General features: G+C 45.2%; 1 protein-coding gene, 2 long non-coding RNA genes and 1 pseudogene across 10 annotated transcripts; 1 reads left to right on the top strand and 3 right to left on the bottom strand.

The window, feature by feature from the left end:
- Positions 1 to 25,490: 25,490 nt before the first annotated feature.
- Positions 25,491 to 57,524, bottom strand: Vstm2b (V-set and transmembrane domain containing 2B). 7 transcript variants are annotated; one of them, XM_006541031.4, is made up of 7 exons: positions 57,106 to 57,524; positions 56,086 to 56,701; positions 55,347 to 55,531; positions 54,640 to 54,759; positions 54,256 to 54,285; positions 52,634 to 53,105; positions 25,491 to 26,162 (listed from the first exon to the last, which is right to left on the bottom strand). In XM_006541031.4, the coding sequence occupies exons 2-7, from the start codon at positions 56,165 to 56,167 to the stop codon at positions 26,074 to 26,076; spliced, it is 978 nt and encodes a 325-aa protein (XP_006541094.1). In that variant the 5' UTR covers positions 56,168 to 56,701; positions 57,106 to 57,524; the 3' UTR covers positions 25,491 to 26,073. The 7 variants fall into 7 exon arrangements, with proteins under 7 accessions (XP_006541094.1, XP_030098702.1, XP_030098704.1 ...); XM_030242842.1 differs by lacking the exon at positions 54,640 to 54,759 and having other exon boundaries at positions 57,106 to 57,522; XM_030242844.1 differs by lacking the exon at positions 57,106 to 57,524 and having other exon boundaries at positions 25,563 to 26,162; positions 54,640 to 54,823; positions 56,086 to 56,764.
- A230077H06Rik (RIKEN cDNA A230077H06 gene) lies at positions 57,211 to 106,382 on the top strand. The gene is made up of 5 exons (NR_040329.1): positions 57,211 to 57,336; positions 79,797 to 79,930; positions 80,414 to 80,597; positions 81,276 to 81,401; positions 104,035 to 106,382. It is a non-coding gene; the product is annotated as an RIKEN cDNA A230077H06 gene (long non-coding RNA).
- Positions 60,434 to 61,883, bottom strand: Gm51479. 2 transcript variants are annotated; one of them, XR_003946759.1, is made up of 3 exons: positions 61,670 to 61,883; positions 61,234 to 61,557; positions 60,434 to 60,726 (listed from the first exon to the last, which is right to left on the bottom strand). It is a non-coding gene; the product is annotated as a predicted gene, 51479 (long non-coding RNA). The 2 variants fall into 2 exon arrangements; XR_003946760.1 differs by having other exon boundaries at positions 61,777 to 61,883.
- Positions 75,797 to 75,880, bottom strand: Gm25784 (annotated as a pseudogene).
- Positions 106,383 to 144,179: the final 37,797 nt, after the last annotated feature.

The raw sequence follows: 144,179 nt of genomic DNA, 5'->3' as shown, positions 1-144,179 counted from the left end.
CTAGTGAACAAAAAGAGAGTGCCATTCTAGCTTCCTGACTGCTAACTTCCATCTTGCAGAAATGCAAGAGTCTGCATGTCTGCTGTTTAAGCCTGCTAGTCCATAGTATTCTGTTAGGGCAGCCTGAAACAACTAAGATATTTTAAAGGATGCTTAGCTTGCTTATCTGCAGAAGAATGTTATGGACTAGCAGGAGGTGCCTAGCTGTAGGTGGAAGGCAAGTGTATTCAACCCTTCTATTGGTTATTAATCCTGCCTCTATTACAGAGACAGTTTAGGGGGAGAAGCATATATTTTGGCTTATTGTTTCAAAGGGTAGAGTCTGTGGTCATTATGCTCAGGTACCTAAGCAGAACATCATGAAAACTGGACTGTGTACAGAAAGAGGCTGTCACAATATGGTGAGCAGGAAGAGAGGAACACGAAGGAGTCAGAAACAAGATATCCCATGGACCCTCCTCCAGTGACTACTTCCTCAGTGAGGCCCCACCTGCTGAAGTTTCTAGAATCTTTGAGGATAGCACTACCAGCTGTGTACCTGAGCTTTTAAAATTGGGTGGCATTTCTTATTCAAGCAGCAATATACCTTGAAATCATCACAATTTTCTACTTTGGTTAGGCACAGCAGGTTCTTTTCCTCCTCTTTCCTCCACCAGTGATGTCCAAACCCTTTGACATTGTGATGTATTATTATGGAAAATTATGTTGTGTTGCATCCTTAGCTGTCTTTTGATGCTTGCAGCCTTTAGGCTACAGGTTGGACATGCTGCTGTAGATTCTAACTTAATTCCTGCTAGAAATATCAGAAGAGTTTAACTATTTTCTTAAAGCTATTTCTGTGTGTCTTGAAACGCTCAAAACAACTAACAGTTATTTATCACAAGAGTCTCCTGTGTGCCCAGTGATACTTATCTATAGCTAATGGTATACGCTCAATAACTAGCTGGATAGAACCTGGAATTCCTCTAAGTAGGATGTGAAGATTTCCTGCTTCCCACTGAACAGCCTAACGTGATAGTTTCCTGGATAGTGACAGAAAATACAAATCTACTTGGTCAGAGGTAAAGGGCATATTCTTACAGTAATACCAGTAGCCAATCATGCGAGTGTTTGCTTGAACTTTTTCCTGGTGTAGTAATTAACTGTGATAATCAGCTTCACCTAGAAGAGCACAAAAACAATACCCTAAATATGCCTGTGATGGCATTTCCAGAGTCATTTAACTGAGAGAGAGAAAGAGCTGCCTTCACTTCGTAGTGGCATTTATCTATTGTGCTGGCAACCCAGGTGAGATAAGGGGGAGGAAAGAAAGAGCTGTCTAGCACAGATATGCTGCCCTCTGCTTCCTAGCTTCTGTGACATGAGCAGCTCTGTGCCCTCCCCCATAGCTACATGTTGTACCACCTTCATGGTCTATATACAACAGAGCTAGGTGATCATGGATACAAACCTTAATACATATGTTATATATATATATATCCCTTCTCTTTAAGCTTCTTTCTAAGGCATTTGTCACAGTGATGCAAAGCTGACTGCTCCAAGTCATTGACAGGAGACTTTTTCTGTTTCTAATGGGTTAACAGCACACCTGACCTTTCTGCAGAAAGAGGACATCCTTCTGTTTCTTTCCCAAGACTGTTCACTATGGAGATATCCTTGAAAAGCTCATCCATAACAAAAGCCAGAAGTGCATCTCTTTTAAGATAGAAGTGAAAGACCAAATGCACCATTTTTTAAGTCTTCATAGCCTCTGACCTCCAGCCTTATCACCTCTCCCTCACTTCATGCTCTCATGACAAACTTCCTGTAGTCTCCCATGTGACTTGTTTTTTTGTACCTGATGCCTTCACAGCTCAGGTCTGTCATCTCTTCCTCTTGGCCACTTCAGATCTGCTTACTAAAATTGCTTAAGTGTGCCTGCTCTTTGGGATACATTCTCTTTTAGATTAAGAATTCCCTAAAGCTCAGTATCTTGGTATATTTTTTCACAATACAGACTCCCACTTTCCACTTAGATATTGAGGTTACTTGATGGACACAATTTCCTGAAGTAGATTATATTGGCTTGAAGACTGTTTGCAAGTAATCATGACCTTTGCAAAAAACATGCCCTGAATGAGCTGAAGTCTGTGTTGTTCTGGTTTCTCTTTATCAGAGGGATGCATCTTACCTTGAATGAAGGTACATAATTTAATTATTCCTGAGAGAAGGGTATACCTTTGGGCTTTCAAGTTTTTCCACATACAGAAAAATAGACATAAAGTCCAGGAGGTGATACAGTCCCATAATCCTATCACTGACGAGGCTGAGGCAAGAAGATTGAGATTATGAGGTTAGCTTGAGCTGCATAGTGAATTTAAGGTCAGCTTGTTGTGCTGTGCCTAGTGTCACTATCTCAGAAAACAAAATCAGAAAGTTAGAAATTCTGCTCAGTGTTCATCAGGCATTTACAGTATATGAAGGATTAAGAATGTAGGTAGAAAGAGAGAGTGACTACAACCTAGTTCCTAACCTCATCCACCTTATACACCTTGTATGGCATCAGGATGCTAAGTGACAGCAAGTTTTGTAACCATTTAATAGGTGATAATTGGATTAGACCTGTCTGCCTGCAATGGAAGTAAGTGAGCCTTATTTATTAAATTAACCTATTGTCTATCCATCTATCTGTCTATATCTATCTATCTATCTATCTATCTATCTATCTATCTATCTATCTATTGTACACTATTTACCACCCAGTGCCTTTCTGGATATGTGCTCCCTTCATTCTATGGATCAAGAATTCAAAAGTGACTTTCTTGAGTGGTTCATGGTTCTCATAAAGAAATCTACTGTCAGTCCAAGCATTCATTATCTGAAAGCTTGACTGCAATGAAACATCACTTCCATGCATATTGATGAAGGAAAGAGTCTTGGTTCCTTGTTATTTGTGCCTCGATCTGTATACATCTGTATGTGTGTGTATGTGCATGCATGTATATGAAGTGCTGGAGATGGAAGATAGGACTTTATATACTCTATGAGAGTGCTGTTCCACTGAACTATATATCTCAGCTTCCCAGAGACTTTTGGAATGTCTTCACGGCCACAGAGCTGGATTCTTTCAGAGTCAGAATCTGAAAGAATGGAAGAGAGAAACCATAGTATAATTATGACCTTCCCGCTAAGGACAACATTATTGCTGAAATATTTTATTGGTGACACAACCCAGTGTTACTCCTCATGAGAGGTGATAATGACAGGAGGTGGGGATTATAGGAGACTATTTTGGAAGCTAGTTATTGTAGGAGATGTGTAGGAAACATTCTCCAAAATGCTATTTCTTGTTTTCCTCCTTATCATGCCAGACACTCTGGTAGGTACTATTCTGTCTTCTCCGTGTCAAGCGTAGGCAGCAGGAAAAGCAGAGTCTTCTGTGGGGATGTTGCTGGTTGTGAGTATTGAGCATCCTGTCCCAAAAGCCATTCTGGGAGGTGATGCGGGAATAAACAAGTGCCTTCCGAGACTGCTCTTGTGACGTCTTTACTTTGAAACTTCACGAAGAAGCTTTCCTCATTCTTCACTGGTCCTGTTCTCAAGCTTCCTTTTAAAAGTAAAGAACGGCCTATTTGGCTGACCTAGCCTGGGCACAGCTGAAGCAAAAGTGCAGTTTTTTTTTCCCTAGGGCCAGAGGCATCTAGTCCCTAAATGAAGCTTATTTAATGACGAAATTTGTTCCAGTTGGATTCTTGAGATGGAATTATGGGTTCATCTGTAGCAAGCTGGGAAGAGCAGCAAGCTCAGAGATTGAGGAGAAGCTAAGGAGAACTGTTTGCTAAGTATCTACCCCTCTGGTTTTCATCTGTGCATCCCTCCCACCACTCTATCCTCTGCATCGCCTAATAAGCATATCTGCTCTCTGAGCTGGTGATCGGCTCAGTATGAATGAATACAGGATCCACCATGGGTCAACTGGAACCATGATGATTCAACCCAGAAATTCTTATTGACGTGGAGAGTGTACCACCAACCTGATAACTGTCTGTCAAACAGGCTAACAGGTAAATGAAAAATCCCAGAGTACCCCACCTCATTGCAGTAAACCAGCTGTGGTAGATTAGCTCCACGGAATCTCTTTTGCCTTAAGCCACTTTGGATTACCCAATTCTGCCAACCATGGGCAATCTGGCTAATGTCAGTTTCCTTTGTGATCAAGTGGTGCCACCTTTTCTATGTGCAATCCAGTGCTTTGGGTACAAATGCTGTAGGCTTTTTTTTTTTCTTTTTTGAACTTCATGTTGAACATGTGACTTTGTGGACATGTTCATTTTCCCCTCACTAGACCTTGGCTCTCCTGCAGCTGGAAATGAAGCCATGTTCATTGTTGCACTCTGGTGCTCATGAAGATAAGTCTCAGTCGTACGGTCACTGACACACTGAGCCTGAACCTCTCCATGAGACTTCAGTTGCTGAGAGAAGCATGAGATATGATCCAAGAGGCCTCTGTTCTCGGCTGTTATCTAAATAGGAGAGACATGAATGATCTAGTAAGACAGGGAAGCTGAACCCTTGATGTTGTCTTCAGGCCAGTTTTCCCAAATGTTAGCTTTGCATAGATGGTTAAATCATTTTCAGCAACTCCCTATCCTCTGCAAGCATTACAGTCTCGAAGTTATACACTATCGACCTGCAATTAAACAATAATGAAATTAGAAATTATATGGCAAAGATGATGTTCTCTGGGGCCCCTTATTGAAAATGCTTTGCTTAAATATTGAACTCAGTGTCAAAAAAAACTAAACATACAAGTTTCTATTTTTTAATGTTGTAAAGGATTATCTCAGGACAGTTGTGGGCTGCGAGTCATCACTTCTGTGCAGCCTGCACTTTTCTACAGTGAACGGCATTCAACAGCCTCTCTCTCTCTCTCTCTCTCTCTCTCTCTCTCTCTCTCTCTCTCTCCCTCTCTCTCTCTCTCTCTCTCCCCACTATGTTCATCATTTTGCAGTGGGGCTGATTCTACAGGCAGGTCATATCTTCTATCACTTTCCCATGCCTTGATGTCTTCCATGCCTTATTGAGAACCAGATGACAACTGCCTTGTGACAACTACAACCTTCCCTCTCTTGGGGCCAGAACAACAGGCCCCAACAACAGGGTCAAGATGATGAATGATTAGAGCCCTATTCCAGGAGCACAGGATTTTCATGTCAGTTGCCCTACAATGGGCTTTCCTGACTTTTTTTTTTTTTTTTTTGACAAGATAGGAAAAATCTAACTGACATGTCTACTTAATTCCACAGAATTGGTCCAATGATCCTGGCTGGTGAGTGCTTTGTAAATTCTGATACCCTTATTTCAGAAATGATGGCTTTTAACCTGGATGGCTACTGCATCTTTTCTACTGATGTGGCTACAGTGATGGAACCTCATCTTTAGTGTTATTGCGCGAATTAGCTTTAAGGGTGTTTTGTATTAGGTTAAGCACACAGAACTGCTAATGCTCAACTCCTTTTTTTTTAACTTCATAAAAAAAAATAGCAAGGCTGCAGTCATTTTATCATTTTGGCAGTAAAAATGGCTATATCCGTGGGTTCAACTGAATGACTTTATTAATTCATGAGGAGCTGGTATCAGAGATTCCTGGGTGGAGTTGAGAGAGCTAATTTACTCTAGGAATTGGTGTGTGTAGAGTCTGGCTTGGCTTTTCTTTCTTCCAATGACCTCACTCTCTTCTCCTCCCTAGATGAGGCTTGGTCCTCAGCATGGAATGAAACTCATGACTACTCTGTGCTTAGTCTCACATAATAGGATGTGAGTTAGTTAAGCAATACAGTGCTCTGTGAAGGCTGCATGAGTGAGCTTATACACAGTGGCCTGGCCATTGGCTTGGACCCTCTAAGAGGAAGTATTCCTTTCTTAACACTCATTTTTATGCCCCTTGGGATGGGAATTCTTGGGAACAAGTTATAAGGTCTATCTGAGATGATCCAGATGTTACATGTGCTGTGGTGACATGTGCATCTTGCTGAGGATTGGAGCAACTGAATGAAGAGTGGAAAAGTCACAATCAATCTGTTAGTGGCTCTGTCTTTACCAAGTTATCAAACCAGTTTGACTCTTTCAAGAAAAGAAGTTATCTTAAATTTAAAAAAAAAAAAAAACCAAACAAACAAACAAATGAAAAACACTGGATTTCAGTTTTCTCTTCTCAGGGTGGCTTAGAGACCATGTTATTTATTAAAATATCTTGAGACTCTGTGAGAATATTAACAAAGGCAAATAAAGCAACATTCTCCAGCCTGGCATGTCTGACTTATTTCTTTAATATTTTGTGATTTATTTTACAATGGCTGTTGTTCTCTCTCTCTCTCTCTCTCTCTCTCTCTCTCTCTCTCTCTCTCTCTGTGCATGTGTGTGTGTGTGCTTTTGTGTGTGTGTGTGCATGTGTGTGTGTGTGTGTGTGTGTGTGTGTGTGTACGTGTGTGTGCCTGTGAGTGTGTGCGTGTGCCTGTGAGTGTATGTGTGTGTGTGTGCCTGTGAATGTGTATGCGTGTGTGTACGTGTGTGTGCATGTGCGTGTGTGTTTGCCTGTGTGTGTGTGCCTGTGTGTGTGTGTGCCTGTGCATGTGTGTGTGCATGTGCGTGTGTGTTTGCCTGTGTGTGTGTGTGCCTGTGTGTGTGTGTGTGCTTGTGCATGTGTATATATGCATTATGCATGTATGGGGGGGGGAGAATAAGATAGAGGTCAACCTTGACTGTTTTTCCTCAGGAGCTGTCCACCTGGATTTCACCTTTTTAATTGTGTGTTAATTTGTTGTCTTTCCACAGTGCGTGCACGTGAGTATGCAATATGTGTAGGCTTGTGTACACCCACGCAGAGGCCAAAGCTGTTTGTCTGTCAGGTGTCTTCCTTTACTGCTCTCTACCTTTTTTTCCTGATACAGGGCCTCTTACTGAGCTAGAAACTCCTTATCTTGGCTAAGCTGGCCAGACAGTGAGCTCTCAGCATCCTCCTGTGTCTGCCCATGCTGGGCTTATAGGTATTTGCATCCATGCCCAGCATGCCTTCATGCATCTCACTTTACCTAGCCCTGGGACTACAGTCATGTACCATCACATCTAGATTTTTTTAATGTAGGTTCTGGGAGATTGCAGTTCCTCGTGGTTGTGAATCGAACATATTGCTCATTCAGCATTAACCTAAGCCCCATTTCTAACTAAAAATTAAAAAATAAATGTGTTTTTATTTTCATCTTATGTACATGAATGTTTTGCCTGAACATATTGTCTGTGCACCACATGTGTGCCCGGGACACCCACAGAGGTAAGAAAAGAGTGTCAAATCCTCTGAAACTGGAGTTGCAGAAGAGTGTGAGCCACCGTGTGGGTGTTGAGAACTGAACTCGGGTCCTCTAGAAAAGTAGCAAATGCTCTTAATGGATGAGACAACCCCAACCCACTTCTGACTTGACTTAGCATCATACCTTACCTGTGCCAATGATGTTTTCCCAAAGGGGCTTTACACAGTGGGTAGTAATACTCATATTAGCTAGAAATACAAGGTTACCCCGTGCCTAGTCTTCCATAAACATGTTTCATGCATTGCCTGCCCCAATAGTGTATGCATTCTGTCACCTGCTATTTTGTCACTGTGGCCAGAATACTTTCTACAGACAACGTAAGTGAGGGAAGATGTGTTTGGGCTCATGATTTTAGAGGTTCCCATTCATCCTGAGGGACAAGACATAACAGAATGGAGCACTGCACATGATGGCATCTAGAAAGCAGAGAGAGAGAGACAGATAGAGAGAAAGAGACAGAGAGAGACAGAGAGAGAGAGAGACAGAGAGAGAGAGAGAGAGAGAGAGAGAGAGAGAGAGAGAGAGACTGTACTTAGCTCCCCTTCTCCTTTTCTCTGGGCTCCCAATTCATAAGATAGTGCCATCCACACCTAGAATGGCAAGCCCTACTTCAGTTTATGCTGTGGGAATGCTTTCTCAGACAGACCTAGAGGCATACCTCAGTCTCCTAGGTTATTCCAAAGCCTATCAGGTTGGCATTGAAGACTAAGAATGACACATAGTAACTTTAGCAAGAACCACTCACTACCCAAAAAGACCTCTGTTAGCAGCTTCTCAGTTTCTCTGTGGGATTATTTCCTTCTATCCCTGAGGATCCAGCTGTACTGATAATCTGTTGACAAGGCTTGTGAGTAACAGTGCCACAGTCTCAGGGCCACTGTGGTTCGGTTTGGTTCACAAAACAAGCATGGTAGTTTGAATGGGAGCTGCCCTCATAGGCTCATATTTTGAATTTTTGATTCTCAGTTGATGGAACTGTTTGAGAAGGTGTAGGAGATGTGACCTTGTTGTAGGAGGAATGCCACCAGGGGTGGGCTTTGGGGTTTTAAAAGACTACTCCCATTCCCAGTGTTTGCTTTCTACCTCATAGTGGTGGATCAAGATTTAACCTCTCAGGTATTTCTTTGCTTATCACAGATTCTAACCCACTGAAACCATAAACTTAACATTCTTTTAAACAGTTTCTTTTATAAAGTGCTTATCACAGCAATAGAAGAGCAGTAAGACCGGAATACCCAAGATTCTATTAATAGACCATATGAAGCCTAAGAAGAAGGAAGACCAAACTGTGGATGCTTCAGTGCTTTTTAGAAGGGGGAACAAAATATTCACAGGGGGAAATATGGAGACAATGTGTGGAGCAGAGACTGAAGGAAAGGCCATCCAGAGACTGCTGCACCTGGGGATCTATCCCATATACAGCCACCAAACTAGGACGTTATTGTGGATGCCGGGAAGTGCTTGCTGATGGAAGCCTGATATGGCTGTCTTCTGAGAGGCTCTGTCAGAGTATGACAAGTACAGAGGATGAAGCTCATAGCCAATCACTGGACTGAGCTCAGGGGTCCCTGATAGAGGAGATGGAAAAGGGACTGAAGGATCTGAGGGGGTTTGCAGCCCCATGGAATGAGCAACAGGGTCAACAGGTCAGACTCCCCAGAGCTCCCGGGGGACTGGACCACCAACCAAAGAATACACATGGAGCGACCCATGGTGCTGGCCACATATGTGGCAGAAGATGGCCTGTTGGACATCAGTGGGAGGTGAGACCCTCAGGCCTGAGGGTGTTTGATTCCCCAGTGTAGGGGAATGCCAGATCAGGAAGATGGGAGTCAGTGGGTGGGGGAGCACCCTTATAGAGGCAGAGGGTGGGTAGGATAAGGAGCTTCTGAAGGGGAGACCTGGAAAGGGGAAAACAGTTGAAATGTAAATAAAGAAAATATCCAAGAAAAAAAAAGTTCAAATATATAGGAATTTTTGGCCTGTAGCTTGAATTGTATCTAATTTTGTTATGCTTTCATTTATACTTAAACCATAGGTATTAAAATGTTGTTCTTTGTAAAAAAAAAAAAAAAAAAAGAAAAAAAAAAGAAAGAAAGAAAGAAGAAAAGGAAAGGGGAGAAAAGAAAAGTTATTACACAAGATAGAATTGAAGACAGCAAGAGCCTATGGCTTTGTCTTCACTGCACAGCAGGAAGGATGGAATTAGCCGTTAAGTAAATCCAATGGCCAGCCAGGCTTCACCTAGTTAGTACTCCACAGCCTCCCCAAATAGCATCATCAGCTGGGGGGACACACATTCAGAACATGAACCTGTAGGAAACATTTCAATTTCAAATGATAGCATAAACCATTGTCAAACCCAAGGCTTTTGGTAGAACTTCTGGGAAGAGGTAATATAACTTTAAGTTTTTCAAGTCTTTTTTTTTTTTCAATGATAATTCTTAAACTCTTTAACCTCCCTTGTAGCCCACTACCTACCAGAAGAAGTAGAAAAAGAACGGATACGGGGAAGTGGAGCTGTTTAGATTCTTTGGAGCAACTCCCACCTGTGTTGTCTGGAAATTCAAAGTTCAGTTTATAGGTGAGCAGAGAGTGGCAGCTGGATCCACTCACAACACTTCATGGAAACACCAGCAGGCCAGTTCGGTAGTGTTGGGTTAGCAACACCAGTGACATGACCTAGCAGAAAGCCAGGTCTCAGCCTCAGTTTGAGTCAGTAAGAGGGACTGGCAGGAACATCAGAAGAAGTTCTTGGCTGTGCCTCTCCCAAGGAAGTGAAGAATCAAGACCCACAAGCATTGTACAGCTATCTGTACTAGCAAGCCAAGAACTTTCTCCCTTGCCACACACACCCCGCCCCCCACTCTGTGGAGTCCTATTTATACCCTCCAAACATCATGTGTCCTCCACATGCCTTGTCTCAACATGGGTCTTGCCTCAGCACGTGCATATAATCAGTGGAAATGGAAAGAAACTGCAACACACCATCAGAACTTTTTTGGTGCATTTCTCTCTATGGCATCCTGACAAATGCAGCTCAACTATGAAATGTAAGATGGACCCATAATGCCTGTTGTTAGCAAAATATCCTTTATCGCATGTCCTCTCATGTGCTTGCTTTAGCAGAATATACTGTCTCCTTTGTCTGCTTCAGCAAAACATTCCTTAGCCTTTCACATCTGTGCCCATTTTAATTAAATGTTACTTCATATGTTTGCCCTAGCAAAACCCCAACCAACTGACTTCCCAAAGAACCCTTAAATGTCCACTTCAAGGTGGCTTCTTTCTGCCGAACCAAAGGGAGATGATTTTGGAGCCGCATAGACAGGGATATGCCAGGAAGCAATTAGCTTCAAGGAAAGTAAGGATGGGATGGAGGAAAAGTCAATCTTGATAAAATTGACTCGCCCAAATCCACCCATGCCTGAACTCCTCAGCCGTGTGAGTTGTATTTCTGTTACTTATAGTTGTCCTTGCCCTGGGAAGTGCTGTGTTCAGGGGAGGCTTCTCAAGAGTACATGGCTCCCTTTTCAGAAGCTGCACTCCCACTGCGGTTTGCAGTGAGGCAACTGAGAGATGTGGCTACAGAGAAGTATGGACACTGAGAAGGATTCCACAGTTTGGGGAGTGTCTTAGTCAAGGTCTCTAGTCCTGCACAAACATCATGACCAAGAAGCAAGTTGGGGAGGAAAGGGTTTATTCAGCTTACACTTCCATGCTGCTGTTCATCACCAAAGGAAGTCAGGCCTGGAACTCAAGCAGATCAGGAAGCAGGAGCTGATGCAGAGGCCATGGAGGGATGTTCTTTACTGGCTTGCCTCCCCTGGCTTGCTCAGCCTGCTCTCTTATAGAACCCAAGACTACCAGCCCAGAGATGGTCCCACCCACAAGGGGCCTTTCCCTCTTGACCACTAATTGAGAAAATGCCTTACAGCTGGATCTCATGGAGGCATTTCCTCAACTGAAGCTCCTTTCTCTGTGGTAACTCCAGCTGTGTCAAGTTGACACAAAACTAGCCTCAGGGAGTCAAGCTTACATAAGCTTACATAATATTTAAACTCAGGGAGACCACAGAATCTGCCTGAGTCCCAGTTCTGGATCTAGGTGGTATTGTAAGCTTGCTTTCTCAGAAGAAACATGAACAGAGATTAAACAGAAAGGTTCAATGGTATGCAGGATAATCAATATCAGGGCTGTTCTGCTTTGATGTGACATCCCTACTCTGGAATACAATGCTGTGTGCCCCTCCCTAAGCCACATATCTGCTTCTGATGGAAGAAGGAAGGGAAATTTTCTCTTACCATTTGCCAACCTCATGGTTTTTTTCAGACTCTGTTGAAATTGCACTGCTGCTCCAAATAGATGCTGCTCGTACACTGAGAGTAGGTTGACAGGTCCCTTTGCTAATAATAAGAGAAGAGCTCAGAAGGGCAGGACTGGCCACTTTTGTGAGAACCATTGAAACAGGGGAATCTAGAGCTGGTGGAGTGGAAGCTGTGGATAGCACAGAGGAGAACGGAGCAGGTGAGGAGTAAGGGTTGAAGGGAGTATGCAGTGTGTATGGCATGGATATGACCAGAGCCCATCACAAGATGAGGGATGAACAGAGGGTGAAATATATAGGGGTCCAGGGTAGGAATCTAATGGTTATCTGGGCAAGGAAGGGGCAGCTGAAACAGCCCACTCCGATGTGAACAACTGAAGTGGCTGAGCTAGAAGTACTGTGTCCAGATGTAGAAAGGCATCTTATTTTTTAATTTTTTATTAGGTATTTTCCTCATTTACATTTCCAATGCTATCCCAAAAGTCCCGCATACCCTCCCCCCAACTCCCCTACCCACCCACTCCCACTTCTTGGCCCTGGCGTTCCCCTGTACTGAAGCATATAAAGTTTGCACGATCAATGGGAACTAACCAGAAAGGCATCTTTTAATTAACCAGTAATGTTCCAGTCATGGTCTCTGGCAGATGATGGGGTGAATCTCAAGTCTGGGATCTGATCTGATCTCATTTGATCATTACTTGCTGAAAGTAATTTCTTGGCTGCAAGTTTAATGGTTGGGTTTGTAGACTGTGTTAAATGTCCCTGTGTTAAAAAAAAAAAAAAAAAAAAAAAAAAAAAAAAAAAAGCCTCATCAAAATGTCATTGACAACTCACTCCTTATCACATCTCCTCAGAACAAAGTCTTCCTTTTAATCTTTGCTGTTAAGCAAATAGGCTCTCTTGATGGGCTTGAGGAGGGGTGGGTAGCCTACCCAGGAAGCCTGAACAGGGCCTAAGCATGTCCTTATTAGTGGATCTTGGCAGCTGAGCATCTGCATGGCTACATTAGGACCTCCTGAGAGTCTGTCAGAGATGCAAGTTCCTGGGCTAACCATGGGAAGCACATCTCACTGCCATCTTCCTGAAGGACTGCTAGGGTGGGTGCACATTACAGCATCTTTCAGGCCAAGTGGGCATCACTGGATTTCCTTATGACTACCAGTAGATGGAGCTGGTGCCTTTGTAATGGTAAAGTGGATTAGCAAGGGAAAAAAGGAGAAAAAGAGGAAAGGAGGGGAAAAGACAGGAAGACAGTAGTGGAGAGAGGGAAAGACAGAGGTACAAAAACATGCTTGCTTTTGTCTGGATTATAAGACCTGGCCTGCAAAGCCCTGAAAAAAACTGAACCAACGGACACAGAGAAAGGATGTGGTTTAGCAGTGGGCAAACAAGATGGCTCAATGGGTTAAGATACCTACCACCATTGCAAACTTTATATGCCCCAGTACAGGGGAATGCCAGGGCCAAGAAGCAGGAGTGGGTGGGTGAAGGAGCAGGGCGAGGGGGGGGGGAGTTATAGGGAACTTTCGGGATAGCATTTGAAATGTATATAAAGAAAAATATCTAATAAAAAAATCTTTCTCAAAAAAACAAAAAATAGATACCTACCACCAAGTCTGATGACCTGTCCCTGGGACTCACTTGGTAGTGAATGAATAACCACAAGCTGTTCTCTGACCTCCAAATACTTATGGTATGTAACTCCTGGCAAATGAATGTAATAAAAATTGTTTTAAAAAAAGTCTTTTTAAAGAATCATTTCAGTTTTTTAATCACGTATGTGCATCCATGTGGGTACGTGCCTATGAGAGTGAGTATCTAAGGAGTCCAGAGGTGTCAGATCCCCTAGATATGGACATACAGGTACTACTAAGATATGTGCTGGGAACTTAACTCAGGTCCCTTTGTAAGACCAGTAAGCGTTCATAACTTCAGAGCCATCACTCTAGCTCCCCCATCCCCAAAACATATCTTAGAAAATGTAGTGCAGTTGTTTTAGTCTACCTGAACAGTTAAGCTAGTGATTGCTCTTGAGAACATCCATCGAGTCTAACAGGCTTACAGACAGTAACTGACTCCTCACCTTCTAGTGGCTGGAAGGTGTAAGAAAAAGGCAGTGGAAGATTTACTTTCTGGTGAACCTCTTATCGACTCAACAGTAGTATCATCACATAGAACAAGAAGCCTCTCTCTCTCTCTCTCTCTCTCTCTCTCACACTCACACACACACACACACACACACACACACACACACACACCACTTCTACAGGGGTGAAAATCTTAAAAAGAGCTCTCTCCTGGTCTATTCACCCCATAGGGACTCCATTATAACCATCACCTGAAGAGGTAGGATTTCACATCTGAAATTTGGAAGGTTCTTAAACACTCAGATCCTAGAAGGCAGTCAGAATTTCTCTCTGGCTACCACCCCATCCTATGACAAATGAAATTTCACCCTTGGCTATCATGAAGCTGCTGCTGTCCTGATAAAGACCAGGATAACACTCAGCTGTTGGCTGGGGTCCACGGTACATGTACAGAGCCTGATTTTGACTATCCTGAGCAGGGGAGAATATCTGCTAATAGAATCATAATCAGGAGTTCATGGAAGTAACCCTAAGGGAGCTGAGTGAGTCAGACTGAAGAAGCCACAGTCAGGGCCTTAGAGAAGGACAGTCTGGTAGATGAGGTCGTCTTTACCAGGGCGTGTTTAGAAGCTGTTTCGTTCATTAGTGTGAACTCTAGCAGCACCTGGTAACATCTCTCAGATGGAGAAAGTAGGGGTATGCTCACACTTCCTCATTGTGGGCCCACTTCTTACTTAGCTGCAGAAAATGATATCATAATAATTACTCAAGAAAACACCAACTTTGTGTCATAGTGAAAGAAGAAGGGTGGCAAGACACTAAACCCTGCAAAGATCCTTGTTCTAGAACCAGGATTTTCTTGTGGGTAATTCCAAAAGAGCAGAGAACATTATCTTAGAAAAAGAAGAGCTAATAGATGTATTGTCAAGCTCACTCTTGTGGGATGCTGAGGTGGGGGCTTAGTTGCACACTGAAAATAAGAATACAAGGAAGCTCCAAGGCACCATTCTTACTTCTGTGTGTCCCTCTCTGTGGCTGATGGGGCATGGGGCTTAAAGGAGACCTTGGAAAGAAAAGCAGAGACACCAAGTGTGTCTGATTAATCTTTCTTTTGCACAGGAGCCTTGCTCAGTGCTCTAGAAGCTTCCATCCCAACAAGACTACAGTTGTAAATGCCTGAGAGGATGTCATACGTGTAACAAGAAGCATCTACTACAGTTGTAGCACATCTCAAGAACTAGTCTCTACCTACCATTTGGTCATGGGATCATGTAGACTGCAGGAATTTTGTGGATGCCCTGAAGGGGTGAGACCTTATCACAAGGTAATTTGCATATGACCTTCCATCTGAATTTCTCCATTGAATCTTTTTCCTTGATTTGTGTTTTGTTTATTTTTCTGAGGTTTGACCTTGCTATGTATATGTAGCTCATGCTATACTTGAACTTATAGCAATCCTCCTGCCTCAGGCTCCTGGATGCTGGAACTAGAGGCATTTGGCACCACACCTAGCTGTCCCTTTTATTCAAGAGAATAAGACTAGACAGCTCCTGTGCAAAAGAAAGATTAATCAGACACACGTGGTGTCTCTGCTTTTCTTTCATTGTCATTGACTAGACAGCTTAGAAACAAGCCAGGACAAAGTCTCCTGACTTGCTCATGGTTTTATGGATTTCATTCAATGGTTTGTAATCTATAGCAAGTGTTACTGTAGCATTCAGTCACCTTGCATCTGCTTAATAAAGTAAAACCAATTGCTAAAAATACTTCCTACTGGATAAATCATTTTCCTTGTCCCTGACTCATAAAATTTAAAAGGAAATGGGAAATATCTCATTTACTTGACTCATTCTAGTTTTCCACACAATCAACAAAGATTGAGACCTGGATTGCTCTGTTTCCTTGTAGTATCTCCACACAGCTGCCTTGTTCAGTTGTCTCCCATGGGTGCCTGTGCACAGAACAGCCTGGCTCTGGCAGGGAGAAAAGCTGGCGTTTGTTTCAGAGTTTTTCTTGTTGCTTCTGTTGTGGCATGCCCTCCTTACCCACCCATCTGTCTCTACCATGACAGTTAGCCTGTGGTTCACATGACACTGTCTTTCCCAGGATGCTGGAAACACTCAGTGCATACAACTCTCTTGGCTGACTCCACTGGGCATATGCTGCATGTCGCATCTCTTGTCCAGCAGTTTATTCATGTTCTTGATCTGGTTCTGAGACTCCTACACAGTCTGCCTTTGGCTCAGACAACCCAAGATTTTCTGGGCTTTGTCTCCATATTTCTAGACACCTCAGAAAGGCTTCCACTTCTGGTGACAAACACTTGTGAAAAAAAAAATATCATTGGGTTTTGCCCAAGTGTTGCTTGTAGGGAAGGCTGACTGCCTGTGTGTCTAACAGAACTCTCCAAACAGGGAGAGGCAGGAGGCTTGTGATGGCTCATCATCTCAAACAACACTTTTGCTCAGTCTGGGCAAGCACTGCTGTCCATGCTCCCCAGGGACCCCATCACAGTAAACTAATTCTCCTGAATTCCATTCTAAACTCGTTAACTATGTTTGCTGTAGTTCAACTTGAATTCTAGTTAACTGTTTATTCCTCGGCTTCCTTCATCGTGGAATTGAGGGAGGAGGCTTGGCTCATAGTCAGCAGTGTCTCCTGTTCAGGAAGTCATAATCTGTGTGATAGACGAATGCATGTCACTCTGCCCTAGCTCTCCATGGCCTTGTATGCCTATGTCCCTCGTGGCTGCTATCCCTGTCGTTCTTGGGCAAGATTTTGAATATACAATATGGTAAATGATCACCCAACACAGATAATGCCTCAGCCTTTCCACTTACAAAATCTGCTGGTTGCCACACTGAGCCATCCAGGAGGTGAGATTGAAAGTGATGTTTCTAGAAAGTGTCTTCCATGGAGTAAACGTGCTTGTGACAGCAGGTGGAGAGAGGTATCTTTACAGATTATAGTTGGAGTATGTGAAAATGTATTTTTAAATTAATTTTATTGTGTTGATCTTATTACAGAAATAAAAAATCTTTTTACAGAATAGGTGACCCTCAATCAGGCATATGATTCCATCTACCAGAAAAACATACCTTTTTATTTTTCTTTGAAGTGCTGGGCTTGGAAGCCAGAGAATTGTCTATACTAGGCACCTGTTCTATCATTAACCAATACACCAGTCCAAGAAAAAATTTTTAACACCTTGATATATAGATTTGCAAATCATTGTGTGCGTGTGTGCCTGTGTGTCTACATGGTTCTCTTTAAGAATTCAGGTCTTACTTAAAATCTGTTGTGAAAGATTTCTGTTAAAAGAAACTGTGAAGTGAACCCTTTGAGAGGGGAATCATTCTGTAGAATCATTTGTGCTATTGGTTCAAGTAAGACCTAGAGATCATTAACTATGATCAAGGGTAAGTGGGTGTTGCGATTGTCTCACAATCTGAAATTTTCTGTCTCTATCTCTGTTTTGCAGCTTTAGTTTGTTAATGGCTATTTTTCATGATGGTTCTTAAACACTTTAACCTCCCTTTTAACCCACCGCCCACCAGAGGGAGTGAAAAAAGAAAGGATAGGGGGGGGGGGAGGGAGGGTCGGGGAGGTGGGGTGGGGGAAGAAGACCTGTTTAAAAAGGTTCTTTGGAGCAACTCCCATCTGTGTTGTCTGGAAATCAGCAGTTCAGTTCACAAATTAGCAGCGACAGCTCAATCCACTCACAAACACTTCATGGATACACCAACAATCTAGATCAGTGGTGCATGGATAGGACAGGTGTTAAGAACTAGCAGGAACAACCAGGAAGGAGGGATTCAGACCAGCGGGGATGTCAGGAGAAGTTCTCAGCTCTGTGTCTTTCTAGATGAAGCAAAGATCAGTGAAGACCTGAGACCAAGAACCATTTAGCTATGTAAGCAAGTCAAGGTCAGCCTCCAACACTGTCCCTCAAGTCTTTTTATACTCCTTCCAAACATCACATATCCTCCATGGGTTTTGTCTCAGCACGTGAGTCTGTCTCAGCTGACACCACTCTGCCAATCAGGCAAAGTCCAAGGAAGCAGCAAAAACTATAGCAACCACCACAAGTTTTTTGGTGTGTTTCTCTCTATGGAGTCCTGACAAATGGAGCTCAACTATGCAATGTAAGGTGGACCAATGCATGTGGTCATTAAGTGAAGAATCCTTCATCACGTGTCTTTCACATGCTTGCTTTAGCAGAACATCCTCTGTCCTGTGTCTGCTTCAGTCAAACATTGCTTCACAAGACTGTCTTAGCCTTTTACCTGTGTCCACTTCAGGAAAACACTCCTTCATGTGTTTGCCCCAGCAACACAACTGACTATCCAAAGAACCCTTGAGTTTCCACTTCACTGTCTCTTCTTCCACTCACCTACCTACCCATCTATTTACTCCCATTCATCTCTACTCACCAACCCCTATTCATTAATCCAACTACTCAGCCCACCTAGCCACCTAGCCATCCATCTATCCTTCTACCCACCATGCATTGGTGCATGTGTGTATCCAGCCAGCTATGCTCTCCAGCCATCAATTAATTCATCTATCAATCTACCCAAACATGTTTCAATTCATGCATTCATCCATCTGTTATCATTCATTGGCCAATTATGTATTTCCTAATTGTGTATTGAGAGACTGACACGAAAAGCCCATGGGAAAAGTCAGGCTAGTTGATTGAGAGCCTCCTCAGGGAGTCCCATGCATGTAGTGCTACGTATTTATGCCATTCCCCAAGGACTGGATTACATGGTGAAAGATTAACATCCCTGCTGCACAAATTAAAAGTGCTCTATTATTTGCAGCATGGAGTAGACCAGCTGAAGATCAGGCATCTTCTTTTTGAACAGCATAATTAAATACCTCTCAGCCTGAAACCCTTGCTATATTGATTTGAATTAATTATTTGTGCGTTTGTACTCTCCTGACTTCCCCAGCCCAGGAATGCCACACCGTGCAACACTGCCCAGCCACCAACTCTCCATCCACACTCCCTAGTCAGAAAGTGTTGACAGTTCTAAGCACAATCAATCAGTCCAATGGAATCAAATTTTGCTGATAAAGGAGAGACTTGCTTGGAAAATTGACATCCTATTTAATGGGAATTAGCATTCTGAAATACAAGTGTGGAGTTTTATGCCTAAAAGCACCAATTTGTTAGATTGGGGTTTGGAGAAGCTGCAGGGGGTGGCAGTGGGAGAAGCTGGGGGCTGGGGAAGCCAGGGCAGCTTGGATAGCCACTGCCTAGCCTTTTGGAATTTAGAGAACAGGAGTCTGTTGAACTGCTCATGGGACTGGCTTGATACGGCAGCAGATTTCCTTATAAACATGCTCACTGCAGACTTTTTTTCCAAAGCCATACAGGCAAAATTGTATACTGTAATCTACCCAAAGAATTATGCATTGGAAAAAAAAATAAGTCAACATTTTCCATGAAAATGGAAACCTAAGTCATCTGTCATCCAGTCTAACTGTGTTGATGTCATCTTAAACAGTAAACAGGACACATATTTTGATCAATAACCTGGTTCAGACTAGGAGTTAACATATACCTGTAGCTCCTCCTTTGGAGGAACACTCTGATACTCTGCCCTGTCTCCTACCCTGGAAAGCCATTAGAGGCCACAGGCAGCGGGAACTGTGCATGAAAGATTGGATGGAAACCGTCAACATGCAAGCTCTCATTCCCACAGGTGCTGAGACCATGTGTCTCTCTGAGGCCAGCGGGTAGCCACCTGGTTGGTAGGCTTTAAGAGAAGCAGGGAGACAGTTTCTGTCACCACGTAGGAATACAGATCACATGTCCTTGTTTATCATGAGCCAGAAAGTTGGGTTTGTATGTGAGAGTGCCTGGTATGGTAAGACAGTTATAAAACTCCCTGTTGCAGGCCAAACAAATAAGTGAGTTAGACGTAGAATGAGAATGTCCAGTTTGCAGAAATAGGTAAGAGATTGAATTGGAGGTAAATTTGTCTTGGGCATGCAGACTTACTGTGTGTGACTCGTGGGGCTACATAGAAAGTGTTTCCTTCTTTGTTTTAGTTCATCTGTGGAGATAAAATCAATCACTGGCTGTCCTGCTTATGACCTGCTGCTGTTGTTCTGCCTATGATCCTACTCATTCACTCGGTAATTTGTGATAATTCAGTACCCACCTCTCAGTCTAAAAACCGAGGTCTTGATTCTCGCCTCTATCTACCCCTGGGCTCCTTGTCACCCTGAGTCTCAGGCCCAGAGGGCTCTCACCACCACTTGTTTATTGAGACAGTCTTTTCTTAGTCATGTATTTTTTTTGAAAAATATTTTTATTATATTTCATTTGTGTATGTGTGTGTGTGTGTGTGTGTGTTTATGGATCACATAGGAGATCAAAGGACAACTTTTGGTAGTTGTTTTAATTTTTCCTTCTACCATGGAACTCTGGTCATCATCTGGTCTTGCCTGGTAGCAAGTACCTTTACCCACTGGTCCAGGGGCCTATCATCCCCCTTTTTATCTGCATCTTTCTCTATCTTCCATTGTCTCTCTCTCACATACACATCTATCAATCATGTGCCTTTCCACCCATCCTTAAGTGTCTATTTTTCTATCCTTTATATATCATATCATCTGTATATCTGACCTATTATTTATGTAGCTATCTACTATTAATTACATCTCTAGCTTTATTTAGCATGTATGTATGTATGCATATAAGTATCATCTGTATCCACCAATCTTATCCTTTCTTCAGTTCACCATGCATCAGGTGTCTATTGGCTTTGGCTCAGTTGTGACTTTTTTCCTAAAGGCATTGCACTGTACACAGTGTTTAGGATTTTCCTTTTATTCATGTTAACAGATGCTTAAGTTCACTGTTTGGGACCTTGTTATTTGTGGCTCATTCCCTCTGGCCCATGTGATATTCCATCATGAGGATACACTACAACATCTGCCCACTGTCCTGCTTACAGACAAATTTTTCCAGAGTATATGAAGAAAGCTCTACAAGATTCTGGTAGACATATGCAAAGTTTGACACTCAGACACAGAATCTTCAGGTTAGAGTGTACCTGAATATTCAGTTTTAACAACCCATGTCCAAGTTCTTTCTGTTATGATTGTGTACCAAGTCATACCACAGTTGATCCTTGAGTGATCTTGTAGATCCATGTGTACTATAATAATTGGCACTGTCACAATTTTAAAATTTAGGTAAATAAATGAGCATAGCCATTGTGGTTTTGGCTTTTTTTTAAAAAATCACCATTCAGACTGAGTACCTTTATATGTTTACTGGCCATGTTTTACTTCCATGACATTGGTGTATCTTATCTATTTTTCCATTGGTTTTTGTATATCTTACTAAGAGTGTGGGTATAGTGGTAGTGGTGGTGGTGGTGGTGGTATTGGGTGTGTGTTTGTGTTAATACAGTAGAAGAGGACAACTTGCAGGAGTATGCTTTCTCCTTTTACCATGTGGGCCCTGAGGATTGAACTATGGCTGTTGAGTTTGGTGGCAAATACAGATACTTACTAGGCCACCTCAATGTCCTGTCCCTCCTATTTTTCCTTACTAATTTCTAGGAATTCTTTATACTTCCTTAATCCCAGTTTTTGTTTTGTTTTGTTTTGTTGATGGAGATGCTTACAAATCTCTTCTGAGTTTTAAAAACTTAGGTATTTTGAGACAGTATTTCACAGTGTAACCTCATCTAGCATTGAACTCCCAAGCTAGACCAGGTTGGTGTTGATCATCTTGTCTCTGCCTCTGACGGGATGTGATCACAAACATGTTCCACAGGTCCCAGCTACTCTTACCTTTCTTTGTAGTAGCTTTGGATAAACAAACACTGAGATCTCATGCAGTCAAAACTCTCCTCTAGCTGGACATGTAGACTCATACCTACAATCCCAGTACTCAGGAAGCTGAGGCAGAAGGATCATTTCAAGTTTGAGGCCAACCTAGGTCTTTCTCAAAAACAACCAACAACAACAATAGCAACAAAACTATTCACTTACAAGCAATCTTTCCTAACTCCAAAATTTTTTCTTTTCTTTTTTATGTTTCTGGTACAGGCAGGACCTTACTATGTAGCTTAGGCTGACTTCAAATTTTAGATCCCCTGCCTCAATCTCCTGAATGGCACGTGTGTTTGCTGCTAAGTGTTTGTTTTGTTTTCCGATCCAATTCTTTTAAAGTGTTGAGTACAGGCAACATTGAACTCTGAGTTTTGTTAGTTTGTTTGCTTGTTTTTCAGTAGTTGCTAGAAGATTAGTCTAGGTGCAAAGTCATGTTTTCTTTTACCTGAAGTATGGTTTTGGTGCCAGTGGGGCTCTGTCATTTAAGTGCTCACTACTACCAGCATTTCAATACTTTGTCTCATGTTGATTTTGCAGGAGCAAAATGGGACAGGTATCGCATAAAGGTTTTAACAGTAGGGGAAGGGTATTCATTCTCTTATGCTCGGTGGATTGTCCTGGTTCTTGGCTAGTGACAGCAAATATCCCTGAGGGGCATCATAGTAACGGGGCAAAGTCTGACCATCCAGACTATCTGGAGTTTCCCTATGCACATATGAATGTGAGCATGATGCAGATGCTTGCACGAACTATGTTAACATGCTGAACCTCTTGCCATGTCTTGTCCAAGAAAAGCAGAGTTTGAAACCTCAAAACTGCTAGTGGAATGGGAGCTCTCATTGTCAATAAATGTGATGTTCAGGGGGTTTCTAGCAAAGCCGTAGGAGCTGGGCCTCATCCAGAAGCATCAGAAGCCCCTTAGCCTCTAAGCACAGCAGCCCCAAGTGGCCCAGATCTTTGTACTAAAACCAAGGCCTACCTTGGATGGGTCAGGCAGACCCTGTTCCTCCTGGGTCAGAGCTGTCACTAGAAACATGGACTTGGAGTAAGATTAGAATTCAGAGTGTTACTGTATTTCATCATATCACATCATGTGGAAATGCCAAGAATTTCTGTCTGTTCCCACCAAGGATATGCTGTTAAAGACTGATTACTGCCTAAGATTATGAGTAAGTTGGCCCTTGGGATGTACCAGCATGTCATCTTTTTCAGGACTGCAGAATTCAGGGTTTCCCGTAAGTCTTAGGCATGATAACCTCCTCGTCCTTCTCCTGTTTTCTTTTACTCCGTGGATTATCCTGTGGCTCTCTTTCTTCCTCCAGCTCTTATTGTGAGGTAACTGCCACACTGACCTACAGAATTCCAGTTCTGTCAGCAGATTGGGTGCTGCTTACAGACCGAGACCACAGCACCCCACAACACAATGTGTGCTTGTCACATAGAAATGTTCTCTCTTCCTTGAATCCTACTCATGCCTGTCTTTGTCAAAAACCAAATATATAGAGGAAAGGGAGTTTAGGCAGTTAAGTGTTACGGTTTTCCAGTTTGGGTATGTTTGCCTTCCCAGGTTTGTATACAGAATGTCCATTTCAATACAGGCTGTGCTTCTGTCTTCCTAGAGAGCTGCAAGAACGACACAGCCCACAGTCTGCATTGTGAATCTGCAGGTGCACACTTCTCCTTTTGTGCTCACAGTGATCCAGCTGGGATGATAGTAACTGAATTCACAGGGCCCTCTTGCTTCCTGCTTTGGTTCAGAGCTTCTGCGTGAGCTCCATTTGTCCTGTGGTTGGAGTAGAGAACGTGTCAAGGGGTTAAACATTCACTTCCTTGATATTCTTGTCATTTAGTTCTTGGAGCATCTGACAATTGCTACTGTTTGCTTACTATAGCCTTGGCCAAGTGTCTAGTCTGTCCTCCATGCAAGGATATGAAATATTTATCCCTCTGTGCTACAGGTGCTGATTTGGGGTTTGAGTTTTTTTTTGGGGGGGGGTTGTTTGGTTGTTTGGTTGGTTGGTTTGGATTTCGTTTTGTTTGAAACAGGGTCTCATCATGTGATTCTGGCTGGCCTGATACTCTCTATGCAGACAGACTAAGCTGGTCCTGAGCTCCCAGACATCCTCCTTCCTCTGCCGCTTGAGTAGTGGGATTAAAAAACGTGCACCACCACACCCACCTCTGAGATGCAGCAGTCTCTACAGGTCACCAACCTTTCTTTCTCATTCCCTTTACACAAGAGTGAGGACCTCATTAGGGCCCTGGCCTACTTTGCCTGTGCATCAGGATCTGGCTTTGTTGATGGAGAAGAATTTCAGCACCCTCGCCCCTGCACTGGTCATCTGGCATATCAGCCTTTCTCTAACTCATGGCTCCATTCAAGCTGACATCTGGGAAGTGCCTTTTGCACAGAGGACTAAGATATATAGTGATATTAACCCAGCACAATGTTGAATTCACTATAAAAACAGATGACCTTTCTGTACAGAAGCACTATCTACCAGGCAAAATGATTAAATTTACAGCTCCATTGGTACTGATCAATAGAAGTGAAACATGCAACAGCCTTATGCATCCAACAGAAACAGTGGTCCTAAGGATTTTTTTTGTTTCACACAGCACCAAGGGCACCAGCTTCATGCCAGGGTCTCTGTATATGTGGGATTTTCCAAACATAAGATTTTCCTTTTCTTCCTAGCTAAGCAATTGATCATCTAAATACTGAACTAGTCAGGATAGGCAGGTTTGTGCTATAGTAACAAGCAGTTCCCCAAAATCACTGGATTGAAGTATGTAAGGGTCTTTTCTCTTTAAGGATTGTGTAGCCTTTCCTCTTGACAGGCATTAGTGTCCCCTAGCTGGGGGAGCAAAGGCTCTTGCTATTTTAAATGGTCCTGTCATCATACTGGAGGAGAGTGCTTCAGTGAGCCTTGTATCAGCAACCAAGTATCTTTAATTAACCTGCTCTTCCAGTGAGTGTTGTGGGCCCACCTGCCATTAGATGATAGAAAATGTAGTCACACCACATACTTGGTCAGAGGAGAAAGAAAGCATTTGCTGAGCAATGATGACAACCATACATATTGGAAACCTAGGTTAAGCCGGACACAGTGTCTCACACCTATACTCCCCGAATTTAGGAGACTGAGGAGGCAAAGGAGGCTTATAAATTCAGAAATGCCCTGTGCTATGCAGAAATTTCAGGTAAGCCTAGGTTATTGCATACAACCTCATTAAAGAAAAACATGGCATTTAGCCAATTATTTAACCATTATTTAACCAATCCAAAACTGAAACAAAACTCCCAAAATAAACAATATGTATAAAAGTCTGGCTATATTTTAAACAAACCACAATCCTGGGTATTTAATGGAGTTGTCATGAAATGAAAAATAACTAGCTACCGGGGCCTAATTGTATCTCTGAGACATACAACTTATCCCCAACTCATATCTCAGAGGGTAGAAGACATCTGTAGGTGCAAGGTAAGAGAGTGCAAGAGATTAGCCATCTTTCCAGACTCCCTTTTTGAGGATCAGTAAACCTAGGACCAGTACAGGGTGGTCCATAAGCTCACAGTAGGTAAGTGCACAGCAGATCTACTGAAGGCAAGAGGCGAAGTCTGCCTCTTGACTCATACCATGGCTCTGTCTCTCACCGTACTCATTCTTGCCTCTAGGAAGCCCACTCTCCCTTGACAGGCTGGGCAGGTATTCTCATCTGCTCTCCGTGGCCCAGCCAGGTGTCCCGAGATGCCTTTCTTCCATGCCAGGGGCCCAACAGATGCTGTCTGAGAAGAGAAGGCCACAGTGTCTGGCTCCAGCAGGCACTGAAGCTTGACAGTCAGTCATACATGGCTGTAGAAAGTCTATTTAAAAGGTTTTCTTTTTAATACAACTATTGTTCAGCAATATACAATACAGTTTATAAACAACTGTATATCCTTGTTTCCAATTTTTATTTAAAAATAAATATTATTGACAGTGAATTTTAATTATGATGTTTCTTTTTAATCAAAATGTCTCCAAAGAAATAATTTAATAAAAAAAGAAAAATCCCCCAAAGAAAATGTAAATTCAAAGAAAAATTTTCTAAACACAATAATCTCCTAAAAATATTTTACTTTGTCAGAAAGGCTTTGACCCAACATTTTTTACATACTATCCTCAAGGGACTTGCTCAAGAGTTCGTGCAAAATGAAGATTCAGAGGGAATGTGGAGGAAAGAAAAATACATTGCCGTGAAGAACTTGGCGCCCCATGCACACCGCACGGCCTGCACCCCATCCTATTTGGAAAATTGATGCATTATTTTAAGTCTTCTAGATCTGTGTTACTTCCCCAAAAATATGATTTATTTATTTTTGCATGGACTTCTTCATGCTTCCCTCAGTCCCTGTGTCCATGTGGCAAGGTGTCCTCCCAGGGTGCCTGCTGAGGTTTGACGGCTGTCAGTGGCCCAGAAGTGGGTGCAGGAACTTATGTAGTGCTAACAAGAGCAGAGACAGCAGAGGATCGGCACTGTAGCCTGGGCCGGTACCTGCAAGTGAAGAAAAAAAAAAGACAGTCAGCTTGAATCCTGAGAACCTGGAGCCCTGAGGCAGTCCAGGACAGAGGGAGGCTTTCCTGGGCTTCTGAAAACACAGTAGCCAGCTAGCAAGAGGCTGCCGGTGACTGTTTCAGGTTAAAGGATGGAACAATTGTTGTCAAACTTAAGTGCCTTTGCCCTGAGGCAGAAGTGCTAAATCAACTGTAGTTTAAAGGTCCAAGTCACTGCCTTATTTTACTAAAGAACCTGCTTCTTTTGTCCCCAGCATAATTGTTCAACATATCCTTGACACAAAGGCTCACCTCCCCTACTTCCTCCATGAAGAAGCCACATCTAAACACAGTTCCAGCCTCCATGTCTCCTCCCCAACCTCCTTGACTAAATGGCCCGGCTCAGCATTCACACACAAGTCCTTTTCTTAAATGGTTTGATGTTTCTGTGTGTGAGCCTTCCTTCCATAACGTCCTGTCAAGCCACTCCTTCAGGCATGGCACTCAGGATTCACAGCCTGGAATGAGTTAATACTCAAGATTCTATAAATATGGCACCATGTCCACTCCTTTCTTCAAAACCTAGACCTTCCTCTGTGCAAACGCTCCATGCTTGTCTTCAACATTTCTCCTCTAGGCCACTGCTCAGCTCCTCACCGCTTCTCAAAGTGTCCAGATGTTGCAAAGGCTTCACTCTGTAGCCAGGGAAAGCCCATCCAAGAGCCCCTGGCTCCAGAGCTGCAAAATGTGCTGCTTCTCTTGGGAATTTCTGCTCTTCTCCCCTGGTGCTGTGAGAAACCACTGCCAGATGGGATGCTGGAAAACATCACTGCTGACTGCTCTCCTATACATTTCCCCTGGTCTTTCAGCCATCTGGGCTGCAACCCTGCACCCTAGAGGGTTTTGGGAGGCTCTTCCACTGGACAACTCCAGATATACAGATGGTGTAGAGGCTTTTCAAAGATGCCTTCTTGGCTGCTGCCAGAGCAGCTGGGCCCACTTGTCTCCATGAGGTTAGAAGAGGGGCTTCCTCAGCAAGGCTGGGTCTGAATGTGTAGTAATAGTGTCAATCTTAGTAATGTAAAAGTACACAGAAAAATTGTAATAAAAACTGCATGGTACTGGTATAGTGACAGACAGGGCGATTAAAGGAATAGAATTGAAGACCTGGAAATGAACCCACACACCTATGGTCACTTGATCTTTGACAAAGGAGCTAAATCCATCCAGTGGAAAAAAGACAGCATTTTCAACAAATGGTGATAGCTAAACTGGTGGTTATTGTGTAGAAGAATGTGAATTGATCCATTCTTATCTCCTTGTACAAAGCTCAAGCCTAAGTGGATCAAGGAACTCCATATAAAACCAAAAACACTAAAACTTAGAGGAGAAAGTGGGGGAAAGCCTCAAAGATATGGGCACAGGGGGGAAATTCCTAAGCAGAACACCAATGGCTTGTGTTGTAAGATCAAGAATCCACAAATGGGACTTCATAAAATTGCAAAGCTTCTGTAAAGCAAAGGACACTGCCAATAAGACAAAAAGGCCACCAACAGATTGGGAAAAAATCTTTACCAATCCTAAATCCGATAGGGGACTAATATTCTATATATATATATGTATATATATATATATATATATCACAAGAAGTTAGACTCCAGAAAAGCAAATAACCCTATTAAAAATTGGGGTTCAGAGCTAAACAAAGCATTCTTAACTGAGGAATACTGAATTGCTGAGAAGCACCTGAAAAAATGTTCAACATCCTTAATCATCGGGGAAATGCAAACCAAAACAACCCTGAGATTCCACCTCACACCAATCAGAATGGCTAAGATCAAAAATTCATGTGACAGCAGATGCTGGCAAGGATGTGGTGAAAGAGGAACACTCCTCCATTGCTGGTGGGATTGCAGTCTAGTACAACAACTGTGAAAATCAGTTTGACAGTTCCTCAGAAAATTGGACATAGTACTACCGGAAGATCCAGCAATACCACTCCTGGTCATATACTCAGAAGATGTTCCAACTTGTAATAAGGATACATGTTCCACTATGTTCATAGCAGCCTTATTTATAATAGCTAGAAGTTGGAAAGAACCCAGATGTCCCTCAACAGAGGAATGGATACGGAAAATGTGGTACATTTACACAATGGAGTACAACTCAGCCATTAAAAACAATGAATTTATGAAATTCTTAGGCAAATGGATGGATCTGGGGGATATCATCCTGAGTGAGGTAACCCAATCACAAAAGAACACATATGATATGTACTCACTGATAAGTGGATATTAGTTCAGAAACTTAGAATACCCAAGCAATTTGCATAACACATGAAACTCAAGAAGGAAGACCAAAGTGTGGGTACTTTGCTCCTTCTTAGAATGGGGTACAAAATACCCATGGAAGGAGTTACAAAGTTTGGAGCTGAGACTGAAGGAATGACCATCCAGAGACTTCCCCACCTGGGGATACAAATCATAAACTATCACCAAACCTAGACACTATTGCATATGCAAACAAGATTTTGCTGACAGGATCCTGATATAGCTGTCTCCTGTAAGGCTATGCCGGTGCTTGTGGCATACCGAAGTGGATGCTCACAGTCATCTATTGGATGGAACACAGGGTCCCCAATGAAGGAGCTAGAGAAAGTACCCAAGGAGCTGAAGGGGTCTGCAGCTCTATAGGAGGAACAACAATATGAACTAAACAGTACCCCCAGAGCTCATATCTCTAGCTGGACATGTAGCAGAGGATGGCCTAGTTGGCTATCAGTGGGAGGAGAGGCTCTTGGTATTGAGAAGATCATATGCCCCAGTACAGAGAAATGCCAGGACCAGAAAGTGGGAGTGGGTGTGTTGGGGAGCAGGGGGCGGGGTGGGGGAGGTATAGGGGATTTTCAGAGAGGAAACTAGGAAAGGGGATAGCATTTGAAATGTAAATGAAGAAAATATCTAATTAAAAAGAATAACATCGGAGAAAAAACATGTAAAAGTACTACCAATCTTTTCCTTTCTTTTCAGTTCTTGATATTAGGGGTTTTTTTTGAGAAATTAATATATGGGAATTACATTTATAACATTTTCACCCTTCCCTTCTCCCCTCTAACTCCTCCACCATAGCCAAACCAGCTATATAAAATTTATGTCTTCCCTAACTATTACTATCCATTTCTGCATGTGGTGTGTGTGTGTGTGTGTGTGTGTGTGTGTGTGTGTGTGTGTGTGTGTGTGTTGATTTTGTGTTGCTCATATGTGTATGTATTTAATGGGACTGGATAGCTATTAAGGGGCTCATCCCAGGAAAGGAATGCTTTCTCTTCATACATTGCCTATATCCCTTCATTGAAGGGTGAGACTTTATGAGTTCCCCCCATCTCTGTTAGTATGTCAACTGGTCTTGCTATTGTGCAGGTCTTGTTTAGGCAGCCATATTGTTGAGATTTCATAGGTATAATTCCTTGTTCTACATGTAAGACACAATCTCATAGCATGCATCCTGGTCCTCTGGTCTTAGATGTTCCCTGAGCCTTGGATCATAGGGAGGAAGGAGGTAGTGGAGGAAGAGGAGGAGGAGGAGGAGATGACATTTGTTCATTTAGTTACCATCCAAAATTATCATTTCATCCTAACTTTCTCCATACATGTTCTTCATCAGACTTTGCTTCAATACAGCCCCACTCAGTCACCAGTACTACTGGTCTCCTTTCTAAATAGTGTTCCTTCTATTTTCATAACAAAGGGATACAGAGAGAGAAAGAGAAAGGGGGATGATGAGGGGAGGAACTTAAAGCCTAGAAAGACAGAATACTTGTTTTTCTGAGTCTGCCTTATTTTGCTTAACAAAGTGGTTACCAGTTCTATCTACTTTCTGGAAAATATCATAATTTCATCTGAATAAAATCCTAATCTGTACATATAATGCCATTTTCTTTACCCAGTCATCTCCGGAGCACTTAGGCTGATTCTGTACCTTGATGGTTGTGGCTAGAGCGGTAGTAAACATGGATATGTGAGGGTGGTAAGCTGGCCACCAGGTGCATACCTAGGCATTATATAATTGGATCCTGCATTATATAATTGGATCCAAAACATTTCCCGTACTCACTGGTCCATCTTGCTCTTCCTGTAACTGTGTGTCATAGAACTCATGCCCCATGCAAGGAGCTGAACAGATTCCAGTTAGAAGCTCCATAACTCCAGCTGCCCATATATAGACTGCCATTGGCTCACACTATGGAGTGAAGAGACGAATTCACAAAATTCGTTTTTGAGTTCTGTTCAGATGAGATTGTGGTCATAAGTTTGTTCTTGGAGTTGGTTCTCTCCTTCTACCTTTACATGGTTCTGGGAATTGAACTCAGGCCACCAGACTTTCAAGCATGCTTAGCCATCTTGCTAGCCTTAAAATGTTATGTTTATTTATTTATGTGGGGATCAAATCCAGGGCCCTGTACATTTAAATAAGTGCTGTCTCTTTGAGATACAGGCCTAGATCCTGCTGTTTGTTTGCTTGTTTGTAGACAAGGCCTCATGTTGTAGGTGTGACAACATAGGAATTTACACAGCTACATGATTTGTCTGGGCCTATCAGGGCATTTCCTCACTTGGTCTCTGCTGGGCTCATCTAAGCAGTTGGTGCCAATTCCATTGGTTAGTCTAGAGGGACCTCATCTAGGACATCCCATGACCCTCATCCTTCAGCAGGGTGACTCAGGCTTAGACAGCTCATTCTGAAAGTTCACATCCCATGATACCCCACTAACTACAACAGGACTTGTGGGGGAAGGGAGGACACTATCATAGGATGTGCATGCTGGAGACTGGGAAGCCTTTTAGTGACCATTTCTGTAGCCTATTTCTATGGTGTTGCTTAATCTAGATCCCAGTTTAGTGACGCCAGCCCCATACATACTAATTTTCTGGCATATGCTACAAGACCCAGAGAGATGAAGAGGGGTGTCTAGGATTACACAAGCAGTTAGCAGCAGGAATAGGCTTTGGAACCCAATTGCAGCCTCCAAGCAGATATCCAAATTGGATGCCCCACAGACATTGATTTCTACTTTTCATAGGCTACATCTTAGACAACTACCATGTGATCCTCCAGTCTCTGGTGCTTCCACTTCTGGCTCAGCACAGAGTAGAAAGCTGCTTTTTGCCTAATGTAGATTGAACTCAGGCCTTTGTAAATATTATGGACCACTGAGCTATGTTTTTTTTTATCTGCAAATTTTTAATCTTGAGCAAGCAAAATTGTAATAGTGACTGTGACAGTTAAGGAGCACTTGGCGGAAAGTTTAAATCTCTTTTCCTCTCCTGTGCCCACAGTTCCACCCAGCCAGCCATCCCCTGCCTGGCTCGCATTCCCATTGGCTACTTCTTTGGCCACTGTAGACATTGATGGTTTGAAATTCTGTATACAACTGCACCAGCTTTTAGGCACCACTCATGTTTGTTTCTGTCACCCCTAGGGTTTGCAAGAATGTAAAGGTCAATATCTAGATATTGGAAAGTTTGCAGGATGCCTGGGATCCCAAGCTCTATACACCCAAGAAGTACCCCTGTCCCTTATAGTTCTATTCTAATCCATGTGCCAGAGAGCCCCTGGATTCCATCCAGACCCCTAGCCATCCATCAACTCACTCATCACCACATCTGTCTTCCTAGCAGTGTGTGACATGAGAAGGTACAAAGGAGGATGACAGTCCTTGGAGCAATCAATGCAGTGTAATTTTCTCTGTCAGTGATGACCAGAGGTTGAGTGGACAGACTGTGGGAGGGCAGAATGGAAACTGTCTGGAAAATTATGGTCTGAAGTCTAGCATATCTGGATGGAGTTCTTTCCTTGAACTTCTCATCTGGGGTCAGGGCAGTGCACAGAAATAGAAGCTCTGGTGACACTGGTCACAGAAAGAGGTCATGTTCTTCAATGGAGAATTCCTGTTGTGATGTTTAGCACTGGGCTACAGGTCTACTCTGTATGTGGGGCCTGAGTCTCTACCTCCTAGACTTCCAGATGCAGCCAAAACTGTTCACTGCTTTCTGAACTGGTAAGTGCAACTCTGCTTGACCTTGTAGAGCACAAGTACACAATGCTGGATAGATGTGTTTGGCTCAGCTGGGATGGGCTCACTAATCTCCTTTCTGACACTCGTAGGCGACTGAATAGAGACTGAATAGATAGGTGGTAAGCTGAACTGATTGGATGCTAACAGCCTCTCATCTATTTCTTCCCTTTCAGAGGAGAACAAGGAATAGTGCTGGAGTACACATAAGTATATGAGTCATAATAAAGCTGGAAACTTGGGCAGCCTGGAAGGTGAGGAAAGCCCTGGGAAGCAGTCTGGCTGATTCATCTTCACCTCAAACCAAGCACTGCTGCCTTGATTTTTCGTTGTTGTTGTTGTTTTTTTTCAAGACAGGGTTTCTCTGTGTAGTCCTGGCTATCCTGGAACTCACTCTGTAAACCAGGCTGGCCTCGAACTCAGAAATCCACCTGCCTCTGCCTCCCAAGTGCTGGGATTAAAGGCGTGCACCACCACACCTGGCTTGATTGTTCTTAATGAAACTGAACTGTCTTTAGCTCAAGATGAAGGTAAAAAAAATTAATGTTTATCATTTAGGAAGTGAGAAGGAAAATAGATACTCTGGAATCATTTAAAAGAGACTCTGAATCAAGTGGAGTGGCACATAATCTCAACACTTAGGCAGAAGGATTAAACGTTTCGTCAGCCTGGATTACATACTGAGACCTGACACCACGTTTGTGTAAGAGGAGGAAAATGAAGGAGGAAGGTAGAGAGGAAAAGGAAGTAGGGAAACAGAGGACGAATGGGAAGTGCAGATAATAAATATAATAATGAAGAAAACCAGAAAGAATACAATGAATATGGGTGGATGTGCTCGCATGTATATACTCTCTCTCTCTCTCTCTCTCTCTCACTCTCTCACACACACACATGCACACATGCACACATGCACACATCTCAATCTAAGCATCCTTTGTCTGGAAAATTCCTCATTTCTATTTATCCAGCAACAGAAGATTTCTAAAGCCCTGTCAGAAAAGTGTACAGAATAGTTGAAGCCATTTAATATCTTGATAAAGGAAAGGAGGAGGCTGTGTCGGAGCTTCCTCTTGATTCTTGCTTTGCTCTCTGTGTAGAATCCAATCCTGTGAATGAAGCTCCCCTGGTGGTCTACAGTTGTGATCTGAGGTCTCCCCATCACGGAATGAAAGCTTTGTTCCCAGGTACCAGTGACATTTTATGAGGTCTTGGAAACATTTTAGGCAGGACCTAGTTGGAGGGAGTCAGGTCACTTGTAGTGTGTCTTGTGCTCTCCCTGCCCATGATGAGATGAATAGTTTCACCCTATCATAGGCCCCCACCATAATGCTGTGCCTCATTGTAGGCCCCAAGCAATAGAGCCAGGGACAGAAGCCTTGGAAATGGAACAAAATAAAAGGTTTTTTGTTTTTTGTTTTTTTAAGTTGTTCATGTTGGCTATTTTGCCACAGTGACACAAGTCCAACTAACAGGGAACCTTGTGAGGTTGGCATTGGTACCCACATGTGAGCCTGGGGCATCTGGTCTGGGGCATCTGGAGGGCTGAGGAACCTCTCCACCCAACCAGCCTATCTAATGATTCAGCAGGCTGAGAGCTGTGGCAGGGCTGGGGAAGGCTGACCTGCTCAGCAGCTCGCACACATACAGCACTTGGCTAGGGGCTTTTCAGAGTTGTTCGAAAACTGCACTTTTTCTTTCTTTCTTTTTTTTTTTCCAGGCCTGAGAAGTATAAGTAGAGTTATGATATTTTTAGGTCAGCAAGCTGATTCTGGCTCGGGTGGCCTGAGTGGGCTGAAGCTCATTTTGCAGGCTGGAACTGCAGGCTTTGACTATTTGTGCCTCCCTCTGCAGAGCTCTGCAGAATGTGCACACATACAGTGCAGGCAGCGGGAGAGCTGGTCCAAAGGTTGGTACCACTCCATCTTTCATATGCAGTCATTCTAGCCTTGAACCTGGCTGTGATTTCAGGCGGAACCCTGGAGGGTATATTTGCAGCTGCGCCCTGCCCCCTTCTACTGAGCATACTAGGCCACTAAAAGCTGCTATGCACTTTGGGAGGTTCTAACCTGTCTTTTGAACAAAGATTTCTTGGCTAGAAAACTTAGGGACCCACGCCAAGTATGCTAGATGAGGGTCCTTACTCGCTCACATTCAATTGTATTGCTTTCTTCTTTTGTAGCCTCTGTGGATGAAACAAAAGCCTAGCCCTTGAACTTGAACCTCCATTCAAGGCTAAAGCGAGCCCTCCTTTTCTAAGACCTGCTCTGAAGACCCTGCCATACCAGCTGCACTTGTGCTCTCTGTGAGAGCAGCAGACCAACACCTCCTCCTCTAAAGGAGAGCCAAGAAAGTATGGCAGCATCCTGGCCAAGGTCAATGTCACGTTTCATCCCCTCTCTACATATCATCCAGAAGCCTAGACTGCTACTAAGGCAACCTGTCACTTCAGGGGATTGGCCTTCATTCTTCATCACAATCTCTTACACCCCCAATTCCTGCCTCTCTGGCCTATTTTCTTCAGAGCCTATTGACAAAGTGAAGCCCATGGCCACATGAGGGTGGAACCTGGTTTGTAGAGGGGTAGAAACCAAAGTCCTTAGAGTCTTCAACAGAAAGTAAATTCTAATCTGACATGAAAATTAGGAGACGCATATTATTAGCATACAAATTTTGGAAATGCCCGGGCACCTGCACCCCTGATCCCACTTTTCCATTGAGGCTGGACGACCTTCTCAGCAGGAATATTCAAGTCTTTGACCTCATGACCATCAGCCTGGGCCCAGATGAGCTGCAAGCCACCACCCTTGCCTCTGAGCATGGGTTCCTGTATACCATTTCTCAGTCACATACATCCTCACACCCTGCCATTTGTTAATGTCCAAGTTCACAGAGTCTGAGCCAGCTCTGGCTCAGAACCCAGAAGGAGTCTGGCTTGGATCCTACTAGGTCTGTGCCCAGCTGTGCAGTGGGCAGGTGCAGGCCCCTTCTCTGACATGGGGCTGACCCTCCTGGCAAGCCCAGTTCTCAGTTCCCCTGATGGACTCTGCGTGAGTCCAGCTTGCTGCTGAGTGGGAAGATGGCACCATGCAAAGCTGCCTCCCCTTTTGACATTTTAATTAAAGCCTCTTCATGGATATTTATCCAAAGGGAGCCTGTGAGGAATAATTGAGCGCTGAGGGAGTTTGTTTGGGTAGAATTCATTTCTGTTATAAAATTAATATGTGCTGGTAAATGGGGCAAAAACTAGAAGCAACTAACTAATACTGTTGTGTTTTAAAGGAAGTAGATATCTCTTAGGAAAAATCCTGCCATGGGATCTGGGGACATAGACTGTAGTTGAGATGTGGGCCTGTGCCCTTTGCTGGTGGCTTTCTGCCTACTCATCCTACCCAGGCCCATGAGGCTTCCTGCTTCAGTCAACTCCTCTAGTCCCCCACCCTACTCAGTGGAAGGAGGCTACCTGCTTCTAGAGAATTTGAGTCACTTTTTATTACTGTGACAAAATACCTCACTAAATCAGCTCACAGGAGGAAGGATTTCTTTGGCTGGTGCTTTCAGAGGTGTCAGTCCATGGTCCACTGGCTTACTGCTTTGAGGCTGTGAGGAGGCAGAACATGACGGCAGAAGGGCACAATGGGGGCATGCCTCTCACCGCATGGAAGCCAGAAACAAAGAGCAGAGAACAAGGGTGCTGGGTGAAATATATCCTTAATGCCACACCCTCAGTGGCTGACTCCCTCTTGGTGCCATGATCTTCCTCTTCCTAACAAATCATTTCAGCTATGAATCCAGCAATGGCTGACTCCAGCCATGGAGGTGGTGGTGCAGTTGGACTGGTAGAGTTGGAAGAGTTGGACTATGGCACAGTCATCTCTCAACAATGCCACCATCTGGGGACTAATCTTTCAATTCATGAACCTTTTTATACATTACCCAAACTTATCATAGGTGAGTAAAACACACACAGTAAAACCATGGGGTTGAGTCATTTCTCTGCTGCAGCTTAATGGTGGCCTTGGGTTTCTAAAACATTTTCCTCACTTCATTGCCACCAATGCCCAAATTGCTTCATGCATATACTTGGAGAAGGCATCCTATGGTGCAGAGCCCTGGACAGATCCCCACTACAGAGGAAAGGACCGCCACCTCAGTGTCACCATGAGAACCTCTCTTGACCATCCCGATAGTACCACACATCCAGCCATGTATGCTGGTCCATTGTCTTTGCCAGCCCTCAAAATGAACCTGTAGAATTAACCAGTGCCTCTGCTTCTCTTGGACTGATCCATCCTTTATGTCTTGACTGCATGTTGCCTCTGCCAGGGAGTCAGCCTCAATCACTAAGGCACAGTAAGCCAGGCACTAACATCTCTACTTAATCCTTCTACATCAGCCTTCTGAGTATTAGGATTATAGATGTGTACAACGCCCCACCCTAAGTGTACTTGACACACAGTCCAACAGACAGACAGACAGACACACAAATTTTAGACTGGAAAAACGAGATCTGGTGAAAAGAATTAACTTGCCTGAAGTTCAATATTTCCAGATAAATTATAGATCACACAGTTAACTGAGGTTTCAGATAAACAGTGGGCAGTGTCCAGTGCCAGGCTACTCCAAATACTTCATGGGCTATACTTACATCAAGGTACACTAGCTGTCTGCTGGAGACCCAAGTTTAATGAAAAGTCCCCTGTCTCTGTCTGATACAGATAAAGACCACCCGGGCTGTGTACCTTCTCTCCACACAGTAGACTACAGCCACCACCTATGCCTCTCCTAGACCAAAGAAGAGAAAGTCATTTTTTCCCCACTAGTCACAGTTGGAACCCAGCCCAACTTCCAAAGCAAGAACTGGGAGGAGTTTTCTTCTGAATTCTAACATATTTTCATTGTTTTCTTGTTGTTTCATGTTAATTGTACAGAATACTGCGTTCCATTTAACATTTTCTGCATTGCTGGGGTTGGAGCCTAGTACTCTACCACTAAGCCACACTATAGACCCTCACTAGGGGATTCCAGGCAGGTATCTTAATGTACCTTGTAGCATTGAACCATATCCCAGCCCCTCTCTGATGTATCCTAGGCAAGTGCTTCACCACTGAGCCACCTCTTAGTCCCTCACTGGGGGATTCTAGGCAGGGGCTCTACCACTGAGTCACACCTTAGCCCCTTACTGGGGATTCTAGGCAGCTGCTCTACCACTGAGCCACACATAGCCCCTCACTAGTGCATTCTAGGCGAGTGCTCTACCATTAAACTAAACTTCCAGCCCCTGGCTAGTGATTCAAGGCAGGAGCACTAGCACTGAACCACACTCCCCAGCCCCTCACTGGGGCTTCTAGGTAGGTGCTGTATCCATTAAACCCCACCCCAGCCCCTCTTTCACTGGTGGAGTCTATCACTGAGCCAATCATTCTGGCTGCATTGTGACATTTTCACACTTTCGTATAACACTTTCTTGAATGACCAACTCAGTTGGTGGGTCTTTGCCAGACTATTTATTTCAAAATGGTCACGTTCTTCATAGCCAGGTGGCTATGGGCAGTGGCTCAGCAGCTCAGCAGCTGAGTGTGTGGGGGCTGCCTTTCTGTGTAGGGGCCAGTCCTCATCTGGGGAGATCCTACACCCTATCTGTTTTGGTTTGATAATCTTTGGGGCCATACAATGCTAATAGGCACCCAAATCATTCTTAGTGCTTAGAAATTTACCCTACCCTTTGAGAGAATTCTCTCCTTTGACCCGCTCACAGTGACCTTAGTAAGAGGAACCCTCCTTTTTTTTTCCTTTTATGGGTAAGTTCTAGAGTCAGTTAGTGACTTACCTAACATTACAGAGCATGCCAGTAGAGGGTTATGGCAAGTGGCTTCCTGGTATCTGTGAATTCTAGGCTCTCTAGCCGGCTAGAACTTCTTCTGAACCGTCTCCAGACCGTTTTTCACCTGCCCCTTCCTTCCTTTGAGTGGATCAAAGCATCTCCATAAGGATGCTAGCTAGGTGGACTCATTAATTGTCAGATCACCCTTTATACTCCAGGTCTTTGGAGTATACCAGCCTTCCCCTGCTGAGCCCACAAGAAGATTCCCAAATATCTCTGCCTCTGTTGGACATTGTCACTCTACTGCCCCCTTGCACAGCTTTTCACAGCATCAAGTCTCATCTGGGCACAGCCTCATTCTAGTTCCATCCTCCGTGCCCCCCACTAACCTGTCTCCTCCCTCCCAAGAGTTCCTTTCTAATATCAGGTTAGAGACTCGCCTTGTCCCAGGGCCTCTAGAACAGATTCCGTTTCCTCTAGGCTGCATGTGGGCTGCTGTGGGTGTGTTTACTTTCTGACACCCATGTCTTCTGCCAAAGGGTGAGCCAGAGAGAGGGGAGGCTATGACTCAGCTTCATGTCTCCCTGTCTCTTTGCACACTGCCTGCAGTGTGAGATGCAGTGTTTGAAAGGCTGATGGTTAAACACTCTCATTCTCCCCAGATGCCCACTGTGCAGAGTGGCTGGATGCTCCATACACAGCCTCCACCTGGGGCTAAGAACCAGTCCTAGATCCTCAGGGAGCCAGGCTCAATAACCTGACCTGAATATGGATCTGAATAGGACTCAGATCCATCTCTCATGCACATTTTCTCAGACTCATTTCAACCTTTTCTTCCACTTGTTTCTTTCTTAATGTGTCCTATCATGCAACATGTATTTTTATAAGCTCTTCCATGTCCCTTCAATAGAATGTAGTGCATTGATGTGTGCAATATATTTGTAGGCTTTGTCTATTTCATAATATATATAAATTATATATAATTATAATTTGTACACACATTTTTAAAAGTGATTTGTGCCATATCAGTTGTATTTAAGTATATTTAAGTGGTAGAATTTTTATTCTCAAACTAATTACTAAATGAAGCCAAAATACAACCAGCAGAAGATTGGCAAGAGACTGATGCATCGCAGTGGTAGAGCACCTGCCTAGAATCCACCAGTGAGAGGCTAGCAGTGTAGTTCAGTGGCACAATGCTTACCCCAAATGTAGGCTCTTGATCCCCAGCACTACAATAAATAAACATGCAAACCTAAATATACTTATTAAAAATAAACTAACGGAAGCTGGCAGTGCACAGCAGTCCATAGGGCTTCAGGGAACACGATTTGGAAACACTTGCTCTAGGTGACCTGAATCTACTTCCCAATGTGAAATGTGCACATGTGGATTCTGGCGTGCTTATGTGCTAATTACCCTGACTACAGAATAGAGCTGAGGTGATGGAGAAGAATGTCTAACCCTCCCTGAAGCCCATTTCCATTCAAGCTGTCTGGTGTTCTTTTCTCCTGTTTCAGGGTCCTTTAGTCAGACGATCCAAGGGTCAGGCACAAAATGAGTAGTCTCTCAATGCTTGCTCATTTCAGGCTGCTAAGCAAACAGCAGAGGTCCTTGTCCCAGCCTCCCTACACTTCACCATAGAGCCAGGCCTGACAATCACCTCACATGCAATCTCAGGGTAGAGAGAGCCATGTGACCAGAACAATCAGCCTTACCAGGCCTGTCTTCCTATTTACAACTCCCATCTCGCTTCTGCTTCAGGGACACCTGAATGCTGTTTCTCACAGAGGACTTTACCTTTAGAATGTAATTTGGTCAAAATGGTTAATGCATTTTAATTGCAGAGGGATAGTGCTTGAAAAATTGTATAACATGTGTTCATTAAATAAAACCAGTGCCAAGGAACGGCCCAGAATGTGTCAAGCATTAAAATATGACTCTAGAACAGAACACATCATGAACTATGCCCTTGTGTATTTTCTTGTTACATTAAGCTTTAAAGCAAATACAGTTCATCCATTCACCTAGAGACTAGACATAGGTCTGCGGAGACAAACCTACAGTATCGTTTGATGATCATCAAGAAGTATAGGGCCACACTGTGTTCCCCAGATAACTTAGTATCCAGTCACTGGAGGGTACACGACACCTGTACCAGAAAGCTGGTGGTGACCTGTGGGCTGGCTGTGCCTCAGCTCTACCTTCTGTATCCAGTGGTTCAGAGGTGGGCACAGAACATAGAGTGGAATAACATTCTGATCACATCACTGCCTGGGATATTTCTTTCTATGGCATCTTTCCTGGTATGTGTGCCAGAAATTCTACACCTAGGCATGATGGCATGCCCCAAACCAGGTATCGAGCAAGGTTCACCTGGTCCCCACTCACCCATCTTCCCATCCATCTTTTATCCTTTTGTCTAGCCCCTTTCAACCAGCCACACACCCATTCCCACATCCCTCTTCCCATCTACCCAGCAGCTACTTTTTCCATCCATTTTCAACCCACTCATCCATCCTTGTGGAGACAACCACATCCTCTTTCTGGATCTGAAATACTTCTTCCCCCAAGGATCAGAAAGGCTTGGTCTTCAACTGGTGAATCTATTCATGGAGAGGTAACTGGATCATGAGGGATCTGATCTAATCACTGATGACTCCATTGATGGATTCCTAAGTTGATGGTATTATTGAGAGTGTATGAACATCTTTGGAGGTGAGGCCTGGTTGGAGTTAAGGTACTGGAGGATTGTTTGGGGGACTATATATTATGCAGGCCTAGTTCTTTATTTCCTCCTTGCTTCCTGGCTGACACGAGGTGAGCAGCTGTGCTCTAACATTTGCTCCCACCACAGTGCTCCGTCTCGCTTTGGATCCACAGTATCTTGTAAAACCATGAGCCCAAAATGAAGATTCCTTTATTTAAATTGCATGTGTTTGGTATTTTGTCGTGGTGAGTAACAATATAAATCCTCTCTCTACTCATCCATAAATCTCTTCCATGTTTTACTGCTTACTAATTTTTCTGTCTAGTCCTGATACACTTAACCACTCATCCATTCATTTTTCCATCCATGTATCAATCCATCCACCCACCCATCTGTACACACACACACACACACACACACACACACACAAACACACACACACACAGTCTTCTCACCTACCCACATAATCATCCCTTCCCACCCATTGCATCGTCCTATCCATCATTTCATCCACTCATGACCATATTATCTCATGTCCACCCAGTTATATACCCTTCCCCTTGGCTTACCTGCCATCTGCCTGCTTTTCCATCTACTCCACCTCTCTGCAGACATCCATCTACCTATTGCTCTGACTATCCTACACACTGTCTTCTCTTGGCACTGTTTTCTCTGAGCTGCATAGCCTATCTGTCTCCGCACTGGCTGGATCCACCATCTCCAAAGGATCCTGCCTTCTTCCACTCTGTTTTCTCTGACCCCATGCCCTTCAGAGGAAACAAAAACAAAAACAAACCAACTCTGAAATCGTACAGGTTGATCTTATTTAACCAGTGAACTCTGACTTCTCACTTTTCTTGCAGAGCCAAATAACCCTTTTTAAGGCCTTTGAATTTCCTGGCAAAAGGACATCTGCACATTGTATCCTTCTTCCTGGAAGTCACTACTCTCTTTCTTTATCCTGTCAACTTAAAAACAGTTTGTTTTTTCCTTGATAAGAAGAAATCTCAGAGAGTCAGTCTATGGGTTTGGTGTCTCCTTTATCCCTAGCATTTGGAAGTGTTATGCTTCTTGTCTTATTTGCAGTAATTACCAGAACATATCATGGCATGAGACCAGTTTTAATCTATACAACACTGCCAGCATACACCATTCACGGCTAATCTGTAATTCCAAGCCATAAAATAGCTCCTCTTCACCAGCAGTGGCACCCTGTATCCAGCAATGACCAGATGTCTGATGGAGCCCTCAGTCCTCTACCCACACAATCTCATCATAGCTCACAGTGGCCTTGTGTAGATCTCCTAGCCCCATTCCAAGTACTTCTTCTACATCCAACTGACCACAAGCAAATGTCAAGACAGTTGTCACAGGTTCAGTGCTTCCAGAGTGGAATGTGATCACAGTACACCTCTAAGATCTCCATTTGTAACTGATGTCATAAATGTCAAGTTCAGTAATTTTCAAATATGTCAGCTCTGACATAGAAAGCAGAGAAAAGCAGAGTTGTTTTGATTAGAGAAGGACGTGTTACTAGAGTGTTCTGGGTGTGTCTTCTTGTTCCTTCTCAATCTTCCTATAAGGTCCCCGAGGCACTCCTTGTGTTCCTTACAAGGATCCCTTAATCTCTCAGAACTGATCCCTTCTTCTCTCACTTTCCTGCCCTTGCCTGAGTTTCACTGTGTAGCATCCTCTGGCCTTTAATCCCATATCCCTTTGCCTCCCCAGTGCTGGGATTCGAGGCACAAACCAACACTATGTCTTGTAAATATTCTTCAATCCAAAAATTACCAGTCAAAGCCAAACACGGTGGCTCACATCTATTTCCTCAGCACCAAGGAGGACGAGGCAGAAGGATAATGAATTCAAAGCCTGCCTATGCTCATAGTAAGGATAATTAGTTCAAGGTCTGGCTATGCTCATAGTAAGACCCGGGCTCAGACTATCACATCCCCTAAACAAGAAACAAAATCCTACTATTCTGCACTCCCCTCATCTTACAGGTGTGAAGTTGGAGGGCAAAGGGGAATGGAGCTGGCCAGGCCACACAGTGATGATGATGAGGCTCAGCCTATCCTATCCTATCCTATCCTATCCTATCCTATCCTATCCTATACTATTTGCCTTCTAAGCCACTGTTTTGCCCATTAAGAGACCTCATTTTCTTGGAGGTCCGGGTTCCATGATATCAAAGAACCATGATATACGGGAATAAGAAGGGGTGCATGCCCTTTCTGTTCATATCCAGGCTATATACACTCCACATTTACTCAAGACTCTCAATAGCTTACTATGGTCTTACTATGAGCTACTAAGCTTAGTAGCTGCTGACTCGTATCCTAATGGTTTGGTCTTTTTGGACAAGCTTGGAGCGAGTTTTAAATGGCTAAAGAAACATCTAGGCTGCAAAAGAGGCAGGGAAGACTTAGAGGATGCTGGAGTGGGATGGGATGGCGTGAAGATGAGGACTAGCAGGATCAGGGTCTGATGCTCTCCTTCCCCTTGTCCTTTCCCTCTCCTCTCTCTGAGGGTCTGATGCTCTCCTTCCCTTGTCCTTTCCCTCTCCTCTCTCTGGGCTCTAGTGTCTCTACAATGAGTTTCTGGGGGGTACAGACTGTCCTCTAACTCGAGTGTTCTCCCTCTCCTTTATACTTTTGTGGTTATCTTAAACTTCTCAGTGCTTGGTCAGGTATCCTGTCCAAATCATCTTTGAATTTCCAAAGAAAGTCTAGTGGTAACTTCAAACACAACAGGCATTACTGGTGTATTTGAAAGGAGAATTCTTGTGTAGAAAAGTAGTTGAACTTCCCTCTGGCCTGGCTTACAGAGCCCTTCCAGGCATCATTTTCAGTTACTCCCCCTTGAGTGTCTTCAGAGGGCAGCAGAGCAGGAGCCACTATCCCTACACTGCAGATGACAAAGAGCGGGTAACTTGCAGCAGTCAGCTCACTGCACTCCCTCAGCCCTTTCTAGGACCGAGAACCCTCATCTCTGCATCTCTGAGGGCCTCTACCTTTAACTGTGCCCCTGAAGATCAAGCCTTGCTCCCAACATTCTTAGCTGCCAAGGGTCTTCCTAATGGTTTTTCTTTGATATGGCATTAGCTTCATAAAGTTTACCTGGTGTATAGGAGGGGAAGGAAATTCATTAGGTAAGTCTCACATTGGGGTTCCTTTCAAGATTGTTGGTGTTCTAGACACTTACTGCCATTGTCATACAAACTTAAGATGACAAAAGCCAGCATCTCCTAGTGTTTCCTATGTGCTGGACTTTGTGCTCTGTAAACATCCCCTGTTAGCTGATCTTCACTGCTGACTTGGAGTGCATTTGGAAGTTTCTTGGAGACTGGTGATTCTAACTTCTGCGTGGTCTGTGAGAGCACCATTGAAACCGGATTAATTAGGGGAAGAAGATCATCAGAATTGTGGATGTTCTTAAGATCTCCATAAGATGCACAAAGACTGATAGCTGAGCACAAGAATCCCCCTTTGCTCTCCTTTCCCACCGACCATAAAGAACTGCATTGGTTATTTTTCTATGGCCATGCTCAAACACCATAACCGAAGCAACTTAGAGAAGAGTTTATTGGGGCTTATGGTTCTGGAGGGTTATGGTCCATGATGGCAAACTGGAGGCAGCAAGGCAGCAGCATGCAGATGCTGAGATCAGAAGCTGAGAGTCCATATCCCAATCCAGGAGCAGGAGTCAGACAGTAAACTAAGACTGGACCATGGCTTTGGAACCACTCCGTGGCAAGCACCCACTCGCAGTGACACACTTCCTCCAGCAAGGCCACACCCCCCAGACCTACCTAAAAAGCACAACCAACTGGGGATCAAGTAATTATTGAGCCTATGGGGCTATTCTCATTCAAACCACCACATGAAACAGAGCCTCTGAAAAGGAGCCAAAAATCAATCCTTGCTTTTTTCTGTCAGGTGTTTTGGTCATCTAGTTGTGAAAATTAACAGATAACTTCCCCTGATGCATTCAGCTGCCATCCAGCCTAGGAAGGGTCTGGTTCTATATAGAGGATAACAGAAAAGAAACCTGCTCATGGCAACGATGAAGTCATGATTCCAGCCCACAAAGGTATACATACCAGGAGGAAACTGTTGCTTATCAAAGGCAAATTGTATACAGTGACTCTGGGTGCTTGGCAAGGCTCCAAGGCCCCAAAATAGAATTTGTTGTCATTCAAACCTGTGTTGTCCGCAGAAGAGCTAGCTAAATAGTGGGAATGATTAAAATGTCAGGGGAACCAATAAAGTGCATGTGGTGGTGGCTGCCACTCCCTCCCGAGCTCTCCTAGCATTTATTGGGTGTGTGCTTTGAGTCACCCACAAGGACAAGATGGGTAGCATTGGCAGCATGCATGCTCGAAGTCTTTCCCCTGCCCTCCTTCATTAACAGCATGGGGTGGGCAGTTTGATTCTACTAAGACATGTCCTGTTACCGATCAGCCTTCAAAGACTCCCGAATAGTCAGAACATTGTGACAGTCCTCTGGCTGTATGACTGACTACTTCTGGGATAGGTGGAGAAGGACCCTTGAGCACAGAGCAGGGAGGAGCTTCTGAAATGTCCACTTCTGCTTCCATTATGGTTTGATGTGAAATGTCCTTAACATGCTTATCAACTGGTGACACTATCCAGAGCTTGAGGAATGGAACCCATGGAGTGGAGGCATGGCTGGAGGTGGTGGCCCAGTGAGAGCAAGCCTTGGATTTTTAGATAGCCCAGCCCTACTTCCCACCAGCTCTCTCTCCTTCCTTATGGGTACTGTGTAACAATCCACTGCCACCACAAACAGAGCCCCCAGCTGCCACACCTTCCCTGTCATGACTGACAACCCTCTAAAACTCTCAACACAAATGCTGCTTTCTTCCTTTAAGATGCTTCTGTTGAGTAATTTGGTATGGTGATGAGAACAGTCTTTGACACAGCTTCTTATTTTGAACAGACACCCAACAGAAAGTCCACTAGCAGAACAGCAAAGCCAGCCAATTTTAGCCTGTCTAAAGTAACTCTGAGGATTCATCCCAGATGGTGATAATGACAACAGAAAATTTCATTTCAAAGATTAGTCTCCATCTGAGCATATTATTGTTGGGGACAGGTCTATGTCCAAGGGGCCATTGCATGAATGGCATGGGGTGGCTCCAGCCTTACACCTCAACAAGTTACTGAGGGCTTTCCCATTGCCAAGTTCCCCCCTCAGTCTGCCCCATCACTTAGTGCTCCACATCAGCCAAACCCTAACCTTGGAGGAGCCAAAGGGGGTGATCCACACTGGTATTTACATGCTCCTCTTCCCTTAAACTATGAAAGCCATCAGACTCATTTCCCAGGAAGCATCACTCTGAGGAAGGTCTTCCCTAAGGAATAGATAGGAATAGGGAGGAAGTACAGAATTGTCCCGTCCTCAGCTTCTCTGTAGCCATTACACAAGACAAAGTGAGACTTCTCTTACTTCTCTAGAGGAGTTTGTAAGAGGTGCATGGGAAATATCATCAGAGCACTAGGAAATAAAACAGTTAATACTGCCGCCAACACCGCCACCGCCACCACCACCACCTAGTGCTGCAAAAATATCTTAAAGCCTTGCTATCATCCCCACAAAGCTCCAGGCTTTAGATCATAAGCAAGGCCTCGCCACTGTCCGAATGGAGCAGGACTAATCAATATCATATTACAGAAGCACTTGACCTCATTTATCCCTGCGGATGCTTAGGGAATCCTTAACATTCAGAGCTTTAAAAATGTGCTCCCGGTGTGTTTAATGAGAGGCTCCTTAGTGGTTTGGCTCCTGGTGACATTTAGAAAGTCTGGTGCTTGGCTCTTCTCGTGGGGGCTGCCATTACTGTGGATGAAAGAGTCTGGGCTCCAGCAACAAAATGGGGAAGGAGCTGTGTTCTTGGGGATGAAGGAAGACAGTAAGAATTATCGAGAATTGCTGCTCACAGTAGAGGTGACAGTGGTAGGCACACATGCTCAGTAAAAGGGAGATACAACTGAATAATCATTACACTGCAGGAGCAGCTTGCTGTTCTTGGGAATCTCTAATGCCAAGAGAGAAAGGCTGGGCTGTGAGCTGACTGGCTACTTATGTGTGGATGTGAAGGACAAAACCATTCCATTTCGTGCAGCCTTCATAGTCCATCACAGGGATCCAGGCATGGAGCTATGGGGGAATCTAGGACATGTCAAGGCATCACCTAAGCTGAGAGGACACCATCCCTAACTGACTCAAGCCTGGACACAGTCTGCCTACAGGAAGCCTCTCCTGATTGTGTTAACAGTCCATGGCTGCCATTTCTGTTCCCCACTCAAGGGAAATATAAGGTTGGGCTGGGTGGAATCCCAGAGACTGAGAGAAAGAGAGTCTCCTATCACTGATAAGACAAGACTTCACCAGTCTTTGGGGATATGTAGATGTCTCTTGCCCACTGTGAGCCTCCACAACTTCTTTCACAGTCCTTTCATTTTTTCCCCTTGGGATGTTCAGTGGGACCCTCCCTCTTCTGAGGACATCCCTTTGCCAGGCTTATTTCCTCCTTCCTGAAGTGAGGTCTTTATACCACATCAGAGCTTTAGGGATGAGCAGATGATTGACAGCAATGGCCTATGAGTCCCCCTGAGGCTAGGCTTTCTAGCTTTGCTCTTGTGGCTGGGTTATCAGCCTGGCACCACTGTATCAGCTCTGTCATCTACCCAGGGCACAGGTTGAGTCACAGAGAGTGTTTTCACCTCATCCTCAGCCCCTTTTGGTTATGGTTTATGGTTGCCATGGCAACACCCAAGGATTTCCCCACCCCTCCTCCCAGTAGCTCCCAGCAGAAACAGCCTCTTCAACACCAAACACCACAGTAACGCCATGGCCTTGGCTGTTGCCTAACCAGTAACTGAAATAGTGGGAGCAGCTAGTTCTCTGCTTCTAGTTACACCCAGCAGGGGGTGTGGTGTTTTCCTTGGAACTGAAGTTCTAAGGATAGTTTGACCCCAAGATCCCTACAGAAGGGAACCTTGTGCCAAAATGAGTCTTTCTGTTTGCAAACTATTTTCTTTTTGTGAGACTGGGCTGAGTTCCATGTGCCTTCCCTTCATTAGAAGTGTTTGGAAGATACTCTGTCTCCCCCAACCTTCAGTGGCAACTAGCAACAAAGTGTTCATGACAATGGATCAGCGTTCACATGAGTAATCAGGTTGCCTTACACAGTGAGAGACACAGCCTTCTCTGTCTGCTCTGCTTTGCTAATCCAAGCCATGATTAATAAAACATGAAACATGAGTCAAAGAAAAAAGTTAAACAAACTTTTAGTGCAAATACTTCTATGGTCGTGCTGAGCACAGATGGGTGAGAAAAGGTTTTCTTTCTGGGCTGAGGAGTAGGAAAGGGGGCAACGGTTTGAGCAAGCTGCCCTGTTATTCCTTCCTGACAGTGCTGAAGTAGCTCACTTCACAAGAACCGGCAACTGAAAGTCTTTTAGGATTAACTGCCTATGGGACCATATGGAGGTGGCTTGGGCCACTCTTGAGGTTGCTGATCTGAAAAGGCTAGTGTGTGCTCCAAGGCTGGGGTAACCCTTCCATTGCTCCTGGGTGCTCCATTTGCCCTTCTTCATTGTGCTCTAAGCCCTGTGGCTGACCTCTCTGAACAGCTTCCCCAGATGTTCTTGGCATTGGCTTTCAAAGGGGGTTGGCTAATAGGAGACCATATGAGGAACATGTAAGAGGGGCATCAAGTCTTTGCTGGGTCATGGCAAGTCAAATGATTCCCTCCATTGAGACTCTGGCACCACAGATTTGACCTGAGAACCTTGTCCTCCGGCTATTCTGGCTTTTGCCAATCTTATCCCTCCCTTGTTCTGCATTCCACGGACACTAGCACCTCCTGTTGCTGCTGGCCCTGGAGACTTGCAATCTTCCTCTGTTGGCTGGCCTAACCCTGCCTCTACCCTCATAAATACTGTATTTCAAAGCCCAGCAGTGACTCTGCTTGACTGTGCCATCTGCTCCACCAGCATCCTGATTGAGAAACACTACAAACATGTCTGCTCGTTATCCAAGAGCAATGGGCCACTCTGGCTTAGAACTGTGCACTGGGAAGGAGCCCAAAACATGCTGTAATCCCTTGCCATTAGAGGCTCTGAGATAGTCCTGAGCTTGCAGCCTCCCTGAGGAATTCATAAGACCCAGCTGGCAGTGAACTCAGGAAAGTCTTGCAGAAAGGTTAATACCCATCCTGCAAACAGTCTGAAGATTTCAACCTTCCCTCCTTGGTATCAAAGCTGTTAGATGTGGCTGCAGAGTAGAGATCACATGTCCCACTTCTCTAGGCTCAGAGTGGGATACCCAGGTAGCCACAACTAAGTGGCTCTCCAAGGACTTTCACAGAGAGGCTTCAGGGATGGGGTCAATGCTAGGCTTGAAAATCCATCTGGTCGCATTTCCTTTTCAAGGGGGGGCTTGAGAGAAATCAGGGCTTTGTGTGAGATATGCTGCTTCTTGGGCTGTATAGGGGCTGGCAAATGTTACTGTGTGATTAAAAAAAATATCAAGAACCACTATATCCCATGCAATGGGACAGCACTGTCTGCCTTCAGGTACCCCAGCTGCCTGTGCTTTCCAAATGGCAGTGAACACTACTGTCCCACACAGGAAAGACAAACAGAAATTCCAACCTTGCTGCCATCCTGACCTCCATGACCCTGAGACTGGCAGGCATTCAAGAACCCCATTTGCTGCGACAACTCTGATGGCTGCGCTGTAAGAGTTCTGATGCCAGGACCCTATATCTCTTAAGATGTAATACATCACCCCACTCCGGGAGGGAATCTGTTATGGGGTAAAAATTCCTGGAGTGTCTTTACTTGCTCGTCCAACTCCAATGGTGGCTAGCACAGAGACTGGAGGTTTTATTAGCCATGCTTAGTTCTCAAGCACCCTGACACTAGCCAAATGAGCTCATGTCCTTAGTTTCATTATAATGTCATGGGTGTGGCCACATTCATTCTCAGGAATGTCTGGTACATGGTACTCCTTGGTCAAAGCCTCCAATAAACCCCAGTAGTACCACTCATCTATCTCTTAAGGCCCCTCCACAGCTTGCTCTCTCTCCAGTTGCCAGTTTGCTCATTTTCTCCTCTTTTCCCCTCCATCCTGAACAGCTAAGACTACGGTGATTATGATGACCATCTACGCACAAATCTTCCTATGCTAAGCTCTCTCGCTATGTGCTCCACCATGTTGGTCTGTCTCACTGTAGTCCAGAAGCAATGAAGTGTCTGAACTGCAGTGTCTGAAACGGTGAGCCAAGTTGTTTCTTACATCGTTCCATTTGCAGCAGTAATGGAAACGTCAGACTAGCCCACTGTCCATTTTACAGAGATGCTAAACCACTTACCTAAAGTCACACACAAATTTTCAGAGGGCAAAGATATAACTCTTATCTGGGCTTTCAGATTATCTGTTTTGCCACTGCTCTGGGGAACATTCCAGAGGTCTACTCCAATCTGCCACATATACTTATTTCCTACTTTCCAAGAGGAAGGGGCAGAAGGGTCTTTTCTCTAATCAGAAGCAATTAAGCTAATCACAACATGAGTCAATAAACATTTTCCTAATATACGCACTGTGTGCTACTTAGAGACAGTTCCTTCAAAATGTATGCCCTCTTCCACTGCAGAAAGACAAAGCTGGAAAGCAGTTGTCAAGATGTCTGGTATATTTTCCCCAAACTCCTGCATCTATGTGGGACCACATGGTGGTCACTGGATGAAGGCACATGTGATGTCTGCCACTTCTAGGCCTGGACCTTAGAAATCCACCTTGCCATTCCTGAGTGACTTTTCTCAGAGAAAATGCACTACAGAATGCTTTAAGTGACACCGTCTTCAGTTTCTCCAAATGTTAGAGACAGTCATTCTAAATGCATAGGAAATAAGTGAACTCACTGTGCTTTATGCATACCTTATAGCCTTAGGGTTCCATTCTCTCTTAGAACTGGGTCAAAAAGGGCATTTCTATATCTCTTTCCTAATATACTGACATATTTGCTTGCCAGAGACTTGTAGATCCACTTGTTGGAGCTATTACAAGCCATCAACCAGAGTCTCTGAATGACTGTATGAACAGAGCTATGAGGCTCCCACCCCAGGACAAGATGCGGTGCAAACAAGAGTATAAATTTGGAACATATTGAGCTACTGACATTTTGTCTTTTTCTTGTGGCACCTAACATTATCTTAAATTAATACAAAATGGCATAAAGTTCCATGTTAGGCAGGAGATCTTGGGTTTGTTTGGAGCTGACCCATCTTTCTCATGGATTGGCTGGGGTGGGGTAGGATGGGGTTGGAGTGGTGTCTTGTAGGTCCATGGAACTAAGAGGGACAAAAACGTCCCAAACCACACAGGATGGAGGCACAATTAAGTTTCTTAGGGGAGAGACACACAGTAGATTCCCACAGGGGAGAAACAGAGCAAGCTACTGTGACAGGGTGGAGGGTGGAGACAGGAGGAAGGGAGGGAGGGAGGAAGGGAGGGAGGGAGGGAGGGACGGAGGGAGGGAGGGAGGGACTCCCATGGAAGAGATATAGTGCAGTTTCTTAAGTAAGGGAAGGAGACCTAGCACCAGCTCTCCTGAGGGAGACAGGCAAAGAAATCTCCCAAAGAGGGGAGGAGACAGTGCTGTACTCCCACAGCAGGGAGTAACTAAGGCAGCAACTAGGCTAAACTGATGGTCAGAATGGACCAGCTACTTCCAAAGGTTCAAAGGTTTAAGGATCAGAAAGAGGATAGGATACATAATGATGTGAGGCCTGTCATCTTGAACTCAGTGAGGACCGTCCAGGAGCCTGTATCCGTAGCTAGCAGCCGTTGATACACTTTGAGAACAGCCAAGCTGGGTGTACGACAGCATGCCCTATCCCATCGGTACCATGTGTCTCCCCTAGACTTTCATGTTGTAATCCAAGTAGAGATTTCTTTCATGGGGAATGTGCATTATACAATACTGAGTAGGGGGTTCCAGGCAGGGGGTGAATTATTTAAAATCAGATACTAGGAGTGAGCACTGAAGATAGTGTTCCTCTGAGTTGGATTGAAGAGGGGAGCCATGTTGAGAGAAGGGCTATTTGGCACAGAAGTTTCTGCTTTTTCTGGGCCTCCTGAAACCCTCATTACTGCTATGTTAACACCCCCAGGGTCTTGTTACCAGAGCAGCAGCTCACTTTTCTGGTCTTCTATTCTGACAACCCCTCACCTCAACTCTTTGCATCCCTAGTCCTAGGAAAACGGGTATCAGCCTCCTTGTGCCTTCATAAGTGTGATACAGGGCTCCATTCCCTCTGGAACCATGGAGAACTGGAACTCTGATGTGCATACAAAATTTACAGCTTGTGTAAAGCCACACCTAGAAGCCACTTAGCAAAGGCTACCTAGCCAACCTTCCTGCAACTTACAAGACAATTCAAAGTCACCAATCGGCAAAGAGGGACAACAGCTTGTTTTCACTGCTTCTTTCAAGAGGAATACCCCACCTGGGGAATATCTGTCCAAACTTGGGGATCTGAGAGTACAGTTCTCAATGCTGTCCGAGAGAGCAACCACACAACCTCACAACCCAGCCTCAGTGTCAAGCAGAGCAGCCCGCTGAGTTATGAATATACTTGATAGGATGCTCAAACCCTTTAAGAGTCAAGACTGGGAAAAAGCTCAGAGAACACCAGAAAGGCACAGCAGAAAAGATGCTTCTGGCGCACACAACTGCTGTTACAATAAAGCTATCTAGCGCTGCTGATGTACTGGCTGCTAACCTCCCTCTCCACCGGGCATGCAAAACCCCTTTGGGGCCTGCCCTTACCGGAGCCGTGCCTCTGGCGCAGAAGGACAGCCTGCCCTGATGGTGGTGATGCTGATGAAGAAGCAGCAGCTGCAGCAGCAGTTGTGGTGGCTGTGTGGGTCGCGGAGGCAGCGGCAGCGGCGGCCTCAGGAACTCCTGATCCAGCGGGAGGGCTCCCAGGAGGTGGGTTCTTGTCATCGTGGCTGGTTTCAGAGGTGGTGCGGACAGCAGCGCCTGCGTTGTTGGAGCTGACAGCACTGGAGGCTCCGTGGCGACGCGGGCCGCTGCTCTGAATGTGGGACACTGCCTCTGCAGCTTGCATGTTGGGCGGCGCGAAGCGCGATAGCACACGCAGCAATGCCTGGGCCTTGTGCTCCTGAGTGTCATCATCGCTGTAGTCCGAAACGCGACATTCATAAACACCTTCGTCCTGCAATCGTACGGCGGACAGCCGAAGCCGGTGTGAGATGTCATTGCCCTGGACTCGCACGGTCTGCAAAACAGCCCTGTTAGAGGTCTGACCATTGGGCGCCACACCTTTAGTGAGCCCACACCATTGGGCTCTCAGCTCCGCTATCACTGTGCCAAATTACCATCCAATCCCAGTATTTCCTAACACCCCAATACATCTTGCTAGTGGCACATGGCTCTTATTTCTGCCTGGACACCTTGTTGCAGAGTGCACGGTGTTGGGTCCCAATTTCCCAGCCATCTCATCTCACATTTACTCTTGCTTATTGTCCCTTTGGATCGAACTTTACTCCACAGCTAGCAAGAAATTTCTGGCTGGGGCTATATGAGGCTAATTATCCACATCCTTCCTATACCTAAAAGCCTAAGCTAACTGCTCTGGGGCTATCCTACATATACCCCAAATCACATTCACATTTATTTAAAGCTCAGAGCACCTGGGATGTGTCCATCTTGCCTGTAGGATGCACAACTACACCTGTCCTGCCCTGTCATTTAGGACTGACCACTTGTTAACAGCCTCAACAAATCCTTCTTTCTCTCAGGCATGGTGGAAATCTTAAGGGAACTCTCACCGAACACCGGGAAAAGCCCTGACCTCTAATCAGGACCCTCGAAGAGGATTTGGTTGTTTTCAATCCCTGCTATTTCCATGCTCCAGTGTTATAAACCCCATGCCCCTTGACTGCAAAAGACACTCACCCCCGGAGCACTTAACAATGTCACCCAAGGAGAAGGAGATGTCTGAGTGGAGGGTGCTCCTGGCAAGCCTAACGCTTGTGCGAAGTGGGGCGGAAGGGGGTGGGAAGCTGGAGTGCCACGCAGCCTGAGCAAGAAGTCATGCTCGCTCGAGGTCTTGTAAGAAATGACAGCAGAGAAGGTAAGGGCAGATGTTCTCCAGGTCCCTGAGCGCGTGGTGCAGAGGAAGTTGTGTTTTACTGGTAAGTATCATGTGAGACTTGGATTTGGACCCTTAATTTACACAAAAGACAATCTAATCCCTCTACTAGCGACAGATGGCGCCCAGATACGCCAAGGAGCCCACAATACACCCCAGTGGTAGTAGAGCTCCGCATGGCTCGGCGAAAGAGGCTTTCTAAAGGGGAGGGAGCTGCGGGGCGCGAAGCGGCCAGAAGGGGTCTCCCGCGGCCCACGCTGGTCTCCACACTTACGCTGATTTTAGTTGCATCCTTATTTGTTACCTAAAATGAAGAGAGAGAAAGGGAGAAAGGAAGGGGGAGGAAGAGGAAGGAACGGAGCGAGCGGGGAGGGAAGGAAGGAGGGAGGGAGGGAGGGAGGGAGGGGGGAGAGAGGGAGGAAGGGACAGAGATATTAATTGATTGATTATGAAATTAAGCTGTTGACATTTTTGTGCACGGAAACCTCTGACCTGTCTTTGACAAGGATACTTTCTGCAGGTGAGCTGGGGTTTGACATGCCTGAGGTGTGGCATGGCGAAGGGTACCAAATACATTAGGATTCCTGCAGTGCGCCAAGAGAAAAGTAGGTTTCCTGGCTAAAACCATTTGGCTGAGGAGTGGCTGCCCCATACACACCTGTCTGCTTGGGAGAGTGGGGATGCTGGACAGCCAAGGGGACCTCATCATTTCCTCTAAATTCTCCACTTGGAACCGAACACTGGATGGAAGGTCCAACATCATGAAGGCCTTGACAGTCTGGTATGTGGATACGTGCCAGAGGAGGATGAGAACAGGAACACTGAGTGGGATTCTGGGGACACTGTAGGTAGGTGGGTGTGTAAATGATGGTGTGAGCTATGGGGCAGGTTGTAAAGTATTCCAGCCACTGAGGGTGGAGCTGTTTCTCAGACCCTATGGAAGCTAGAGGTGAGTGACCTGCTGGCTACCATGCTCTAGTACCCTCTTCTCTACCACATAAACACAATCTGAAGGAGCTGAACTCCTTGGCCCTGGGACCCCAGAGTGGCAGAAGAGAGCCTGCCAGAATCAAGTGATCTGCTTTTTTTCTCACGCTAGCACCCATCAGAGTATAGTCCCAAAGCTAGCTTGCATGAGCAGGAAAATTGGGCCAGGTGTGTGTAGGTTTTCAGGGGCTGGGCGAGAAGGGGAAAGAGTGATAAAGAACCTATAGCATCCGGGGACATCCGTTTACTTTGTCAATACTGTGGAGATACAGAGGACGGGAGGTGGCTGAGCGACAGGGCAGCGCCCTGTGGAGGTACCCCTCACTTCCACTGGAAGAAGTCGGGTAAGCACGGGTGCAGCGAAGGGCAGCGGATTACCTTGCTCCGGGCGCCCGGCACGCTGAGCGCCAGCTCGTGTAACAGCTCCCGGGGAGGCTCCTTGAGGTACCACCACTGAATCTCCAGCGAGTAAGAGGTGGCTCCGCTGGCCCGGAACGCGCAGGGCATTTCGATATCGTCACCCTCTCGCACGGTTACATCTTTGGGGACTTCGGTGAATGTAGCTGGGGGCGGGAGAGAGAGGCGTGACCAGGGGATAGGCGAGGTGGGGGTAGGGTTGGGAGAGCTTGGGGCTACCCGAGGCTGAGGCGGTCGGTCTCCTGCTACCGGGCCTTGGGCTCACCCACACTCCTGTCCCCAGCTACTAAGTGACCCTGGGCGAGAGGCTCCAGCAAAGTTCAGGGAGCAGCTGCAAAGGTGGCAGCGGGGGTCCGCCACTTGCTGCAGGCTACTCCCCTCCAGGTCGTGCAGGGTTTAGGGGAGGTAGGGCCGTATCACTGGAGCTGGGCTGGGAAGCGCCAACTCTGGCTTGCTGCAGGCCTCCTCTGCTTAGCGGGGACTGGGTGAAAGGACTCCCTAAGCGGACGCCACAGCTGCAGAGACCCTCTTCTGCGCTCGTGCTCCTACCCACTCCCAGCCTGGGTTGCACACCCGAATTGCTGGAGACCGTAAAGCCTGCCGCTTCCTTTCCTCCTCCGCGGTGGCCAGCGGGCAGACTTCCGTGGCCTTAGCAAAGGGTCCCCTGAGCCCATCGCGGCCGCGAAGTTCCCGCGCTCACCGTCGGCCACGAAGAGCAGCAGGCTGTGCAGTAGCAGAGGTAGCAGGTATCCGAGGGCGCCGAGCCGGTTCCGCTGTTCCATCTCCCGCAGGGTTGCGGCGGCGGCGGGGGCCCGGCGCGGAGAGGCGGCGGCGGCGGCAGCTTGGGCTCGGCTCCGGCTCGAGCTCCGGCTAGGACGCCTCGGAGCCTGCCATGGCCCCGCACGGCGCCCCCTCCCCTGGCCGCCGGCGGCCGCCAATCAGCCCAGCTTCCTTGCCGGCTGGCCCGGCGCGGCTCCGGCGGGGGGCGCTACGCGGGGGACGCAGGAGACGAGGTCCCTCCAGGAGGATCCTTCGGTCTGTACCTCCTTCAGTCCGGTGCTCCACAGGAGAATAGGGATCCGCAGTTCAGACTCTGGCGGGCGGGCCAGGAAACTGCCGGACTGCGCCAGGATCCATCCTTGGAGAAGGGAGTGAGTGCCTGTAAGGCACCAACGTCTGCCTCCTGGTCTCCTTCTGGCTGGGCTCCCGACTGCCACCTCCTCCGACTCCCGGGGAGCTCTCCCGCCGCCGCCCCCGCTGGTTTCTCCACCGCTCACTCTTCAAGGCGAGTGGGCGCTCAGCCGCGGCGTGCAGACCTGGCGTCCGACCGTAGCGCAGCGCGGGGAGAGCGGGTCCAGCGTGGCCGACCCGCAGCCCGAGAGAGGCGGGGAAAGGGGGGAGGGGAGAGGAATGGAGGGGGCGGTCAGTGGCTGGGTGGCGAGCAGCCTCCTCCACAGCATCACCCCCGCCCTCCTCTCGGAGTCCGCCCCGCCCCTACCCCGTCGTCCCCCACCTCCCGCCCCCGCCGCGGGGTCATTCGTAGCGACCACCATCTCTCTAGCTGCAGCGCAACCCCACCCCGCGTCTGCTTTGCTTAGGGGGTCCTCCCACCCAAACTCCTGGCTTCTTCCCAGTGTCCATCTCTGGAGACAGCTGCTCCACCCTGCTTTCTGTGTGTCCCCCACCCTCTCCGCAGCCCCCAGTGTCTCCAACTCCTTACCCAGGTTTGGACCACGAGCCACGCCACTCTTTGGCCCAGACCCGGGCCATGGCGGGTGGGTGGGCTCCAGGGGAATGCAAGAAGGGAGGAGTGCTATGTCCGGCCAGCAGCAAGACCAAGTGACAGTGAAGACTAGGAGTCCGCAGTGTGGGAACAAGAACTGAGCGTCCAGCGCCGGGCGAGCAGGTGCCTGTGGCGCGGAGCGCACCAGGGAGCCAGCAGGCAGTGGCCGTGAGTGACAGCAGAGGTGGTGCGGGTGGGGTGAAATGGGGAGCGCCGGGCACGACTCAGGGCTCAGGAGGTTTCTGGGTGGGGACCGTCTTCCTGCCCAGAGAGAGGGCTAGTCCCTGTGTCCTTGCAAGCAAGCTCTTCCTGGCCATTTCCCACTCTGTACCCAAAGCAAAGGGGATCCTCCAGCCCCCGGGTGGAAGCAGGCAGAGGTGGAGTACACGTTCCAGAGCCCATCCTCCACGCTTGCATCTTCTGTATCCCTGAACCTTCCCTGGCCTTCACCTAGAATGGGTCATATCTTTTAGCCACCTAGAGAGTTCAGTCTGCCTTCCTAAGGGGTGTGTGGGTGGATGAGATAGTTCAGTCCAGGCACAAGGGCTTGGGAGAGCCATAGAGCTCTCCTTGGGTCTCTCTCTTCCTCAAGGGATCCCCCAGCTAGTGGTCTGGTCTGGTCTCATTACTTGGCTTTATCTTAACTTATGGAGGCACATCCCAGTGAACTTCCCCTGAATGCTAGAGCTCTCCAAGTATCTCTGACAATGAGCTACTGGTTAGTGAAGACAGAAGACCAAAAAGGAAATAATTTCCCAGTGGCCACCCTTGTCTAAGACAACAGGAACACAGTTCCAGAGAAGAAGCTGGTAGCTCTTTGTAAGCTTTCCCCTCACCAGTGAGGACCACGGGCACTGCATTCTTCTGCCCCTCCTCTTCCTTATGTGGCCAATGGGTCATTTTCACCCTGTGGTCACTCGCTGATGCTCTGTGAGCAGAAAGCCTTGTAGACCTTTCATTCAGGGTCCCCATTGCCTGTTCCCTCTACATATATGTATACATACTTTGGCCTGCCTCCCCCTGAACATTCCACCACTCTTTAGAAACCACCATAGGTCTGTGAATGCAAGACCTTGCAGGTCTCTTGCCGTCCTCAGCTTTTGAAGGGAGGGGGCAGACTTGCATCGTGCTACACAGGAGGACCATGGCAGGTTTCTAAGGGAGCAGTTGGAGAATTGATTCCAAGCAGGGATATGATGACATGAGCTATCCCACTGTGCATTGGCTTGTTTGGAGAGGCAGTGAGTTTCTCTCCCAGTACCAGATTCAATCAAGGACTGATGGCCAGTGACCAGGCTTGCTGGAGGGATGCCAGCAGCTACAGGGAGGTACGCTTTGGTCACTCTGAAGGTCTGTGGATTCTTTCCACCCGTTCTGTCTGGTGGGGATTTTTTTGCCTGTGTCATACGTTGGTGTTACTGTCGTAGTAGAATAATAGTAATAGCTGCTTGACATCGTGTGCGTGTCACATAGCAGACACTGGGTGCACACTTTCTATGCATCAGTTCTCAACATGACAGCTAAGAGGTCCTTATCAAACCTATAAGACCACCCTCTCCTACTCAGAAGCCTACAGTGGCTCCCGCTCCAGTCAGTACAAATACCAGGGGACTCCCAAGGTCAACTGATTGCCTTCTTCATCTTTACCTTTCCCTCCCTTCTATCCTTCCCCTGGCTCCTCTCTGGACAAGATCCTCCCTCCTGCAGTGCAACACACTAGGCCCACCCTAGGGCCTTTGCATCAGCTACGCTATCTGGCTAAGATATACCTCTTCCTAATATTCATGCTCTGATTTTTGTAAGGAGGACACTTTCTTAGCTAGGCTCACCTACCTCTAACTGATGTTTAACTCTGCAGTCTGGAGCTCCCTCCCTCAGGGCTCCCTGTTTGTCTTTATGTCCCTTTCCTTGGAAGTAATCACCTTCCGTAATACGATTCAATGTCTTTTACTTATTGTCGTCCTTGGTTAATGTCTGCAAAGCTTTTGTCTACATTGGTCACTGGGGCGTCTCTGGCTTTCAGCACAGGGATAGCTAGATGAGGTGGTTTCGGTGCATGTTTGGGGCGAGGTAGTTAAGGCTCAGAGAACTTGTGGAACTTTCCTAAAATCACACAACTGGCCAAGTCAACCTAGGTCTTTCTTACTTTGGGTTATTTTTTCTTCTCCCTTCTCTTTTTCATTCCTTTTTTTTTCTTTCCAACATATACAACCATCTTCCACATCAAGAAAACCTAGAGCTCCTGAAAAAGAGCAGAGCTGACCTATTCAGCTCTGTGTTAATAGAAGCTGCTTGCCTGCCCAGGTAGATGGAGGACAGAATATGACCTTCCTCACTACCTTTAACATACAGGTGTGCTAGAGTCAAGAATGAACACCTTCAGTAGCCAAGAGTGGCTCTTGGCCGCCTTTGCTGGAGTTTCCTAGTGATAGGCAGGAGCTCTGGGATTCCTACCTTGTTCTGGCCTGGCTACTACCTCTGAAAAGAGAGCCAGATTTTTTCCTTACCTGTCCTTGGTGGGCCAGAGTGCTAATGCAGGCTCCTGTGTGTTCTCTAAGGGGGGGGTGCTTCTCTCTAGGGACACAGCAATTTAGCCCTACCCACTGCAAATATCCCTCCAGCACCTGCAGAGATGCCTTGCTAGCATGCACACTGTTTGTATGAGGGGCATGGTTTCCTGTTACGGATGATGGATCTGTGAGAGCATTTTATGAACGTTCAGTTCCCCACCATGATTGTTCACTGGTGGGGTGGAGAACTGCAGACTCCTCCCCACCCCTCCTCAGATCTGAAGTGCCTGTGGGGTCACAGTATTCAGGGTCTCCTATAATGTTCTTAGTGACCTTTGAACTGGCTGTGTCCTTGGGCTTGTTCCTGTCAGATCTATCTACTGTGCCTTGGGTGCCCTTTTCCTTCTGCCTCGATTACCTCTGCTATAGCTAAGCTGTGAATTGGGCACGAAGCCCTTGCCAGTGCTGTCCTAGGGACAGTGATCTGTTCCAGTCGCTCGTGAAAACATTTTTAACACGGCTTTGGCAATTGTACCTCCTAGAGTTGCTTGCAAAATTTATTTATTTTAATGTTCCGTCTTGGAGTTGAGGCTTCGATATTCTTGTCCTGGCTGACCTTTCCTGTCCTTTTACTGCCACGTGCAGCAACATTGATTTTGGGTAATGTGTTTTGATTTTAAGATGCAGCCCATCCATAAACTTTCCTATCAATAACCCCAGCACACTCTGGGTATCAGACAGATTAAAGCAAAATATCAGATTTATGGGGAATTTTATTTTGGGGCAATGCAGTCATTTATTTGCTATCAGTGTCAGGGGATAAAGGCTTGGAGTCTGGCCTCAAGGGAACCACAGTGCAAGGACACACATCAGGTCAGTATCCACAAGGAATGCTGAAGAGTGAAAACGTGGATGGGTGGGTGGGTGGACATTACTTCTGAGCCAGGAGGAAGGCAAGTGAAAAGCTCTTGTTTTGTGTTCCTTTTGCTCTCTTATATCCAGCCTCATCACCATCTTGGAGGGTCAGATTCCAGGAGGAGGACAGCCCCTGCATTGCATGGGGACAAGAGAGGTTCTTATATGCTCATCAGACCTTGGGTTATCACAGAGGTTGCCTGGCCCTGTCCTTGTACCTTCTGCAAATCAGGTATAGCTTTCAGTCTGGGCTCAACTGGTTTACAGAAGGGATCCACACCTGTCATGTCCCAGGGTCTGGCCTGCTATAGCTTATTTCAGTAGCAGTGGCCCTCGAAGGGTCTATAGAACTGGGCCTCTCTGTGAGTCTATCAGAGCCACAACTTACTGGGTTTAGCAACTATCTATAAAGAAAGGGTATGAAAAGGATGAAGCCCCAGGCAGAATCTGCTTCATTACTTTCCAGCATTGGGAACATTTCAGAAAGCAAGGCATAGAGGTGCCTTGCACAAGGCCTCTGCACTTAAGTGATGGGCAGTGCTGGTGGTGTAGGAATGGGCAGAGGCCATTGGTCCAATTTTTAAAAAGTCGGAGTCTCATAGGTAAGGCTGGCCTCAAATTTGCCATCCTTCTGCCTCACCTTCCTGAGTTCTGGAATCACAGGCTTTGTACCTCGAGGCCTGATGAGGATTTTTGTGCCTAGAAGAGAGAGGTCAAGAGCTGCATAGGCTAGGTCCTGGTGGTAAGGGTGAGAGTCTGGCAGGAAACAGGTCAGCATGTGATGGAGTAACACCCCTGCCTGGAGATAGTCAGGAGAGGAAAGTTGAAGGTCCTTAAGTGGGCTTCCTGACAGAACTGAGCCTGCATGCCGAGTGTGAGTCAAATAGGCTCTTGTGGGCCTGGTTAGGGTATGTCACCATCTTGACTGAGTGGCTGCCCAAGAGAACATGTTGGACCAAGAGACCTGGCAACATGAAACAGAAAGAGTCCAGAGTAAGAAAACCATGAGTAGAGTTGAGAGACAGGGTAGGCTTTGGACTTGTGACAAGGAGGTAGCAGGGGCCCTGGTGGCTTACAGAGTAGGATGAGATAGGAGCAGGAGTATTAGCAGAACTCTTCACAGTCAGGGGCAGAGGCAAGGTCATTGCTATAGACAGCTCTTCTTGGAGAGTCCTCAGCTTACCATCTTTCTCAGCATCAAACTCCTCTTACTTTTGAGAACAGGTCCCAGCCAGCAGCAATACCCACAGCCAACATACTTGTGTAAAAGCCTCACAGGGTCCAAGCTGAGGAGCGGGCAGGGAGCAACTGTGACAGCTGATGATTCAACTGCTGGGTAGAAATGACAGCACAATCCACATTGTAAAGCTGCACCTGATAGCTTCTGGTGCTGTAGGGATGTAGGGTGGGGCATTGCAGTCATTGACTGGTGGATCTTGGACCCAGGTGCTGGGAAGATGCAGAATTAGAACAAGAAGTGGCCAGGAGAACTGAGCACCCACTGATGGATTTTAGACACCCCACCTTGTGTGTGTGTGTGTGTGTGTGTGTGTGTGTGTGTTATTTAAGCTTTTGCCAAAATAAATCTTTAGACCTATGGAGAGTTAATTTTTTTATTTTTAATATTCTCAATGCACTTGGGATTTTATTTCCCACTAGATCTATTAGTTTAATTTAGTAGGGGACAGACTGTGTACTTAACCAAAAATTGCTTTGACATTATGGAGAATTAAGAGGCTCGGGCCAGATAGATGGAGCTGATCGATCTGCTTGAGATAAACTCTATTATTTCCCCACGAGCTTTCTTCACCTTAATGCTGAAGACAGTGATGGGAAAACACAGTACTGTCTGATCAGGATCAGGCCAGAGAGTCAGAGCTCTCACTCCCATGTGTTTTCCTTCTTGGGAAGACATGGTTGGAACATGGCAGTGGAGATGTTTTGGGAGATGAGAGTCACCTGTAGCATTTGCCAGTGTCCATTCCTGGCAGCTGTGGTCTACATGTGAGTAACAGCCTTCTGAAGAGTTGGCCTCATATTGGAACCAGAGTAAGTGCAGGGATCAAGTCATAGAACTAGGGATCCAGGAATAGGCAAGTCCAAGCCTGAGAGCATAACAGTCAAAAAGTCTTTTCTCAGGGGCAATTGGCTGAATCGCTCCTCTTGTTAAAAGATACATGACTCTTTCCTCAACTGCTGTGGGTGGATGAACTGACATCTGGGCAGTAGCTGTGTGAACGGCCAGGGTAGATGCACAGTACAAGATTGTGGGTTTGTATCCTCAGCATGTGACCTCAGGAGCATCTCTGGGTGTGCCAGTCCCATTAAAAGACAGCCCCAGATCTAGGTACCAAACTTATAGCATCCTTCTAAAACTGTCTGAATCTCCACCTAGAAGTCTCTGACCAGAGCATCTCCATAGGGTCCTGGCCCAGTAAGATATAACTAGTTCTGTCTATTCTAGACAGTTAATTACAGCTTTCCTTTGAAGAGCCCATGTCCACACTTGGGTATATCTTACTGCCTCTCTGAGTACATCTTTTCTTTTGACCCTCATACTTAAAGTCTATACAGGAGAGTATAGGATACTCAGTGCCTTACCTCCATACCCCAGTGGTAGCTCTGAATAGTGCACTAAAGAAGAGGATCCGTCTCCCCCATCAACACTGTCCTTGGCTGTGTGGTCTCTGCAGAAGGCTTAGACCTAGCCTTATCTAGGAACTCCAAGACTAGGCCTGGAAGCCAACTGTAGTCCTTCATATGGACTGCCTACTACAGTCCTCACAGCCCTTCTGTTCAGAGTCTGTTCAGCTGGTTGGACTCCTTTACCAGAAAGTCTTCCAGGTTATTTCTTCTCCCTTTATATCTGTCTATTCTTGTTTGTTGCCATGCCCAGAGGGTCTTCCTGTATGGCCCAGCTCATCTCTCTCAAGAGGCTGGTGACTTCTGAGGCTCTGCCTTGAGTACTCTGAGGCCTCACCTGGGCAGGAAAACATGATGGTTAATGGTCTGCTGTTGTCCTGGAATGTGACATGGCAGGATTTTCCACATCTGGGGTGGATTTCTGGGCCATCCTAACTAATGCTGTGCTGTCTTTTCACACATTCCTCAAACCAGCACAGGGACAGAGCAACTCCACCTGTCTGTGTGGGTCTGTGCCTAGAGCTGGCAGACCTGAGGAAACGTACCGCCCACCTATCTAGTAGGCAACAGCTGTTATCGAAAGACCTGCAGCTGGCCTGAACCTTTTCAGAGTGGGAGCTATGCCCAGTCCATCCTTATACCTACCCAGACACATTGTTCGCCATGTGGCAGGTGCTCAATGGGTGATGGGTGGCAGAAAGCCAGATCCATTGTGTGGCCCCTGCTGAGTTCCCAGGCTGCTCAAAGGAGCATGGGCTTTCACAGTCTCCTCTTGGGAGCCAGCCTATCTATAGTGTGAGACTATAGAATGGGGAGTGGGAGATAAGTCTCGGGCTCTGGTTTGACATCATCTCTAGCTTCATTCAGGGCCTTGCTAGAGCTGGCTGTGTCAGTTTACTTCCATATTGGACTAGTCGAAGGCAAAGGCATAGAGTCCAAGAGGGACAGGAGAATTGCATAAGGGCATGTGCCCTGGTCTGAGTGGCCTGACACTGGCCATCTTGACTGCTCTATTGGTGGTTATGCCCAGGTCTTGGAGGAGCTCCGTGGCACTGCTGTGACCTTCACGCCTGTATCACCCCCTCAGACTTTGTCCTGCTGGTAGACTGGCAGCTGCCAATGCTGTGCGGTTTGTGAAATGTCAGTGGTTTAATATCAATTCTGGAGGTTTTATTGCCTCTCCCCCCCAGCCTCCATTTTCCAATGGGATTTGATCCAATCAAGGCTGATCCAGATGAGGGTAGATTTGTGTTCCCATCTGAAGTTGACAAAAGGTCACCCTGCCTGGAGAGAGAAGCTGCTTTGACCCAGGGCTCCTGTCTTCGCTCTTCCCTGCAGCATGGTCAGGTGAACTCAGTGCCTGACCATGTGTAGCCATTGTCAGAGCCAAGGCACCTAGGGGTTTAAGATCTGTAGTTTCGAGCAGCAAAGGAACCTGGCTTCTGCTGCAGTATATCTTGATACTTCAGATCTGACTTAATTTTTTCCAACTGTGTTTTAAAATATAATTTTCCTCTTTCTGGGAAAAACAAATAAAAAACAAGGTACCAAATAAGATTCTCTTTGTGAGGAAAGCCCACAAAGCCATGCTGGCTTGTGTCTCTGTTTTCTCTCTGACTCAGCATTGCGGCAGCAGGAACAACATTCAGATCTTGATCAAATGGGTCAGTGGGCTCAGAATTTACTGTTCCTAGCCTACATGGCTGCAGTGGCTTCTCCTGGCCTGCCTAGTGGCAGCAGGTAACGTATATGGCATGACATTCAGAGTATACCTGGGCTGGTTATGATCAGACAGAGGAAAGAAGGGTGACCTAAGCATGACAGAAAGGCAAGGAACATTATGGGACACAGAAATGGTGGAGGGCCCTTAGCCAAGGAATCTGGCTGTTCTTGCTCGAATTGTAGGAAAAATTCCAGCTCAATTAACAATTCTGCTTAAGGCCTTTCTCTTTTTCCAAATATAAATCTACAGTTTAGTGGGAATTTTACCAAAAGCCCCTGCTTTCTGAGAAGGAACATGTACTAAACCCTTAGTGGTCCCTGATCTCATCAGATTATAATTCTGCCCAAGGCACCTTCAGACTTACATTATAATTTTATTTATCAAAAGAGAGGGAAAGGGCTGGGTGATGTTTTTTAACCTTTAAGAAGATATCACTTGCGAGCCACCAAAGTGGTATATATGGCAATTGCTTAGACAGTTAATTTCCACTCTCCCTCTACTTGGGAATGTCTTTCTTTCTAAGCACCTCTCTATGTTAACTCTCATGCTTAACATCTATACTAAAATATCTTTAATAAAATACTCACCTCTGCTTCATACTGGCTTGTCCTGAAATTTGCTAAAGCCACAAATCCTGAGACTTGATCTGAGTAGAGGCCCCCAAAAGATTAGACGGACCTCTCATGCTGCTGAAGTTACCATCATGGAGATGCATGTCTGTTTGCTCACCTCAGACAGGATGAAGGGAGTCAGAGCTGGAATAGGAGTGAGAAGAATGCATGTGGACTCAACCTGGAGGTTTAACTGGGATCACAGATACTGCCTGGGTAGGCCTAATCAATGGTTGCACTTGGGTTCCAATCACCAGCATCGCCAGCCCTTCACTTTGCATTCTCTTATTTGTCCCCTCTCTTCTCAAAGGCAATCAGATACAAAGAGGATCTCAAATTGGATCCCCTGCCTTATGCCGTTAACTCATCCTCAGAGGACCAGGGTCTTAGAGGTTGTCTTGGGATGTATGCAGTGGGCACATGCACAGAGCAGTAAGAAAGTATGTGTGGACATATGTAGACAGATGGCATGTCTAGTGAGTGTGGGCAGAATGTGTTCAGACAGGGTACTTTTTATGTGCATGTGTGTGTACAGGCAGCATTTGCTAACAAAGAGTGACAGTTCTGGGAACAGAAAACATGGTATATACAAAAGGTGTATGAATACCCAGACAGAATGTGTGTAGATGGGGTGTGTTCATATTGGGGTGGGTATGTGCACATACAGGAACAGGGAAGCAGTTCCCAGCCAGGTAGCTGACTCCCCTGAGCCTTTGCAGGGGCTCAAGGAGAAGAGGAAGTTAAAAACTGTTCTTAGAAAAGGCTCTTTCCCTGTCTTCTTCATCATCCCCTTCTCTTGATTCCTTCATCTGTCCCTCCATCTCCTGTCGTTGGTCCCCTTCACTTCCTCAGGGCATGCTTCCCTCTTGGCCTCCTTTCTTCAGAGCCATGCTGGGATACCTCTGGGGAAGAATGAATGGTGACACTAGGCTCAAGTGGCTTAATGATCTGTTGAAGGGCCTTTCCCTAGCCATAGAAGAAGGCTCAACCTCCCCATGCTCTTTGGAGGCTCTATCCCCTTCAGATGCTTGGAAAGCTGTCTGAGATATCCCAGAAGCTTATGGCACACTGGATTCCAAGACCAGTGAAGACCAGATAGATATGTAAAGGGGTGAGGCTCATTGCAGAAATACTGGGAGTACAGAGAAATCAGAAGTGTTTGTCTGCAGATAACCCCTGGCCTCTGAGAGAAAACACCAGAAAAATCTCCCCTTCAGAACACGGAGTTATGTTAGAACCGCTATTTTCTTTGGAGGTAGGAGGAGGAATTTCATTACTTACTTACTTTTGAGACAGAGTCTTGCTCTGTAGTCCAGGCTGAACTCTATCTCATGAATCCTAAATGCTGGGCTTGCAGGCATGTGCCACCACACCTGGCAAGCCTGGCCCCCTTCCAAATCTGGTCCACTGCCAACCTGACTATTTTCTGTCTCACTAGGTTGCTTGATACCCATGAGGCCAGCAGGAGGAATGCATAACCCCTTTCTGTCCCTCCCTTGGGCCCATTGCCATAAGCTATGCTTAACCTTTGTGATGTCCACAGCTCTGCCCTTTCCTCTTTACTGCACAACCACCACCACCCTATCGCCAGCCTCCATCATCTGTTGGAGGATACCCAGGGATTCCGCTGACCTGGCACTGGGTGCCGTACCTACCATTTGAAAGGAGATCCAGTCATCTGTTGGAGTAATGAGATCTGCACTAAAGGATGGAGCTTTGTATCATTTTCCCTCTGAGATTGAGCTGTGACTACAGATGGACATCTCTGAGTTTCCCGCCTCTGTTGTTGCTAGTGTGTCATTCAGTTCCTAGATACATTGTCACTTGGGGCCACGGTGACTCACTGACCAGATGCATTAGAAATTCTCTTGCATTTTCTCCTCCTTTTCCTTCAAAATAATCAGGTATGGAACATCCACAGTGTTCCTGACAGAGTTGAACCACAGCAAACATTTCATAAATCAATAACGAAGTGCAGATAAACAGGTATTCTTGTGCACTAGTTACTTTTCTCATGACTGGGACAGAGTAGCTAACAGAAGCAGCTTGAGGGAGGAGGGGTTTATTTGGGGTTCACAGTTTCACTGCAGGGAAGCATGTTGGCTGCAGCTTTATAGCCCACAGTGGCAGTAGCTTTTGGTATGGTTTGTTCACATCTTGGTAGGCAAACAGAGAATAGACATTGCCTTCCAGGTCTGCCCTCGGTGATTCACTTGTCTAGTTGGGCCACAGTCCCAAAGGTTTCACATTCTCCCCAGAGAGTCCAATAGGCTAGAGACCATGTGTTCAAACACTTGAACCCTTTAGGGCACATTTTCTTTTTAAACCATACTCCTTGCTTGTGAGAGAGTCACAACAACAAGTCCTGCCTCACAGATAGAACTCATGAGCTCCAAAGCCATGTAGTGAGGTCTTTGGAGGACACAGGAATTGTGTAGAGCAAAGACTATGCCTGTCCCACTCAGCAGCAGAGGATGCCTCAGACCTGCCTCGGTGTGCTTGCTGTCTCTTCTTTCCTTTCTTCCAATGAAACATTTTTTTTCTCAGTATCTCCAGTTGATGACTATGTAGACACAGCCATTGGGTTAGTCAGTGCCATCTCTGGTGAGCAACTGGGTAATTATTTCCAAAAATATTGACTTGTAATGTGAAGAAAGCTCTTCTCCAGGCCACCCGTCAGCAGAAAATTGCCTCTGGTATTAACATTTCATCAACCACATAATGTGAATTGATGTAAATGCATAATTAGAAATAATAGCCTGGGAAAATTCACTCTTATTTATAAAATTGGGCTTGTTAAATTAAAATGGGAGCTAACGACTTCCATTTCCCTGGTAAAACATGGCCTGGGTTCTGCTTGCCCGGCTTTGCAGAGGTCCTGACTCATGTCTTTGGGAGTTTCTGTGCCTCGACAACTGGAGAGAGAGAGAGAGAGAGAGAGAGAGAGAGAGAGAGAGAGAGAGAGAGAGAGAGAGATCCAATCAGGCACAGTCATCACCTGTCCTAAAGGTGGCTCTGTAGTCACACAAATGGGACTCTCAGAAACGTCTCAATCAAAATGCAACAAATAGCTGTCCTTGAGGAAGGCTGGAGATAAAATCCTTGGCTTTCATTCTCCTGGGGAGTAGGGGACTCATCTGAGTCCCAGAGATGACAAAGTACTATATGGATTTGATAAACCTTGCTTCCCCTTGTTCTTACAGGGCAAGAGTGTTTGATTTCCATGCCCCAGCTTCTGACACAGAAAGGTGGCCTGGTCTTCAACAACCAGGACCTACCATGTCTGTCCTGTACAAACATAGCATTGAAGAGTCTGTCCTGCCTTTCCAAGAAAGCAGACCTTGAGACCAGGAAAACAAGGCAAATGTGCAGATGGCTGGAGCCATCTTTGTTTTGTGATCCCTGGCCATCCTTCCTGCTTCTACCCCCTAGTTAGGCTATGATTTCTCATCAATTACAATCTGTCCAAATTTTAAGCCTTCATTTTTAAATGCCCATTAAATAGTAGCCATTGTTATTGCCGTTGTTGTTGCCACCTGGTACTAGGGATTAAACCTGGGGCCTCATCTTGCTCATGTCTATATTGTCTGTCTGTTTTGTTTTGTTTTAGTTTGAGGTAGGGACTCAGTACAGTAACACAGGCTGGGTTTGAATGTGTTGGATAGTTCAGGCAAGTGTTGACCTTATGATCCTTTTGCTCATCTGTGCTACCATACTCAGATGAGTTCTGCACACTGGATGCTAGAGGAAACCTAGGGCCTTGTGTATCCTAGGCAAGCCCTCTCACACTGATCTACATCCTAGCCCAAGCTAGAATTGATACTTTGAATATGTTATAGCTTAAATGGGTCCTACCCCATTCTAGAAGCCCTGGCTCCCCTACAGATAGTTTTTACCTGGCTTGTGGCCTGTCCCTCTGCAGCCATGAAATCAGTCATCTTAGGAAGCAGATTCTACATGTTCTGAGGCTGGGTTTCCAAGGGTCTGATGTCCAAGAGGGTCTTGCTTGACCCTGTTGCAGAGCCTAAGGTGAAGTCGGCTGAGAGAGGGCTGTACTATGAGATTCTCTCTCTCTCTCTGTCTCTCTCTCTCTGTCATACACACACACACACACACACACACACACACACACACACACACACACCATGCTAAAGAGTTCTACACAAACAGGTGAATAATCAGATGCCTTCTTTATAAAGATAGGTATACAACTGTGATGAAGAAGTAACATGAATGAGCAGGCCCTTTTAGTTAAATTGTGGTCCCTGTAGCCATCAGAGGACTGGTCCCAAGGCCTCACTTCCCGTTGTAATCCATTTAGCCTTTATAGAGTAGAAGTGGGGGTCTCCCTGAGTCAGACAGTCAGGCAGAGTGATGCCTACAAGGGCTAGTGGCTAGGCCTATTATTTCCTGTTTTCATGTTTTAGTATTGGTTTGGTCTTCCTAGGAAGTGTCCCATCTTTTTTCTTGAAGCTGACCTTCTGTGAGAATAAGAGGAAAATTCCCCATCTGTCATTTTTGCACTGGAAAAGCTTCATGCCACACCACCAAGGTCACATAGGGGTCAAAGGCAGAGACCTGGTTTCAGACTTCCAATGGGCTGAGCCCTTGGTGTGTTATTGTCTAGCTGAGGCTGAGTGCTTTGCTCCGTGACCAGATCTGCCTGCTGGCCCTCAGCCCCACCTGGATACCCAGGGCATTGTCTTTTGAGGTGGATGACAGGGAGGGATGCTTACAGCCCTGCTCGCAGCTTCCCTGGCCTTTCCCACTTCCTCCCACTCTTCTAGGCCACACAGGTTTCCTTTTCATGTGAGAGGAAAGCTGAGCACTTGTCTCCAGGAACAGCTAGGCCTTGTCTGCTCAGCTGTGACTCTGTGGCCCAGACAATCCCGGCTATGTCCCGAATGCCCAGAGGCTGACGGAAGCGCCTTGGCTAGGACCCAGGAACTGCAGGGGGTGGTAGGCTTTGAAGCTTGGGCTTGCAAGATGCCTCTCCTCCAGGGTTTCTGAGTTTCTCTCACAGCCTACCAGAGGCTGTCTGTCTGTCAGTGAGTCCAGAGTTCCAGGCCTGTCTTTTTTTCTCGCTGGTTTCCAGGCGCTGAGAGGCCAAAGGACAAATACAAGCAGCTACAATGGGGCAAGTTTGCATAGGCCTGTAGTCCCAGAACTCCAGAGGCTAAGACAGAGGCATCACTGACCTCAGTAGTGAGACCCTGTATCTCCTCATTAGTAAGCCCTGTTTCTCACCGGAAGGTTAAGGTTTGTCCTTAACCTGAGATCATTCCGGCAAATCGCATTGATATCAAGACCAGCTGGCAGCATGAGTTCTGATTGTGCTAGCTTTGTACCTGAGCCTCAGGGTAGTCAAGTAACTGGCCCAGGGCTGTACAGCTGGCCATCAGAATCTGGAACTTCAGGGCCTGTCCTCAAAGCCAGCAGCCTCCATGCCTTCTCAGGGCATCTTGATTTCTGCTGCCGTTTCCTCTGCCTGAAAAAAAAAATATTTTCTTTATTAAGATAGCAAAACTTTATTGGGTCCCTATCATGGGTTTAGTCTTGGCCTTACATTGCTGAAGGAGAAATAGTTCATGAATAAGCAGATTGAATGGAAACCAGTGCTAAAGTCTATACAGAACTTTTGAGTGTGCTGTGGAATCTAGGATACTTTACCAACAATACCAGAGAAAGCTACCCTGAGAACCTTACATCCGGATGACAAAGTGGAGGTCCAGCTGTATAGAAAACAGAGAAAAGCATCCCAGGCAGAGAGGAGGGTTGTGAGAAGGTCCTAGGGCTCAGACGAGTACAGCATTCAGAGAATGGTGAGCAATGGGTCTTGGGACTGCAGGCATGGGCACAGAGTTGGGAGGTATGGAGTACATGGTTGTGCAGGGCTGCTGCCACTCACGAGCCTCCGATGTAGCTGAATATAGCTACATCAGGTTCCACCATAGCCCCCGACTATTCAGGAACCAAGGCTGGAAGAGGACCTATGGGGGAGGCAAGTATGTGAAGAACTCTCACAGGTAAAAATTGGCCAGCGTGTGGCCCAGAGGATGAGGTGTGGGAGGACTGTTGGAAGAGCTGAGCAGTCAGATATTCAGGATGCAAAGTTGCTCAGAGCAGTAGACAGCTTTCAAGACTCTATGACTAGATACTACAGAAAGAATAAAGATGTTAGTTTCAGTCCATGCTAGCTTGGCTGCATGCTGTTGGGCAAGACATCTTGGAGACGGGAGGTTGTGGTAGAGAGCTGGGAGAGAACTGGGAAATTTAGAGGGTAAGAGAGAAAGGGTGGGAGTGAGTCCAGAGAATGGAGGAAGAGAAAAGGAGGCTGGGAAAAGACCCCTAAGGACATACACAGTGATTTACTTCCTCCTGGGGGTTCCCTTCCCTAGAACTTCTACCTACACAAACAATCCTGTGAGAGGTTTTTGTTTATTTGGTTGGCTGGTTTTGTTTTGTCAGCTTGATATAGGTTAGAGTCATCTGGGAAGAGGGCAAATGAATTGAGGGGTTGCCTCCATCATATTTCCAATAGGGAAGCCTGTAGAATGCAGTATTGATTAATGATTGATATGGGAGGGCTCACTGTGGATGATGCCACCCCTGGGCAGGTGGTCCTGGGTTATATGAAAAAGCAAGCTGAGCAAGCCTATGGGCTCTGGGTCAGTTCCTGTCTCCACGATGCTGTCCAGAGTCATTGCATTGACATTCCTCAGTTATTAGGTATGACCTGGAAACTGTAAGATGAAATAAACTCTGATACTTCTCCAAGTAAGTTCTGGTCAGTGTTTATCACAGCAGCAGAAAACTAATTAGGGCAGAGTACTGCCATTGGGGACCAAACACTCAATTCAGGAGCCTTTGAGAATAGTTAACATTGAAACTAGAGTGGGGTATAAGTGAGCTGTGCTTGGAGCAGAGCTGGGGATAGACCACAGGTGGCCGAGGATAGACCACAGGTGGCTGACCCACGCTGATGATTGTTCTCCCATGGTCTCTGGTCTCTATAACGTAGAAGGAGCTTTGTCCTGAGAAGCTGTACACACTTCCTTTGGCCTGGCTCTTTTGAGCTTGGGATGGACTCCAGAATAGGCTCTGACCTTGGGGTAGAAATGTGCTGAGCCTGGATACATCTTGTGGCTTGATTAATTTCATCCTGGCTCTGAGTGAAGGGAAGAGAAACTTTCTTGATTTGAAGACTGTGTGTTCTTTTCAAGCTATCAGCAGACATTGTGGAATAATGGGCTTTGGGTTTAAGGTACTTGCATCCTGCTGGCTACACTGTCCCCTTTGGATGTCCTGTAGTGAGAGGTGCTGCTTCTGGCTGGCCATAGAATCATTTGCAGGAGTGACATGGCTCTCTTTTGGTTTTGACAGGCTGCAATCAAGCTCACCAAATGAACCTTCTTCAATGGCTGTTTCCTATGAGGGCCACAGGATACCTTATGACTCTGACAATAGCTGCAGCCAGGGTCTTTTTTCTGAGAAGCGTAGAGAACATACTAACAGGCTCAAGTCACCTTTTAATTCTTCAGTACTGCAGTCTGGAGCGGAGTGTTTAGGCAAATGAGTATAAACCACCATAGAAACTCTTCACGACATCGGCAGTATTATTCACCCTGCAAGTGTTGAAAATTAAAATTGTCCATAGCTTGTGCATACTTTTCCCCTTCATTTCAATTTAAGAACTAACACCATTTAGCTCATCTAAAATAATACTAGTGAGGAAAATGGCTTTTCGTTTTAAACCACACATACACACACACACACACATTTTGCTTTAATGTGTTTCTTAAAAGAAAGTAATTTACAATGCAGGAAAGACAATTATCTGACTTGTTTTAACATTGTGGATTATGCTTGGTATGCCCCACACCAGTGCCTGTGAAAAGATGTTGGAAGGAGAATTCTATTCTGGGCTAGTTACTTGGAACAGCCAACTTAGAGTGTAAGCTTCTCACACTTACTGCTCACTGGCAAGAGCCTGGCAGGAGGTTCCTGGTGACTTTTGGTCAATTTGGAGTTGGGTCTTAGGCTTCTCTATGGGGACTAGAACTTCCCCCTTTCAACTGAGAGCTTATGTTCCCATCCATAAGTCTTAGTTGCATCCTGAAGCCTGAAACTCATCACTGAAGACAAGTTCCTTCACCCAGGGTTACCTATTAGCCCCAATGTCTGCACCATGATTTTCTGTGGGTTCTCTAGTTAGGGAGCATTGACCTGGAGATGTGTGGGCATCCTTCTGCCCAAGAGCAGCCCCGAGCTGGACTAGTTAAACTGAGACTAAATATCTGGTTTCCTTCTTTCTTGGGGGTAGGCAGTTCCCAGGCCTGTTTTACAGTGTCTCAGTTCCATGGACTGGTACCCTATTTTTCCCAACAGCAATGGTGCAGGGCCACATTCTATGCTGTTCTTTTCCTATGTCATTTCCTATTACCTAGAAAAGCTTTAGGCCCGGTGTGGTGACACATACCTGTAATCCCAGTATGTGAAAGGCTGTGGCACGATTGCTAGTTCTAGGTTAGCCTGGGCTACAGAACAAGATTCTGTCTCAAAAATAACCAAAGAACCTACAACAACCAGAAGAGGGAGGGGAAGGCAGAGACAGAAATACAGAGACAGGTACTGATAGAGACAGACAGACACAAAGGCTACCAAAACCAACCCTTCTTCCCTTCAGCTGTCTATGCCAGCTATTTTGGTCATGGCTTCTCAAAAGAAATGAATACTGTTCTCTAGCTTCCAATCTAGCTTCTAATGAGGAAACAGGCCCAGTTCATCTGTTAAGGCTCCCTAGCCTGTAAGAGACTTTGGGGGCTGTCTTATTATCCAGCCTTACATTGGGACAGTTGGGTGGTCTTAATGGACATTCATGTAAACCAAGGTCAGTCTCCTCCTGAGCTCTGCATCTCTTGTGGAGGAAGTTCCCAATACTATCCCGCCTCAGACTATCTTCTGCCAAGTATATATGACAGAATTATGAACTTATGTTTGACTGAGGATTTCAAAGGGGGAATAATCATTTAGAAGTGACTCAATCACTGATTTGGGTTTTGACAATCAAAAATGGATTTCTTCAGACCAGAAATGGATTTTTGCATTTCCCCTCTCTCTCTCTGCCTCTGTGAAGGTTGTCATTCCCAAATCTGCTTGCATCAGGACTCAGTGATGTCTGGAATCCAGAGGAGTTTTCTGAAGACAGATGCCATTGATTTTGCTTTTGTTCCACTGTGGCTGCCTCTCACAATGTATTAGCATCAGCTCTTGACATGCAACTCTAGAAGGCATCAGAAACAATTTGATCTGTCACTTACAAAAAATTGTGCCAGACCTAGTGGTCCAGGCATGTAATCCCAGCTACTTTAGAGGCTGAAGCAGGAGGATTATAAGTTTAAGGTCTGGCTGGGCTATAGAGTTTAAGATCAGCCTGGGTAATGCAGTGAGACCCTGTGTCAAAATAATAGGCAAAAAAAAAGAGTGGTGGATGTCTTTCCTGAAACACACAGCCCTGAATTCTACCCTAGATGCATCCTCTGCATGAGGAGTTAGGGGACGTGGATCTTCATGGACTTTAGAGGGCCCACCTCTGCCCCTTCCTACATATGATCTTTTCTCTTGTCCCTATTGTTTCTGACAGTTGTGTTACTAGCTTCAGGACAATGGGGAGATATTGAGTGGCTGTGATGTCTTGGTGTGATGGGAATTCACAGGGTGATTGCTACACGTCCATGTAATCTTGTATAAGTCATTGCTCCTCTTTGAGCCTCAGTTTCTCCATTGGTAAAACAAAGATAGCCATCTTTACTCTTTCTCCTGTTCCACAGGAGGGTAGAAGGGTATCTGGCACTCAGGTGGACATGAATCAGGCTTTTCTGTAAGAAGTGGTAGGCATTAAATCTCCTGTATGCATAATGCACTCTACTGCTAAGCCACACCCCTAGCTTTATGAACCCTACTTGACTCTTTCTTTTTTTTTTTTTTTTTTCTCCAGGATCTGAAATGGGTCCCTGGGCCTTGTGTATGCAAAGCAAATGCTCTGCTGCTGAGCTAAACCCCTGGCTCAGAGTCTCACTATAGCTCCCAGGCTGGCATTGAATTCACCACAGTCAATGCTGGCCTAGAAGTTATTCTCCTCCTGTTGTAGTTTCTCTAGTATCCTGCCATGCCGAGCTCCTGTAACTTCTCTGAATTCAGCCAGAATTCTTCTTTTTTTTTAAAAAAAAAAAATGAAACACTTCACAAATTTGTGTATCATCCTTGTGCAGGGGCCATGCTAATCTTCTATATTTCCAATTTTTTTCTTTTTCTTTCTTTTTTTTTTTTTTTTTTTTGGTATATGTGCTGCTGAAGTGAGCACCAGCCAGAATTCTTATTCAACCAGAATAAAAAGTTGTGTGGAGCCATGTGACCTTGAGGACATTAATAGTCAAAGTTACAGAAATCAAGGTGATCCAAGGCTAGTGTAAGGTCCTTCAGGACATCCTGGTCAGGTATGCACAGACTCAGAGTTGACAGGGTAGGAAGGAACTTATTTCCATAACTCCCCACCCCCCACCCCCTGCTCTCTCCACAGGCCCTGAGATGTCACACCCAAATCTATCCACAATAATAGGGTCAGGTTCCCATAGAGTCATTCATGCCACGAAGCTGCACAAGGACAACTGGGAATGCCCACTGTAACTGGGGGCCTGGCTGAATCTGGTCACTGCATAAACTCAGGAGAGGAGTGTCCCTTCTCCTGGGCTCCTAATCTGGGTGGCCTCGTGCTGTCTCTTCTGTCAGTTCTGCTCAGAGAAATCTGCAAACGCCATGCCAGGCAGACTTCGGAGGAAATGAGCGCAGACAGCAGATACTTAGTCCTGCTTAGAAGGTCATACAGTTCTAGCTGGCAGGCTTGCCTTAGAAGCAGGATGCGGCTGACTGCACAGCCCCCACTACAATGGCATCTCCTTTCCCTCCACTAAAAACTGGTTTGGAATAATGAGCAGCACCAAAGTGGGAACCCCTCCTGTCCTAGGCTCAGAGGACCCATATAAGGCACACAATGGGGGCTTCATCCATCCACTCGGGCATCTGCTTTTTGGTACACACCACTGGGCCTGCTGGACCACATAGAGCCCATCTCCCTGAACTTGCAGAGGATGCTGATAATGGACTAATAATTCCAATAGGGCTTTGCCAGGCTCAAAGCAACTCTTACCCTCTTAGTCATCTTGCTTCCTGGGGCCCTTGAGAACCTCTAGTGCCTTCTAGTCTGTCATGCGTCTTCACCAAGGGTGGCCTTCGGACTGTGCTCATAGCTCCACACAGAACCAGCTCTGTTAATTGATGCTTGAAGCAAACCTCTCCTGTTTTCCACTAAAAGGTGTCCTACCAAGAAATTATGGGCAAGCCTAAGTTTTTGAAGTTCCAGAAATTGCTTTGGTCTTCAAGGCAAGGGTAGCTTCTCCAAAAGATGAAGCTAGAAATGGGTACGTAGGACCTGCTCTTCACTGTCACAGAACGACCCTATATTCCAGCTTAGCGGTCTCCTCTACATGCGAGCTGTTATACCCAACTGTCTCCTGTCAGAATAAGAATATGAACTTAGCTTAAAAAAATCTTTAGGCTGAAAGTGCCTCAAAGCCCCAACTAAAGCCTCCATGAGGCTGCTTTGGCTGGGATGGTGGAGTGGGTAGAGAAGTAAGATCAAACAATAGGGCCAGACTCAGTGACCAAAAGGATTCTGCTCCTGGAGAGCTTTCCATGTGTCATTCTCTGGGCATAATTTCCCTGTAATCTTTACTATATAGATGCCATCTTTGTCTACAGACTATTACTCAGTCAGGTCAGTTGTACAAGGTGGAGAGTTCCCTTCACCAGCATTTGTTAAAAACATCTTAGGTATGAAAACCATAAGTTAAATGAAGTCATGTTTCTGTGCCCGAGCATCACACAGGTAATGTGGTGGTCTGAATAAGAAATGCCCTCTATAGGCTCATGTGCTTGAACACTTAGTCTCCAGTTGGTGATGCTGTTTGGAGAGGAGAGGGGACCTTTAGGCATTTGTGTGGGTGCTGAGAATGCAAACTCTGGTCCCCACACATGCACAGCAAGTGCTTCCCACATTAGGACTCTCCCCAGCTCCAAACACTCATTATTCTTAAAAGACACATTAGATTAAGAGAAAGGAGTGAAAAGAAGTTGAAATCCATCATGCACCATTTGACTTGAGCCCATTTCTGGGGTGTAGTTTCAGCATACTGGGCAGCGATTGGTTCTTGCTGAAGGGTCCGCACCAGGTTTTATTTACTGGATAAGCGGGTCTCCTTGCGCTTTGTGTTCATTCAGGAGACTGGGTTCTCTTCGACAGGGCCTTCTTTACTTCTGTATTTTGTTCTATTCAATGTCTACCTTCCCCAAACCCCAAGGCTTTTCCTTTCCAAACTTTCCTACTTTGTTGTTCTACTTAATTATGTAATCGTTTTCTTTTTAAGAATCAGGGGTACTTGGCTTGAGTTTTTTGCAATGAAGAATGCTGGCTTCTCGATTTTTCTATTTTAGGGAATACTTGAACCATACGTGGCTTTCTCTTTGAGCTGTTTTCCATGGGCTTTTACATGAAACATGACTTGTCCCTTCTTCTTGTTCCTTCCCCTGACCTCTCTCTTTCCTCTTCCTTTTGCCTTCCCTCATTCTCTCCCCCTCATGCCCCCCTCTTTCCCATGCTCTTCCCTCTCCCTTCCAGACTTCCCCTCTATCCTACTTTGAACTTTATATCCCCCCTTCCCCTCCCATATCTCATCACCTCCCTTCCTCCTCTCTCCTTCCTTACCTCCATCGCCCATCCTTCCTTCATCACGTGCCCACCCACCAGTGTCTTTTTCTCTGCACCCCACCCCGAAACTTCTCTCAGTTTCTTTCTTTGTTTCCTATACTTCTGAGGGACACTAGCCATCAGATTGTCTTAAAAACACACAGGACTTGGGGGTGTTTCTCTTGTTTTCCCTGAGTTCATTCACAGTCTAACACTGCCTGCCAGTTGTATTGCTCAAATGTAGAAGTGGGTTGTTCCAAAGCTCAGCCTTCCATTTTTGGTGGCCTTAATGTCTCAGTGATTCCCTGAACTGAAGCAGGCTGAGGAGAAATCTGCGTCCGGGTAGGTCAGGAGTCCTCCCTGCTTTTCTCTATGAGTGTATGGAGTGATTTTCCTACAGGCTGGAGGTCACATGTATAGGCAGAGGGGTGGCCAGCCAAGGAAAAGAATGGAAGAAGGGAGAGATTCTTCAGAGGGAATGAGTTTCTGCTGTTGTGGCTTTCCCAGAGACAGAGGGAAGACTGAGGTAAGGGGCAGAGAATATAAAGAGAGAAGAGGCAAGAAGTCCAGATGGGGCTAAGGAGGAAGGGGGCACTGTTAGGTGCTGGCCAAGGACCTCTGGGAAACTAGGGTGCAGAATGCTGAGGCTGAGTTTCCATGGAAACTTTGGAACATTCCTTCCCTATGGAGTGTCTTGGCCAGACCCTATGCTGCAAGACTGTTACCCAGTGTAACCCAGAGTATTTACTGCAACCCCTTTCCTGGGGCATTGCCTGAAGCTCATTACATCTCCTATTTTCCACACCCGAAGACTGACTCAAGACAGGATCAAAAGTCAAGGCAAGTTTAGGAAACTCAGGAGGAGAAGAGAGCTACTCATCCTGGCTGCTAGACAGTCTGGAACTTTCAGCCTGCCTTTGTGACACAGGCCTGTGATCGAATGTGGATGCCGAGGCAAGAGCATCACAAGGTCAAGCCGAGCTTAGCCAGATCTTGTCTCAAAAAATGAAGGGGAAGAAAAGACAAAGGGGGCGGGGGGAACGGGGACACAAGCTTAGTGGCAGCAGTGCCTTTGTATAGCTTCTGCTGGGCCCTAGGTTCAAGCCCCAGGTCAGAAAACACAAAACACATAGAACTTCAGCACAATTAACAAAAACAACAAAAGCCACTGTGGAGATTTTTTTAAAAAATTCTGTTTGAGAGCCACTTCAAGAAAAGAAATGTTAAAATATCAATGAACTATGTTTAAAGTCAAAACACATGATGACCTTTTGAGTTTGACCTTGGGCCAGTTTTGCCTATAAACTTGTCTTTTTTTCCTACTGACCTATGGATAGTAAGAATTCCTTTGACACTTGGGTTTTTCTTTTTAATATTTCCTTTTTAATTTTTATTTACATGCATGTGACTGTAGTGTTATATAGCAGGTGCCGACAGAGGTCAGAAGGGAGCATAAGGTCCTCCGTCCCCACCCTCCAACCCAGACTGGAGTTCCAGCAGTTGTAAGCCAGCTGACATGGGTACTGGCAACTGAACTTCGTGTTCCTCTGGAAGAGCTGTAAGTACTCTTCAACACTGAGCCATCTCTCCGGCCCTGACCTGTTTCTTACTTATCTTGTCAGCTCATAAACCTGTACAACGTACCTCTCATTTACCAAAGAAAAGTTTCTTAGATAAAAGTACGTCAAAATATTTTATGAAGTCTTTTATATCCTTTGAAACAATAGCTTCAAACGCGACCCAAAGGCTTATAGTTCTATAAAGATACTCACACTTGACTGAGATTCTCTCTTGAAGCTTGCTCCTGCCCTTCAGTATATATATGTACAACCAGCCGCAGAGACCTCATGCTCACTTTTTCTTCTGAATTATTTGACACTGAATATAGGATCTCATGCATGCTAGCAAGTACTCTGTATGTATCTAGACACTCATGCACATTCTTTTAAATTTTAACATGGACTATCACTCACTTGCCTCAGCTGGATTTGAGTTTGGGGTCCTTCTGCCTCATGCTCCTCCTGAATATATGGCATTACAGGCCTGAGCTGCCAGGTCCACCCCAACTTTGTCTTAATAAATTCCAACTTTGATTCATTCGGAAGTTCTCTGTGTGCCTTAAGAGCCAGGGTAATCCTGAATGAGTTCTCAGGAGAGCATCTCCAGGCTGCCAATGAAGACTGGCCACATTCCTGAGAACTGACTTTCTGCAAAGCCTCCCAGAGGTAAGTGTGCACGGTGAGAAGGGTTGTTGTCTCATCTTAGCCCATGCAGTGAGGATTAGGTGGGAGGATGCTAACAAAGATTTTCAAAGAAGAGCGCCAGACACACCCAGAGAACAGAGTGGGAATTCTTTGAGCCTGTCTTAAATGGGAGTGAGTGAGAGACTACAGACTCCTGCCTCCCTCCATCAATCATCTTTTCTAAAGTCTCCCTGTAAGAGGCAAACCTGAGACCTCTGGGGATCAGGGATGGATGGTAAATAGGTGATTGAATCACCAGGCCTGGCTACTGACTCCTACAGTTCCAGTGGATCGTTGTTAGACTTAGGGAGGGCCTCAAGATACACACTTTGTTAGCAGTTTGGTTGATGGCTGAGACATAGGGTGAGCAGGGGATTAGGCCTCTCCAGCAGAGATATCTTATTGAGCAGGTTTTCTTTAAAAAAAAAAAAAAAAAACCCTACCTCTGCTTCTGAGGATGTCATACTTCCTATGGCTTGTCACAGCACCCTCCTTTGCTTAGGAAGCAAACTCTTTCTTCAAAGCTAAGCTTTCTCCTCAGCCTGTGAGATTAGCACAATATTCAGATTAATAGGGACTAAATTAATGTGATTTATCGGCATGGCTTTCACAAGCTGTGCTCTACTTATTCGGCTACTTTTATTTTATTTTATTTTTCAGGGCCCAAATTTAGAACACACGAAGTAAGAAAAGATGCCTTCTCTGTTGTGCCTGCAAACATAAGGAACACTATACACATTTCTGGAAAGAACAGGAAACAGTTTTCTGTCAGAGTGAAAGCTTCAGGTAGGGGATTGTTGCCACGTTGATTTTGGGTGTTAAATGCTTGAGCAAAACTCAAGCATTTCAGTGCTTTTAGTAGATGGTACTTGGAAATCCTTCGAAAATTGCATGTCCCTCGAGTTTTGAAAGAATAAGACAGGCTATCTGCGTGTTTCTGGTGTGACTGGCTCACAGAGCTTTCCATCACGTTTGTGCGACCAGCAAGATTTCTGTACAACAAGCAGGAGTAGCCGATGGGATCCCCAAAGCCATCATTCTTCTAGAGTGTTTGTGGACACTTGTTAACATTCCAGTACAGATCATCTTTCAGCTTCCACAATATGATGAAATGTGGTAACAAGCCCATGGAAGAATTAAAGACTTTCCCATTTAGCTTTAACTGTTTCTGGGCTAATGTGGCATCAGAAAGAGGTCTTGACATTCTTCAGCATTCTTTGCTCTACAGGAGGGCCTGGTACCTCCCCTCACCCACTCTTCAGGAAACAATGTTTTTCACAGTGCCATTTAGTTCTAAACGATTATGTAATTACATTTGTGAATGTAATCCTGCAGGGCATTATTCTAATTATAGCCCACAATCCCTTTCAGCCACATTCAGAGAAATAATTTGTGCAATGAAATGGGGCTCCTCCAGCTGCCGCAGTGTCTAAAACCTGGGCACACAGACAGCTCTGCCTCTTGGATTCCTAGGCCTTCATTCTTTCTTAGGAAGAGATCCAAGAGTCAATCCCGAGAGCCACTCCCCAGGGACAATTCTCAAACACTAGAGTCCTTTGCTCCTAAAACCTTTATTTAACAACAGATTGCTCATTCTGCACCCAGTAACAGAAGTTTTAAGTGGATTTTGTATTGTGTAAATTACACCTCAATAAAACTGTTTAAAAACAAAATAGTTCCTAAGCTAATTATCATCAAAAACAGAAAAGGAGATGTCTTATATGGGAAGGCTATTTTTGTGGGCCAATGGAGTGCATGTGAAATGACCGTGATTCAGAGAGCCTTGAAGTTGGTGATGAGTGAATCTGAGACGTAATTAGCAGGTATGTCCCATTTAAAAGTTGGTGGGATTTTATATGATCAATTAAACTGTTTCTTTTGCTTTCTCCATATATTTCCTCTCCCCTCTCTCAATTCTTCCCTCCTTCCCTCTCCATCTTTCTTCCCCTTCTTCCTTTTCCTCCTCTCCTCCTTCCTCAGCATCTCTTATTATCTTGGACTTACTTCTTGATGTGTGCAGAATCTTTCTAGTCTTCTCCCAGGTGTAGTTCTTGGCGATTGATCATTATTTGGTGGGCAGCATACAATTTGCAAAACACAAGAAAATCAAGAAGAGGGAAGACCAATGGGTGGATACTTCATTCCTCCTTAGAACAGGGAACAAAATACCCATGAAAGGAGTTACAGAGACAAAGTTTGGAGCTAAGATGAAAGGATGGACTATCCAGAGTCTACCCCACCCGGGGATCCATCCCATAATCAGCCACCAAACCCAGACACTATTGCATATATCAGAAAGATTTTGTTGAAGGGACCCTGTAATAGCTGTCTTGTGTGAGGCTATGCCAGTGCCTGGCAAATACAGAAGTGAATGTTCACAGTCATCTATAAGATGGAACACAGGGCCCCCAATGGAGAAGCTAGAGAAAGTACCTAAGGAGCTGAAGGGGTCTGCAATCCTATAGGTAGAACAACAATATGAACTAACCAGTACCCCCAGAGCTCGTATCTCTAGCTGCAAATGTAGCAGAAGATGGCCTAGTTGGCCATCAGTGTGAGGAGAGGCCCCTTGGTATTTCAAACTTTATATGCCCCAGTAGAGGGGAATGCCAGGGCCAAGAAGCAGGAGTTGGGTAGGTAGGGGAGCAGGGAGGAGGGAGGGTATAGGGAACTCTCAGGATAGCATTTGAAATGTATATAAAGAAAATATCTAATAATAAACAAACAAACAAACAAACAAACAAATAAATAAAGAGGCCTAACAATATCAGGCTCCCTGGAGTGCCCTGTGAGCCTCACTTTCTGGCATTTGAGCATTGAGAGTATATGAGCTCCTCTAAAATTATGAAAGGCGAATCTCATCTTCAATGATGCTGCCCACAGTCAGGGGTGTGCAAGAGAGGAGAACACCAAGTCATGGGTCTGCTCTCGGCTGGGACGCACAGGAACCTCTGAGCCTTTTACCAGCTGAAGTTTCACTACACTGTGTCTCCAAAGGCCCTGATCTGAGATCTCCGATTTAGATTATTTCTGCCTTAATCACCATCTTTGGTTTATTGGTGCTTTTGTAAAATAAAATTAATATTTAATTATTAATTATGCATTAGGCATCTCGGAGAAGCAGAAGTAATAGAATAAAATATGGACTTATGAAAGAGCAATTGGCTGATGTGATCCTAGATGCTAAGTCCCTAACAGACTGTGTGACACCCTGTGGGGTAGGTTGCATGGTTCAGTCTGAGGTGTCTTCACAACTCAGGAAGCCAGAGGTGTAACTCTCATTAGGAGGCTGGAGGTTGGGAACCCCAGGGAGTGTAATTTAAAGAGTCCAAAGGCTGGAAAGTTTGCAGTTCTGAAGTTTGGTGTCAGGAAAAGAATGTGGTCCTGCTTAAGGAGAGACCCCAGTTCACTCTCCTGTTTTCAATTCAGGCTCTCCACCATTGGATGGTGCCTGCTTACACTGAAGGCCCATTTCGTCCCGGGGACTCAGCTCCTCAGATGGAGCTCTCAAACACTGCCAATTGTGTTTCCTGAGCTTTATGAACACCGTTGGGGCAGCATAGAAAGTCAACTGTCAGGAGTTACTACTGTGAATTCCTCTTTGTAGTATAATTACTTCACATTCTCAAATAATTGATTTAACGCATAACAAGCTATGGATGGTAGCTTTTCAATCTGATAGCAAAGCTGGAGAAGGAGTGGGAGGAGTATATACATATATAATATATGCTATGTATACTTGCATATATTACGGTCTTTCTGACTGTCTTCGTTTCCTGTTGCTGGGTCAATCTCTGAAAGAAGGTCAGAGATATTCAGAATCCTTCTGCTTCTCACATTGATGATGGGCTGCAGCTATTTAATGTCTTACATAGAAAGCACATTTACTCATTTTTCTGTGGGAGTGTGGCCACTGGTAGGTTCCAGGCTCTCGTGAACGGTCTCGCCCCTGTGAGCATAAGGACAACACTGATTGGATTCAGTGGATTATGAAAGACAAAAGGAAGAGTGAAAAGATATGAGAATGATTTGCCAGATATGATGACACACGCCCTTCATCCCAGCATCCTGGAGGCTGAGGCTAAGTAGAACTCTGGTCTACCTAGCAAGTTTTAAGATCATCAGCACTATTTAGTAAGACTCTGTCTGGAAAAAAAATGATGAAGACATCTTTGTCTAAGAGAATTTCCTAAAATTTGTGTTTTAGTAAAGTTCTAAAAGTTAATAGGTTGTAACACTGTGTGAAAAAGCTCTAAGTTATGTTATGCTATGCCATGTTACGCTATGTACTTTTGCCTTGCAAACTCTTCACATGTAAATGAAGTGAGATCCTGATAGTTTCATCTTAAAGCTTAAGACACAGGCTCAGTGTAGTGGCACAGAGTTCTCATCACAGCACTCACAACGTTCAATCCGAGCAATGTTGAATCCCAGGTCAGCCTGAGTTACATAATGAGTATGAGGCCAACCTGAGCTACTGAAAGAGACCCTCTCTCAAGAAACAGAAACAAACAAGTCCCCTAGACAGACAAAAATAAGACAAAAGACTGAAGCCAGTTCCCATTTTCCTACCCTTCACGTGTGTTTCAGAAGTATTGAGTTATTTCATTTTATTCTGACCTCATAATGACATAAACTAAGGTTATTGATTTCCCCCAACATCTGCCTTTGAAGGGATGAAGCCATGCATTTTCATAGGAATTTCACATAGTCACTCCTACTCCAGGCCTTATGGGACTCTTGCCAGCATCTCTTTGCTGAGCCTTGCTGTGGCCAGATTTGAGGGCCCTGGTGGAGTGTCAGTTCTGATGTGAGGCTTTGGTCAGGTGATTTCTTCTCACTTCAGTTTTGCCAACTGTGAAACGGGCCTGAGCATATCTTCTCTTCTTCCTCAAGATCAAGTACGATAGTGGCTAAAAATGGTTACTGGAAAGAGTTATGGCAACATCAGCGGACTGAGCAATAGCAGAAGAAAGCACCTTTGGACCTCATGGAACTGGCTAGACATCTTTGTACATCACCTATGCATTCTTTTTGACCTACAGAGACTCCAATTATCTCCACAGGGCTCCTTCCATGGCCACCTCTGTTTGCTGTAAGACCTGTGTCAACAACTACATAGTATTTTAAAGATTTGTGTGTAGTGTCAGATGGACCTGGACTTCTGACCTCTAGAGAGTCCCTTTACCTGTGTGAGCCTCAGGATATTCACCTGGGAATGAAGTCATCTTTTAGAGGGGGGGATAGATGTGGGCTGTGAGTGATGGATAGCAGGGTAGGGTGATATGGTAGCTGGTAGGTATATACAGGACTCTGCTGTGATGTCAAGTGACTGGTTTTTGTCAGTTCCCAAGCAGTGAGTGTAATTCTGCTAGGTTCCTCCCAGGGACCTAGTGAGGGCTTACTTAGGTCATCATCTGCTGCCATCACCAGCCATAGCCAGCACAGCCAGATGCAGCTGACATATAAAAGGACTGCTCGCCACACCATTTCTCTCTCTGTCTTTGTCTCTCTGTCTGTCTCTGTCTCTGTCTCTCTGTCTCTGTCTCTGTCTCTCTGTCTCTCTATCTCTGTCTGTCTCTGTCTGTCTCTGTCCGTCTGTCTCTTTCTCTCTGTCTCTCTCTGTTTCTCTCTCTCTGTCTCTGTCTCTCTATCTCTCTCTCTCCCCCTCTCTCTCTCTTTCCCTCCCTCTCCCCCTGCCCTGTGTTCCTGGCCAGGGTCTCTTTCCCCTTTCTGTCTTTCTGTCCTTCTCTTTCCCCCTTTCTCAGCCCTCATGGCTCTGCTTTCATATGTCTCCACACCTTCACTTCCTTCCCTTCCTCCAAGTCTGTTGAGTGGCATGATTTCTCAGGGGAACACCTTGGTATGGGGCCAGGTACACCCTTCCACCCTCCACCCCCACTCCCCCCTCCCCTCCACTGACACTACATTATATTTCATAACAATGAATAGCCTCACCAGGAGATAGGGACCCCACTCCCCCAGACTGTCTTTCCCATGAGTTTGTGATGCTCAGTGGTCTTGTTCTAGGGGGCACCATGGAGAAGCAGTGGGCTACTGGGAATGATGTTGCTGTGTTTTTAAGCTAGTTTCCCCCTTTTGAGGCATTTCCAAAAATCTCCCCTGCTGTGAAGCTCTCCACTCTTTTTCACAGTCACCTGCAGCCCTTGTTTTATCACGGCCCTTGTTCAGGTCCTTCCCAGAGCAGTAAATCCAGCTTCAGGAGTTTAGTCCATGAAACACCCTGATAGTTAATCGTTTCCCCTAGTCTCCTCTGGGAAGTCCTCCCAGACATCCCTAGCCCTAGAAATAAATCAGACTATCTCCCACTCATACGGAGGCAACTGTTAGGTTCCTTGGGATTGTCCCTTGCAAAATGGGGGAGAGAATACTGGGGAGTTGAGCTGGAGTTGAGGCCTATAGTGAAGGCCTGGATGTTTTTTCAGCACAGCCTTTCAACCCTTACCCAGAGCTCAGGTCATAGTATCTGCCTGCAGTAGTCTCTTCTCACAGATCCCAACAGGCACCCTACTGAGACACTGTCAGTTTCCAGGCAGACAGGCTCCCAGGGACTCTGATCTCTCACCTGAGAGTTGACTTTACATCCTGGGGGGTGTAGGTGGTAATGGATTCAGTTCCCCACCTGCTTTTCTGCCTCCTGCCTGGGAATCAGATTTCACAGCACAAGCCTGAAGCTAGGCTCTCTGGGACCCTCAAAAGATATAAAAATAGACACCCAGATTTTGTCTCATGGGCTCTGACTCTCCTCAGAGGCCCCACTAGCTGTTGCTTCTCTGTCTGTCGATGGCATTTACACATCTGATAACGAACTTACTCCCTGGTAATCCTTCTCTGCATTCCTCTTGAACTTCCCCCCTCCTGAAAATTTCCATTCACCCTACAGTGGATGCTGAGCATCAGGCTAAGCCAGGAGGGCCCCAAATCCTGACCTTCTTCATGGTAGTCTCATGGAGGTGCAAACCAATGGCTTTGGCTTTATCACAAGTGTCTGCCATGCAGAAAGAATATGACAAATGAGTCACCCTGTTTTATTGCTATGGCTGTGATTGCTTGATTTCAGCACTCAGACACCCAGGTATCTCAGAGACCAAATGACATCCCCGAGGCTAAGTGCCATCTGCAAACATATTTACTCTTATCCAGGGGAGTATTTAAACCTTAAACAGTTGCAGCTATGAAAGGAATTAGACAGGTGTATTTAAAAACCTAAGAAATTGTAGCTTTTTTTTTTTTTTGAAATTGTCCAGTGAGACGGGAGGGGACAATGGTCGGTCTGGGGGCTGGGCTAAAGTATGGGATCGGTCAGTTTAGGGCTGCTTGGGACAAAGTTGGGTACTGGCCAAAACTTTCCACCTTCTCTTTGGGAGCACCACAGTTCTGTTTGTGTTCAGAGATTCACAGTTTCCTGGAGCCTTTTTCCACTTGCTGGAATAGCTGCCTGGGACTGCCTCCTGCCTAGATCTTCAGAGGGCTCCTGCTGTTTAGAGGCCTGTGTGCTTTTCCTGATGGTATAAAAGATGACTGGTGCAGAGCTGGCTGCTACACATCCTAATCTGGAAACAGAGTTAAGAGCAATCAGGGAGACTGATGGAAGTAAACGCAGGCCCTTTCTCTGCTGGTTCACTTTGGTCTTTCAAAGGTCCTCAAACTTGTCTTTACCCTTAAGTGCCCCACAGTTAAGCCCTGGAAGTGGGAGGTGGCAGGATGGCACCCCATAAAAATCCCTGCAGCTTTTCTTACAAGGACCACCTTGCCATCTGCTGAGTGGCATTGGAGGAACGTCTCAAGAGTCAGGGGGCTCAGCATTTGGTCTCCAGAGAGGCTCTGCCGGGGCTCAACATTTGGGGCACCTTGATTCTCCCTGTGTGTTTGATATTTCAGATAAGGTACACCATTTCAACACAAATTCACTCCATAGCGTGCCTGAGGGGGTCTGACAGTGACTCTGCTGCATGAAAAGCTGGATGACTGGCTGCAAGCTAGTCAACTCTGAGGCCCTAGCATAGCCACAGGACTGTTAAGATTTCCGGGCTTTTCTAGCACAGCAATTATCAGTGTTAAATTTTCCTTTCTTTGGCTGTAGTGGGAATAGAACTGGGACCTTGCACTTTCTAGACAAACAGAATCACTCTGCCCAAGCGGGTGAACATGTGTGTGCGCACACCCACACATCCTGCATTGTTGGAATCCTGACAAACACTGTGCACCACATCCCAGCCCCTCAACCAGTAGAGTCTAGCAAATGCTCTATCACTGAGCCATACCCTGAGCCCCTTTTTGCTGCAAAACTCAAAGCTCCCATCTTAAAGGAAATAAAAGAGTTTAATCTGGAGCGGTTCTGGGTGACCATGGCGCAGGAACATAGATTTAGGTCACATGGAATTCCATGTTCAGTTTGGAAGCAGTCTCATGAAGCTTTATGGTATTGCAAAACAAAGTCTTAAATCAAGGAGGTAAATTTAAAACACATTGGTTGGCACAGCTGAAAGAGAGGTACAGTGAGATAGGAGAAAGTTTTCTATAGCCCAATATGCTTATAGAATATTAGTGCAAGCTAGTGGTCTGCTAAATTAATAGATTCTAGAAGGCTTTTTTTTATCTATTACTCACAGGATGTTAGTTCAGACATAGAGGTGGACAAGGAACAGATAGTTGTTCTAGGGAGGCTAGAGCTAGCCCAAGATAAGGTAACTAGTAGTTTAGATCAGTGACATTCCAGTCTCTGTACTATAATCAGTCTTTGCAAACACAGATTCTTTTCAGTAGCTGTGCTTTATTCCCCTCACTGGGGAAGTCTAGGCAAGTCCCTTACCACTTAGCCATACTCCCTGTCACTCGTGGTGGGCTAAGTAGGCTGTGCAGTGTGCTTTTGTGAGCTGTCACCCCTGCAGGGGTGGGCTTTTGGTGATTTGCTGAGCCTTGAATATTTTCTAATTCTGTAAGTAACCTCAATAAAACTCACTGGCTGGCCAAGTTCGACTTTGGTGGTATCTGTACTTTGGTATGGCCTGGCCTCCCTATCTAGGGTGAGAGACGTTTCTCCAGGTCTCATCAGGAATAGTCACACAACAATAGTTTTTCTGGTTTTTGAAGTCACATGGTTCTAAGGTTGTAATTTACAACCACATTCAAGATTTGAAAAAATATGAGCTAGTTCAGCGGTTTTTCTTAGCTTGGCATGGCCTTTTGTAAATGCAACGGTGGGGTGGTATGGGAGGTGCCTTGGTCAGGGTTGCAGGTGAGAGACGAGTGCTTGTTAGGAGACCGGTTTGGCTCAGTTTGAGATCTCCCTCAGGAAATGGAGCAGTGTCTCCACAGTGTCTCCAGAGCCATTCTGACCTTGCCAGTTGTGTTGACATCCTTGATTCTCAGCCGTTATGTGTCAGGGTCAAGGTGGCTCCCCTCAAATACCATGCCTTCCTTGCCTGCCTCAGTTGGACTCTGGCCTTAATTTGGGCACTTTAGGGGAATAACTTTCCTCATCTCCACAGACACCCAGGAGGCCTTCTCCTGGAGGAAATAAATCATTAGTGAGAGCATGGCTGGCCTTTATCTGTGGCTGCAGCCCTGGCCCCAGGGAGGTGGCAGAGGGACTGGGGCTCCTGAAGTCTTCACCTCCCAGGGCCTGGGGAGGCAGTACTGACAGAGAAATTAAAATCCTCTCCCTCCCTTATCAGCTTCACCAGAAACCTGTCTTGGATGTGCTGAGCACTTCTAACCAGTTAGGGTGTCCGAATAGCAGTATGTTTTCCACAGCCGAGGCTTCTACATCATGAAGCTTAGCACAGTGTCTATAAATAAGCACTGACTGCTTTTGTTCAGCTTATACATGTCATACATGTTTACCACGAATAATTTAGAAGATATTTGAAAAGAAAAAAAGTAGATAAAAGAAAAAAATCCTCCATAATGCCTCTCCGAGACCGAAGTTGTAAACTTAGAGAACTTCTATTTAGACTTCATCTCCCTTCTTCTCTTACCCATTCTTTCTTTAATTTTTTTGTTACAAAGTAATTAAAAAGTAAATAATACAGGTAACTTATAGCCCTAACCCATGCTTTTATCAGTAATTTATTTCGTATCTCCTTTTATCTCTCCTCTCCCCTCTTTCCTCCTCTTCTTTTCTCCTTTTCCTTCGGGAATCTTGTGGGTCAATTGAAGCCTTTCAGGTCACCCTCTGAAACAGTCTGCATGTCTGTCCTTATCTGCTCTATGTACTTTTGATTTTGATGTTCAAATTGTCTTTTCTAGTATAGATTATATGTTTGTTGTTGTTGTTGATGATATTGTTGTAATACATACAAGAGGCAGAAAGGGTCTTAAACCCTGAAGAACCTCCACCGTGGAGCTGGTCCTAACCCTACCTTCTGCATAGGAAGGTTTTGAGCTGGTAATCGATCCCCCTGCCTTTACTTCCTAAGTAACTAGGACTACAGATTTGAGATACCAGGCCACTGGTTCTTTTCTGTAGAAGTCTCCTTGGAGTTGTTACTTACATTTAGGTCATTGTTGTTTTGTTTTGTTTTGTTTTGTTTTGTTTTTGTAGTCTGTGTGATGGTGTGAATAGGTATGGCCTCCATAAACTTGTGTGTTTGAATGCTTGGCCCATAGGGAGTAGCACTATTAGGAGGTGTTGTTTTATTGGAGTAGGTGCGGCCTTGTTGAAGGAAGTATATCACTGGAGAGGCAGGCTTTGAGGCCTTATATATGCTCAAGCTATACCCAGTGTAACACACAGTCCCTCTCTGTTGCCTGTGGATCAAGATGTGGAAATCTTGGTTCCTCAAACACCAAGTCTATCTGCACACTGCCATGTTTCCCACCATAATGATAATGGACAGAGTCTCTGAAACTGTAAGCCAGTTTCAATTAAATGTTTTCTTTTATAAGAGTGGCCTTGGTCATGGTGTCTCTTCTCAGTAGTACAACCCTAACTAAGATACTAAGATGGTCTATTCTATCCATTTTTTTTTTTTTTTTTTTTTTTTAGTTGTAATGGTGTGCAGAAACTCTATACTGGTCTTAGTCTTGACTGCTCAAATGCTGACTTTTTAAAATAGCTTTTATCCTGGTTAGTTTTGTTTTGTTTTGTTTTGGTCAACTTAATAAAATGATACAACCTAGAATCACCTGGGAAGAGAGAATTTCAACTGAAGAATTGCCCCCGTAAAATTAGCCTGCATCTGTGGGGCTTTTTCTTGATTGATAATTGATTTAGGAGGACTTGGCCCACTGTGAGCAACACCATCCTTAGGCAGGTGGATTGGGACTCTGAGGAAGCTAGCTGAGCATAAGCCAGTGAACACACTAATAAGCAGAGTCCATCCATGGATTCTAATTCAGTTCCTACCTGGAGTTCCTTCCTTGACCTCCTGCAGTGACAGACTGTGACCTGGAAGTGAAAGCTGAAATAAACCCCATCCTTCCCTCAGTTATTTTTAGGTCATTGTGTTCATCACAGCAACAGAAAACAAAATAAGAGAGTTGTTATATAATTCTGCTTCTGCCACAGATGCTATCTGTATTTTGTTATTCTTTTGAAATAAGTGACTCTTGAAAGCATTAAATATTTCTCTTGATAGTGGTGTTTGTATTCTTTCTGTGTAAAAGGCTTCACAGTAAGCTCTGTTGGTGTTTCTGTTAGATTTTTGTGTAGCAGAAGCAAAATACCCCCCATCCCCAGAACAAACAAAAAAGGAGTAGGGGGTTGTTTTAGTTGTTGATTGTTGCCAAGGTTTCTGTACCTCACAGTAGTAAGGGCGTGGTGGTCAGAAGCCTTGGCAATCATGGCAGACAGGAAGCAGAGAGGAGCCCCAAAGGACATGTAACCAATGACCTATTTTTTTCCAAGAAGGGCTCAGCTACAGTTCAATTGCCTCCTAGGAGACATCAAATTATGAGTCCATCAATGGATTTAAACTATTTATTAGGTCAGAGTGCTTGTGATTCACATATCTCTGGAGTCCAGTCCATTGTTGTTTTGTTTTGTTTTTTGTTTTGTTTTGTTTTGTTTTCTGAAACAGGGTTTCTCTGTGTAACAGCCCTGGCTGCCCTGGAATCCATTTTGTAGAGCAGGCTGGCCTCAACTTCACAGAGATCTGCCTGCCTCTGCCTCTTAGGCAGTAGGATTAAAGATGTGTGTCACCAAGCTTTGGTGTTTTGTTTTGGTTTTTGTGGAATCAAGTTCTTGATAAATTTATTAACATAAAAATAGAAGAATCCCAGACTGGGTAGTTGCGTTGCACACCTTTAATTCCAGCACTTGGGAAGGAGAGGCAGGTAGACCTCTGAGTTCAAGGCCAACCTAGTCTAGGAGTGAATTTCAAGGCAGCCAGGACTACAGAGAGAAGTCCTATCTCAAGAAAACAAAAAATGGTGTGTGTTTGTGTTTGTGTGTGAATCCCAATCCAAATAAACAATCTATGTATCTCTCAATCCAATCAAATCGGTCATTAAGAATAACCACCTCAGTGGCCATTCCGTGCATTCCGATTGTGTCGTCAGCAGAAGTATCTCCTCCCAGCTTCTCGTACTTAAAGATTCAGATGTGAAGTCTTCAGAGAACTTGGGCCTTGGAGCAACTGCTAGGATAGAGAGCAGAAGGGCCTGGGATTGACACCCTTTCTTTCTACAGTATGAGTCAGTAACAGGCAAGATGAGAGTCCAGCATCCCAGCTCTTGACAGACAATCCTGTTCTCACTGCTCTTGTCCACTTCTAAAAACACTTATAATCTAATCCTTCTGACAGCATTTCTTCCTCTGAGACTTGAGCTTCGCTTTCTTGAGTAGTATAACATTTACATTCATTAATTCATTCTTTATATGCATATGTATTTCTTTTAGTCCATGTTGACCTTGAACTACAGAGTAGATGACCTTGGAGTTTTAATCCTTCTGCTTCTATTGTCCCACTGGAGTTTCTTCTGTTGTTTTGTTAATAAATGTAAGAGGAACTATAATCAGTTTATTTTACAACTAATTACCCGCCTTTAGCCCCAACTATCAACTTTTTTGTCATTAATGTTTTAATTTTATTTATCTATTCATTTGTTTGTTAATTGTAGATTCTGAGGATGAAACCTAGGGCATACTGGGCAAGCTCTAGTACTGAGCTACATCTTCGGCTTTAGTTGTATTTATTTGAGTAATTTAATTTAGAAGTGCTATTGAAAGGTGTTATGTTTTTTCCAGTTCGTCAGTTTGTAGTCTAGTTGCACTGCCTACTGCACGTACTGTTTGGAAGTCATGAGCGCTGGAACTTATCAGGCTTCTGTGGTATCTACCTGCAAGACTGTTTATTTGTAAAGCTTCCTTATTTCGTTGGAAAGAATGCATACCTCTCCTTGCTCACCGCACAATTCTCCTCCTATCTGACAGATCAAGTTTGCTACCATTTCATACAAATTTCTCTGTCATAAGTACTTTTTTTTTTTTTTAATGCAGTAACAATTTCAGGGAAAAGGGGGTAGACTTTCTCATACCGATCATAAATTTATCAGTTTCTTCTTGGAATTCTGTCAGTTTTGTTTCGCATATTTTAGAGGCTTCTTTTCCGTGAGGCACATCAAATTCCCAGCTCTTCTAGCTGCTCACAGAGTCTCTTTCATTTATAATCATAGAGTCTTTTATCTCTGTAAATGCTTTTTTGCACTAAGTTTGATAGGATCTGCTGCGGGAATTGCTGTCCTCTGCTTCTGTGTTCCTGCTATTGCTATGGCGCTGCTGTTATTGTTGCGCAGACAGTAACCTGCAGCTTCGTCAGCAGCTTGTCAGCATGGCTGGATTGCCATGTGTGTCTTGTACTGAGCAACAAATCATTAGATGCAGAGAAGTCCAAACTGGTTGGATCCTATCTTCTGGTTTGTAACTTAAATGGGTTCAAATTTATTACAAAGATCAATAGGAGATATGTTTTACTTACTTTTTGAGTGTTATTCTGATGTTAGTTTTGAGTGTTTTTTTTTTCTTTACGTTTCTGCTCTCCTTTCTGTCCTACTTGATGATCCAACCTTTTTTAGTTCCCCGCTGCCAAATTGGAAACTCTAGGTTTTATTTCTATTTTCAAATGATTATATTTATAATTCTTAAGTGTTTTGGAAACCTAAACTGCAAGAAATTATAAGAAGCAAAATTCCCCAAATCTCAGTATTTTTACCATCAGAAATGAATCACTTAATATTTTGACATTATTTTCAGAAAAAAATTCTGTTGTTTGTATAACAATGAAATATATTTGTTACGAACTTCAAGTAACGCAACGAAGAAAGGTTAAAATGTTGTCTAGGGTGAGGAGATGGATCACTTGGTAATGAGCTTACCTTGCAAGCATAATGACCCAGGTTCAATCTCTAGGACTGTAGACCACTGAGCATTGTAGCAGAAACTTAATCCCAGCACTGGGAAGGTGAAGGCAGGAAGTTCCCTGTCCTCCTTGGCTAGCTACTGTGGCCTAATGGCTGAGCTCCATGCCAGTGAGAGACTTTGTCACTGAGGGAATGGAATGGTGTTTGAACTTGAATCAGGCGTCCATATGCACACACATATGCATGTGCATGTCTCATATGTCCCATATACATATCTGCTCACAGAGTCTTCTATCTCTATAAATGTGTGTGTGTGTGTGTGTGTGTGTGTGTGTGTGTGTGTGTGTGTGTGTGTGTGTGTTGGGGCAGGGGGGAGCAGGATGTTAAGTTCTATAGTGTCTGCTCCTAGAATTGCAGTACACAATCTAGATTTTACTATGCAGTAACATATTCGATCTGTTGTCTTTCTGAGTCTGGATTATTTGCCTTTCATGATAGTTTCCATGATAAACTCCAGCCATTTTCCTGGAAATGATATAACTTTGTTCTTCCTCATAGTCAATGGCCACTTCCTAGTTTTCTGGATTCAACAGGTATTCCAAGGTAGACACAAGTCTAAACATTGGAAAGTATCATCCACATATGAGAGAGAACATGTGGTGTTTTTCTTTCTGGGTCTGGGTGTCCTTGCTCAGTATAACTTTGTTCAGTTCCATTCATCTTCTTGAAGTTTTCATGATTTTATTTTTCTTTGCAGTTGAGTTCAATACTGTAGTCGGCTAGTCTGCATCTCTTTGAAGGTGAGTTGAGAGCAGCCTGATTTTACCTCTACTTATGCTTTAGGGGGTCTCATCAAGTGCCACAGTTTGTGCTTATCTTGAATTGCCCATTTTCCATTGTCTATCCTAAGAGACAGCTTTGCTGGATCCAGCAATCTTGGTTGGAGGTTCTTTACTCTCCAGTTTGGCCATCAATGCTTTCTTGCTCTTTAGGGTTGAAGACAAGGAATCTGATGTCATGCTAGTGTATTTGCTTTTGTAGATAAGATAGTATTCTTTCTTATAGCTTTTAATATTGTGTGTGTGTATGTGTTGTATTTTTTGACATCATGACTATAATATGTAGTCAAGAGATTCTATTGCTGTCATGTCTATTTGGGGTTTCTATGTCTCTTGGGTTTGAATATGCATTTCTTTTTCTGGATTTGAGGACTTTTCGTGGGGGGGGGGGCGTGTATAATTTCACTGAAAATTCTTTATGCCCTTGGTCTTTATCTCAGTTCCTTTATCCTGTGGACTCTTGCTTCAGAGTTCTTAGATGCCATTTATGGTCATGCTTCCTTATTTTGTTTTTCCTTATTCGTACTTGAGTGTGATGTTTCTTTAGCCTTGCCCTTCATTTCTGATACTTCCTCTTTTGCCTGGCTAATCCTATTAAGAGATGCTTTCTACTGTGTATGTGTTTGGTCCTCATTCAACTTTTCATTCCAACATTTCTATTGATTTTTCTTTTCCTACCGAGAGTTTCTTCCTTTTTGGTGGCTTTCACGTATAGCACTGATTTTCTCACCAGTTTTTTTTTGGGGGGGGGGGGTTCGAGACAGGGTTTCTCTGTAGCCCTGGTTGTCCTGTAACTCACTTTGTAGACCAGGCTGGCCTCGAACTCAGAAATCTGCCTGCCTCTGCCTCCCAAGTGCTGGAATTAAAGGCGTGTGCCACCACGCCCGGCTTTTTCTCACCAATTTTGTTGACTTTTCTTCGGTATTGCTGACTTTCCTCTCCAGGTTCTGGATTGAATTAATCTGCTTGTTTGTAACCTCGTGGAGGTCACTTACTGTTTTTACTGTTAAATGTTTGAAAATTTAGTGTCGAACTTTATCTATTGCAGTATCTTTCAATACACTATTGGAAAGTTACAGTCTTTGGGAGATGATAATAGCTTTGATAATAGCTTTTCTTTTTCATGTGTCTTTTATTTTTGCAATATAATTTGTGCATTAAAAAAACCATGTTATCTCTTCTGTTTTAGTTAGGAATCCTCTCACTGAACAGCCTAATTTTGAGTGCTAAATCTCCTGCATCACTCACTAAGGTGAAAATAGCAATAATATTAAATTGTTCAAGATACAGAAATGTGCTATGAAGTTAAAAATCATGTAAGATGAATGTAACAAATATCAAATGAATGACATTAAGGAATAGGAGGGGAATGCAAGGTTAAACAAAGAAGAAGAGATAGAGTGGGAAAGAAAGTCACAAAGAAGCAAGAAATTAGAAAATATGAAATGAATGAAGTTTGATAAGTTCATTGGTTGGGAGGTATCTTTGCATTAAGATTTCATTATATCATATTTTTATGAAACATATTTGTGTTACTTTTTTTAGCTGCTCCATTCATTTTTTTTAACATAGGGAAACATTTTCTATTGTATTGAATTTTTTCTATTAAAAATGCTCTCCACCCTGTGTGTGTGTGTGTGTGTGTGTGTGTGTGTGTGTGTATGTGTGTGTGTGCATGTGTGTTTGCTTAATGTGAGGTTATATATGCAAAGGCCAGAGGATATGTTGGGATATCCTATCACTCTCCTTTTTTTTTTTTCTTTTCTTTTTTGAGATAGAATTTTCCATTGAACTTGGGGCTCACTGATTGGCTAATTAGCTAGCTAGAGATCATGCTGTTTCTGCCTCCCAGTACTGTGTTTACAGGTGTATATTACCACACCAGTTTTTTCCTACATGGATGCCAGTTATCTGAACTTGAGTCCTCATTCTTACACAGTAAGCACTTTAATCACTGAGCCATTACCTTATCAACAAATTTCCTTTAATTTTTACTTTATATGATCTTTATTTTATTGTATTTTATTTTATTTTTAACATAACATCTCTATGAGTTCTATGCAATTCCCACATCAGGCACTCCCAGTCCCTTCATATCCCCCTCCCCACCTTGGTAACACCCACCCCCCCTGAAAATAAAAGTAAGAATTATAAAAAGTCCAATTTGTGTCATCCATACACATAGTCAAACTCCTAGTGGACTGTCTCCAAAGAGAACTTCTTTCTACTCCCAGGCCCCCAGCCAGATTCCATCAACTGTGGAGATCCATACCTCAGCATCCCCATCATACTCAAGAGCTCTCCTTGATGGCCCCCTGCCCAGGCTACCACTTTGGGGGTGGGGAGAGGAGGGAGGTAGGGGTTGTCACAGAAGCTTTCCATGTCCCTGCCTCTCAACTGTGCATCCTCAGCCATCAATATCTCAGCAAAAGTGGCTTCCTTGATCTTCACAGTCAAGGAGAACATGGACCATGGGTCTCCACAAGGCTTTTGGTGATAGCATAGACCATGACCCTGACTCCCAGTTGCAGTAGGACCACGAACCCAGTCAAGGCCCTTGAAGGCAGCCTGAACCATGGACATCATTATAGCTTCATCAGTGCAGGCACTAATATGGTTCCCAGCACATTAGCAGCATGGCCCATGGACACCCAACATAACCAACTGCAGAGGCTGTAGGCATCCACACAGCCCTCAGTGGAAACACAGGCCATGGCTGCAGAAGGGCCATGGACCCATGTATGACTCTCTGAAGCAGCATGGTCTCAGACATCACCACGTCTTCAGGTGGCAGTGCAGACCATTCAAATGAGAATGGACCCCTGGAGCAGCATGATCCACGGACACCAACAGGGCCCCAGGTGGCAGCACAGACCATGGACATCTACTTAACCTTCATGGGCCATGGACAGCAACATGACTCCCAGTGGCAGCAGGGTCTACAGACATCAAAGTGCCCTCAGACAGCAGCATAGACCCTGGACATCTGCACTGCCCCAGTGGCAACAGGCCACAGACATCAACAGTTCTGCCGCTAGCAGCTTCCACCCTACATGTTGCCTGGATGGTGCGTTCTGATCTGTTAATTTGCTGTTCAGCTGCAGGAGTCAGACCATGACTCTCCATTTCAGTTTATCAATGAGAGAATGGATGTGTAGAGGATGAGCCAGAAAAGGGGTCCATGAACAGAACAGCAAGGCGAGTCATCCAATTTTGTGAATCCAAGTCTGTTGTTCTTCACTCCTTCCCATTCTCCTTTCATTTATTAAGTCAGCCATCCACACATTCGGTTATACATTACCTTACTTGATCATCTGAATGCCAAGTTTATGCCGGCCTCTGTGCCTAGTATTTACCAAGAGTGTTGGTTCTGAGTGGTGAGTCAGTGAGTACTTACACTTGGTGGAGGCCAGGCCTTGGCAACTGACAAAGGTATCAGGAAATGCTTTATCCCATGGACACTCGTACAGCTTAATTTAAGTTCCCTTCCTCGAGACTGGAGCATGCTTGAGCCTAGAGTATGCCTTGTTAGAGTGGCATGCCGTGTTTGCACGGGATCATAACAAGGTCTGTACTTGATTTTCAGCAAATATTGACTGAGGTCCCACAGAGAGCTCTCAGAGCTCAATTAGGGAGGGGTGCCACATTGCTAATAATGGAATTTGTACACCTAATTGCTCAAGGGAGACTTGTGAAGGTTTATCTCTAACTATCATTTATAGAGTGACTGCATGGTGGTGAGACATTTCACCGATAGAAGGGGAGGCTATGCTCTGCAATTGACTAGTGAGTGAGCATGGGCCCAGCACCTTGTCTCCAGGCTTGGGGGTTGTAGGCAAGGCTGGAAACATCCCCAATTCTCACAGAATAAACCAAGAAAGACTGTCGTCTTAGAAAGTGGCAAGTTCTGGCCATATTTTGAGGCAGACTGGGGCAGTGGTGGTATCATAATTAGAAAGCTTGTGCCCCCCAAATCCAGGTTGGCAATGAGTTATGAGAGGAGGCTGCCAGAGATGGAAGAGAATTGAGAACCATTTCAATTTTGGTTTCTGAACTAGAGAAAGGGCCAGGGCAGGTTTTGTGGTTACTGTACTCATGCGCTATGTTATAGGATAGAGAAAGGAAAGCCGATTCTTCAGCAGAACGAAAAGCCTTCCTTGGTTAAGTGGCTGAGGTGAGACTTTCAGTCATGCTCACACACCCAGGCTTAAGAAGGTCAGAGGAACCATGGTAGACCTCAGACTCATTCAGACGGAGAGGTTCACTAGTTACTTTGCCATTGCTGTGATAAAACATCATGACCAAGGTAACTTCTAGTAGAAAGTATTTATTTGGGTTCCAGAGGATTGGAGTCCACAAAAGCTGAGCAGATATAGCAGGTATAGTGACTGGAGCAGCAAGCCAGGAACTCCCATCCTGAACTCCAGGCCGAAAAGAAAGCAAACTCAGAACGGCACAGATCTTTTAAGTTCTCAAAACTGACCCCCAATGACACCCTTCTCCCAGCAAGGCCACACCTTCTCTGCCTCTTCAAACAGTGCCACCCCCTGGAGACCAGGTATTCAAATGCCAGAGCCCTATAGAGAACATCTCTTCCAAACAACCACAGGGAATTGCCAAGAGCTTGTCTTCTGAGACATGGTCTTCCCAGTACTGCTTGGGCCAATCTAGGCTGACCTCTGTCTCTCTTGAACCTTCTGTAAAGGGAACACAACGCAGGGGTATGCCATAGGCAGGTTACTGAGCTGATTACATTCTAATTACACAGGTCAGAGGGTAAGTGGACGTTGGCTGTCCTTTAGCTCTATGACTCAGTACATTTTAACACAAGTTTCAATGTCCTCTGTTGTAAAATGACACCATGATAACAAATGTCTCTTGGTTGTAGATGGAATGACTAATTGAGGTGATAAATGCAAAAATTTAGCCTCCTTCCTGGCATGAAGGAAGTATTCAATAAACCTCAGTGGTTAATATCGTTTCCTTCAATTGCAGTTCTGGAGGTAGGTGGTGGTGGTTGTTATGTCACAGGGGACTATTGTACAGCCCTTTGTTTGTTTGAGATGTGAAATCAGCTTTCTATGGATTCTGCTATGTCCTTGCTGAGAACATCTAGGAAAACTGGCCTGTAACACTGGACCTGGGGGAGTCCCCACTGGTTTGGTCAATTTCTCTCCCACAGCTATGGAGTGACACTCCATCAGCTCTTAGCCCTCTATGAGCTGGCTGCAGGCATTATTTGTGGACACCATCTTTTCTCCTTCTTATTTTCTCTCTCTGTTTCTGTCTCTTTTTCACTGTCTCTGCCTCTATCTCTGTGTCTTTGTCTCTCTGCCTATATCTTACTCTCTGTGTGTGGGTGTCTCTCTGTGTCTTAGTCTCTCTCTCCCCCTCTCTCTCACACAAAACTCAATATATTCTAGATAAACACACTACCACTGAGCTACAATTTTTACTGTATACTTTTTATTTTGCAACAGGGCCTCATTAAGTTGGTCGGGCTGACCTTCAGCTCAAGGTATAGTCTAGGCATTAAACTTGAAATTCTCCCTCAGCTTCTCTAGTAGATGGGATGGCTGACCTGTGCCAAGCCTGGCCACTTGTCTTATGAATTACCACTATATAATGTGCAATGAAAGCCTATGCTAAGAAGCGTTGGCCAATCATTAACCAATAGCTGTGTTTCCATGCTCTGCTTACTGTCTGCTTATGAATGTGTGTAGTGACCACCTGGACATTTCAAAGACCACATAGCCAATAGACATCATGGAACATAAAAGCTCTTGGGTCAGGCAGTTTTGTATAGGGTTTGTCTGTGGGCTCACCTGCTAAGGGAATGCAAGGGCAGAGAGGCAGGAGTGGGTGGGTTGGTGGGGGCACACCCTCATAGAAGCAGGGGGAAGGGTGATGGGATAGGGAGTTTCTAGGGGGGGAATCAAGAAAGGGGATAACATTTGAAATATAAATAAATAAAATACCGAAAGAAAGAAAGAAAGAGAAAGAGAGAGAGAAAGAGAGAGAGAGGAAGAGGGAGAGAAGGAGGAGGGAAGGAGGGAGAGAGAGAGGAAGGAAGGAAGGAAGGAAGGAAGGAAGGAAGGAAGGAAGGAAGGAAGAAAGAAAGAAAGAAAGAAAGAAAGGAAGGAAGGAAGGAAGGAAGGAAGGAAGGAAGAAAGAAAGGAAGAAAGAAAGAAAGAAAGGAAGAAAGAAAAGCAAATAAGAGAATCAGTAGCAGCCAGGCCACACTCTATGACTATGATCTTCCAGAGAAGAGAACCCTGTCTACTAGGTCAACTTACCCATGCCTTGATGAGATGTCATATCTCAGCCAAGGTCACTGGTGCTCAATAGTTAAGGCTAAGGGAAACACACAAGGTCCCATCTGGTTTCTTAAAATGAAACTTCTTTGTGAAGCTACATATATGCAGAACTGGTATATTCCTGAGGGTCAGCTCTGCTTACAGAGACTCTTCTCCTATCCTTGGAAAGCAGGGCCTGTAGGAACCCAGGCCATGAGATATAACAGGCACACTTATGAACTGTGACATACATGATTTGCAGCTTCTGCTATGAGGCATCCTGTATTTCTAGACAAGAGACCATGAATGGGGTGTCATCTCCCATGTTGTCCTGTCTGGCCCCTGATGTCACTTTGACAGGCTTCAGTTTGAAGAGCTTGGATTTTACGAGAATGGGAAGAAATAGCCAGCTGTAGCTGTGGAGTGGCCAGACCAATCCTCCAGGGCAATCCATCTTTAGACACTTGGAGAGGAAAGAATCTTGAAGACTCAGGTCCCCAAACAGTCCAGTGTCCACAAGAGAAGGTTAGCCCCAGGGCTATTAAGCTTAGAGCTAGACAAGAATTCCTTCCATATACCAGGAGATAGCCAGCATAGGCATTGGTTTATGCTTGGAATTTTTAGACTCCAGGATATAGATTCAAGTATGTCCCATCTGTGGCTAACTAGTTTTGAAGGTCAACTCTGAGCGTGTAGATTGGAGAGTAAAAGCTGCTTTACTTGAGGTCTGAGAAAGAGATGCAACATATTATAAGTGGAGGGATGACTGCGTGTGATCTGTGAAGCTGTAAGGATACTTTTAAGAAAGCCTGGCTTTGAGGCCCTGTGCAGTAAGGGATTGAGGTGGAGTCTTTCCATCAAACCCCCAAGCCTGGGTTCTCATGGCTCTCTGTTTCCAAGGGATGGGGAAAGAAAAGTTGGCAACGGCGTTGGACACTAAAGGATGCATCAGGTTGTAATGTTTTGATACTTAGAACACAGCTATAGAAAATGGGTTCAGTGAAGCAAGAGAAACCTGGAGTTCACAGACATGTTCCTGAGTGGGTGAGAATTCTGACCCTCCCCCTCCCGTGCATTTACATGAATGACTAGGGAGCAACTGTCTTACAAAAGGAGTCCTCAGTTCTGGCCACAAACACTGAATGAAAACAGTGGCCTTTTCTGCTTGTTGAACAGAAATCAAAAGCTTGCATGCATGAGTGAGCCCAAGTCACTTGGGAACCTGTCATTAGTTGATCTATTCACTCCATACACATAGATTACATGTTACTGATGACAGAGACGTTAAGGGCCTGTGTTGTGGGAAGGCCAGTGCATGACTCTCTGATGTGGTCTCTGGTCCTGAGGCAGATATATCCCAGGCTGGCAGAATAACTAGGAAACTCTGAAATCGGAAGAATACACACGTTTTCTCTCAATTGCTGCACTCTTGGGATGATGGCATTTTATGGTATTGGATTAACTTCATGGTTGACATTGCTTCCAGCTGGAAGCAGCTGGCACTACCAGCCAAATAGAACCTGCTTGGAAGAAGCCAGATCCACTGCCTCAGAGACTGGGCAGAGTGTGCAGTGAGGCTTAGTAGCAGGGAGCGCTAGAGTGAGAGAATCCGGAGCCACAGTCTAGTCATGGGGGCACCTTGGTGATAAGTTGTGAAGGGAACAGGATAGGAAGGATCCTATTGGGTGGTGTTATAAGTGGGTTTTCTGAACTGTCCAGGACATCCTAAACATTGACATCGAAACAAAGACACACACAGGCCTCCTGAACTCCCAACGGAGACAACAAGCAAACGTTAAAACATAGGAGGCAACGAGGGAGCTTGTCCTACCTGTCATCTAATGAATACAACTGTCTACTATTGTCGTATGTTAGGATAAGCTCTTTGCATGCATTATCTCAGTTCATTTTTCCCAGAATTCTGAGATGCACATATGTCTCACTCTCCCCCCTTTATAGGTGCAGAGACTGGAGCACGTGGAAGTTTGCAAGAGCAGAGGCCTTCATCCTATGTCTGTGGATTCAAGAGGTTATGCAGAATCTGGGTGTTTTCTGTCTAAGTTCCTCTTCCCATCTTACCACCTGCACAGCAGAAGGAGAAAGGGATGGGGCAGAGCAAATATAAGGCTTCAGAACATTGGGAGTTCAGAGCACATATACTTTAGGACATGTCTATAGAGCAGGCTATCACAATCCCCTGAGCCAGATCTCAGTAAGTATGTAGTCTTGTTTACATACAAGACTTGTGGATTTGTTTTTGTACCTGTTCTTCCTACTACGTATTGTACTGGAACTGTAGAGCATAGGGTGAACAGGGCAAAGGGAAAGCCCTCTTCCCTCTCACCAAGGAGCTGGACATTGAAATCTACCTCATAGGAGGCTCCTGTTGCGTGGCCCTATTCCTTGGAAGACAGGAACAGGTATTTACTCACCCCAGATAGGGAACTGAAGGACCCTACCACAGTCCAACATGATGAACCTCTGAGTTTTATTGGGGTTACTTACAACAGAAATGACTCTCTGCAGCCATAAACCAGTCCCAATTAAGTACTTTCTTTTTATAAAAATTGCTTTGGTGTCTCTTCACAGCAATCGAGCACTGACTAGAAGAATATGCTTGGGGAAGGAGGGGCCTGGTGAATCTTGATAGTTTCAGGAATTTCTGAAGCGTTTGAATGGACATTTTTAGCTTACTAAGCTTCCATGCAGGATAGAAGGTTTTATCACCTTTCGAGCATCCTGTTGTTTCACCTCTGTTTACATCCTGTGTCTTAAGGACTTTCTGTCTAAAATGGGAGGGTTTAGTTGTAAAGGAAGCCATTGAACAACAGCTCCTTTGCCATGGAAATTTGAGAGCTATCCCCAAATTAGATGTCATCTATCAAGTCAGAAGAGCACAGAGAACAATGGCAATAAAATTAAAGATAAATAACTGAACTGTGTTAAAAAATTAGGATCTGTCTTAGTCAGTGTTCTATTGCTGTGACGAACACTATGACCACCGCAAGTCTTGCACAGGAAATTGTGGCTCATTTTCAATTTCAGAGGTTTAGTCCATTAATGTCATGGTAGGAAGCATAGTAATGCACAAACAAATATGGTGCTGAAGAGATGACTGAGAATTCTACCTCCAGATCTGTAGGCAACAGGAAGAAAGAAGCAATGAGCCTGGCTTGAACATTTGAACCCCCCAAACCCACTTCCAGTGTACTAGCTGGTTTTATGTGTCAACTTGACACAAGCTGCAGTTATCACAAAAAGAGAAGCTTCAGTTGAGGAAATGCCTCCATGAGGTCCAGCTGTAAGGCATTTTCTCAATTAGTGATCAAGAGGGGAGGGCCCATTGTGTGTGGTGCCATCCCTGGGCTGATAGTCCAGGGTTCTATAAGAGAGCAGGCTGAACAAGTGAGGGAAAGCAAGCCAGTAAGTAGCATCCCTCCATGGCCTCTGCACCTGCTCCTGCTTCCTGACCTGCTTGAGTTTCAGTCCTGACTTCCTTTGGTGATAAACAGCAACGTGGTGTAAGCTGAATAAATCCTTTCCTCCCCAACTTGCTTCTTAGTCATGATGTTTGTGCAGGAATAGAAACCCCGACTAAGACACCCAGTGACACACGTACTCCAACAAGGGCACACCTCCTAGTCCCTGTCAAATAGCACCTAATGACCAAATATTCAAATATATGAGCCTTTGGGGACCATTCCTATTCAAACCATCACAGTATCTTCTGTAACGGTAATGAATGTGAAAGAGCAAGCCATTGACTGGAAGAAAATATCCATGATACCATGAATATGTCTGACAGAGGAATTGATATCTGGAATATGTAAAGAATGACTGGGCATGGTGGTATAAATGTCATCTCAGAACTAGAGGTCAGGTATGATGAAACCACAGCAGTCTGGGTTTCATAGGGAATTTAGAGGCAGCCTGTAAGGAGCAATTGAAATATTAAATGAATGTGTATTGTTTGGCTTGGACACAGCCATATCAAAGACCACAGCCTAAGCACTGTGGGAGTGGCTAAGCCTTCCCTAAGTGAGTTGCCAAAGGATAAAAGAATCTTTCTTGGGTCCTAATGGGAATGCTGAGAGTGTATGGAGAAAATGTCCACCATTGAACACCCCCCCCCACACACACACACATCCATGTTTATGGTCTGAAGACTGATCCTCTATAGAGATTGCTCCTATTGTGATTAGTTAAACCTGTCTCCTTGTTCATCTGTATACAGTACCTCTACCTCCTTGTTTATTTCTATGCAATAACCTACCTACTCACACGTAATAAAGATGCTGAGCTTCTGAGGCGTTGTGGCTTCTAAATTTGAGAGCTGGGATCCTTTATCAGATCCCAGCTTTTCTGTGTCAATGCATTTGTCATTTCTTTATTCTCTTGTCACCTGAGGCAGGTCAATTACTGCAGTTATGTAAGGACTCAACAGCAGCCTGGTGTACATACTGAGACCCTAGCTCTAGAAGCTGAGTTCTATGACAGTTAACTCTGATAGAAAACTTGTCTAACATGCACAGTGCCCTTGCTTCATTCCCAGTATCACATACACACACATACACATACACACACAAACTATAGATTAAAGAAAGTATCAGCAATTCAAAAAAGTGGAAAGAAGATTAGAAATGGCATTTTACACAGGAAAATATACAACATAAAACTACCAAGTGTTGGTGAGGCTATGGAGGCACTAGAATGCTCATTTTCTGTGAGTAGGAAATGCAACATGGTTCAGTAACTTTGGAAAATTGGCATGTTCTCCTAAAGCAGGGCATCTGTATACCTTATCATCTATCAATTGCACTCTGGGGAATACACCTGTTACAGGGGCTTTGGAGTATGAGTTGTCTAGGGGAATTGCAAAGTTTATTCTATGAAACAAAGGATTGGATGATCATGAAAGGCAGAAAGAAGATAGAAGCTCAAAATGGGCAATAGTGCCAGGTGACAAAGACTGAAAGTAACAGATGTAGAGAATGAGAAGGTCCCAGACTTGGGAAATGTGAAATGCCTCCACTTGGAAAATAAAAGACCCAGATGGGAACATAAGGCTAAAACAGAAAAACAACAGCCACAAAGAGGAGAGGGGGATGAAAAGAGCAACCTACTTAGTTAGAGTAGACAAACAGCTCCCATCAGGGTGGGCAGGGCACTGGAGCTGGAGTCTGCCAGAGCGGGGTTCTGGGGTCATACATTATATAAGATCCTGGGCTTCTCCCAGAGGTTTTTTTTTTTTTCCTGGCCATTAGGAATTTGTAATGGTGTCAACATCTTGTATGTGTGGCCGGAGGTAGGAGCATAAGCATCCCTCTTAAGTCTAAGTTCCCCCAACCTTCCCTTATGCTCTAAAATATGAATGGCTGTGTGGTGCAAAGACAGAAACAGGAATGTTTCTAGCAGCTTTATTCATGACAGCACCTTCAGAATCTCGTCTGGATGCTTTCAACAGGTGCATGAATATACCAGCTGTGTGTATCTGCACAGGTGAGGGCTTGAAAACATCATTCTTGGCAAACAAGATTTGGGGTAGCTATTTCTTCCAGACTGAAATATTCTGAGCTAGAGAGTTAGGGAGGTACCAAAGGCTGGCAAAAGGTACAAAAAAATTAAAAGACTCACAAGACTCATCTCAATGTTATGTAAGCAGTAGTTGCTGGAAGGACCACCTAAGAGTGTAGGAAGGACACTCAATAGCTCCATGATCTCTACTTTAGCTTCTGCTTCTAGCTTTCTACCTTAAGTTCCCACCTTCACTTTTCTGGATGATGCATTATAAGCTGCAAGATGAAATAGAACCTTTCTTTCCCAAGTTACTTTTGGTCATGGTGTTTTACCACAGCAGTAGAAACCCTAATTAAGGCAGGTGGCTTTTCAGTAACTCACTGCCTATATCTCCTACACCATTGTAAGTAACCACAAGAAACTCACTGATTTACCAAGAAGAATGTGGATGGAAATTATTATTATTATTATTATTATTATTATTATTATTATTATTAGGTTTGTCATCAGTACTGAAGAATGGTAGTAAACTTCCCAATAAAGGTCACCTAACAAAACAAAACCATTTGAATCAAATCCAAAATCAGATAAAACGTAGCAATGATGGTATAAGTTACAATACATGTTAACTTGGCAGGACCAGGATAGAGCCTTCTAGGTGCTGAAAATATTCTCTCTCTTGATGTGAGTGATGACCACATTATGGATGTGTAGTTTTAAATTAGTTAGTATGGACACTTGACATATTTACTGGATGTATTCTACATTTAAAACAACAAACCACAAAATTCCAAGTCTCAAAGCTACATGGTTCTTGGGCCTCCCACTCATTACACTCTATAGGGACGTGCTGATAATTGGTTCTTCATTCCCCAAATGGAGCCTGTCATTACAGCTTTTCTTGTGGCTATTTATTTAGCAATGTGGCTCACAGCATAAAGTCCTAGATGCCCAAACCACTGCATCAAGAAATCCATAGGACTAAAAGTGAGTCCCATAGAAGCCTGTTTCCAGCTTGGCACTGTGGGCACCTTCTGCTGAGTTCCAGGCTCTTGAGTAAGCTTTACAGAAGCGAGGTAAATTAATCTTTAAACATTTCTTCCTCCTCTCCTTCACACCAGGGAGCTAGGCTATTGGGCCATATTTGTCCAGATGACGAGGAGTCTTTGGTCTCACTCTCCTTCTTCCAGTTCTATGGGCTATTGACTTCTTGGTGGTGGTGTATTTAGTACCTCTGGGTCCAGGATTTATACTGATGATTCACTCTCGGCCCACTTCTTTTTCCCAGCTTATGGGCTCCCCGTGCGGTGGGGGAGTCAGGAAAGGGGTAGAGCCATTTTTAGACGATGAAACTGAGTCCCATAAAAGTGAGCAACTCATTTGAAGTCTACAGAGTTACTTAGTGGTCTCCATGGGATTAAGGCAAGTTCTATGACATCCTCTGCAGGATCATGGCCCCAAAGTCTTTTCCAAATTACTCAGAGTTGAATGGATAGAGAATGTACCAGCTTCTTAGTTCAAGAAAGCTGAAGGTCCTAGCAGTACCATTCTGGTTCTGAAACCCTGGAAACTCATAGAGAGTTACTGATGTTGGAAAGCAGAAATTTGATGTCATGGTATCACTTCATTGGGTGATACACTCAGAAGGGATGCAGATATACAGAGTACTTTTTTGTTCCCTTTGACTTCTTATTGGGGCTATCCCTTGGAGGGTTCTGTCTAAGGAGGAGTTTCTATCTCGAGTCAGTTACCACCTGTCACTCCTCCCTGAAACCCCCATACACACCACAGACAAATAGGTGCATCTCATCAATCTTAGAGAACTCCTATCCAGTCATATTTATGCCCAAGACCAACAATCACAACTGGCTTGTTCTTTTAGTCATGTCTGTCTAGAGAAACAGAACCGATTTTATGTGTGTGTGTGTATATATATATATATATATATATATATATATATACATATATATATATATGGTTTGCATATTATACTATATAATATATATTTATATAGTGTATGTGCATAATTAATAACATATGCACATTTTATATATATATAATTTCTTACAGTGGCTTAAAGATCAAACTATTCCAACAACAGATGTTGGACTGTTGGGTTCCCCATATTTTTTATTCCTTTGATTTGAGGAGTCTGGACCCTGTCATACCTCTCCCATCTCCAAGTGTACTATCCCACACCTAGCATCTTGGAAAGTCCAGGAATCCAATGTTAAATCCATAAGTCTTGATGTCTCAGCTGGCCTTCAGTGTCTGCTGGAATCTCTAAGAAGTGTGCTCTATGCCAGTGAAGGCATGGACTTGCCAGCAGAGTCAGGGAAAGCAGGTAAAGAGCAAGAACTTACTTTTCCCATGTCCTTTATATAAGTCGCCATTTCAAATGACCCAGTCAAGAAAAATTCCTCACCAATGCACTCAGCCACTTGGGTTTTAGTTAATACCAGACATAGTCGTGTTGACAACCAAGAATAGCCATCACATTTAGGACCTGGAGAGATGATTCATCAGTGAAAAGTGCCTGCTACTCTTCTACAAGACCTTAGTTCAGTTCCCAGCACACATATTAGGTGACTCACAATTGCCAGTGACTCCAGAGATTCATTCTCTCTCTCTCTCTCTCTCCCTCCTCCTCCTCCTCTTTCTGCTGCCACCTTCCTTGCCCCCCCTCAATAAACCTCTAAAACAAACAAAAAAAGGAAGAAAAAATATATCTGTCAAGGTTGTTGTTGTCAAGTGGGGGAAGATGACTCTTAAACTGGGACACAAAAGTTTCTGGTACACTCTGATGGGCTGTATTACTCTGAACACTGTCCTTGCTGGGTCTCTACAGGCAGGCATTCTGTATTGTTGGCCATGGGTCTGATAGTGGGCATCTGCCTTCCTGTCCATTCTCCTTTGTGGATGTACCGCCCCATTTTTGCTATTCTTTTGGTTTGAGGATTCTGGATCCTGCCTTACCGCCCCCCACCCCCCCATCTCTGAGGAGACTAATCCACGCATAGTCAACAGCATAGTCCATGTTCTTGGCTATTATGATTGGATCAGAGACGGACATATGACTTAGGCTTGGCTAGTGAGGATCAGTCTTGGGACCTCAGGGTTTTGCTATGGAAAAGTGGGTAAAGATTGATTCAAAACCACTCCTGGGATAGGAGTTCGTTCATTGACAGAATATATATATATTCTGTGGTACTTGATCTTTATTGTCACCTTGACTCAGACATAGATATATCTTTTGGATATGTCTGTGATAGTGTTTCCAGAGATGAGAATATTAGGAGGGCTAATCAATGGAGTACTCCTTTGATGGAGTCATAATATTTGGGCATTACTGGGAGGTGGTAAAAAGTGGGCAGAGGGCCAAGTTGGAGGACTATGCAACCCATATATCCTACACCATGAAGTTAATAATCATGGATACATGAGGATGAATAATGGTTGTGCTGTGAGAGAGGTGTTAGTTTAGATAGAGAATTCAGGACAGATGTTTCTGAGAGGGTGAAATTTAAGATGAGATATAGCCACTGAAGCAAATGCTGGGGAAGAATGTTCTATGCTTAAGGACTAGTATATGTAAAGGACCTGGGGAAGAACTGAACTAAAGAATTTGTAGTACAGAAAGATGAATGTGCCTGAACTACATAAACGAGGGGAAGAGGGAAGGAAGAGACTGGAAGGTAGTATACATAAGCTTACCCCAGGCCTGGTTGCCATGCTACCAAGAGTAAATGTCCCCATTATGGTGGACATGGTTGGGAGCATTTTCAAACAAAAGACTTTTAAAGAGATGACTTAAGTTTTTGAAAGATCATAATGTTTGCTGCTTTTCTTAAGCTGTAACCAAATATATGACAAACAGCTTAGAAAAAGGATTTATTTGGCTCAGGTAGAGGCTATTTCTGATTGTCAACTTGACAATATCTGGAATGAACTACAATCTAGAATTGGAAGGCTCACCTGTGATCCTGATCTTGAGGCTGGGAGATACAAGTTTCTGACCAGGATCTTGGCATGGAGATCTTGAGGCATAGTGGCTATGAATCCCAGGAGACTGAGTTCAATGTCATCTGGGACAAAGCAAGACCCAGATCCAGGCATGGTGGCACACACCTTTAATCTGGGCCTCACCTTCTGCTAGACACCTACATAAGGACATTTGGAGGAAGAAAGATTCTTTGCCTGCTTGCCTTGTGGGACTGAGCAACTGCTAGATCATTGGACTTCCATTCACAGCTGCTGCTGACCATTGTTGGGGGGTTGGACTACAAACTGTAAGTCATCAACAAATTCCCTTATTATGTAGAGACTATCCATAAAGTCTGTGACTCAAGAGAACCCTGACTAATACAGCTCACATTTTTTCATGGGTTTAGTCCATGGTTATTTGAGCCCAGGCACTTGGTAGGGACATGTGTAAGAGAACTGATCACTTTATGGCTAATTAAGAAAGGAGCATGATGTGAAGGGGCCAAGGATAATAGTCTAAAACCCATACACAACTACCTATTCCTCAAGTCCCACTTTCCAAAAGTTTCTAGAACCTCCCAGATAGCAGGAACTAGCCTTTAAATACATGACCTCCCTTCATATCCAGCCACAGCATTTTGTGTTCTGGAGAATGGCCTGGATTATCATGAGCGTCTCCCCTGTGGTCCTAATGGGTATCAGGATAATAGGGCACCTGGGAGGACAGTGGTATGCTCATAGCAGAGAAAAGTATCTTACTTTTCTTCTTAGCCTTAATCTTACTCTTCCTGTCTCCCTTCTACCTTTCCCTCCTTCTTGGATCTCTGGACAAAATTGAGATCCTTCACAAGGCCAGGTCCTGAGTCAGATGCTGGCACTCAGACATCAGGCCAGAGCATACTCCATGTGGGGCACACTCCAATACCAGCACCAGAATCACAGGCTTTATTAGGCAACCAGGACTTCAGCTCGACTAAACCAATAGTCACATAACATATTGTCTAAGGGAGACACTAATGAAATCACAATGGTGAAGCCTTGGTTAACAACAATCAAAATCAGCGAGCAGGGTCCTTAGTTCGATTTGTGTAGCAGTGTTCTATGGTAGCTTAATTCATTGTTCACCAATTCCGGTTGTGCATTAATTACAGGCGGCTGAATGGTAATTAACTAATCACAGTGTCACTCCTTTGCTGTTAGGAAGACCTCATTAATTCCAGTCTGTAAGACTGCTGGTGCCTTTTGCCCCACTGCCACCCCCCTCTTCCAAGTCTCTTTTTCTTTTTGGCTGCTCTTGACTTATAATCAAATATGAAAGTCATGCATTTTTTAATAACTTCTCAGCTGTTTTCGGCACTGAAAAATTCATGGTATTACACAGTGCCTTTCACTAATGTTTATTCATTATGCATTTCCTGTCTTCATGTTTGGTGGTACCTTACCAACAGGCCATTAGTATGGCTTCGAAGGCTCTTGGGAACCAGTCTAGGGCCATCTTGAGTAATGAAGAAAAAGATTTCTAGAGAGGTTTTTGTGTTTGTTTGGTTTTGGTTTTTGTTTTGTTTTTTTAATAGTTTTTTCTTACGTTTTAATTTGGTTATTTATTCATTTAGTTAGTGTATGAGTGCTCCACTACATGTAAATCTGCATGCCAGAAGAGGGCACTAGATCCCATTATAGATGGTCATGAGCTACCATGTGAGTGCTGGGAATTGAATTCAGGACTTCTGGAGGAGCAGCCAATGTTCATAACCTCTAGAGGGGTATTAGTGACTGCATGATCTTCTCATGGGTGAGCCCAGAGGTGTTTTCTCTTGGTTGTGTCCTGAGGCATTGTGCTCTAGTAACAGGCATGACTGTGGAACCTTATTTCCTTCTGTTCCCATGTGCTGTGCCCACCTCAGGAAGTGTTACATCTAATTTCCTCTTGAGCTACAAGTTTGAAGGTGAAAGGTCCCCACAGGCTTGTGTGTTTAAATATGTGCTCCCCAGGTAGTTGTGATATTTTGAGGAGAATGTGGGCCTGGCTAGCAGAAATGGGTAGTAAATTGGAGGTGGGCCTATGAGGGGTATAGCCCAGTTCAACCTGCAATCCCATTTGTGATGGTTTGAATAAGAATAGCCCCCATAGGTTCATACATTCGAATGCTTGGCCATCAGGGAGTGATGCTACTTGAGAAGGGAGAGAAGGTGTGGCCTTATTGGATGTATGTCACTAGGGCTGGGCAATGAGCTTTCAGAAGCCCAAGACAGGCCCAGTGTCTCTTCTCTCTTCCTGCTACCTGCAGCTCAATATGTAGAACTCTCAGCTACTTCTCCAGCACTGTGTATACCTACATGTCACCAGGCTCCATGCCATGATGATAATGGACTAAACCTCAGAAACCATAAAAATTATGGTCATGGAATTTCTTCATAGCAAGTGAACACTGACTAAGGCACCATTCTTGGCTTCCTGGTTCTGCACTGTGTAAAGAGCTCTGTGTGTGTTTGCCATCATGCCTTCCCTACCACAGTGGACTGACTGAACCCTCAAATCCAAATGAATCCTTATTTTTTTAGATTGCTCTGCCAAATACTTGTCTCAGCAATGGAAAAAAGAGTTAATAAACCTGGTGCACATTAGAAGCCACTAATCCCCAGATGTCTGCCCCAGAATGATTCAGACCCTCATCTTCTTCCCATGGGGGTGTGGACTGTTATCGTGGGCAGTTTGGGTTCATGTTTACAAATTAATATAATGAAGCTTGGTGGGGTGTTACATGTCTAATTTCAGGAGTGGGTTGGGGGAGGGATGGGGGCTGAAATGGGAAGACTGTGGCAAGTTCAAGGCTAGGGCCGATATAGTAAGACCCTGTCTAGGATGCTTGCTTGACATTTAGGAATCCACAGGTTTGAGCCCCATCACTACGTGAACTGTGTAGAGACAGGAGGAACTGGAGTTCATGGTTATTCTCAGTTATATATGGACTTTAAGGCCAGCCTTGGATACACGAAACCCTGTCTCAAAAAACAAAGGTTAAGACAAAAGATTAATACAAAGAGTCTTTTGAGCCAGTGCTCACTCCTAAATGTCTGGCCCTGGTGAGAACCCCTGTGGTAATTCAGAGGTAATGGAGTGTCCAGAACCATCCCTTGATCTAGGTGTCTCTAACACAGCAGGGCTCTTGTTCCACCCCAAAGGAAGCACTCTTGAGGAGAGAGGTTTGTTTAAAGTCATGACAAGTATATGGGCAGGAACTCAACTATCAAGATAACAGGAAAAGCATCACAAAGTGGTTCTGGGTAGCCTCTTGTTAGATCTGAAGCCGTTGCTAGGGGTCAAGGACCTCTTGTTACAGTTCTGTCAGTCCATCCACTCCAGAATACTTCAGAGTCTGAACATGTCTACTTAGCTCTCATCCCTGCTGGGCACTTCCATTTGCTGCCTGCTGCCCTGCATTTTGCTCAGTGGGCTCCATGTCTTCCTTTAGTTTCATCTTAATTACTACCTCTTCTGAGGAGCCTTTCCTGAAGTCCTGGCTCATGAGTATCCTCCTCTGTTCTGTCCCCATAACTCAGGTGGGTTCTTTATTCAAATGCTATCTCTACATTAAACATTTCCTGTGTTAATTTTAAAGCCATAACCTTCTATCCCCTGTCTACAAAGATTCACAGCCATCTCATAATGCAGGATGCATTCAATCTAACTTCAAAAATTCCCATTGCCTTTAACATTTCCAACACTATTTAAAAATGCAACATATTATGCCCAGAAGGATTTGAGGGATGCACAGGAATAGACTAGATGGGCTGTTGAGAGGAAAGGCCCAGGCATGTGGGATCAGGTGGGCACAGAATATGACGCATGTCTGATTGTCCCACATGCCCTGAGTCTGTGCTAAGGCAGAGGGCCAATGGAATAGGAAGGCAGCATGTGGCCATGATGTTTTACAAACCCTACTGAAGCTGGCTTTGGGCTCCTGGCTCACAGGAAAACTTGGGCCTTAGGTCCATACCAGGAGTAGAAGGCTATGCAGTGGGTGGTGCCTGTACAAAATCATGCCCATTGGCTATGGATTGAAATAGTCAGAGACTATTCAAGTGCCTATAGGCCTAAGCTCCAAGTGATCTGGGACTTGATATGCTCTTGGCCTCCTCTCAGACCAGCACTCCACTGATGCCCTTTATTAAGTCACAGAAAGAAAGAGAGAACCTACTTCTATCCCTATCAGTAATTCCCAGATACTTTCAGCGCTTGGATCCTACCCTCTGTTTCTTCTGCAAACACCTTGTCAGGATGCATCTGGATGGACATGGCAGGGATATCTGTCCCCTCTAGGGAAAGGGATAGGACAATCCAGGATAGTGGAATATAGTGTGTCTGAGTTTAAACCCCAGATCCTCCTTGGTATAAGCATCCTTCACTGGCCAGTTTCCAACTTGACTTTTTTTCCATGCTGAGCTAGAACCATGGGCCTTGTTCGTGCTAAGCAGATGCTCTACTACTGGGTTATTTCCCATGTTATCCCATCCTTTTATTTTATTTTAAGACTTGATTTTTTTTTTAAAAGTTATTCATGCTGGGCTTGAACTTAGTCTGTAATTGAAGCTTGTTTTGAAGCCATGAACTTTCTTAGCCTCCGAAAGAGCTGGGACTATATAAAGGTATTTGTGGAAATAGAAGTTCTGCCCTCTTTCTACTGCTCAGACCTGTGTCCTTGAGCAAAGCCCCTACATAGCACTGAGCCTAGGTTGCTAGTGCACATCGCAAAAATAACAGTCTTGTCTTGTCCACTATACCCATGATTGGTATAAACAAAATGCTATGTGGGGATGAGTTTTGAAAACATAATGTGTCTTGTAAATGTGAGTGCAATGAGCACATTTTCCAAAGTGGGGTTTATTGGATACTGGTTCTGAGACTTATTCTAAGAAAGGGGTTCCTGGATTGTAGAAATTTGGGGAACAACCCATTGAGTATTTATTCCTGAGAGTTAACAACCATCCTTCAGGGAAGTTCCAAAGATGCCTTTATGAGAAACCAGCTCAAGTGGATTTAATCTCATTTTCCCATATATCTTCTTCTTTAATGTATTGCTTTTTATTTGTGTGTGTGTGTGTAAAACCTTAATTTTTTCCAAACCTTACTTTAAATGATGGTTCTTAAATGTTTTAACCTCCCTTTTAGCCCAACCACTCACCAGAGGTAGTGGGAAAGAAAGGATACAAGGAAAGTGGACCTGAACAAAGGTTCTTTGGAGCAATTTCCGTCTGTGTTGTCTGGAAATCCACAGTTCTGTTCACAGGTTAACAGTGACAGCTGGATCCACTTGCAAACACTTCACAGATAGACCAGCAGTCCAGTTTGGTAGAGCTGGGTTAACAACAGTGGTGACACAACCTAGCAGAGATAGCCAAGCCAGCCAGGCCTCAGCCTTGGCACAAGTCAGCAGGACAGACAAGGAAATATGCCAGGAGTTCTTGGCTGTGCCTTTCTCGGTGAAGCAAAGATGTGAAGATGTGAGACCCACAAGCATTGCATGGCTAGCTCTATAAGCAAGTCTACCTCAGCCCCTGTCGCTGTCCATTGAGTCCTGTTTATACCCTCCAAACATCATATCTTGCCTCAGCACCTGCGTATGTCTCAGCTTCAAATCACTCTTCAAATCAGCCGGAGTCCATGAAAATGGCAAGAAACTGCAGCACACCACCAAAAGTTTTTTGGTGCATTTCTCTCTATGGAGTCTGGACAAATGTAGCTCAACTAGGAAATGTAAGGTGAACTAATCCGTGCATGTTGTTGGTGAAGAATCCTTCATCGCATGTCTCTTCACATGCTTCAGCAGAACATCCTTTTACCTGTGTCTGCTTCAACTAAATGTTCCTTCACATGTTTGCTCCAGCAAAACACTGTCCAACTAACTTTATGAATAACCCTTAAGTATCCAATTCGTGTGTGTGTGTGTGTTTGTCAATCAGAAAAAGGAATGAGATCTCTTGGATATTAGAGTTACAGGCAATTGGAGAGTACCTGTTGTGAGTACTGGGAACCTGGAAGAACCAGAAATTCTCTTCAAGACAAATTCATCTCCTTAGGCCTTCCCATGGGCTTTTTTTTTATATCAAACTATAACCAAATGCAAAAAGCACATATATATGAACACGCGAAACATGAAGGCATGTAGAAACGTCTATTATCTGTAACAAGCAAGGTGGACATAGGAGGTATTTCTAGACCATGTCCTTCTGAACAAGGGGACATGTGGGTTAAATTCTAGAAGCCTACGGCTAGTCATGTGAGAGAAAATACATTAGGAGTGAACATGTTTCTGTGTATGCTCAGTATAAGGTCCTATTTTAGAAAGATTGCTTCTATGTGGGCTATCCTCCCTTCACGTCTTTCCCCCGGCCCCTTTTAGTTCCCACACAGTATGGGCCAAGCTTTGCTAAAGGTCATAGAGCATGTGTCTGAAGGTTAAAGTGGCAGGTAGAATGCCTATGAGCATGCACAGCTACATTGCTGGTATCATCAAGTTTTAGCCAAACATAAAGGAAAGAATACTCCAAAGGTAAATTAATGTGGGAATTTCCACCTAAAGGTGATTGCCGCACTTAGCAGTTCACAGGGCAATATCACTGTCTCTTGCTCATGTTTGTCACAGAGGTGAACATTCTACAGAGTTTCTGACTCTAAGAAGGCTCTCTGGGACTTCTGAGACATAGCAGGTCTTAGTAATGTAACAGTTGCTTTTTGGAGGGCCTGTATGCAGTCCTATGCTTGATGCCATGGAACACCTAAGGAAAGACATTGGCTTGCATTATATCATTAGGTTCCAGGGAGCCCACACCTCACAAAGCTCCTCATTCCTAGAATACCTAGGCACTAGAGCCAGACATTTGGGTTTGTGTTGCTTGCCATTACTGTCACAAATATCTGAGACTGAACTTAGAACAAGGTAAGTTGTACCTTAGTTAACAGTTTTGGGGACGTCAGTCCTTTACTGATTATCCATTTTGCTGTTAAGCCTGCATCTGGAAAGTTCGGAGCTGAGACAGAAGGAAGGACCATCCAGAGACTGCCCCACCCCGGGATCCATCCCATAAACAACCAGCAAACCCAGACACTATTGCATATACCAGCAAGATTTTGCTGACAGGACCCTGATATAGCTGTCTCTTGTGATATTATGCCAGTGCCTGGCAAATACAGAAGTGGATGCTCACAGTCATCTATTGGATGGAACACAGGGCCCCCAATGAAGGAGTTAAAGAAAGTATCCAAGGAGCTAAAGGGGTCTGCAACCTTATAGGAGGAACAACAATATGAACTAACCAGTACCCGCCAGAGCTTGTGTCTCTAGTTGCATATGTAGCAGAGGATGGCTTAGCTGGCCGTCAAAAGGCCTTTGGTCTTGCAAAGATTATATGCCTCAGTACAAGGGAATGCCAGGGCCAGGAAGCAGGAGTGGGTGGGTTGAGGAGCAGGGTAGGGGGAGGGTATAGGGAACTTTCAGAGAGGAAACTAGGAAAGGGGATAGCATTTGAATTGTAAATGAAGAAAATATCTAAGAAAAAAAGCCTATGTCTGGGCTACCATTAATAGTGGGAACAGATAGTGGATCTAAATGCCTATCTCATGAATGGGAGTTAAAATGTAGTGAGCTGAGATCTGTGAATCCCTTTTGAGAACATGACTCCAATCACCTTAATACCTCCCATGAGATCTTTCCACTTAGAGGGCTTCGCTACCAGCCAAAAACACTTTCCTAGGGACCAGACATTTAAGACATGAACCCTTGGGAATGCTGATTGTCACAGACTTCTAAGCCAGGAAGGAGGTTTTAGTGAGATTGGGAAGCTGCTTAGCTTTCCAGGGAAGGACCAGGTGTACTTTAGGATACTGGGCTGAAATTTCCATGACCTTATATCTCAGCTCACATATAACTTGTGCAGGTTGCCCTGCTCCTTGATGCTTTCTTCAGACACCCTGTGCCTTCCAGCTGTGTTCAGGCTCCTCGCCATTGGGCTTTCATGAATGCTATCTGTACCTTGTGTTGCTAATCTGTGCCTACCCTCCTGTTGCAGCTGCCATCTTCCTGATTTGGTCAACATCTCTTTCTCTCCTAGCAATAACATTGATTCCTTTGGGAATCCCTTCCTTTCCTTCAGTTGGCTTGTGTCTGGCATTTCTGTTTGGGTCCAGAGTGTAGACATGTGGTCCAGACCTGGTCAAGTGATTTACAGCTCTGATCCCTGTAACAGCAATTACTCAAGACAGGCCAGGGAACGCTATATTGTTAGAAGACCCAGAGAAGAAACTCTCTCTGCAGGGCATTGGCTTCAGAGTTGATGTCAGTAAGCAGGGAGAGGGAAAAGAAGGGAGACAGTAATGGGAAGGAAGTCAATAAGATTGCAGGTTACTGCTGTGGGCATCCTGGTCGGGGCATCCCTAGGAGGAACTTTAGCACATACCAGAATGGATGGAGGTTCAAAAAGCTGGGTATTGACCCAACAGCTCCAGTTCATTCTCAGTTGATGGCTTCCCTTGGCTATGTTAAATACAGGCTCCCTCTTGCTATTTTGCTCTCTGCACCAGCCTATCAAGCACCGGTGATGAGACTCTGCCCTTGGAATGACATGTAGGTATTATTATTGGATGAGCACAAATACCCAGTGAGAGAGATGGACAGGCCAGTATCTGGGCTCCCTAAAACTCACATTCCCCTCTCTTGCTATTCTGCCCTCTGTTGGCTCAATATCTGTCCTCCTTGCACCTCGTTCTGACTTGCTTTCTGTTTCTATGATGAGCACCATGGCCAAAAACAACAGGGGAGGTAAGTGTTTACTTCATCTTATACCTTAGTGTCTATTGCCAAATGAAGCCAAGGCAGGAACTCAAGGGAGAATAGGAGCTCCAGAAGGGCAGGAACTTGATATAGAAGCCATGGTGGACTGCTGCTTACTGTTTTCCTCCCTCTGGATTGCTCAGCTAGCTTTCTTATGCAGCCTAAGCCTATTTGCTTAGGAATGGTGCTTCCCACCACCGTGGGCTAAGTATACACACATTAAGTAGAAACTAAGATAACATCTCACAGCAGTAGCCACAGGCCATCTGATTAAGAAATTCAACTGACATCTCCTCTTCCCAAGTGGCTCTAGTTATGTGTCAAATCAACAGGTGAAGCTAGCTGTGATACCTACTATACCTATACCACATGGTCATTATTCATAGCAGTATTGTTATCCCCGTCAACCCCATTTCTTATCTTCAGTGTGTTTTCTGGATTTCTGTTTTCATACCTATCTACTGAACTCAATTCCTGTGTTTTGTGTGAACATAACCACTACTCTCAGAGTGTTTGCTTTCTAAGATTTGCCTCCAGCAAAGGACTTAGGAGTATAGGACACTGATCTTAGGTCCTGCTGGCCATGGTCTTTAGGAATGTTGCCCTTTTTTGTCCCTTTGAGGCAGGGACTACACATGCAGTTGAGCAGTTGTACTGAAGATACTGAAGATGTTTACACAGTGAACCATACTGTTATCTTATTTTTAGCCACATTTTGCTCTAACTCTAGGGAACAGAACACACACTCACACACACACACACACACACACACACACACACACACACACACACACACACACACACACTGATATTACAATCTCCCTCACAACGTGGGTTTTTGCTAAAGATTAAAAATGTTACCTCTCAAATCTGCTTCTGAAATTGCTTTAGAGATGCCATCATCGGGACCAATGTGCACCAGGCAGTACTTAGCAAAAGCAAATGCTACTCAGATTTCATTTGCCTAAAGCTGCCACTTGATCGAGCAATCTGTGAATAGCACCCAGTCTATCCCCTGAGTCCTGTGTGCATTTGGGAAATTAATTATGGCTCTTTCATACGCATCATAAAAGTGATGCACGGGGCCATCAGTTTGCCTCCTTTCTGGAGGCAGAGGTATTAAAGCTGTGAGAGGCCTGGGAGCAAGCAGTAGCTGGCTTTCATGCTGGCAGAAGGGCATGCAGTATCAGGAGACCTGGGTAGGGGTGGGACATCAGAGAAGTCCAGGAGGGAGGATGAAGAGATGCTCTGAAGTATTCCAAGAGCACCTGCTTTGCATGCTGAGAGCTTGTTACTGGCTTTCATGCTCAGCCTGGCTAATTGTACTCTGGCTCTGTGGGCTGGGGCAGGTTTCTGGAAAGCTGGCCCAGATGTGATTGAGCTGAAACCCAACAGAGTACTTGAAAGATAGCAAGTGTCACTGCTGTGTCAGGGAGGACTGGTGAACCAGAGAGGAGAGAATAGGTACCATCAGGGCTGGAGATAGACCCACTGTTGGCAGTTCTTGCAGGACAGACCTGAAGTAGTAATTTCTGGTTTCATTGGAAAGTCAGTCATGCCAGATGTTTTTCTAGAAACTGTCTTATGAAAGAGAATGTTTTGCTGAAGCAGACATGTGACAGGATGTCTTCCTGAGAACAGACACTTGGTGTTTTTCTGGAAGTCACCTGGTGAAAGGGCATGTGATGTTTTGCTGGAGTGGACACTTGAGAGGTGTATGATGTTTGAAAAGAGTTTAAGTGTAGCCCAACAGACAGTGCACAATGCTCTTGTATTGGTTTGCCTTGCAACTCTTTGGTGGTCTTCCTTGGGCTTCTCTGTCACTGGTCTTTGCTGATGATGCTATAGACTTGCTTTCTTTGCTGATCTTTGCTTGCCATGACCTTATAGGGAGAACCTCGCCAAAGAACTTCTGGTAGTATTCTGCTTCCTTCTTGCCGATCAGCAGAGCCTTATGGCTTCTCCTAATCTAACCACTGATACTTGTTCATGTTTGGCGTTTGCCGAGTGGACTGGACTGCCACTGCTGATTTGTATTTGGTGTTTTGCTAGTGGACTGGACTGCTGACAGTGAAGATTGGAATCTCCCCCAAAGAACTATTTCTAAACAGGTCCACAATCCCTGTTTCCTTTTAACGTTTCTTATCCCCCTACCTCTGGTGGGTGGTGGGCTAGAAAGGAGACTGAAGCATTAAAGAGCCATAATAAAAGTCGGTTTTGAAAAATCTAAGTCGACACAGGCTTCCACTGAGAGTGGAAGAAAGCCTGTGTGAATGTGTAAAGAGAGGGTGAAGTCCTGAGTGGATGTATATTATTTGACATGGGCAGGGTCATGTTAAGAACCTCATGCAAGTCCACTAGCAAATGCCTGACACAGGAATCATTCAGAGGGGTGTGGCAGAACCTTCCTATGGCTTGAGTGTGAATATTGAAGGTGTGTGAGAAGTGAAGTGTTTGAGAAGGATTAACCAGTGTGTACAAACCCTAACAGCTTCAGTATCCTCCCCTCTCATGGGAGGATGGAGATGACTGCACCCTGAGATTGCTCCCCTAGGGAGACTTCCTACTGGGCTAGGTAACCCCTCCTTTTGTGCATTACACAGTGTGTTGAAGTTCTGTGTTGTTTCTTAGTTGGTGCCTTCCATCAGAGAGAATGCAGCCCACCCAATCCCAGCTGTTCTGTACTTGTGTCTGTGTGTTTGTCCTTTCTTCATTCCCTTGCCTGTCCCAATCAAGTTTCTGAGACCTAGTCATGTCGTGCAGAACTAGACATTGGGCTTCTCACCAAAGGCCACCCTCTGTCTCCACATCAGTAGAGGATGCAGATGGGTTTTTCATCAGGAAGCCCTGGCCTAGACTGACCTCATCTCTTGGAATGTCTGTCTCTCAGGCAAATTGGACTCAATCTGTCAAAATTCTATGACAGAAGTCAGTATTTCATCGGTGTGATGAAATAGTCAGTATACTAATCAATTTATCAAGATTTATTTATTTTATATTTTTTTGATACAAAGTCTCATTATATAGCCTTTGCTGGCCTAAAATTTACTACCTATGCCAGTCTGACCTTAAAGTAAGAGAGATCCTCCTGCCTCTGTCACTCAAGTGCTGGGGTTAAAGGTGTACACCATAACAGGTGGCCCAAGGTTTATTTTGCCTCATGATTTCAGTCTGTGATCCCACAGACTTGCCATTCCACACATATGAAGATATAATACTTCATGGCGGGAGTGTCCCTTGGAAGCTCCAAGGCCTTTCCTTGGAGAGCAGTCTGTGGTAAATACACTGCGAATGCAGGAAGGCAGCTGCTCAAACTGATCTGTGTGGGTAGCACTTGGCATGAGCTGTTGCAGCACATGGATGAGGGGTGCAGGTGACAATTTTAGGGAGTCCATCTACTTTTGCTACTTTCAGGGTGCCCTGCAACAGACTGGGAGTTATTTGTAAGACTGAGAACACCGGGGTCCAAGGGCTTACAGCTCACAGAAGGATTCTAAAATGATCTCTGATTCGTCTTTGGTCCCTCTTAGACAACACTGTTAGTTGTATGTGTCTTCCAAATTTGCATGCCAGGATCCCTGCCCTGGGTGATGGTAGTAGGAGGTGGAGCCTTTAAGATGTGATGAGGTTGCAGTGGAGGGACACCAAGGATAGGATTAGTGCCCTTATGAAAGACATCTCTCTTCCATGTTTCTGTTCATAGAAAAGCTGGTTCTCTACAGACCAGGAAGAGCCTTAACCAGTTACTGTTAAAGGCACTTTAACGCCAATTAAAATCGTGCTTGTTGGTTGAGCCCACTTGGTTTTGGTGTATTGAGTCACCCAAAGGAGGGTTAAGGTGGAGGGAGACCACGAGGGGCTACTGGTCAGGCCAGCTGGAGAGTGAGCCTGCTGAGAACTATGAGTACCTATTTGTGGTAACTCTGTCGTATTTCGACCATCTGTCGTTTCCTTTAAAAATGAGCCTCAAGTAGAGATAGTTAGGATTCCCTGGGGCTGTAATGCCTGGTCTCCCTCCCACTGCAGCCCTGTTAGCTCAGCTCTGCCTCTTCCAGCCTGGCCTGAGGAGACACATGCCTCCTAAACCTTGCCTTATTTGGTGTTGGGGTGTGGTGACTTGAGTAAAGTTAGAATTGAGGAACTTGATAATGGCCAAGGTCCCTGAAGCAGAATGGAGCACAGCCTTAAGCTCCCATCAACGTCTAAAACAAGTGATCCAGAGGCTATGAGGGGACTCCCTCCACCCTGCTCCCCAGCTGTTGTGATGTTACTTAATGCCTCATTTAGTGGCCATTCAAACAGAACAGCCTCAAGATAGATTTTCATTCCCTGAAATGGAAAAAAAAAATTATTGAAAATCAAGTGTTGGTGATTTGTGCCTACCTGTCTAGCTGTGGCAACATAAACAGCCTTTAAACTGTCACCTTGTCACTCTACAAGAGCATTGCTGAGCTGCGTCACCTCATAGTACTGTGCTGGAGTAGACTTCTCATGAAACCACACACATCCCCTTTCCCTATTGTCTTGCACCACCTGGGGAAAATCATCTGTGCTACTAGGCTGGACATCTTTGATGGCACTTTCTGAACTGAAACCCAGCAGGGTGTAGTGGCCTTGAACTTACTCTGTAGTGCAGACTGGACTTGAACAAGTGTCCTTCCTACTTCAAGCCTCCTGAGTATCCATTTTCATTAGGGATAGTTTCTCTATGATCTAGGTAATATATTTTACTCAAGATTTAACAGATGTTTGATTACATTTATTTGTGTATATGTGTGCATGTATGCATGTACATACATGTATGGAAGTCAGAGAACAAGGTTTTGGAGTTAGTTCGCGCCTTCCTCTGTGCTGATTCTAGGATTTGAACTCAGATTCTCTGGTTTGCTTGCAAGCACTTTACTTAATGATCCATCTCCCTGGGCATAGATAATATTTAAAAAAAACCTTAATGTGAATATATATGCGTTTCCATTGGTTTTCTTCAATATATGCCCACACGTGCATACATACATATATGACATCATTCTTCTTTAAAGTGTTCTTAGGGTGACAAATCGTCTTTGTAAAGAGCCACAAATTTGGGCCTGGAGTACCAGGGCCCGGGATCAAGACAAAGAATTACTCATTCATAGATAGCCATGCCTGGCTCTCCCCAGCACCTTTTGCCCTAGAATATATAAAGAAATCTGGTTCCTGGCCTCCCTCTGGTACCATGGTCTACCTGGTACTGTGTTCTGAATAGGGGTCAGGAGGCCATAAGACTGGTATTGTCTCAAGTCCTGTTTAGATGTTGGTCCCAACCCCAATTGCCTTCAGCAGCAGCAGCAGCAGCATCTGGCTGACTTCCAAGTGCCAATGTCAAGAAGCAGGAGTTGGCAAAGCTTCACACTCACAACTGACATGGGGCAGTAGAGGAGGGCAAGAAGCATGGCCAGCTGAACCTGCTCCTCCACAGACCTCGGAAGAGCACACCCCCTCTGTCGGCAGGCCTTTCCCAAGGCACGACCCGTCTGTGGAATGATCGTGGCCCTGCCCTCAGAACACAGAAGGTGGGCAGTTCTTATACAGACTTAAATAATTGAAAATAAAAGTGAAGACCACATATTCACAGCTGGATCTGATTTTATGCAGCTGGCCTGTGACCTCCATTCTGGAAGTACATAAAGTCGGGTTGTTGATAGGCCATAGGGCAGAATGGCCAGTACACTGCCTGAAAGGTTTCCTTAAGGGGAGTTTTCTTCATGACCAGTAGCTGTGTAGATGAGAGTGTGCCTTGGGACCAGGCCACTGGCTGGAGAGCTTAGGGGCGGTGGGAGCCTCCAAGCTGTGGTCAGCTTTGGGCTTAACTGGCCGCGCTTATGGGTTTTTCCCTCTTTAGTCTCAACAAGTGAGGGCTTAGGGCAAACACACCTTGGCCCAGTCCAACTGAAGCCAGAGGAGCTCTCATAAGTAGCTGTCCCACATGCTCCACAGTCCTTTTAGTGATCAGGGAACCCTCCCCCACCAGCACCAGGAAGTGTTCAGCTCAGTTCCAGCAAAGTGTTGGAACATTCTATGTCTCTCTGGACCTGACAATGACTAGCCACGAGGGCAACACTTAGCTGTCATGATGAGACAAAGCTCTAGTTCGTCCTGTCAGAGCCTTGCCCTGCATCTGTGCCCTCCTCTGTCCTTAGGCTTTCTGGCCATAGGGTCAGGCAGTTTTCTCCCCTGCACCACTACAGGGAAGCCTGTGAAAGTGGCTTTCTTGAGGCCAGGCCAGCTTCTCAAACATACTTGGGCCAGGGCTTCCCTTGCTCCACAGCCTATTCCTAGCCCCATCAGTATTTCTAGGGACCAGGGAATCCAAAATTCTCTTGGAAGAGGGAAAAAAGCTTTCTGCTCTCACATTCTCAGCAAATCTAACATCTTTGCTCTTGGAAGAATCAGAGGATTTATAAAAACCAGGTTAGGGACCATGTGAGAACCCCAACTACAAGGAAGCCAGACACTGTCAATCCATCTTCAGTTTAGGAGACTGTGGACAGAAAATGAAATCCATAAATTATGGATGGAAATTCATTAACTGGCTAGGAAACTGAGAGCAGATATTAGGAGAGTATGTGGTGGGTTTTACACAGTGATAGAAAATCACTAGGGCTGTGAATACTGCCTCGGCCCCGTTGCCAGGCTCCTGTGAGCCATGAGCTGGCAGAAGAGCCCCAGTGCCTGGCCTCAGCCACTCCTGATGTCTGCTGCCTGTCTGCTGCTGCTGCTGAGGTTGGGGTGGGGGGGACTTCAACTATCACCCTTGTGACCAGCGGTTTATAATTTGGCCCTAGAAGCTAGGTCAAAGGCTAGCATTTGGCATATGAGGCCTCAGTCTGATGATGTCCATCTTCCTTTTATCTTATAACTTAAAAGACTGAGAAGACAGGGTTGGGTGGGGGTAGGAGAAGCAGAGAAGGAAGAAGAAGGACAAGGAGGAAGGAACAGAGAAAAGAGGATAACAGGTGATTTGTTGGATTAGAAACTGAAAGGTCACATGTAAGCTTGTAGGGCTTTAGCCACCTTGTAGTATGATTGGAAGGAAAGATATTCAATGCTTGCTGTTTTCCAGCCTGACTGGAAAGGACACTCAATACAAGACCACAGTAGATTTCCCATATCCTGGCTTCTCTTCCTGCAACAGTGCGTGTCAGGCCTATGTGTGGCAGCTTTTTGAGGCAGCACATAATAAAACTTCCCAACCAGGCACACCCTGACACCCAACAACACTGGCCAGCGGAGATACCATGGTGGGGAAGACACCTCAGAGCGTCCCAAGGACGCTCTTGGAATCTCCAGCTACAGCCATCTGTGTCTTGTGTGCCACTGTAATGAGGACACTTGGGTCTCTTCTTTAAGTCAGGTTCTGATGAGGAGAAGGGATGCTGAGGATAGCTCAATCAGAGCTGGTCCTGAAGTCACCTGGTCTGTATGGAAGTAGAAGTCACATGTTCCTTCCTCTGTGTGCCACTGAAGAGCCTGGCCCAGCTCTGAGTTTCAGAATTTCTGAGTTCTGGTAGGCTTGACTCCTGCACCTGTATCTCACTGCACTGAAAAGACCTCATAGGCAGTGAGCAATTGGTTTTTCCAAGTGAACCCTGACTAAGTAGAGGAGGACTCTGGAAGATAGTTCTAAAAGGTGTCCCTACCACATGATTTAAACAAGAGTTGGAGCCTCCCACTTACTCCCATTTATTGAGGGGGAAATGTCAATACCTTTCCTGAAGTCCAAAGGACATAGACTGATAAACTCTGAGGACCAGGAGAGTGGGCAGTAGACAAGGCCCCTTCACATGGCCAGGCAGGGAGTCTGGACCCACAAAGACTATAAGGTGACAGTCCTGCCATGCTTCTGAGAGGACATCCCCAGTTCCCTCATCCTTATCTAAAACTGGCATGCCTCCATGATTCCTTTTCCCAAATGGGTAGTAAGTGGAGTGGGGGGGTTGGCATGGTCCATTGTACAAAAAAAAAAAAAATCTTAGTCAGGACTAACCAGACATCCCTTCAAAGATAAAGGATCTGAACCAGCCAGCAGGCTGTGACAGGAAACGGTGTGCCCAGAGTAATGAATGGAGACTCTGGCTCATTCTTGGTTACCCAGAGACTCTGCAATGCCATCTGAGCAGCCTGTGCATTCTCAAGTGATCACAATAGATCTGTAGCATATCTCAGCTTGGTGGCTTCTCTCCTGGCTCCTTCCTGCCCTGTGCAGCCTGCTCCTAGACCACTTTCTGTCTCAGGCTCCAGGCTAGGCATATACCTGCCCTGAGTGCAGCACCGACCAGCACAGATATGGCTTTCATCCTCCTGGAGAGCAGAGTAGTATTGATATAGTCTTCCAAGGAACCCGGGTCCTGAGGAGCACTTTGGGAGGACAAAGAAGGCTTTATCAGTGAAGCTGCTCACCACATGTCGCACACTTGTTTTATGATGTTTCAGGGGGAGAAACATCTGTTTCAAACAGGGAAGGAATTGACAGACCCAGAGAAGAGTTAAGTCCAACTCTGTAAGTAAGTTTGGTGGGGTTACTTGCAGGTGCATGGGTGGCCCGTGGGCAGCTGTACCACTGCAAAGTCCCATCCCAGGCAATGTTTACCTCTTTCATAACCCACATACAGTTGTGAGGAGGTGATTGAATCTTAGGGTCTTGTGAGGGTCTTTTGACAGTTCTGGTTATTTCGTTGCCACGACTACAGGCCAGGCTCTCCTATATGTCATCAGAGATGCTCTGTTCCATGATGGTGATATCACGTCAAGCTGGGGAATCAGTTCTATTACAATATTAAATTGCTCCCCTAACACTTTTAGAAATAGGGTCTTTGCAGTCTGGGCAGTGTCATGTGTGCAGGAGGCTGGATTTGGGAAACATAGAGTGATACCCAGAAGGGGGTAAGAAATAAGAGAGGTGCTATGAGGATCTAGGCTCTTTTCTCTAGAAGAGCCCCTGAAGCCCTATGTAGTACTTGTGCCAGCACTGGTCACTTGAGGCAAAAGAGGAGAGCATCTTTCTGGTGGTGCTTACTGGTAGTGTTACCATTCTTGAAATTTCTTGGATAGGAATGAGCCAGAATGTCTGGGAGGCTTTTACAGGCAGTAGTTTAGGGCTTTCGAGTACTGAGCAACTGAGGGAATGGAGGTTACTACCTGCAAGTCCAGCCTTGCTGATTGACATCTAGCTGATTGACATCTTCTGGATGGCTGGAATCAAAATATAAGGTTGTCAAAGGATAATGTCCATTAATGGTATGGTTTCTCCCAAGCAGGGAGGGATACAAGTAATATGAGGAAAAGAAAGAGGAAACCATGAGGGCATGTGTGCTTGTGGCTATGTGCCTGCACACAAAGGCTAGAGGAGGTCAGCCTCCATCTTATTGGTCTCACCTTTAAACACAGTATGATTTCCACCCCATCCCACAGGCTGGAAGATCAAGCCTCTGCCAGCTAAGTGACAGCCCTTCTTCTTCAGCCTGGGAGTGGTCTGGCAGAAGAATGTGATTTTTTTTTTTCAAATTTCCCTTCAAGTTTCCATCTGTTCACCCAGCAACCAAATTTATGCATGTTCAGACACCATCTGGGACTGTAGCCCCATTTCCCAATTTGAGGCATTTTTCCATTTTGTACTTAACATGCAAGATGGGGTGGTGGTCCAGAATAACAGCTCAGCTCAGACTGCCACGGCTCTGGGTGCCGACACAGGAATTTTCTCTGAGGAAAGAGAAAAGAAGAGGGGGTTTCGCTAAACTGGAATTTTGTTTTTGAGCCGTGAGGCTATTTCTTCTGGCTGGCATTTCAGTGGGCTCCCATCTGCTGGCAGCATTTCATGCTGGCTCTCTGTTGTCTCAACTGAGAGCGGATGATGTGCACCACTGAGCGTGTGGGCATATGTGTGTATGTGCATGTGTGTGTATATGTATGTGTGCATGTTTGTGAGTCCACGCCTCACAATGTTGACAATGCTTCTTAGTGCCTGTGATCTCCACACCTGGCGTGCTCATAGTCACCCAGCCATGCACCTGGAAAAGACTGAGCTTGGAGATAGAAAACACAGAGACTCCATAGGTTTGCAGCTTCCAAAGTCTTCAGAGTTCTCACACCTCTGTAGTGATTTTAACCATATTTAACTTAGGATCCAGAAAACCTGTCATATTTAGAACTGAACTATACTTTAAAAACTTGTTCCCTCGCCCCCATTTCAAAACAGATTCTAGTTTTCTGGGAGTGCCATGATTAGGTTAATCTCCTTTGTTATCTACTCTTGTCATATGACTTCTTGCTTGCAGATATTCTATAGGTAATATCCATCTTCACTATTACATTCATAGACAGTCAACTTCTAGTCCCAGAGAGTGGACTGCCAGGGCCTATTTAATTTGTTTGTGACAGAGTCTCCAAATAGAGCTCAGACCTAGAACTTGTGGTCCTATTTGCTCAGCTTCTTGACTACTGAGATCACAGGTCACAATGTCTGGCTGGGTATTGTCTTGAAGTCCTTATGTGCACCACAGTTTTTTCATGGTGCGTGTCCTCTTACTCTGCCTATCACTGTCCAAGAATCGCCAGTACTGTACCATTCTTTGAGGTGATGTGTGAACCTCTTCCTTATGCATTCCTTGTTCCCATAGTCTGGGTGCCAAATGCTTATAGGGTTTTAGAGGGAGTCTGGGCTTGAGTTCAAAATGCTTGTTGTTTGGAGGGCTCTTCTTTCTTAGTAGGTGGCAATTTACACAAAGAGAAGTAAATTGGGGATGTGGAAAGATTAGTCACCACAGTGTATACAGAGTTTTGCCTAGGGTCTAGCATCCACTTACACTCTATGCCTTACATTTGTTATCTGTGCTGTATTCTCAATTGGGGATTAACATGAAACGGTAGGAAGCAAGGAAAGTGATATGGATGAGGAATGTCAGCAACATGATCAATGATCAGAAGATCTTTCTTTCTTGGGTAGTTTACTTCTTGGCAAGTTCTGAATTCCTTGCTCTTTTGAGTGCTCCCACACTACTTCAAATCCCACACCCCCTCACTTCTTCCCTTTCCCTTTCTGCAGTACTGGCCATGCAACCTACGGCATTACATACGTTAAGCAAGAACTGTTCTGCTAAGTTACATCCCCATCCCTTCCCCATGCTTGTGGTTCTATGGATGTAACTCATGTCCCTGCACATGTTAGGCAGGCACTGGAACACTGAGCTCCATCTAAGGCCCCCTTTTAACTTGTAATTTTGACACAGAATCTTACTAAACTGATAATGTTGGCTGTGAACTTAATAACCTCCTGCCTAGACCTCCTAAGTAGTATTATAGGCTTTTATAACATATAGCCCTGCCAATGCATTGATATCCTAGCCCTGAGGTAGTAGTTTGCACAAGCAGGGGATTTGAGAGGAGTTTCACTAATGAACCATATCTCATAAGAGAGGCTTAAGGATATTTCTCATCCCTTCCACTGAAGTTGTGGATGTATTCAGAAGACAACTGTTTGTGATGAAGGGAACTTCAACTAACACTAAACCTGCTGGCACATTGGCCTTATATTTCTGAATTCTCCAGTACTATTAAGAATACCTTTCTATTGTTTTAAGTCACTGAGTCTGTCTTGTTAAAACATCCTGAATGGACCACAACACCATTGCATGCCATTCCCCTGATCCTTTGATGGGCCTTGGTGTGGTACTTAGGATCCACATTCTCCGTAGAACAAAATGTAGGATGCTGGCTGAGGCTTAAGTATTCCTGACTCCTTGCCCCTAGCTGATGCTTACTGTCTGTAACATTTAGTCCCATCCTATCCTTGGAGGCAAACTTCTAAGCACTCTTCAAGACCCAAATGTCAGGTATCGCCTCTCCTAGGAAGTTTTCTAGTCCCCAGGGTGTTTCATCTAAGTACTTTGTGGTACTGACAGCCAGTGGGTCTGCTGGCTGACTTCTCCTTCCTGTGTGCTCCTGAGATAAGATGCTGTAATTTGCACCTCAAGGGGTCAGCACTTGCTAAATTAGTAGCAGAAAATTCTGGACAATGACATAGCCATCTCGTGTGCACAAGCATCTCTCGGCTCTCATGTGCTGGAATATTTGTATGTAGAGCTCAGTGTTCTTTTATGAGGGCTCAAAGCTCAGGACCCTGAACCCTTTCCTTTTAATTTCAGTACTAGGGCTGAAGCCCCTCTGGCCAGGATCCCCTCTGAAACAATGACCTAGAAGCATCTACAAATGACAAGCCAATATAGCCTGGTTTGCAGAGGGTACAGTTTGAGGTTTGAGTAGGAAGTTCATGTTATACACTTCCTTGTAATTAGAAACTAACCAGATGTGGCTTCCCAGCTGGTCAGTGTTGCCAGGTTGGAGTCTCAGTTGTAGCTGTCTGTGGCATGGATTCTGGGGAGACAAGCATGCCTACTTAATGCCCATCTAGCCTCTGCTGCACACCAAGGGCATTTACCCACTGCCAAATAGAACTACCCACTGAGGCTTAGCTGTTGAGAGATGTGAGTTGAGCTACAAGAGGATATGATATTTGCTTTCTCTACCTGGTCTTCCCTCTGAACAGCAGGGGCTGGGTGGTCTTTACTGGGACCCTCTTCTACTTCCTTGCATGGTATTGGTTAATGATGAAGACTTACATATGATTTCCATGGTATTTTCATAGGATCTTTGGCAGGTGATGGTGGCCTGATGCCATTTTGAAGCAATATGCCTGTCCTTTGTGAGCCACAGAAATGGATTTAGTTATTTTTCTAGGGACATCCACACTTACAGAGTGAAAAAGGTTATCTTCAGTCATTCCAAAACCAGACATCATCTCTGAGTCTACAGAGAACTGCCTCCTTTAAAACAAACATTGAGGTGGGGGTGGGTGTCTTGGCTATGTAGTCCAACAGAAAGGGATATATAGTCCCTTTCTGAATGTTACTTTCATTATATGCAAAGCAAGAGCCATGATACTTAAGTTATTATTGAAAATGAACCACATCTCCATATGTAGTATGGCTGTCTAGGGCGAGGACCACTATTCGTTGCCAAGGGGCAGTGGTCCCATACAGCACTTTCATGGAGCACCCATGATATCCCACCACAGCATCTTCAACAAAGACAAAATGCAAGAGGTGGGATTTGATGTCACAATGAGGAGGGAACCGATGTTCCGCAAATGAAGCTGGACACAGGTAATCAAATCAGTCTGTTCAGGTGGGGCTTTGAGGCCTAAACAGTGATGGATGATGAGTATGTAAAACCAAGGCTAGGGAACAAAGGTCTTAAGAGCAGGGAAGAGCTGTTACTAGATACCAGTGAGTTCTCCTCACTTCTAAGCAGGGTTTCACCATCTCACTGGTGGGTGCCATCTGAGTGGTTAGGGCAAATGATGGATGGTGATGAGCTGTGGACTTTGGGAGGCAGTGTAATGGAGGCATGGTCTTCCACATCATCACCTAAGTAGAATGTGGGTATCAGATGGTCTCTGGAAGGTGTCTGACTCTCTTCCCTACTTTGTTGCCATTCTGTGCTCAGAGGACACAAGGTCTCATAGTCCTAGAATCAAAAGACAGCAAAACTCTGGCATGTTAGCCCTTTGGAACCCAAGAGAACCTGATATAATTTATGCAGGGCAAATGACAAGATGTCTGATTTAAACTCTAAGGACCGTGCCTTGTTTCTTCTCTTCATAGGCCTCAGTTTTCTCCTTGGGTGGATGTGAGATTTGGATCTGATTTTGCCAAGAGCTTTTTTCATCAGTGACAGCTTATGTTCATAAAGAGCACCATTAAAAAAAGAAGAAAGAATCTCAAGAAAACCCCATCAGTCATCAGTTTACAAGTTTTCTGTGCAGTTTCATCCATTGGGAGACAAAAATGTGATTAGACCATATGTTAGGCTAATTGTTCCCTAAACAGAATAATTTAAATGTTTGGATATGCTTGCAAGAGAGAAGCAAAATGAAGAAGAGAGTAGTGGGCAGTAGGAAGGGGGCTGATCCCTTCTTAGACGTAATCCTGAGGACCCTTTCTGGCCTCAGTACTGTGGGCATGGCCTTGATCAAGCACAAAAGCTGGATGCCTGGACCATGGTGGGGAAGGTAGAGGCTGGTTCTAATGTCCATTCATTCATCCATCCATTCACTGTATGTATAACTCTAGAGTTCTCAGCATATGCTTGATCTAAAACTAGGTTGCTGGGAACCCTTCAGTCAGAAAACTGTCTGAGGTTCATACTCTGTAGAGCCCACAGGCTAACCAGTTGGTAGCCAAATCACTAAGGAAGTTCAGTGAGCTCCTGCACACCCTCCTTCCATCATTACTATAGCACCCTGCAGTGGGAGCTGAGTTGAAGGCAGACTGAGAGATGCATACAAATATGGTTTGTTTCAAAGAATGAACTTAATTAGTCATTTAAGTCTGTGGTTGTGGGTCCAAAGTTTTCTCTTTTGTTTTTTAGCATGTGATCCAGTAATGCTAGTGAGGCTCATTGACAGAAATATTCAGATAGCTGGGAAGGGAGAAAGCAGATGGACCCATGTTAGAATTAACTGTTCCCTGCCAGCTCCCAGGTAAGAGCAGATACGTCACATTCACTGGGCCTATACATCACAAGATGCCTTACTCTGTGCAGCATCCACCAGTATATCTGTCTGCCATGGACAAAGGGCAGGGATGGGGTTCAGGTCTCAAACTCTGCCCCAGATTTTCTAAAAGCTCAAGTAAAGAGGCTCTGTCTCCAGTATTTAGATTCATGGTTACTCAGTAGTGAACCTGTTGTTGCTGTTGTGGTTGTTTTGTCTTGAGGCAAGGTCTCACTGTGTAGCTTTGGCTGTTCTGGAGTTCAAATGTCTTGGACTTACAGAGATCTACCTGCTTCTGTCTCCTCAGTACTGGGATTAAAAGCATACAGCACCACACCTAGCAATAGTGAGCCTTTTATACAATGGGTATCACAACAAAGTACAGTGCAACTGAAAGTCCTTCCAAGTTCCAACACTTTAAAAGTTCAGTGCACCTTAAACTATCCAAAGTCTCTTAAATGTGGGGTCCGGTGAAATCATGAGTATCTGAACTTTTTATTATGGATGAATAGGTTGATACATGGATTATTTTATTTTTATTTCAGTTCTCTATTGTCTGGCTAGTTAACTATGCTTCCCATGGCTCAGTGCTTGAAGGTCACCACTCCCCACAACTCGCATCCACACCCACAGATGATATCTGGATCCTCTTATCCAATGACCTCTCTCCTTGTCTTTCACAGGTGCTTGTCTGGCTGCCTCCCCACATTTTACAGTGTAATGAAGTCTTTCAGTTCTTTGAGGCACAGCCTGAGGATGTCAGCCCCTCAAAAGAGTGAGTAGTGGCATGATTTGGAGGCATGGGACAAATTGGTGGTCTGTGTGGAAGGAAGGCTTGCAATGCTACCCAGCTAAGGGTACATCCAAGAAACAGATTATCGTCCCAGAAAAATCTGCAGAAGGTCCACCTATCATCCGCAGGCATATAAGCTATAATTTATATAACTTTTAAAGTCACAGAACAGTCAGTGTTCCTTATGTTTTGCTGCAGGGACCATTTTTTCATACACTGACCACACACAAAATATATACATAGATGCATGATTAAGTTATATTAAATGAAGTGAAAGCCAGCCATGGTGGCTCATACCTTTAATCCTAGAACTCAGGAGGCACGGTCAGGCAGATCTCTGTGAGTTTAAGGTTAGCCAGGCCTAAAGAGTAAGACCCTATCTCAAAATTGGACATAGTACTACCAGAAGATCCAGCAATACCTCTCCTGGGCATATACCCAGAAGATGCTCCAACTTGTAATAAGGACACATGCTCCACTATGTTCATAGCATCCTTATTTATAATAGCCAGAAGCTGAAAATAACCCAGATGCCCCTCAACAGAGGAATGGATACAGAAAATGTGGTATATTTAAACAATGGAGTTTACTCAGCTATTAAAAACAATGAATTCATGAACTTCTCAGGCAAATGGATGGAACTTGAAAATATCCTGGGTGAGGCAATCCAGTCACAAAAAACACACATGGTATGCACTCACTGATAAGTGGATATTAGCCCAAAAGTTTGGAATACCCAAGATACAATTCAACGACCATATGAAGTTCAAGAAGAGGGAAGACCAAAGTGTGAATGCTTCAGTGCTTCTTAGAAGGGGGAACAAAATACTCCGAGGAGGAAATATGGAGACAAAGTGTGGAGCAGAGACTAAAGGAAAAGCCATCCAGAGACTGCCCCACCTGGGGATCCATCCCATATACAGTCACCAAACTCAGACACTATTGCAGATGCCAGGAAGTGCTTGCTGACAGGAGCCTGTTATAGCTGTCTCCTGAGAGACTCTGAGACTCAGAGCCTGACAAATACAGAGGCAGATGCCTGAAGCCAACCATTGGATTGAGCTCCTCGGGGTTCCTGATGGAGGTGTTGGAAAAGGGACTGAAGGGGCTGAGGAGGTTTGCAGACCCATGGGTGGGGAGCAACGGTGTCAACAGGCCAGAGCCCCTGGAGCTCCTGGGGACTGGACCACCAACCAAAGAATACACATGGAGGGACCCATGGCTCTGGCCATGTATGTGGCAGAGGATGGCCTTGTTGGACATCAGGGGAAGAGTAGTCCTTGGGCCCCACTGTAGGTGAATGCTAGGGCAGGAAGGCAGGAGTGGTTGGTGGGGAGCACCGTCACAGAGGCAGGGGGATGGGGAATTGGATAGGGGGCTTCTGGAAGGGAAACCTGGAAAGGGGATAACATTTGAAATGTAATAAAGAAAAATCCAATCAATAAATCAATCAATAAATAAATTACATACATTCTTTTTTTTTCTTCTTCTTCCCAAAGAAAAGAACTGGGGCACAAAAGCAACCACAACCAAGTGAAGCAAATCCAGTAGTGTAGCTCAATTTCTGCCTTCAGGGATTTTCTCACTCTGGGCTCCCAAGGCCTTGGGTAGTGCATCTCTCCAGCTCTGCCATGCACAGCATACGCAGCTGGCTGCCTAACCTCAGTAAGCTCCATTCACACACGCCTCTTTCTTGAATAGGTGTTCCATAGTCCTGGCCTCTCCAATGGCCTAGGCTCCACTTTCACCAGTGGCCTCTCCTGGCTTCTGTTCTAACCCTGCCACACAGAGGCCAAGCTTCTCTCTGACTCAGTCTCGAGTCTCTCATGCCATCAAAATCAGTACTGCGTGGGAGAAAGGAGACTCTTCCCCATTATTCTCTGAGTTACGCTGCCAGCCTGATGTGTAGCCATGGCCCGTCTTAAACCACAGATTTTTTTTTTTGTGTGTGCTTTGACCATGAAGAAATACGATCCCACTGTCCCAGTGAATCACAGAAGTTTTTATCCCAATGATAATGCTCTCTTACTAATAACAGCTGATTCTTCAGCCCGAGATGACCAGCATCCATTGTCCAGATGCAGCACAAAAGATTTCATGTTAGTGGTCCTGGCTATTGTTAACCACAGCTGATGCTATAGCCCCAGCTGACCAGCAACCACAATTCTTAATTCAAATACATTGCACGAATGTCCCTGACAGATAGAGTCTTTGATTCCCTCAGAAACTTCACAAGCCAGCCTTCCATTGTCTGCATTTCTCTCTGCATTCTTATCTCCCAAGCTCCCTCTATGACAGCCCATTATTCTGCTAGCACTCAATGACTTTTCCAGCCCCCAACTCCCAATCTTCCTTCCCCAAAACAACACAGTCAGGTACAATAAAATACTACCTTCTGGTTTCAATTCCTCGCTTAGTTTCTTTTTTTCTTCTGCAATAAAACACTGACCAAGAGTAACTTTAGGTGGGGAAAAGAGCTTATTTTGTCTTCAAACTCCCTGGGAAGGGTTTATTTCATCTTAATACTCCATGGTCACATCCATAGTTGAGGGGAGCTAAGACTAGAATTCAAACAGAAACCAGGAAGGAATGGTCCTTATTGGATCACTCACTGTCTCCTGCCCAGCTAGCTTTCTTTTACAGCCCAAGATGACCTGGGCTAGGGATGACACTGCCCATGTGGATATACATCAGTCACCAGTCAAGACAGACTCTCAAAGGCATGGGCACAGGGCCGTCTTTTGGAGGCAATTCTTCAATTGATGTTCTCTCTTCCCAGATGACTGTAGGGTGTTCTAAGTTGTGTCAAATTGAAAACAACAGGACATGCAGCAACTACCACCACCACCACCACCACCACCACCACCACCACCACCACCACCACCACCACTATCACCACCATCATATCGGCAACAAAACCACAAACAGCAACAGCAAAAGACCTAATAAAGACACATTGTTTCTTGCTTCTCGGCATACAACCAGCAGGGAAGGTGCCCAAAAGTCATTAAGATGAGCCTTTAGCACCCCTCACCATGCCTGCCTCCTCATTCGTGTGTAAAGCAGCTGACTCATGTCATTCCCTGCACAAATACAGTTTCCCAACAGACAAGGCATTAACATCACCATTGAAGCAATCTCTCTCCTTTATGCAGACAAGTTCCAACAGATTCTGTAACTTCTGCAAACACATGCTGCAGGAGCCTAGAGATGGTGTCACTCCCAAGGTATCCTTACGGTCCAGCCTCCTGCTTCTACTGAATTGGGAATGCATTGAGGGGTGAACCCCATTTCCTCATATGTATATTCTTGAGTGCTTCCTTACTGCACTTGAATAAAGTAATCAACTGCATGGCTGAAGCTAGACTCCTGTCTCCTGGAGCTGTCTGCAGGGAGAGGGAGCCAGAAATTAACTCTGAGCTTTTTCACTAGGATTTACAACTGAACCTGCTTGGTTTTCTCTTCACAGTTGTTTACTTGCTTGTTTGGGGACAAATTCTTACTATGTAATCAAAGCTTACTATGTAACCAACTTGCTGTGTAGAGCAGCTCAACTTGAACTTGTGATCTTTCTGCTCCTGCCCCTTGCGTGCTGATATTACAGGAATACATCACTGTATCCGGCTTTTATGCTTGGCATTCTTATAGGAATGGTGAGACATTGAGTTTTAGTTTCTTGAAACAGGACACCTGCTTGTCTCTGAGGTACTTTCAGAGGCTTCTCACAGGATGGTGTGAACAGCACAGAGTATATCTCTGTGGCTTCAGTGGGAGTGCCACAGCCTCATTCTCTGGTCTAGTAAGATCTGTCATGTCCTGCAGTGGCAGAGGAGCAGACCTTTCATTCATACTGATGTTCACAATGCTAAGTGATGGTGACTTGCAGCTATTAGCAGGGCTGAGCCCTCTGGGATGTGCACATTCCTGTGAAGAAAAGCAGAGCCCAGGAAGAACCTCCCCAGGCTGCACTTCAAAGGCAGAGTGACAGCCAAGTGTCTTGTCTCCAGATTGTGTCCTCCATCACAATTCACATCCTGTAGGTCTAGCAGGATCTGCTGTTATCGACTACTACATAGAGCCTATGGTGTAGAAGGGGGGTGTTTGGTCCCCACTTGTTCCTAAGGAGTGTGAATAGCCAGCTAGTCAGGGGGTAGTTGCAGGGCCTCTGGCAGTAACAGAATGACTGAGGCCCCAAAAGAGCAAGCTGTGAGTGGGTGGGCTACAACTGATGCTCTTTGGGCCAAAGGCAGGCTTAGAACACAGGAATGGGAGTTCTGAGGATCAGCACAGTAGGCTTCAGCCATCTAATGTGGCACTATAACTCAACCCTAGCACCCATGTCCCTGGAGATTTGGGGGAGGGGGGTGTCTTCTACAAGGTACAGTAGAGAGAACAGTGTCTGGGTAGTGGAAGGAAGGGTATAGGGCCAGACAGAAGGTAGATGGAAGTATAGCTAGTCTGTCCTGAAGACCCAGTGGGGGGAGTGTGCCCATTAGTGTGAGCAGGGTCTACTCTGCATGCTACCTCTTCTCACCCTCTACCCCAGGAGCCTTGGCTGATCTGATCGCTGCACAGCCTATCCTGGCTGTGAGAAACTGCTAATGACATGATGAGTGAAATCTCTCACTTAGCACAGAAAACCTCACAAAAAGGCCATGACTCTTCTTATTCATGTTGTCACTGAAGGATCCCACTGGGCATAAGCAGCTGTGATTGCAATGACAGCAACTCTGACTGGGAGACTGGTTCTCTGCTCCTAGCCCTTTGCTGTGAGACGGGATGACAAAGGCCACAGTACAACTCAATAGATGGATGAGACCTCCTGATGGATGGTGACCTCTGAAAAAGGACATTTGGAGTTCTTTGCAGTCCAAGAAGGACAAGATGACTAAGGTCTCTCTCTGTCCCTAACTTAAGCACCTTGGCTAATATCTTCCCTGGTAGGGATACTGACTCAAATTCGGGGCCAGGGGTATCTTGGAACTCCTGGATCCATGGCAGGAAGATATTTGAAGAAGGCATGCATTGGCCCAGCTCTGGTGTCTCTGTTTCACACACTGACAGAACTTGTGATTGGTTGACACCTTGGAATTTTCTTTACACCAGGACCAAGAAAAAGAGGAGGAAGAGGCAAGTTCATGAACTGGGAACTCTAGAGAGAATGTCTTTGGGGAATTCATGAGTGCTGAGCCAGGATGTGTGGACTGGTGTCCAGGCAGTGGAGCTCTATACCAGTCAGTTCTGGCCTGGAATCCCTCAGGCACCTCCTCTTAGGATTTTGGTTCAATCTAATTTATCATGAAAGATGGGAGGGCTAGTGTAAGGAATGCCTAACTGTGGGGCATTGGGCTATGCACAGACAGCCTGGTTTCCAGTCAAGCTGAGGTGTGGAACCCCAGGACCCGGTGGTGATAATTCACCTACATGGGACGGAAGTTCTCTCATGTCTCCTGGAACCCTGGCTCCTGTTGAAGTTACTGCTCCCCTCAGCCCCCACAAGAGAAGCATGGTTAGTAGTCACATGGGCAATGTCGCAAGTTTTTGACCTTCAGGCTAAACTCCTCCCCAGTTACCTAGCAACAGTAAAGATAGCAGCATACCTTAAGAGGTGCTGTTTGGCCCCTCCTCACTCTCTCACTCCTCTTGCTCTCTTGTTCTTTCTCCTCTCCTCTCTTTCTTCTTGTTCTCTCCTCTCCTTTCTCTCTCTCTCCCCTCACTTTCTAGCCTTTCTTCTCTCTCTCTTCTTTTCCGTTTCTCTCCTCTTGGCCATGTCCAGTCTCTCTCTGTGTCTCTTTTACCTTCTCCCTTTCTCCCTGCCTTTCTACAATAAAGCTCTAAAACCATAGACTGTCTCTGTTCATTTGTGTTTACTCTCGCCTGCGTGGGAACCTCTCTCCCTATGCCCTATCCCATAACCCTGGGGCACAGGGTGTTGCCCTAGGGCTCCCCAGTCCGGGGCTGCCCCTGGTCCACCACCCCCCAACCCCCACCCCAGTTGAGTGGAGTCAGTGGCTTAGATGCCCACCCAGGGCCAAGTGGAAAGTGTCTAATCAGCCCTCCTGCGTCTTCCTGCCCAGAGCATAGGAGGAACTCTGGCCAGATGTGGGCTATCCTCCCTCCCCCGTCTTTCCCTGGCCCCCTTTAGTTCCCACACCTAACCTTCCTAACCTTGTCCTGCAGAAAGTTTCTTTGAGCCTTGTGCTCTGGACATATAGTGACACAGATTGCAAGGATGAGCCAGTACAAGGAGTGGCAGGGTCGGTACCTGTAGTCAGGGTAGAGCCAGAGCTGAGGACCTGGGTCCCTTCCAGTCTTGGTGACATTATTGCTTGACCTCACTGTGCTTCTCCCTGGGAAGTCTGGCTCCTAGCGATGTGGTTGAGTAGTGCTGGGTCACACAGCCTGCTGAGACCAAAGGTAGAGTTGATGTCCCAGCTTAAAGAGACTGAAATCTGCCTCTTCCTTCCTGCGTTGCTATGTGTGTGTAGAATATGAATCAACCTGAGAGGATCTCCGAATGAGCAGCAACTTGCCTCTTGCTTCTGCCTCCCAACTCGAGAAGCACGTTTTCCTGCCTACTCTGTCTCTATCCTTCCTGGAGATGGGTTTGGTGTGTGGGAGGTGCAAACATGTGGAGTCCATGAACTCCAGTAGTGGTATGGTTTGCTACTATTGTCCCCTACTGGTGACAGCAGCTTAGGCCAACTAACATGGCTCTCTGCCCATTCCTGTGTCCAGAGCCTGGCTTACTGACAGGACCTGGACAAAAGGATAATGTTGCAGTCATAGTAAAAACCATAAAGGCTCTGGTGGGATGTGTTTCTTGTTTCCCAATTCTTGTATTCTGGGAACTTCTTGGGGACAAAGATAGTGTGAGATAGCATGCCCAGCACTGGCCACACAGCAGCATACTGTAAGACTTGGCTTTGGCATCTACCTCCCCTGTGCTCACTGCAGGAGGAGAGAGGAGGTCCTCTCTCACAGGATCTTCTCTAGTGTAGGTGTAAGGTGAGATTGGTTGGGGTGTTATCCTAGAACCCAGGACTAGATGAAGTATATCTATCTGTGTGTTAATTCCACCCTGCTCTCCCATGGGACAGGTGAGATCTGTCCACCTGTTTCGCTTAGATGTCCTCAGTACTCTCCTACTCTCTGTCACACCTCAGGATGGCTGCAGTCCCTTTCCTGCTCACATCTTCTTGTGTGTCTGGACATATAATGACACAGATCGCAAGGATGAGCGTCCTGTGTGTCTACCTCCTGATTGCCTTCCATACTACATGTTTGAATCTAAGTTCGCCCCATGGCCTAACCTGGGACAGTGGCCACCTGCTGGCATAAGGATACAGTGGAGCATTGGTGGGCAGCTCCTGCTTCTTTCTATCCTTGGTCCTCCTTGCTTTGGGATCCTTCCTCTAAATGGGATATGAACTGACCACATGCTATCTTAAGACTCAGCAAACCTTCTAGACCATTCTCAGAAGCAGAAGCATTTGTCTTCAACTAGCTTCTCAATTGTACCCTTTTGGGGAGTTGTAGAACCTTGGTATGTTCTTGGGGGAAGAACTCAAATCTTTTCAACCCAAAATAGCACTTCCCAATGAGTTATGATATCAGACATCTTGATGTTCTGCCTAGACTAGGAGAGGTTCCAAGGGGGTGAGCCACTTTGCTGTTGGCAGGTGTCAAGCTGAGCATTCCATTGTTCTGATTGTTGGGCTCAGACACAATGAGAAAGTAGAACCTCAAGCTTAGAGGTCAATAGTGAAGGAAAAACAAAGGGGTTCTTAAAAACAAACAGTAAGTATATATGCTCTTTCAAGATCCCCTGACTAAGCAGATGGCAGAGACAGCAATAGTGTTATCAGGTGTTACTCAGCAAGAGCCCTTCTGTGGAGACCATCCTAAATCATACTGGAAAAAAAGCCACAGCTCTAGGGAACTATATGGAGCCAAACATGACTTACTAAGTACAGTCTAATCCTTGTCATCCTCAATGATATCAAAGCCGAGAAAAGACTGGTTTAGGCAAGATTAGTCTCTCTCCCTACCTCCTTCTTTTTTCTGCTTCTGTTTATGTTTTCCCCTCTCATATTTCTTCTCTCACCCCCACTTATTTTTAGAATACAGAATTAAGCGATGGTAATGTTAGGTTTTGAGTGCATTGGGTTCTGGTATAGTGTGGTAGGATTCAGTCTTCTGACTGAAAGGTACATGGCCCATGCTTTATCTTACCACTGGCTTGACTGGGCTGTACGTGGCTCTGTAGGCTGTAGAGATGTTGATCTGTTAGCGATCAAGACAGCTACAAGTGACTTCACAACAATTGAGCATCTTCATAGCCAGCTCTCAGGGACCTAGCGACGAGACACTTCATTTCTAGCAGCCCAAGAGG

Source organism: Mus musculus, chromosome 7 (assembly GCF_000001635.26).
Source record: "Mus musculus strain C57BL/6J chromosome 7, GRCm38.p6 C57BL/6J".
Classification (NCBI taxonomy): Eukaryota; Metazoa; Chordata; class Mammalia; order Rodentia; family Muridae; genus Mus; species Mus musculus.
Note: the sequence above shows the minus strand (reverse complement) of the source record. Positions and strands in the feature narration are given on the sequence as shown.

Excerpts from the sequence above, each read along its gene's own strand:
- Vstm2b (XM_006541031.4), bottom strand. The coding sequence starts at position 56,167 with ATGGAACAGCGGAACCGGCTCGGCGCCCTCGGATACCTGCTACCTCTG. Across the intron at positions 55,532-56,085 it reads GCTGCTCTTCGTGGCCGACG|CTACATTCACCGAAGTCCCC; the intron begins GTGAGCGCGGGA and ends TCCCGCCCCCAG. Across the intron at positions 53,106-54,255 it reads AGGATGCAACTAAAATCAGC|ACCGTGCGAGTCCAGGGCAA; the intron begins GTAAGTGTGGAG and ends GCTGTTTTGCAG.